Source organism: Pseudoliparis swirei, chromosome 3, assembly GCF_029220125.1.
Source record: "Pseudoliparis swirei isolate HS2019 ecotype Mariana Trench chromosome 3, NWPU_hadal_v1, whole genome shotgun sequence".
Taxonomy (NCBI): domain Eukaryota; kingdom Metazoa; phylum Chordata; class Actinopteri; order Perciformes; family Liparidae; genus Pseudoliparis; species Pseudoliparis swirei.
This window is the reverse complement of record NC_079390.1, coordinates 13,161,789-13,265,742: the sequence shown is the minus strand read 5'-3', so window position 1 is coordinate 13,265,742 and position 103,954 is coordinate 13,161,789. Positions and strand designations below refer to the sequence as shown.

The window sequence follows — 103,954 nt, the reverse complement described above, 5'->3', positions numbered from 1 at the left end:
TCTGCGCCGGGGTCTTCTGCTGCACCTGCAGCCACACACACACACACACCAAACCCTCCCCCTCCCCACCACCACCAAAATGAAACTTCTCGTCTCAACGCTCGTTTCAAGGTCAAACCACAAAAAGAACTCCCACTTCCTGCTTTGCCTTGAAGCATTTGCAAGAATGTTTTCTTTTTTCTTTTCTTTTTTATCCAAGTGAGGCCTTTTGGCATTTTTTGTACAAGACAAAAAACACCCAAAAGGCCCCACCCGGGGGCCTCCAGCCGCCCCCTCTGTGAGGCGTTGGAGGCAAAAGTCCGAACGAACCCGCTTGCCAGAGGAAGCGCTATCTTGAGGACGCCATTTTGGCGGCCATGAGTAAGCTGTTCTGCCCTTTTACCTTCTCAAGACTTGGAAAAGGACGACGGACAAACAGATTGAAGCAGATAAAAAAGATCCAGTCGATACATTAGACACTTAAACAAATACATAATATTACAGCAGCAAAAAATAATATGAAAAAACCAGAACGTTCAATCTTTAATTACAAAATTCCAAAAATGAATTTCTGAATACAGGTCACTTGAGTAAAGGTTACAAATAAATGTGTTAATAACATAACAATTATTTCTTCATCCAACAGATAAAAAGCTTCTTTTTCTTTTCGCCACGTCGACACAAATAGTTGTGCCGTTAAACACACGACGCCGTCCAGCATACGTTACCTCAACCGCCTTCTTTCCTGCTGGTTTCAAGTGCCGGCGGCCCGAGCAGCCGCTCACAGGTGTCTTCAGTCGGTCCGAGGAGAGGAGGATGAAGAAGAAGAAGAAGTTGTCTCCTTTTGAAGCCTCCACAACCACGTGACGTAACCACAGGAAGAGGTCTAACAGTCACAGACGCTCTCCTTCTCCTCTTCCGCCTTCACTCTTTGCCTTCTGCAGGCGTCTTCTCAGAACGCTGACGCCGACGAACACGATTTGTTTTCTTCCTTTTCTCGATCACAGTGGCTTAAATGGGAAAAAGATAATGTCATCACTTCAGATTTGTTTATATTTATATTAAGTACAAACAGTATAGAAATCCCCAATTTTCTCTTAATAATTTCCTGAATCTTGATCAACTTCAAAAGGAATCCTTCTTAAGGCTCAAAGCTCAGTGTTTCCATCTCGAGCCCCCGTGTCCGTGATGATGACGCCATTCATACTCGTGAAGACATTCTGCAGCTTTGTGCAGTTTAGTGCGCACCACAGTGTAAAGTGAAGTTGGGTAATGAACCCCGGGGGGGGGGGGGGGGAGCGAAGAGGACACACACCAGTGTGAACACATCTGTAGCTTTCCCCATCAGGGGGCTGGGACTTGTTTTACGGCCTCTTTTTATCATGAATATTTCGGTCAGATGATTTAATCATGAACGATACGCATTTGCTCTTTTTTGGGGGGATGGAAGCGAGGCCCAAACGCTCAAGATGGTGTCAGACGATAGCAGCGACCAGATGAGGCGCCGCATTGTGACACGACATTTGAGTCGCTTCGTGTTTCAACTGAAAAAGGCCAAAGTGCGCCATCGCAGCAGCAGCAGCAGCGTGTCCTCGCCCGTTACTCACAGGCTCAGATAGAGGCGTTGCTCTTCCTGTCCATAAATCCTTTAAATGTCAGTGCAAGTGTCCACGCTGCTCGCTTTAGGATGTTTACACAGAAGGTCTCTTTGTCCCGAGTTATGAGATGGACTTTATTGAGTGTAAGCGCCTTGTTTGGGTCCTTTGGGTCACTCCTTAGCGTCACCTTGCTGCTAATCTGTTGGGTCTCAAAGGTGGAAGGCAGCTGGTTTCAGTTCCTTGTAAATGTCCAACTGTAACCTGAGGGTTTCTCATAATAGTGCAGAGCCTTGTGCTGCGTGCACAGAACCAATTCACCTTTTTACAACCTTCAAAGCGGAGGAAACGGCTTCTTTTTGCTCCCTGGTGGCTTCCAGTCTGAGCCGCGCTGCTTGTTCTCAATGTAAGCTCCAATGTGAGTGTTTTAGTTTGGCCAATAAGCTGCTCATTGTTACTGAAAGCCTGATGAGCCCTGTGACGTGAGCTGTCAGAGAAAGATGGCTGGAATATATATGATGTATATCAGCAACGTGGGTTCAGATCCTTCAGCTCAAGAAGCAATACAACGATGTGAAAAACACATTGTCTACTACAGTTGAAAGTATTATCAGCAAAATGTGCTGAACAAAGAACTTGTTTCATCCCCCATGAACGACATGTGACATTATTTTATTGTTGATACTGTTGCATCAATAAGGAACTTCTGAAACTAGACGCATACATTATAAGCTTACCATACGTTTCATTTAATGTCAACTAAAGCTGTCAGTGCAACATTCTCCTCCGAGTCGTGATGGAAGTATAAAGAAGCAGAAAATGGAAATACTCCAGAATGATACTTAAGCACAATACTTGAGTAGATACTGGTTTACTCTGCGGCCCCCTGGATGAAAGCTCAGCTGAGGATCTGTGCAGTGTAGAGACGGTCAGGTCTCCTCTAGCTTCACTCCTGCAGGTTGACGTCCGAGAGCAAGAAGAGCGGACGTCGTTCAGGACATTGAAAAGAACATGATATTGGAGGACAGAGGACCCGGTCGGGGTGAGAACGGAGGAGCGCCAGATAAACCCGTCTCTCATCCTGAATGTTTGAGACGAACCAGGAGCCTGCTGCATGAGGATTCTGGGTCTTCATCCTTTATATTCAGAGTCAATCCCTCGTGGCGCTCCAGTGAGTCCCGCCGCTCACACTGCTGACATGTGGTTTCTTTAAAAGACACATTTTCTATCTTTTCAAATCTCCTGACCCCTGCACCGCATTTTATTAATCCCTGCCCTCTTCAATTTATTGAGTCACAGGCCTTCGCTGAAGTGCTGGGAGGCAGACCACGAGTGTCGTCCCCCCTCCCTCCTGAAGAGTAAATGCACTAAAGCCGTGCCCTGATAGACCTTATCAGGGCCGGCAGCCATTTCCTCTCCAGGCTCCTCCTGGGCCCGCGGGCCGCTTGTCGGCCCCTCATCCCCCCCAGAGCTGCGAGCTCCAGAGGTCCGAGCTGCTCTGAACCGGCTCCTGCTGCACCGCTCCGATATAAAGAAGATTTACTCACGACTTGTCCTCAGGGCAAATTCTGAGGTGCTGGAGTGTTTCCATTTAGTACAGATTAATTTCATACGAGTTGTTGTGTCCAAACTAATTTTGGATAACTCGATGGATTTGTTTTATTTATACAGATAAATACAGCGGAAAAAAACATGCATGCAATAATACTATAATACAGTCTATTTTCAACTTTGGGGGCACTATTTCATTTAGGGCCTGTGAATGCCTGTAAATTACTGAACATATTAACAATGCACAGTATAAAAAACAAATACATATTCATCATGATCTACAGACACATTCGAGTCTGTGAAAACCCCCACCAGCTCTTGCTGCTGTTTCTCTCAGCTTGTCTGTATACTGATGAATAAAGTTGTTACTATAAATACAAAATGCTCAGCGTATTCACCGATGAAAAGATAGAGTTACATGAAATACTGTACGAGTCCCAGACATGTGTGTGGAAGAACTTTACTTTCCTCTTTCAAAAAAAACATTAATCATCTCAGCTTCTAGTCTGCAAGAGGCAGGAAGTTGTGTTTATATGTGCGCGCGTGCGTGCGTGTGTGTATGTGTGTGTGTGTGTGTGGCCCTCAGTTGATAATGTCCATCCCCCACGTTGAATACATCCCCTTTAACTTATATCTCCACTTTATCCCTGTCGGACGGAGCTCTATCCAAGACTGAGTCAAAGACGATGGCTGTTTGTTTGTTTGTTTGTTTGTTTCTAACAGATCTCACCAAGCAGCCTAAGGACCTCGAGTCAACGCCTCATCTCCCTCCCGCAGCTTGAGGCCTCGACACCAGGGTTGCCAGGTCTGTGTGACAAAACCAGCCCAATGGCCAATCAAAACCAGCCCAATGACCAATAAAACCAGCCCAAAAACCAGCCCAATATCAGAACTCAAAATATGCCCGTGCCAAACCATATACACTGCTTTTAAAGTGTGTGTATGTGGGCGTGTCCCATGTCCATGTGTGTACGTGCTGATCTGGAGTCAGTTTGGTAGGATGTGGGTATAAATAAATTATTTCATTTAAAATATGGATTTTTATTTAAAGATATTCATATAATTTGCATGCAAAATAGGTCTACCCGAACCAGCGGACAAAAAATTCAACCCGCAGCAACACTTCAAAAGTAGCCCAATTCCGCGGGAAAACCGCGGACCTGGCAACACTGCTCGACACATCCAAATAAGGGCAAAAGCCAAAGTCGGCCGACGTCTTCCCCCGTTCCGGGCGCCCAGACGAAGGGCGCGCTTCTTTTCTCAAAGCGCAGACGCCGCCCGCAACGACGAGAGCGCGCCGGGCGGCGCCTGTGCGCCTTCCTGGCAACGCCTGTGTGGTTGTGGAAGTCCTGCAGCGCCGAGCCCGGTCGGTTCTCGTTTTTGTTTTTAGTTTTCTTCTCGAGAGTGAGAGGACTTCACCCACACGGGGGTCTGAAGAGACTACAGGTTCACGCCACACGAGGGGGCGGGGCTTAGAACACGGAGTAGTTGTGTTTCATGCAGCAGAAAAGGCCTCTCGTCCACTCTTTAGCTCAGTTAAAAACCCACGATGATGTTTGTTCTCTCTCATTTGAGTACAAACTGTCTCCAACCACTTCAGATTCTCTGTTCCTCTTGCGGTGGAAATAACGAGAGTTCTTCTGTATATTTGAAAAACTGATCTTTGGTTTGTAATTTATTTATTTTTACTTCACTACCTTTTTTTTGTAAGGAAAATCTGAGTTGTGTTCAAAACTGCAAAGAGAGATTGAACTGTATTTTCTATCTTACCATAAAGAAGAGATGTAGGGTACCGGGGTTCTGTATTTAAGACATGTTCATCGTGTTCTATCTCTGTGTGTTCCTGCTCTGGCTCACAGGATTACTCCAGCCAGCGATGGAGAAACAACCCCTGAAAAGATGCATCAAACTTCCTATTCACTCTCTGGGGGCCCCTGTCCACCTGAGCTGCGTCACACTAACACAAAGAGCCCCGAACAATGTGTCCCTCTCCCCATGTTCCCACATGACATCATACCAGCCAACTCAATTCATACAGCACTCATAAAGTGATTTTCACGATTCACATTTGATTTGTTGTCAGTACACAACAAAACACTGTGAATACTGCTCGGTTACTACATTCTGTGCATACACAATGGAACCATACACACATGAGACATTAAAGGTCCACTGCGGTCCTCTTGTCCTTAATGTAGCAGTATGTACCAAAAAAAAGTGAACTGAGACATTTTGAACAATTACCACATGAGACCAGAAGTACAGCGAGTTCTTTAGCAACGCTGCTGCTGATGTTCCTGTCTGGCTTCATGAGAATAACCCTGGAGCCATTTCACAGACTTGACATGGTTTCTCAAGAAATGTGTGCAATTATATGTGGGACCTTTATATAACGACCCTGGGCTCTTTCCCTCTATGTGTTGGAATGAGTCTCCGGGCGGGCGGGGCACGTGGTTCCGGTGTCGTGGTCTGCAGAAGGGTCGCCACCGATCTATATCTTCCACTCGTCCACATCCGGCAGCGATGCAGTCGGAGGAAGTCAGTGTTGTAATTCACGCCTCGCATCTGTTCGGCCTCAGCGTGTTTGCAGAGATGACGGGATGCATTACATCCCCTCCTGGTATTGTAACTGTGTTTGACATAGTTAAGAAGTACAGATACAAGAAAATAGGTAGTGACCTTCTTCCACGCTCCCCTCCAAGAGCCATAAAAGTGTCCAGAACAGTAAAGTGAGAGATGCTCTTGAGTTTAGGGAGCGTGTAAACAACATGCCTTGTAACTAAAGATCAGCACCAGGTGCAGTGAAACTGCTCTAATAATAACAATACTAACAATAGTGATAATCGAGCTCATTGTGCTCGTTCCAGAGATTAAAGAAGGTGTCTGTGTGCGTGACTCGGCAGGTTATCGTCATTAGACAATGGCCACAGCCTCCAGCAATAAGCACATCTTCCTCAAGAGTAATACAATCGTAACTATAATAGTGCTGCAGCTGAACAGCGACCTACAAACCTCAGATGTTATTACAGACTATTGTACGATGAAATTTAACCACAGAAACTAGTTACAAGAGACAAAAGGTGAGAATAATACAACTAGTCACACCTCGAAGAGTTTGACTGATGGTTCCTACTACGGGCCATGTTTGGTACTGCCTGTGTTTCCAGCACTCGGGTGTAAAGCACCACCTTGTGACCCAAATCAATAAGTGCAAGTGTTGTCGTATTAGTGCTCGAACAGAACAAAGAGTGATGTTTAGTTCCTCCTCCCGTGCTTCAGTGGGCTGAATAGTGATTCTCCACGAATATGATGACCTCTCTTGGTTCAGTGGGACATGGCGATGAGGATCTGAACCATGGTTTTGTTGTGATTTTAATTCTGTTTAGTGTAACAAGAACACAGCTGCAGCAGCCGATGTAATTAGGTGTGCAAGTATTTGGTCTGGAGGGATTTAATCAGATTGAGATCAGAAAAAGTTTGACGATGAATCCTTCTCGGGACACGAATGTCTCAAACCAGAGTCCTCAGCAGTTCATCCAATAGTCGATGTATTTGAGTTTGGACTAAAGTAGTAGACTTATTGATCGACATCCCGAGAGCTACTAGCTGCTAGCGCGACTGAAAAACACACAAAACATCCACTTGTAAAGGAAGTTAGTCTCCTGTTTTTCATGATTCCACTTGTTGCTGTGCTGGAGGTCAGGCCATCAGTCTCTGTGAGCAAAGCACACGTGGGATGTGGACTGTGGACCTCGGTGGGTTTGGTTTGTTACACCTTTTGGGGGAATCTATTGAGCTGTTTTTTGGTGACAATTTATGGCTATTATCACCTAAGGACACACCAGTTCACCATCCCTGAATCAGCAAATATCAGAGTGTTTACTGAGCTCAAAACAATTACTTACATTTCTTTAAAAAACAGACCTTCATTTTAATTTTATACTCAATTATCCAAAGAAATAAAAAAACATTAAAAAACATCTTCTCCCCTATAAACACCAATGCTATTATTTCTAATCGCACAACATAAACAGACAGTTGAAAGGCGGTTCCTCAGGACGCCAGACGTGATGCCGTCCCCCTGTTGTTCCTTCTGTCTGGAGCTCGACCTGCAGTCTTCTCCCGCTCTGCTGGGGCTGAACAGACCACTGGAAGCCGACCAGTTTACGTCTTCACTGCCGTGTCTCTGGATTTGTAGATCACTCCCCTGCTTTTCAGCTCTCTCACCACACCTTCAGACAGGGGGGAAACAAATAAATGCAACACTCGATAAGGAAGGAATTCCAAATCAAGAAAAAGTCAAACATTTAATTGTTCGCATCTCGAGGCAGACCAGTTCAGGTGAAGTGTACCTGGAGGTAGTCTGCCGGTCACCGACACGGCATATACACCCGGCTTGAAGTTGCCTGGAGGATGGAACCAGAAATACACACACCTTATTTATCTCGACAACATTCTGGGTTTACTTCTGTTAAACTGCATGCATCCTTTAATAGAGTAAATAGGGTCCTTATGCTGAGACTGTCTTCTTCAGAGTAGTTTCTCAACTCCATCCTGGTAAAAATAAATCGATTAATGTAGCTTTCTGTCGAGGCACACATCCTTACCTATCCTCTGCCATTTAGCTACCCAGCTGTCCTCAGGGCTCATCATGGATATCACACTGTGGACATACGGGTAGTCTCGGTAAACATCCAGAAAACTATTTGAAAGGGTTATTCATTTATTTTATTCTTTAAATAATCGATGTTAAACCTATGTTTACCCATCGAATGAGGAACTCGTGCATTCGTAGACCATCTCCCGGTTCCCCTTCATCTGAAGGTAGGACTCACAGTTGTCACAGCCGTCGTATTCAAACTGGTCGATGGTCTAAAGGGACAAGGAGGAGAGGAGAGGAGAGGAGAGGAGAGGAGAGAGCACTTGATTCTAGGACGATAATAACAGAGGAAAGAATGGATGCAAACATGTGAAGTGGAATACAAGCTAGTTATCGTACCAACAGGCGGGACAAGGAGCACCAAGTCCACATTTTATAAATCGAGGTTACCATGAGAGCATTACGTTACTTTAACGCTGACATTTATTTGTTTGGACACAACAGAACTGGAACAACTACAGTGCAGGAAGCGGCTACGTTAGCATGGAAGCTAGTTTTAAGCGCTTTCTCGCCATTCACAAGTTGTACCTTCACTAACGAACACAGAAGACAGGCTCGCAGATGGCGGAGGTCTTTGGGGACCGTTTCCAAGGCCATTATGTTCCGCTCCCCGACAAAATACTCGCGTAATACCGAAATATCAAATGGGTTAATGTTTTTGAACGATTCCAGTCGCCAGGGAATGACGTCACCGACTGCAAGGACCTTGTCAACACGGCGTAGAGGTCTATATTGTGTGCCTGAGTAAAACTCGTTCTATCTATATCGTTTAAAGAAATTGTTTCAGTTAATGGGATCAGGGTTGAGTTGTTATACATTTTACATACTGTATATTAGTTGCACTATGTCCCGACACGTGTCATGTAGAAACTAAACGTTTTACACATCTATTTAGTCATGCATAAATGTAATCAACCATTGAGATCCAGACTCTTGAAAACGTTTTGATTATTCTAAAATATTAGATGTTTAAATGCAAAAGTACATTCCGAGTGGATGGATCTAGAGGTGGAAGGATAATGGATTTTTTGTATACATAATTGAAGAGAATCTTGATACAAACAAATTAATAATCATGTGTCTAACTTTATTCAAAACAGATTCAAGCATTTGGACTCACTGGCTCCCTTCCCTGTTAAGTCATGGGCTACATTTTAAGATCCTGTATATTTCCTTGACTGTTGATAAAGCTGGCCCATGATCCACACTCTGATTTATGAATTCAAACAAAGTGTTCCTCTCGATCAGACATTCCTTACTCATCCTTACGTGTCTGTGCAATGACCAACAGTCATAACATGTTTATATAATTACATGCATTTTAAATTTACTCTGTTCTTAAATTGTCTGTTTCCAATTATTGTTTTATTATTAACATCTATTATTTAAAACTGTGTTGTTATATCACTTTTCATTGGCAATTTTATTTGTATGCAACATTTTAGATAAATATTGTGATTTTTAATACAATTCAGCCATCTTGGCACATGCATATTCATCTATCTATCTATCTACATTAAATACCAATAGCATAAGGTTTGGCGACCTTATTATTTTAATTATATAACGTTTTCAAATCAGGGAACTGTAGCTCATTTCAGGTGTACAGTTGACACATATATGCATTTACTAAAGTAACGTCACTTGTGCTACACTTGAATTCTAATTGTATGATCGTTTGTACTTATAATGTTACTCGACTACATTTCAGAGTGAAAAATAACTTTTTACTTTTATAATACTATAAACATGTGAAGGGATAATTCTCCATCAGGGGCCCATTGACTTTCGATGAAGCGGGTCATAACGGTCCGCTCGAGCTCTACAACGCGGTGCGGCCCTTGCGGTTGGTGACAGGAACTCGTCTCGTGTGATAAACGTTGAAAGTCCAACAGCTTCCACAGTTCGGGAACTTTCAACGGTTCTGGATCAGAAGTGAGACATGTTTGCAGATCCAGGTAAAGTCCCAGCTCACACCGCCATGGAGTTTCTCCTTGGTGTGCATGACCCCCACAACACACACATGACTGTCGGAACAATTTCATGCGACTTTACTGAACCTCTCTGAGCTAAAGTTCTTTTAAAAAGACAGAGCCGTTAACGTTAATTAACGTTAATTGTTGAGCTAACGTTCACTAATGCTAATTTAGTTCACCAGTTCACGCAAAAAAATATCATTTCCCCGGTCTTGTCATTATATTTATTACATGTTTTAAGTTGACATTATTACTAACGTTACACGCCAAGTTGTATAAAGTTCAGGCGTTAGTATGGGTAGTTTGAAACGTGAATGTTGTGACAGTTCAATGAGCCGCAGTGTGACGTTAACTTCACAGCTAGGACCCGGGACAGGTGCACTTCCTGTCGACAGCCGGAACCAAAAGGGTCCGGAACCAGGACACAGTTCCGTTAGCTACACAGTAATACATAATATAAAGCAAATATGAATACATAATGTTAGTTCACTAACGCTACCAGTTACTGTTATCTGTTTGTCAATTGCCATAGTGATCTATTATTGCACTATGTTGACTGTTTTTATTATATTTGTATTATTTTATTCTATGCCTATGTTTATTGTTATGGACCTTTCACATAGTCCAAATCCTTGTATGCAAAGTACTTGGCCAATAATTTATTCTGACTGATTCTCTGATGATGAGGTTATAAAGTAACGTATCAGTCTAACAAAGACTGATCACCAAACCCAGACAAACGTCACTATAGTTATTGAACGTAAACAGATGCTGGTTGGGCTGACATTCAGACGAGGCTTCAAATCCCGGTTCACCAACTTTACCTCTTCTATTCGCCCCCCCCTCCCAAAAAAAACAGGCAAAATCAAGGGTGTCGGGGGAAGTCCCCTCCCCGAGACCATCAACCCCAATAACTTCCCAGCCAAGCTCTGGCGTCTGGTGAACAACCCGGCAAATATTTCCATCCGCTGGAACGAACAGGGCCAAGTCATCGTCATTGATCGGCGTCTCTTCGAGGCGCAGATCCTGTCCCCCAGCAACAGCGCCTCGGACAACGCCGATGCCTTCAAGACGACCAACTTCTCGAGCTTTGTCCGCCAGCTCAACCTCTACGGCTTCAAGAAGGCCGTCATGAACGGAAAACACGACTGCAGCCAGTGGGACTGCGTGCGGTATCTCTATTTCTACAACCCAAACTTCCTGCGGAACCACCCCGAGCTTGTCGCGAGTCTGAGGAGGCTGACTGTCCAGAACAAGGCCTTGATGCAAGCTGGTCTGGGCGTGAAAAACCGGGTCCCAAGTCGATTCTGCCGTTACAGTCGAGGCTACGATGACAAGAATACAGATGTTACAAGAGGTGAGTGTCACCGCATGACAGTGGGGAGTTAGCTTTAGATAGTGAAACACATGTTTCCCTGTCGTATTACAGTGGACAGTGCCACATTAAATGTCACGATAAATAACTTTGTCTGATATCCAGCGTACAATCCAGTGTGTTTACGTTATTACAATATCGCCGTCTAACAGGTTGTTGCCACGCTTTGCTTCTTCCCTGTTTCTGCAGGCAACTATTCCCCGATGAGCTCCCCTCATCCGTACCATAGACAAAAAGCTCAGGCCATGGCGGCTCACAATGGAACGCCGGTCCCACCGAGATTCCTGCCGAGGGGTCACGGTGCAGCTCTGTCACCCAATGCCTTCGTAACAGACAAAGGGATACCTGTGTCGTTCAGCCAGCACTACTCCACCGGAGCGGCCTCCAACTCCAACCCCATGCATATTCAGCAGGGTTTATTGGCCTGCTCAAGCCGTGGAAATCCAACTTACGCTTTTAATGTGCAATATCCGCCTGGCTACTATTCCCCACGTGAGCATGACAGCAGTTAACCTGTTAGGAGAATGGATGGAAGAGTTATACGCCACACTATTTACATCACGTTACCACTTTAGTGCATGAGTAAAATGAGGGTTTTTTTCAGCTTCAGTGTACTTCTAATATACTAAAATATAATAATGTGTAGATTTTAACACCAAAACCCAAATAATCCCAAGTAAAATGTTGTGTCCTTCTAGAAGTCTGGCAGTGCTACCATCAGAACCTTGTGGCGTCCCAAATGGCAGGTAGGGGGCTTTCGGCAAGGTCGTTCTCAAGCCCAACTTATTACCAGGTAGGTGTATCCTGTCACGTAATTAAAGACTTCCACAAGATCTGTGATGAGTCAAGGACGATGGTGTTTTGTGAACACGCGTTGTCTATCGAACATTTATTTTTATTTCACTGTTTTAGGGAAGCTATCCTGTGAGTATGTTGCATCATGTCGACCACAACCAGTACTCAAAGACCGAGGAGCACCAGGAGGTTAAAAAAAGTGACATTCACTTGGACACCATTTTCCAGATTGCAGATGAGGTGATGCAAACTTCGACCAATAGCCGCCTGGTTAGAGTTGCAACCCCGCAGAAGCCAGGCCCCGTGTTTGTGCCGTTCTCCGCTAACACCACTTCTTGGGACAATCCCGCCGTGAAATCTAACCATTTGTCCCCTGGACCCAGTGTGATATCTGTGACCGGCAGGGCCGATCTATTCTCATTTCAACCGAAGGAGGAATCGGGGATTTCACTCGCTGAGCAATTGCCAGAAGATGCCATATGCGAGGTAAGCCGAGACATGGTAGATTTCCTCAAGGAATTTTGCTTTTCTTTTCTAAAGACAAGATACTTTGCTGGGAAACAGCTGGATGGTGTCCGTCTGGCAGTTTGCAAATAGAAAAAGTCATCCCTGATGTGTATTTTTTTAACAATTGATAGAGTATTCATATTTATTAGAGGATGTGTAACAGCAGAGCAGAAGACCTGTACATGAGTTGCTGATGTTTCCTCTGTGCTCTGGACAGGTTATCGTTGATGATACTGAGAGGTTGTAGGTGTCGAGTTAACGACTGAGGGACAGCAGTCAGGCCGAAAGCAGCACGTGCACAGGGAGCGCAAACAATCTTTACACACGTTATTGAACATTTAGGGAGCACGTCCAGGATGAAAGTAGTGGAAGAAAGGTTTCCTGACAGTTCGTAGTATTTATTGTTTTGTCGTGCAGGCGTCTTAATTCACTGCAGGATGTGATCTTAAACTATCACTATTACCCGACTTTAATCTCCATTTTTAATGATTCGTTGTTTTGCACAGGTCTGTTGATGTGTTCAGATTTAAATCTTTAAAACATTTTTTTAAAGAATTGTGTAAATAGTTCTGTGTTGTACATTTCTGTGTTTCTTTATTGTGAGTGACTTTGGAACATTAAAACATTTAAATTACAGTACTGGTAACACGGTAAATATTTTACAAATAAATTATATGGGCACAGTTATACCTCGACATTTCTGCCACAGTAATATATAAGATGTAAAGCTTTTAAAGAATTTTTGTTTGAAGTATAATTTATTCAGATTTGTTGCAGTCGGGCTAACAGCCTCTCATTTTAATTAACAGGTGTTTGACTTACTGTCTGCTTTTAATAACTTAATCGGTTTGTTGTAACAAACTGATGTAATGGGGGAGAAAATGTTGAATGAATTGCATTAAATTATAATTATTAGATCTACTCCTGATACTTTGCTTTGTGATGGTGACCTAGTGGTGGTTGCATTTCCCAACCTTTTATTTCCCGCTGCATCACTCATACGGTTGTACTTTGAAAACGTGTAACTGTAACAGTTTTTAAAGGCAAGTCTGTAAATAAGTATTATTATTAAAGTGAAATGTGTTTCCGATCATTCAGCTGTCTGCGTGTGTTTCATTATTTCTGGTTGCCGCTGCACTCGTGCGGCTTGGTGTCTGGCGGTCCTGTCCGTATTGACCACTAGAGGGAGCTACTGGCTCGACCACTGTGTGGCCGCTCCGCCCTCAGTCTGCAATGTGGCCTTCAGGTGCCACTCGGAAACTCCTCTTTTGTTATTACTCTAACTATTTAGTAAAAAGTATTTTGGGTTGAAAACAAAGCCATGCTATTGTAAAGCTGTTTATAATCAATGACTAGAACTTGACATGGCATTGCATGAAAATACGGGTATCTACCTGTCGTATCTTCAGTGTAATTTAGCAGTATCAAAATACTAACCTAATGTACCAGTAATAACATGGCCTCTCGTCGTTTTAAATAACCGATGTGACAACAAAAAAGCAGCCTTCCTCCCCAAAACATGTCTCGTCGCTCACGTGCGTCGTTTCAATAATGCTCCACTCTCCGACGGCACGGGAAGGCAGCAGGACAGTGAGCAGGTAGAGAGCGTCAATGAGATCCCAGGAGAGCGAGAGACAGTTCGGGAGGTAGACTTTCGTGACGGTGTCATAACTACACGGTGTCCCTCCGCGTTATTAACTTGACATGGAGCTCACAGGGAGTTTGGACCGCTTTTATTCCGTACTTTTTGTAGTGTTTTTATCCCGTAACCATTGATGGATTTTGAGAAACAATTAATTTTCCCCTCGGATGTTCTCAAGAGGATCGTATCTAATTTCTTACAGTGCAGCGGAGGCACTAAACTCAGGGGAACGCGTGTCTGTCTGTCCGTCCGTCCGTCCGTTTGTGTGTGTGTGTTTTTAGTTTCCACAGCGAGTTTCTTTAAATGAAGACCGACTGTAGAACATAAGTAGATGGGTCTGTTAGAGAGTCGCTTTGGTTTTCAGACCAAGTTAGAAGTGAAGTAAGGCACCGGCCCATTTACTTTAGTTAATCATTATATCGAGCGGCCGAATTGAACTTCTGCGAGGATTATTTTTCGCAACTCTTTGGTTGTAAAAAAAATTATATATATATATAAATATTACCCAACTTCTTGGCAACGCTGTCCCGTCAACATGCCTCATAACTTTGCGGCGGCAACCTGTACGCCAGCCTTTGAAGTTCAAGTTGTCGCTCTTTGCTTTGTGTGAAGATTTATACAGAAACACAGTGGAGGATGTGTGTGTGTGTGTGTGTGTGTGTGTGTTTGTCAACTCGTGTTTGTCGTGAAAGTGTGATTTGTAAGGTCCAGCGAAGGGTGCACACGCTGTCATATTAACAGCAGTTAGGATACGGATGAAGAGGGGAGCTGCCCTTCTTCTTGGAGAGAGAGAGAGAGAGAGAAAGAGAGAGCGAGGGTACAGCAGCTCAACTCGAGCCCGAAACACGTTACAAACGAGGACGTTTGTTTGTGTTGTCTCGTGAAGCCCGGGCCCACTTCAAGCTCGCGCACAACGCGGCGTGTCCTCGCTGCGCCTTTGAGCGTGCACGTTTTTTCACCACCCGCATTAACGACACTGGATAAAAGTTCGGAAGTTTTTTATTCTTCTTTTTCTCCCCGTAACAACGCGCAGTGTCCCGTGCAGGACACCGGAGTGATAGGCTTCGCTACAACGTTGCAGAGTTTAAATATTAACTCCGGTGCTGAATGGAAGTTTTGGGACATTCACGCGCGAGTTCTGATGGCAGTCCTCCGGCTGTAAACGTTTGGATTGTATCCGTGTAGCACTTTTTGTTGTTGTTTTGTCCTCGAGGCAGGAAGAAGAACTGGGACGTGTGCGTACACATAGACCCATACATATTCTCCCCGCCCGTCTCTCCGCGGTGCTCGCCTGCTTTGAAGTGCACCATGTGCGGCCGGGCACCGCCGCTACAGCCGAGGCCATGACCGTCGCGCAGCGGCGCCTGGCCGGGCTCTGGCCGTGGCTGCTCGTGGCGGCCCTGCAGGTGGTGCTGGGCCAGCCGGGCCTGGAGTCCGAGCGGCCGGTCCTCCGAGCGGTCATCAAGGTGGCACTGCTGAACCACGAGCCGACGGGGAAGCCCATCACCCTGGAGGGGGTGTTCGTGGGAGGAAGTGCCGGCTACGCGGAGGGGAAACTAATGCAGGTAAGGTCACGTCGGGTTTCCCGTTCTCGCTCGTTTTTTACACTCCAAACATCTGCGCTACTAAAAAGTGGACCTCGCGGGACCGGGGTTACCGCGGGGGCGGATGAGCACCTGCTGTCGTAGTGGGACAGCTGTGTCACGAGCTTCGAACCGGCTCCTCCTGCGAGTAAATAGCGCCCCTCATAGCTGTCAGGAATGCGGTGCCTTGCTCAAAGACACACGCATGAGCAATGTGGACGAGTCTTCACGGACAGCCTGGTTCCCATGGCGTCCTTTGGGCCGTCCATAGACCCTCGCATTGGTCCGTTGCTCTGGTAAACACTTGGTCCTAATGGACCTACTTTGTTATGGTCGGTGTTCTTCTGTAAAAATGGGCCACTTAACTTTATATTGAAAAACATATCGATAAAAGTTAAATGTTTCCATTCAACATCCATATATTAGAAAAAAGGTAAATATATATATATATATATATAGCATTGATTTGAAAATGGGTTTTCTTGTCCAAGTGCATCAGTCCCTCTGAGGAGAGACTGTGGCCCCACATGTTTCTCTGGCCGAGAAAGCAGTTCACACTGAGGACTGATGAACAGAATGATATTCAAACTCAACCCGTTGCTAATCAAAACACTGTAGTGACCATGGGTTGCAGCTGCTGCTTCAAAGCCCCTGAACAATAGTGATGACATGCAGGTGTTGTTAAGATTAGTTTCTTGTTCAATCTAATCTATTTTACTCAACCATGGTATCAGTTGATATTGCCAACATTTAACGATGACAGCTTTGTTTTGCACTAACTATTCCTGGCATCTAGTGCTCGAACATTTTTTATTTCAAGGTGGGGCCAATGATTGTTAAACAACTCAGTGATTCATGTTTAGACTCATGCAAACCTGTAATTGAAGCAAAAGTGTTTTCTTTTTTTCCTTTTACAATTTTCGGTTACCATTGCTCTATTCAGTGTGCATATTAAGGATTCAGGAGCGGATTAAGGATTCTGGGGTCTTTTTTGAAGCCTCAGCTGTGTCAATTTATTTGACAGTCTCTGGAGGAACAGGTCTACAGGATGTGAGGTGCTGCGGGATCTCGGCTCACTTAAAGAGGATGTACAATGCTTCTCATCAGTACCATGCGAACAGCCACTGCTTCTCCTTTGTCAATGTGGGACATTTGCAACATGTTACGGATAGTGCTGTGAAAAATAACGCGTTATGATTAAATTACAGGATTAATTAGTTGTTGTTTTTTAACGCATTTAACGCATGCGCAGAATGAGCTTCCAATATACCTATTTAATCTGAACTATTTCCCGCTCTAATGCAGACGGTCGTGCTGTTCATCGGTAATGATCCTTCCGCAGGTTCACCTACGGAAACCTTGTTTTACGACTTTTACTTCCTCTAGATCAGGGGTGCTCAATACGTCGATTGCGACCTACCAGTTGATCGCGGCGTAGTGTTGGTAGATCGCATGACATTTAAAAAAATTGGCCCACCCCCCTGAAATCTCCGCCCGCACGTCTTTGTTCTTTTATTAAACTAAACGTCTGTTGTTGGTCGTCTCTACACAGCAGCATTTCATTTCTGTCTCTACGTGTCACGTTAACACTTCTCGGCTCTCCGTCTCGCGCGCCGCAGATTTGTGTGTGCGCACATCGGGACGGAGCAAAAAAAAAGTCACCCCCCCGGAACCCAAAGACTTTGGTTTCCCGGACGCTGCCCGGCGGGTCATGGGAATAACGCTAGTTGGCATTGTTTATGGTCGGAACTACGACGGTATCTGATCGTCTTCGAACCTCCGACTTTCGTTTTTGATTTATGAAAACATTCTTGACAAATGCTTTCGCTTTCGTCCGTCTTGCGCTGGTCCAAGAGTTTCACCTCTAGCGGCACAATACGAATGTCCCCCGCCGTCCCTTTTCATCATGGCCCCAGTTCATGAAGAAAACCCACAAAGTTAGTTTGCCTCACCAGCTGCTAAAGGAAGACTAGCTCGGAGGGCCTTTAGATTGTATCATGGTGGAGTCCATCGTTGACAAAAAAGAGAAACATGTTCTGTTTAAACATTCTGTTTAGGATGAAGATATATTAATGTTCCATATGGAAGAGAACTGCTAAATAACTCCTGAGTTGCAGCACCATTTTTTTTTTTTTTATGAATAAAAAAAGAATGTATAAATGAATATATCCGTCTTTTGTCATAAATCTTTATGTTCTCACAAAAATATACCTAGAATATCGGTAATATGTGATTAATCATGATTAATCCACAGAAACCTGTGATTAATTTGGTTAACATTTGTAATCGTTTCACAGCCCTAGTTACGGATGCTTATCACAGCGCATGTGACATCAAACACACATCAAGCTCTCTGTGATTTCCAACTTCCTGTTATTTAGCAATTTATGTATTTGTCTTCACACTGTAAAGTAGCACATGTGTCACGATCAGGACTGTAGAAAAAAGATATCTGCCTCAATTTCCTTTTTTAAATTTGTGATGAAAAGGTGCCCTAATGCCACAGTCAAAGTTTTATTTATCTCTGTTTTAGTTGTTACTGCAAAGTCAAACACTTATCATGGTTCTGTTCGAGGCTCGGGAGGTTTGAACTCTGTTTCCAACAGTGCACCAAGGTGGTGTAATGCTGCAGGATGCGCTTTGTTGCAGCTTAGGCCTGTTCGAACAGGTCCTCGTTGCCTCTGCAGGTTGCTTTACGGTCCGCTTTATGTTCTTGTCTTCCAGTGGATTGGAGGAGGGGGGGGGGGGCCGAGGTTCTCTGCCTCACACTGTCTTTGTCCTCATTTTTTCTTTAATAGCTCCTCTGGGTTAAAGGGGTAGGTTACCTGCCTTGCTCTTTACTAATGTCCTTTTTTTTGGGTACTGGGTGTTTGCCACTCAGGTTACACCAAAACAGTCTGGATTGATAATAGCACTCCAGGTAAGAGGGGGAAATAGTTTTTTGATTCTTGGGGGTGACCTTTCCCCTTTAAAGCACTGTTCATGTATTGTCATGACCACGAAACAAAGTAGTCCTCTAAGTAAGTATTACTTCAACCCGTGCAGATACCGTGTAGCCTTTCGGCGATGGCAGGATTTGGTCATGTTTGCTAACACAGCTCCGAGTGCCTGGGACAGAAGGAAATCCCAGTTTTCCTCCTCAGTCATAATACTTGCTTTGGTACAAATCTCTCGGATCTATTACATTTCACTCAGTTTATTTTGTATAGCCCAAAATCACAAATTACAAATGTTCTTTGTAAAGGGCTTTACAATCTGTACACATACAACATCTCTGTCCCAGGACCTCACATCGGATCATGAGAAACTCCCAAAGAAAACAGAAAAAGGGAAGAAACCTTCAGGAGATCAACAGAAGCAATTCATGTCATGTGTACAGAATTGCGTTACAGAGTTACAACACATTCAACGAATATGACAAATTATGAATAATGAGTAGTAGGCATGGACCATGAATCCAGACCTCCACAATCCATGAAACAGAAGGCGGAAGAGAGGAGGGTGATGGGGGCATCAGTAGGGCCATGGCAGGAGGCAAGGCCACGGAGGCAGGAGGCACAAAGAAGGAGGCAGGGCCATTGGAAAGGAGGCCAGGCCGGGGGGCTGAATGCAGGAAGCAGGGGCAACAAGGCAGGAGCCAGGAACCAGGACCACGTCCAATAAACCTCTGAGGCGAGAAGGCACAAAGACTCCAGGGAAGAAGTATAGAGTTAATAATGTGTAATGAAGAGATGTAAATTCATCCATAAGGAGAGAGAGAAGAGGAGAGAGGTGCTCAGTGTATCCTAAACGTCCCCCAGCAGCCTATAAGCCGATAGCAGCATCTCCAGGGGCTGGACCAGGTGAACCTGATTCAGCCCGAACTATAAGAGCTATCGAAGAGGTACGTCTTCACTCTACTCTTAAACGAGGTGACTGTGTCTGCCCCCTGGACTGAAGGTGGAAGCTGGTTCCATACAAGAGGAGCTTGATAACTGAAGGCTCCCATCCTACTTTTTAAGACTCTAGGGACCACAAGCTGCCCCACATTTAGTGAGGCAGCTCTCTAGTGGGGCAATATGGTACTACAAGCTCCTTAAGATATGATGGTGCATCACCAATCAAAACTTTGTAGGTGAGGAGAAGAATTTTAAAGTGATTCTTGATTTTAAAGGGAGAGCAGCTAATGCAAGAGTAATGTGATCTCTTTTCTTGGTTTTTATGAGTACACGAGCTGCAGCATTCTGGATCAACTGGAGGGACCTAAGAGACTTATTAGAGCAGCCTGATAATAAGGAATGGCTGTAATCTAGTCTAGAAGTAACAAACACATGAACCAGTTGTTCTGCATCGCTTTAAGACAAGATGTGCCTGATTTTTTAAATGTTACGTTGATGAAAAAATGCAGTCCTTGAGATTTGCTTCACGTGGGAGTTAAAGGACAAGTCTATCAAAGATAACGCAGAGAATCTTTACAGTGGTGTTGGATGCCAGGGCAATTCCATCTACAGAAACCGCATCACCAGATAATTGATCTCTGAGGTGCTCAGGGCCGAGTAAAATAACTTCAGTTTTGTCTGAGTTTAACATCAGGAAGTTGCAGGTCATCCATGTTTTTATGTCTTTAAGACATGCTTGAAGTTTACGAAGCTGGTTGGTTCCTTCTGACTTCAATATATATATTGTTATAATTGAGTATCATCTGCAAAACAATGAATGTTTATGGAGTGTTTCCTGATAATATTGCCCAAAGGAAGCATGTATAAGGTACATCAAATTGGTCCAAGCAAAGAACCTTGTGGAACTCCGTGATTAACGTTGGTGGTCATTGAGGCTTCATCATTTACATTTAAAAAAAATTAGATTAATCTGATGAATAGGATTTAAATTTAGCAAGGTTAGAGATCGGTCTGTAGTTAGCCAACGCCTCCGGATCCAGAGTGGGCTTCTTCAAGAGAGGTTTAATCACAGCTACTTTGAAGGAATGTGGTACGTGGCCTGTCAGCAAAGACACATTGACAATATCTAAAAGAGATGTGCCAACTAAAGGTTAAACTTCTTTAAGCAACCAAGAATATTCTTTCCTTGAATATTTAGAATCTTTTCATAAAAAAGATTTGTGAAGTCATTACGACTGAGGTCTATAGGAATACACGGCTCCACAGAGCGGAGACTGTCAGCCTGGCTAAAGAGAAACCTGGGTTATTAAACTGTGATCTCCCTGGAAGTGTGCCCTGTCCTCTTAATGAACACATTAATTGGAACACTGGCTGGGGTCCGGCCAGCGAGATTTGGACAAATACAAGTGCAGAGGAATTTTGCCCCCCCCCCCCCCTTTTTTTTCTTTTTTTAAACGAAGCTTGCATTATGATCAGAGGAGCAGTGCAAATGCTTCTTGGATAACTCTGAACTTGAGAGGACTGTCAACTGTCCTCTATTGAGAGAAGGACTTGGAGTTGATCCTTCAATGGGCATTGAGCTGTAAAGGACATCATAAGGGCTCCACTTTTCTTTTTTGCTTAAAGCCATCTTGACTTTCTTTTCATCCTCACACTGTATTTATTTGTCTTTGAAATGTTGAATTGACCTTTTTGAGAGCTCCCTTAAATACATCAGCTATAATTAAGGCAGGGCAAGCAATTGACTGAACACCAGTTAACTCTGCCACTTCACATTCCTTCGTCCTCCTTCTCAAGTGTCCCACAAGGTACTGAGTGCCTCCCTGGCTCGATTGTCCGAGGCCGGTATCTGCGTGTTTTTGGTAAGGCCCGTTTGGGAACGAGGGATGGGAGGGCGGAGGCGGCGCTGAGGGAGAACATCAAAGCGCATCCAGTTCCGAACGTGAGCCGGGATGATTAAAAAGCCGAGGCTGTTTACACTACACTTCCCATATGGGGCCCTCGCTCCCCCCTCTAGATTTCCTGTCCATACTTCCTATCTCACTGGATGAGATAACAGCCTATTCGGGGTTCCTCGCCGCTTCATGTGGAGGTGCTGCTGCCCATAGCTTGTGACTTTGTACACGTGGTATCACGTAGATATAGATGAAAATACATCTTTTTACTGAAGTGTGTCCGGGTTGCTGGAGTTTTGTTTTGGTTTTGCCCTCTGAAGTCCTTGTTTTGTGAGGACTATGAGAAATATGGAAATCATCACATGTGTTTATAAAATGTTATATACCTGTTTGTAAGACTTTATAGTTGTAGCAACCGGGATGTAGATGAATTAGGAAAGAATATCTCGACAGTAAAATAGCTGAATATTTGACGAGGAACCTTTGATTGCGAATGAATCTGGAACGATACAATACTTTAACAGTGAGAGGAGCAGCAGAAAAAGCATGAATTGTGCTTTAAGACTCAGTTCCCATCCCCCTCACTTGAAGTTAACAGCAGGAGAATCACGTACCTATCAGTCGCTTCGGCGTCGCTGGCAGCGCTATAAAGGTACGGGTGAAATCGCCATAAACTCACAACTTCCACCCCGCTTTTTCCCGCAGCGCCTGTCGAAAAGACTGCTTTCTTTTCTGTGATTAGCTGCTATCTGTTTACAAAAAAGACTCGGGGCAGATTCTGGGACAGACGTTGAAGTCGGCGCATTGCATGAGAAACACGCTCGACTTCGCCGACACGGACGTCACTCAAATTTTCTGATCGTCAGGACGAGTGCGGCGTTCTTTTTGGTTGATTTCAGCGCACACCGCGAGCGCCTTGAATCCTCACGCGTCCGACCCCTACAGACAAAGCTCTGGACTAATGGTTTCTCCTCCTGAGCTGCACCGTGTGCAGCACAGGAAGCAGCGGCTAGGTGCCTTCCTGTCGAACCTTCTTCCACAGGCGATGGCTGCTGAGATGCTTCTCAGGGAGGAAAAGGGCAGAGGCAGGTGGGAAGGGAGGGAAGGGGGGGGGGGGCATGTCAGATCTCTTAATCCCACCGGCCCCCTTCTTTTTAAATCATTAGACCAGGTCTGGAATTCATGGAGGTTACGCAACACATTCTTTTCGACCTCTTCGGCGCTCTCCTCATGCAAATGTCAGGAGAGAGTTCAGCACACACGCTCTGCTACTGTCAACGTTCTGCTCGGGTGCAAAACACTCCCATGCTTAATTGCTTAATCCCATGTTGTTGTTTTTTTTGGGGGGGGCACATATCTATGTAGAGCATGCAAACACGCATGTAGGATTGTAAAGGCATGACTTACTGTGTGTGTGTGCTTTTGTATTAACGCAATTCATTGTGGTGGAAAGTGGTTGAAAAACTTGAAATGGTGCAAGCACACACACGCATAAACACACACTTAACCAAAATGATAATAATACAGGCTTTGTCTTGCCGTTTCATTGTGTGTCCCTTTTGAGAAACCACCGGGGCAGCGGAGGAGCAGCGGAGGAGCAGCGGAGGAGCGGCAAATGAACACGTCTCTTTTAAGTTGTGTCATCGTGTATAGCCTTGCATCCATTACAATGTAGGGCAGTGAGTCACCACTAACTATAAAAGAGCACGCAATCGCATACACACAGACACACACACACACACACAGGCGTTGGTTTTCCTTTGATGGCACCGTACCTGACATAGGGCCAGGCGGGGCCAGGGTGTGTTCAGGGTCAGCGGAATTCAATTATGTTGGGTTAAACAGTTGAGATTGCCTCTGCATTTTTGCATTCCCACTGAGATTGGTATCTTGTGAGGCCTTTCTGTACGCACCCCACCTCCAGTGCAGGTCAAGTGAAGCACCTGTCCTACAACCTCACAGTTTAAACCGATCCACTGGGGTTGTAAGGGCCGAGCTGTCCCTTCCCCCGGTGAATCAAGGCCACATTTGTAAGGGATTTGCAGGGAACCACGTTGCAACAGACAGCAGCAGGATTCATATCTAGGCGGGTCAACTGTATTCGTTTTGTATTCTCCGCCAGGTGAAGGAAGAATGCATGTGTATAAATTGTCAAAAAACATCCACCAAAATAAAAGTCCTCAAAATAAAGACGGGACAGTTCAACAGATCTTCTGATCAGATCTTCACCAAAACCCGTCGTTGACGAAACGTGTTTGGTGAAACACTGGAGGCACTTTCAGGATTTGACGTTCACACTTGCCGAATATGAAATTTACGACAAACGTTCTAAAAGGGAACAAAACGACGAATTGGTGCCATTTTGGGCAGACATGTATGTGAACTGCAACTCCACTGGTTGGCGGAGGCGTACAGCGAGGCGATGATTCTAGTTATTCGTGCCCATTGTGTGCGTCGTCATTACGATAACTGCTGCCATCTGTTGTTGCCAACTGTTCTCATTCGGGAACTAATTTATGCTTCGCAGTGTCATTATCAGACAAGTAATATTCTGTTAGCTTCATGACTTCATAGATATTGATATTGTCCCCCAGTGGTTCACCTGCCCCGCCTGCGGTGGTCGAAAGCGGCACCTCGCTAACATCAAGGGGCCCGGAAGCTTCTCTGCAGTTTCTCATTTCTCTGTCCGTCTTGTTCCTCTTCCTCCCACGGTGCGGCTTTGAATTCCTCCTCCTCACCTCCTCTCCTCCAACCAGTCCTCTCTTGTTTCTTGACAGCTCTTTAAAACGGTTGTAATTCATTGCATGTTCTTTAGTTTCAAGGGCAAAAATAAAAAATGACTACATGCACTCAAAAGGCAGGAAGCGATTAGTTCGCTGAGAGCTTGGAGGAAGAGAGTCATCACCACCATACCACAGATAAACGCTCTCTGACAAACGCCCTCCCTCTGTCCGGCTCCCCGTGGTTCCTCCAGCCACTCTCTCAATAATCTTTTCTTTTTTTCTTTTTTCTTTATATGGCTATGAAAAAACTATTTGAGCTATGTTCATGATGGATCCATGGGCGTCATATATTGTTTAAGAAGCAGGATCTACTGTGGTGGAAGCACATTCTCTACTTTTCCGCTTGAACGCTCGGACCAACGATCCGCGAGGAGGAGCTTTCACCTGTGTGACGGTCTGATTCATTGTGTGTGTGTGTGTGTGTGTGCGTGCGTGCCTGCGCGCGCACACAGGAGGCGGAGCTCCTATACTGAGATCATTTTCCAAACCCTATTAAGCGGGATCAAAGCGACTTAGATCTTTCAGTGCTGCATGACTACAAAAGCCATATTGTAACTGCAGATCCAGGGAGATAGCGCCGCTGACAAAAACAGCTTTATGTCCGCAGTAGTCACATGGTCAATTCCAAACAACAAACGGCATGTCCCGTTTATGAGCTTTCTTTTTTTTGTGCTCTGCTCAGAAAGGCCTGTGTTGGTTTCAATATGTGTCCTCATACTTCTGTGCTCCATGCAGAGTTTGATTTATTGAATAAGACAAGTTGAACACAAATGTGTCTGTGTGAAACGGCACTGCAGTGGCTTGAGACCAGATTAGATATGTGCCTTCCACTGTGGCCTTGCAGCACTGTACTAGCCAGGTCTCTGTGTTGGTAGGGGCAGTTTGACATGACAGATCCAAGAATTATTGTGGGCAGAAGACGGCACTTAAGTCCAAAATACAAAAGGAAGAGTTTACGGCACGGCCTAACAAGCTCGATACAAAGTTAGCCGTCAGTTTGTTTTGGCAGTCACTTAACAAGTAACGCCCTGCTCTGTGTCTCCTCTGTCTTGATTGTTTAATTACCTGCACCTGCCCTCAGCCACTCCTCTGTCTCTCTGATTGTCTCATGCCGTACACCTGTTCCTTCCCCTATATATTGTGCCAGTCTTTGCCTTGGCTCCTGTCGGTTTGTTGTCTTTATTTCTGTCTCTAGTAGTGTCTCTGTTTCGATGATCAATTCCCAGTTTTTATTTGCCTCGTTGATTCCTATTGTTTTTTTTGTAGTACCTGTTTTTGTTTCGCTTTAAACCTCAGCCTCACCCCCTGACATAACATGGTTCTGTTCCGGAGAGTGGACTGTAAACCCTGTGGCTCATATCAACAAGCTATACAATTACAAACGGTAACGCTGGATTACATTATTGCAGCATTTCCCACTTCCCTTGAGTCTCTTGTGTGTAGGTTTTAAATTTGAACAGCTCACGATGGTAGACAGAGGTTTGATCTCATGAAGGATTCAGGATTAATCAATTTAAAGTACTAATTGAGAAAGGTAGCTGTATCTGTAGACTTTGCTAATTGTTCAGCTTGCACAGTTGATTGTGGAACCCTAAAATGAGACTCATAAAATAAACAATAAAGCAGACGACACGTTTTCTTTCCTGGGAATTCAGTTAAGGTCACGGACGGTGTTAGCATTGCCAGTCCTCATCGTCACCTTCTCTTGTCTTCCTAATTTCAGATGGCCTCTTAACTGATGTGAGTGAGGAGTCGTATAAATATCGGCTAACTCACAATTACTTTGGCTTGAAACGGAGCTGTGTTTTTACCCTCGGCACGTTGCCTGCCTGCTCCTGACGACTGCTGTGTGAGCGGAAGGTGAATGATTGTTCTCCGTGAAGGCGGCCGACCATCGCACTCCCAGTCACATGCCTGCCAGCATGATAGATGGCTGATCTCTCAGTTGGACTAAATGGAAAGTGCATGCTTCTGAATAAGACAAAGGGTTCATATGTCCACCAGACAAAGTGTGTTTAACTGATGTGTTCGTCTCCGCTCGCCTGCGGAGAGAGTTTCTCCTCTTCCCTTCCAGGTAGTTTTATGTTGACCGGTGGGACTGCTGTCATGTGACAATTATCTCCACAGGTCCATTTGTGTTTGATGAACTGAGATCTGGTTCGGAAAAGGCGCTCAATAAAAGCACTAAGAAAATCAAAAATGGTGCCAAAAAAACGAACCGTGGTTCGAATCCCAATGTCGGCAAACATTCACTCTGCTTAAGTGTTCAATTAGCAAGTCAGAATAACTGTCCCTAACAGCGTCATTGTGGTTTTACTCCACTTCTTCCTTCCACTAGTGGGTGGCGGGGGGCAAATATATTGATTGGCTTTGAACCCCCAAATAACTCAAAATTTAGCATTTGCAGGATGGTTACTTTATGACTGTGGCACTGCATGCTCTTCTTAACAATGTTTTTTATGGCCCTTTCATAGCTATATACTTCCTTGAATCGTACAATAACAATGCTGCTACCAGCCATGCAGTGACCTTGTTGCACGCTGTCAAAAACAACTAAACCCAAACATGACCGTCCAATGCCCCTCGGAAGCGGAGTGCGTCTCTAGTAAACCTGATTCCTATTGGTCATGACCTCCCGACTGGCTGCTTCTAATTAGACGCAGTCCCTCTCTGTGCCTTCCTCTCTTGTCCAAAATAAATACCTTGGCGCCCGGCAGGAATGCTGACGGACTGCTGTTCAGGGTGCTCTGAGAGTCCCTGACTCCCCTCATGTTTGACCCTCCGCAGTGCGGCGCATCCGTCGCTAACGGCTAACACCAGTCGGCATCGGAAACTCCACTGCTGGAATCGTTCAAAATATGCCTCACTATCTTGGCTTTTCCATGCCAGCATGCTGTGTTGGTTTTCCACTTGGACTTTGGAGGGAAGTGATAGTTGTTGGGGGGGGGGTGTTACATAACCTGTGTATTTACATTTATTCCAACATAAGACTCCCTGCATAAGGCTTCCTGCAGCCTCCTCCTAATAAACAAAAAAAAGATCATAGCAGTTTCAGTGTCAGCCGCCCTTGGTGTGCAGCGGTTTACGGGAATCAGGTGGGTGGATCAAAAGGCAATCTGTATTTCAGAGAACGGGCTGTGATGTCTCACCGGGGCCATTCACCCGATAACCCCCTCTGGGAGCCGCCCGGTGGCAGCAAGAGAAGTAGTACTCGACTGCTAACAAGGCATGTGGGCTCCTTTTTTTACTCTGGGACGGTCTGTTGGTGACCAGAGCTGCCAAACCCCAGTCTCTCGCAGGCTGCTATTTAAACCCCCAGATTGCTGTGCGGGAGCGGAGTGGAGCATGGTGTTGCTCTTTGTTCTGGGCCCTAGGTTAGGGTTAGCACAGCATTACACCACAGCAGCCCAGAAAGCCAGCTCTAAAGACTAAAGCAGAGCTGTGTGTGGTTTGGTGTTTGGTCTGCTCCCTCTGAGATTAGAGCAGCAGGTTGGCAGAGGATTGGGTAATGACATGTCTGCCGTGCTCAAGGCCTTGGACAGTCTGGGACTGCGGGGAATACTTGAAAGAAGGCACACACACACACGCACACACACGCGTACGAGTGTAGCAGTTCTACGTCTGGGAGGATACAATTGACCAGAGAGAATCACCAAGACACGCTAACATTGTGGTCACAGAAACAAAATAACATTTCTAATCTCTACCAAATGAGATGTGACATGGTCAGCCACTAATAGTCGTGGACACAAATGACACATAATGTTCCACTCATGCCAGTGAGTCAACATTTTATTTTCCAGGGCATTAAGTCTTCATGGCGATATACAGTGATAATAAATATAAAACTGAGAGGCAGTGTGCATGTTATCATGAATAACGTCATGGTAACAGCACTAAAAGTCATATGATTATTGGGAAATTAATTAGTTGAAAGGGCCGTCCATCGCTTCGATCTTCACCCTCTAATGCTGCAATAACATCTGGGTCTGTGCATTCTTTCCATTTCACACAAACTTGTGTGTTTGTACATGCTTGGAAAGTTACCGAGCCAGGATAAAGTGGTTTCGTATCATCACAGCAACTACAAAAAAACACTTGCAATGTAAAATGCAAATAATCTATATGCATGTATGTACATGTTATGTTTTTCGTTCTTTATTTTTAACAGATTTGCACAAATTTGCAAAAAACAGTTTTCACTTTGTCATTATGGGTTGTTGTGTGTAGAATGTTGAGGAAAATTATGAATTTAATCCATTTTGGAATAAGGCTGTAACATAACAAAATGTGGAAAAAGTGAAGCGCTGTGAATACTTTCCGGATGCACTGTATATGCATCATTGTTGATGTAAACCAGAAATTATGCCAAAGTTAAACAGTATAAAATGCAAACAACGAACAATGTAAACAGTAAATACTGTTGAATGTAAACGACTTATAACACAAGCAAGAATGTAAAGCGCAAAAACAATGTAAAATGTTATCAATGTAAAAGGCAAACAATGTTAACGGTAAACATGAAACACAAAAAAAGTTAAACGCAAGCAACGTAACCTAAGAGCGGAAAACGCATCACAAACATCACTAACGTAGCTTTAAAATAGCTCGACAGCACTTTGAACACGAGTCCTGATCATAGACCTTCTTGGTGAGTCCTGTGTTTGTCCGACCCGTCGACCCACCAGAACTAGATTTCTCTAATACTGTGTAGATATGTTAACACTGCAGTTGGTATGGTGTTGTTACTGCACACGCTAAGTGACTGAACACATTGACCTGCCATTCATACGCCATTTGGTGAGACTGGCCTGAGTTCCCATAGCATTTTATGAAGAAAATCTTGTTGAGTGCTCATTACAGCGTTTTGTCCTACATGAGTCAACAGCATGTTGATGAAGCTCCAGTTCAGACCTAAAAGCCAGGAGCTGAGCCAAGTGTCCCAGTGCCGTGCCAGATCCATCTGAGCGGGAGGGAGGGTTGGGCTGGAGAGTGGGGGGGCAGCAGTGCGTCTACTGCAGTTCTCTGACCTACCTCCATGCCACTGACTTCCACTGTTTGCCCACTCTGTTAACGATTACCAAAAGGCTGTGTACCTTGGCTGCAGCCCAACACTCTTACACATACTGTGGCCCTTTTATCAAAGGAGACCTGCACTACAAGTCCTGGAGTCCTTCCAAAAAGGCCAAAGCCACAGTATCTGCTTCAGGACCTATCCCAGCGCCGCAGTCCTATCTGAGCACACCCTCCTGTTTTGTCTCCCCATCCCTCTCCCTCCTCTTTGCATTCTCTCTCTTTCTCCTAATCTCCTTGCTTGAACATGCACACGTCGGTTAAACTGTCCTTGGCAGGTACCTCACCCACTCACGCGTCTTTTTTAGAATCCCTTTTTACACTTGCATTCAGTTGCTTTGGTGTGGTCACGGTGCGAAAACAAAATAAAAGAGTAAAAATAAAATTTTCTTCACCTCAATCCATGATGTTTCTGTTTTGTTTTTATCAGGAATAACGTGTCTTTTATGATTAAAAATACTTGTGGATGTCTGAGACGATGCCGCTCTCATGCAGCAACTAGAGTCAAGTGAGATTCTCGTCTAAATGATGCAGTCATTACATTTTTCAGAAAAGAAAGAAAAAACTGGAACCGGAATATAATAACTGATGAAACTATTTTGCTGTTTTTTTAGCCCATAATTCTGTGATGATAATTCGATTGTGTAATAATCTTGAGATCTGACACATTGATAATGTCTGATGATGACTTGTCACGTCATCTTGAGATAAAAGACTCGGGACCCAGCCCAGTTGCCCAATTAATTTAGACAGTGTGTCTGTGAGGAAGTAGCCATAAACCGGATAAAGTATGACTAATGAACTGATCAGATAAAATTATTGACTTACCGTAAAAGTCAAAAGAGTAAGCCAAATGGGAGAGAATCTTTATCTACATACAGTTTGACGTTGGTAAAGCATTTGCTTTTTTTTTGTCTGTCACAATCGCAAAAAACATTCAGGTAATTATATAATTGTTTGATTCGTGGGGACCTATCTATGAGGACTAGAACAAACCTATTGGCTATTTTAAGATAAGAAAATGTGCTTTAAATTCCAAAATTCAGTGCATAGTTCTGACTGAGGAATTACCTCCACTCTCAACATGGAGCCGACAACTATGAGCGACACATCCAGTACATTGGGAGAGCGACTTCAATCCATTACACCATTACTCTATTTCATCGCCAATAGGCGTTTGTTTGCTATATTAATGCTCAGTATTTTGGCACCTTAAGTTGTATTTTCAACATAAATGGACTGAACAAAAAGAAAAGAGATCACATCACTCCTGCACTAGCTGCTCTGCACTGGCTCCCAGTAAAATCAAGAATCACTTTTAAAATTCTTCTCTTAACGTACAAAGCCTTGATTGGTGATGCACCATCATATCTTAAGGAGCTTGTAGTACCATATTGCCCCACTAGAGAGCTACGCTCACTAAATGCGGGACTACTTGTAGTTCCTAGAGTCTTAAAAAGTAGAATGGGAGCCAGAGCCTTTAGTTATCAAGCTCCTCTTTTATGGAACCAGCTTCCAATTTCAGTCCGGGAGGCAGACACAGTCACCTCATTTAAGAGTAGACTTAAGACCTTCCTCTTTGACAGAGCTTATAGTTAGGGCTGAATCAGGTTTGCCCTGGTCCAGCCCCTTGATATGCTGCTATAGGCTTATAGCTGCTGGGGGACGTTTTAGGATGCACTGAGCACCTCTCCTCTTTTTTCTCTCCTTAGGGATGAATTTTCATCTCTCAATCACACATTACTAACTCTGCTTTCTCCCCGGAGTCCTTTTGACTTCACGTCTCATGGGGTCATCGGACCCTATGAGACGGCATAGATCCTATCTGCTGATGGATCATCGAGGTCTGGGTCGTGGAATTCCTGCTACCGACGACGCCACTGTCCTGTTGAGACTCCGCCCACTGTTGAGACTCCGCCCACTCCTCCTCCCCACCGCCATCTGCCTGATGGATCGTGGAGGTCTCCATCGTGGAATATGCCTACTATGAACTATTCATACACTGTCATATTCATTGAATGTATTTTAACTCTAAATCTGTCCTTCTGTACACATTACATCTATTGCATCTGTCCATCCTGGAGAGGGATCCTCCTCTGTTGCTCTCCTGAAGGTTTCTTCCCTTTTTTTTCCTCTGAAGGGTTATTTGGGAGTTTTTCCTGGTCCGATGTGAAGTTTTGGGGCAGGGATGTCTATGTGTACAGATTGTAAAGCACTCCGAGACAAATTTGTAATTTGTGAGATTGGGCTATACAAATAAACTGAATTGAATTGAATTGAACAAATAATAACTTGTTTTCCAAAGCTGCATTATAGAAATTAAAGTAATGCATTGTGTTAACAGAGTTTGGGATGTTTGTCATCTCTAGAGAAAGACATTTAAACATAAAGCTCTGACTTCAGTTGTTTCCTTATATTTAATTTGTTTAGAGGACACTTTGTGTCTTTGGGCTTTGTGCACTGTTGCCACACGTCTTTCATAAAAGCCAAGTTCTATATTGAATAATAAACTATCATTTGCTATTTGGTCAACCAGAGTTGTGGCGGCCATATTGTTCATGTCATTTTAGAATGCGTGTGTATGGCAGTACATTGACGTTGTCCTTTTTCCTGTCAGTCTGAAAAAGCGAGTCTGATCATGGAAAGTCGTGTTTCCTCGAGGAGCGGACGGCAGCCAGGTGAACACTGCATATGTGCCCATCTGTATGTTTATCATAGTGCATTTCCTTGTGGTGGCAGCCTCATCATGCGTGAGCCAGGTGCTCACCCATATAAGGTTGACTGTACACATGAAACTCTTGTTGGTGTGAAAACAGGCTATAATTCTTCAGAGTTGTTTGTGTAATAAACTTGGAATCTGATTCTTTATTATTGATACATAAACACAAAAAGCTTTGATGTGTGTGTGTGTGTGTGTGTGTGGCGCAGACTGTATCTGAATGTGCAATGTCAGATATCCCAGGGCTATACACGTCTCTATTGGTTCAGTGAAGCCTGCTACTGGGGAGAGATCATCTCTCACGCCTCCCTCTACCTCGTCCAAGACTCGCTTCCTCTCCCCAGCAGGAAGTCCTGGCCTTTTTGTACGCTGACTGAGCAGCATAGACAGTCTTTGCAGCCCTATCTCTGTAGCTTTCAATGAACTCCAAGGTGTGTATTGTCATTCTTTTAATGCCAGAGAGCAGATGATTAATCCTTGACCTGAATGTGGTTGATCAAGTATATTAAAGTAATGTTGGTAACATGGTAGCGTCAGCAACCAGTGCATCACAGTCAGCCCGCCCTCAAGTATAATATTATGCTTTATGGTGTATTTGACTCTGACTGGACCATAATTTACATTGTGGGATTCAGACTTTAAGTCGAACTTTAAGTCGACCCACACTTCAGAGCTCTTTTAGTCTGTCATTCAACAGTTTTCACACAGGCCTGCAGCAAGTGTCGGCCGGGGTCGGCCTGGGCTTGTAGAAGGCCTAGGTCTGATCAAAGTCTGACAACTTTGAAAAACATTGCTGCGTATTGAGATCGCAAACACACCTCCCACACACTTACAATACACACACATACACAGACATAATATGCTTTGGTTCCAGTCTGCATGGCGAGTACGGGGAGAGAGGGCAGTACCCTGCGGAGGGTTTCTCCTCCACTCCCAAAGACCTTTTGTTTCCTCACATAATGTTTTCCTTTTGGGTCACCTCTCCAGCCTTTTAGGGCAGTGAAAGTGGATCCGTTCAGGGCCTCTCCATTACATAGCCCATCAGATAGAGAGCGCCAGATAAGTCCCCCCTGTATAATAAATGTCTCATATTTGATCTTCACAGGTGGGAGTGATTTCACAGCGCCGCAGCCGGGGTGCCTCTCCTGGGACGATTTGCACAAACACGTGCTTTTTTGTTGTTGTTGTTGTTTTAGAGAGGAGAGAAAGACCCGTCTGGTCACCTTTTTCACATTCGCTGTGGCGCACAAATACACTCTCAAAAGAACACAGACACACACCCTCGTGGAGCCGTTTCCTCCGTGACCCTGCGCTGTTCTGGTGCGTGGGAAGGTGACAGGTTAACATACCCTTGCTTATTCAGCCCTGACCAACCTTTTCAGGAAGCTTTATGGTGCGAGTCGTAAACGAGTTAACCCCCAACCTAGAGCCCCCCCCAAGCCTCGCCTTCCCATAGCGCTCAGGAGAGAGCTCCTCTTGTCCGGTCGGGGGTTCAAAGTTCAGATGCAGGTCCCGGCAATCATTGACGCGGTAGAGCGACGCCGTTTTGATGGGAAGAAATCGAAGGGAATATAAGAAGGCTTGGCCTCCAGAGTACACAATAGATCATAAATACAGTGGAAAGTAAATAGTGGAGGCAGAATGTCAGGCTGCCTTGTTAGCAGGTATAGTATTGCACTGCTGTGGTCTGAATGGGAGACATGGAAGGCAACCCTAGCCGTGAGTTATGTTTCTCCGAGCTACGCCGAGTATGCAGCGCTTGTTCCCTCCTTAGCGTTCACTAACAGTCAAAGCTTTGGCTTGTCAATCATTTTTGTCAGGACGACGTTTTCCCTCGGAGATCATTGGCCATGCGGCCTCGGGGTGTGTTCCAGCCAGGCGAGCTCTCCCTCTGCCCCACCCACTGCTCACGGTTGACTCTTCGACACGTTGTGCACTGGCGTGGTGGAAGACTAGGGACTTGCTTTTGTTACTCCTCTGTCTAATTGTGTGCCATTTAACAGAAACATTTCACACACCTGAATGCAGTGAATGCATGCGGGGGGGGGGGGGGGGGGGTTAGGATCTCACCAGAGGCTCTTGAAGGAAGGAGAATCTGTGCTGTGGACTTTACTGCCACGCAGAGTACCAAAATCAATAATTTATACTATTGCGAGTCTCACCGTTCTTTGTTAACTTACTTGAGATAGGGCTTGGAAACGTTGCATTGTTCGTTGTTTTACTGTTATTCAGATGGCTTATCTAACGTCAATAGATGAAAGGTTCACTTCTTTATATCAGTCAGCTATTTTAAAACCACTATCAAGGTTTGTTTTTCCAGCTGTGGAAATAGCCGCGCCTCCCTCTTTAAAGGAGCATGGATTACATGAAGAACGAAATGGCATTTAGGTAACATTTAAATTGTATTCTACGATATGTATATATCCACATAGTTCACTGAGGGATCATCTGTATGCAAGCTTTAATCCGTAGTTAACCGAGGGGGCTGACCCGACAAATGTTGTCGCAGCCAGTGTTTGTATCCAGTAGCAATGGAAACAGGCATTTCCCTCGTTTTTTAAAAATATTTTTTTTATCCCTCTGTTTCCTCTGCTATACAGATTCAGTCACTGTAACCTGCACGCTTTACTCTGTCATCATCTACCCCGCTTCTTCAGTCCCCATATTTTTAGATCTCTTATCTGATATCGTCATGGCAATGCAGAATAAACAAGCCGTTTAGATAGCTGACGTTTTTTCTTTAAAAAAAAAAAGCTGGAGCCTGTCTCTGAGTCCTTTTGATCAGAGAGGCCTTTTATTCTGCCAAGAAGCTTGGGAAGCTGGAGAGAGGGGAGGTGTGTGTGTGTGTGTGTGAGTGTGTGGGGGGGGGGGGAGTTCAAAGACAATGAAGCAGCCAGAAGAGCAGCGGTGTGAGCGACTCTCCGAAATGTGAGGAGAAAGGAGCAGAGCTGACGACTCTTGAAAAAGTATTTTCTCACTGAACTGACCACCAAATGAGTCTGACCCGTCATAACGTCTCGTGAATCAAATCCTGTCTCACATAATTATAAACTCTGTAATGTATGCTGTGTGGCACACCTCCCTCCCTGCCAAGTGATGATGAATGGTAAACACTCGTTGTCAGGGGGTGTCAGGTGAAACGATGAAGGTGTCCCCAAGACCAAGTCGTGGTGAGAAACTGACTGGGGATCACCCATTTCAGTGTGGTGATCTTGGCGTAGATGGAAACAAAAAACATAAACAATCCAAATGAAACGTTTCTCAGTCAGGTCTTTGTTACAGACACATTTGAAAGACAATGCACATGTTGGTGACTTACCGAGAGTAATTGAGTTTTGGTCGCAGCGCGTGCATCAGATGGAGAGGCTGGCAGTGACATTGTGGGATAATGAGATGGGGGGGGGGGGGGGGTGATGTCAACGAAGTAGGTGTGCGCTCATGTTCATGTGTGTCATAATTTAGGTGCTTTGCCACCATGCGTGCATGTGAAACTGCGCATGAGCACCGAGCCTCTGTGCGGTGAGGTCACTGCTCATTGGCCCTTTTGTTGGGGTACGGTTGGGGAGCAGTGGTGCCCGCCACAGAAGGGGAGTGTGGGAACCAACTGGCTGGGGCGCACAGAGGATGGGGGTGGGGGTAAACGGATGAGGTAAATGTTCTGGAGCCCAACAATCAGCATGTTGATGTGTTCCCTGGGTGGCCGAGTTCTGCAGGGGCTGCAGGGCAGAACCGCTCTCTGGGAGCTGCGGGGAGCCCGGTGCAGGGGAACACACGGGTGAGCCCCCGTGCTCGCTCGCCGCTAAAAATAACAAGATGAAATCATTCCGCGGGGTGTCAAAATATGTACTCCACTTGATACCGAATCCACCAACACGCAGCGTATGAATGGACGGAGGAGTTGCTGTGCATGCGTGTTTTGAGAGTGTTGGGTGGGCTCAGTGTTCTCCTTGTCAAACGCTGTGAAGGCGCTCAGAGCGGAGAGTTGCGGGTCAATTAGTGGCACCTCCAGTGTGATCCTGGCTTTGCAGGTGGTAGCGTTTGCATATTTCTCTATTGCCACTTGTCCATCAACATTGTCGTTCTTTTCACCAGGCAGGAGATACTTTCGTCACTAGAAATTCCCGATAAACTGTAGTCGACTTGTGATTACATGTGTACTGATGCTGACGTGAACTCTTTTTATTTGACCTTTTTTCATATCATTTTACATGAACTCACCCGAGAAGTTTAGAGGGGAAACGTCTCTTTGGTGGCACTCTTAACATCTCATAGACATATAAAATGTGACAACAGGCCCCGACTAGACTGTGCTTTTTGTAAGGGTTGGAATCCACGAATTTAATCTTTAACAACATATTAATTTCCATAAGCTTATCTTATGCTTTATTTAAACACCTCTTATTGTGTTTTCTGGCATTATTTATGAGTATATATATCCATTTTTATCTTTTAGGGTTGTTAACCATTTGTTATGATTGTACCTTCAATAAAAAAAGAGATGTATGCCATGCAGGAACACACACTGTTCCCCAGTGATGTTACCAACATCATTATTCTTCGATACATTCTGTAATAGTAAACATTACTCTCTTTTAGATGGTCACGGTGGCTTTACCCGGATGTGACCGGACCCAGTTTACTGAATTTACTGCTAACACAACGTTTGTCCACCTTTTATTGTGGGTAGGGCCTCGGGCGGTGCTACTTTGGCAAAACATCACAGATTACAGCCTTGGTGCTGCGAGTTGTAGCTTTGGCCCAGTAAGTGTTGCTTACAAATAATAATTAGCTTTGGCTTTTCCCTAGAAATAGCGTGCACTGTGCACATTGTGGTCCTCGGTCGCTCTTGTCGCAGAGGCAACGTTGCTTAACAATACAGTCTTCCAAGCTACTCGATTCCTTTGCATATACTTGTATTTTTTTCCAAGCACAGTTGGCTCCTATTTAAACAATGCCCCCCCCCCCAGGGGCGGTTTTTCCTACAGGCGGTATAGGCGGCCGCCTAGGGCGACATTCAGAGGGGGGCGCATAAAAATGCGCCTAGTAAAAAAAATAAAAAATACTATTTTTATTTTTTTTGCTGGGCAGTTTTTTTTTGCACCCCCATCTATATCTCCAACCAATATTTTGACGGCAATGCCAGCCATTAACAGAACAGAAAACAAAAAAAACATTAAAGCTGCAAGCAGCGTCGAACGGGTCCTCGCTCATCTGCGCCGGTCAGGGGCGCCAGCGAGACGCCGGCGCCCCCGGACCGAGGACGCAGGCACGCCGGTCGGACTTGACTCGGGCCGTGACTTGTAACGAGCACGAGAAGTTTGGAGCAGATTCGACAAAGTCCAGTTCAGCCAGTAGGTGGCGCTTTGAGTCTGTGAACATATTCATGCATTATGTGTCCCTACGTGAAGTGTAGAGCACGTCATGTAAATTGAATGTAAAAAAAAAAAAAATGAGAAAAGCTGTCTTGTCCTGGAATCAATCACACATCTCCGGGTGTCCAGTCCAACACTCATCATGCTGAGCTATAGATCTAGCTGGATTACAGGCAGCCGTAGGCGGTCACATTATTTTGGGCACGACGAGGGAGTGAATGTGCACCGTTGATCAGGGGGGCGTAGCCGGAGCGTAGTTCAGCACAGACGTGACATTTTCTCAGGGATTTTGTTCTTTATTTAATGTGTGTTCATTGTTGCGATCGTTGTTCTGTTTATTTGAAAGAAATTCAGTCTTGCAGGGCAAAATAGCGTTTGAAAGTTGAAATTCCGTTTTCGTGCAAAATCGTTGTACTTTTTTGGGGGGGGGGGCGCCACGAGTGAAGCTCGCCTAGGGCGCCAAATGTGCTAGGGCCGCCCCTGCCCCCCCCCCCCTCTCTCTCTCTTTGGAGTGTAATCTTAACTGCCAGCACTCAAAGCCTGGCAATGAAAGGCCAGCTGTTCTCCGCCCTCTTCCGGCCTGCCCCGGCCTCCATTAGATGCCTCGACGGTCGCACACTCTTTCACAAACGCACACACCACACACAGACGGTCCGAGCTCGTGTGAAAGCATGAAATGCCATCACCGGCAGCGTCAGGTTACACGGGGCGCAGCACCAAGTCCCCACGGCTAACGAAAGGATGTGCAGACGTGCTACACGCTCACTGCTCTCCCAGCATGATGCTGCCGCTCCGCGCGTCTTCGAGGCCCGCGGGTTTGTCGGAGTTTCAATTCGGTAAAAGTTCCAACCATGCGACAGGAATAGAAAGCAGCAGTCTTTAATGTTCGAGCCTCCCGCAAGAAAGCACAGGCCGCTCGTGGGACCCCTTGGAAGGAGCAAACGGCTCGTGCGGTCAGATCGTCTGCGACTGAGAGAGGAGATCTCTCGACTGTTTGAAGCTGCGGCTAATCAAACACTTTGTGGAGGAACGTCACCGCCAATGACCGCCTATAGAAATGCAATATAATCAGGCCGACGTTAACCGCTCGTGCTCCTTTTCAGTCATTGGCCGCTTTGATCATAACATATGTGACTAGTACTTTCATGGCCTTTTTTTAAATGTCAGTCTCGCTATGCTAGCAGTGTGTCTGAATACCTGGTAACACTGAAAAGACAATTAGCTTAGTAACAAACGTTAGGAAAACAGCCCGCTGAACATCAGCCCGCTGAACATCAGCCTTGGTGGTAGCGTTGGCTCAAACAGCCACTAGGGTGGTTGGAGGCTCTTGTTTTTCTGATGATCTTTGAATGAAAAACCACATATTATTAAACTTGATGACTGTTATAGCCTTTTACATTATGTATGTGATTCAATAATGTGCATATATTAGATTCATCACAACACATGCACGTTATTTAATTACATCGGTAATGTAAAAGCCTATTACACTGGTTGTTTATTTAAGTAGTAGTATTTGCAAGAACATATTAATAGCTAATGGAAATCTCTTTTCAACACACAAACTATTGGACACATGATACTTAAAAAAGCAATAAAATAACGTTGCAGGCCGATACCGCACATTTGTTGCAGATATAGTGATGGTGCTTTTGACGGAGCGGAGGGATTGGTTTCACATCCGCACGTGGGAGGATTGCTCTGCGTGGCCCGAGGACAAGCAGCCGCATCTCCTTTGCAGCTGATATCGGCTCGTATCACTTCTTGAGTCTCGTCCGTCACGGGGATGCATTTTTTAGATTATGTTTTCTCTTCTCCTGCTATTTCCCTGTGATTCTCTTTTGTCAATGTCGGGTTGGCTTTAATGAGTGGACTCCATTGTTACTTGGGGCGGCCGCCTGCTTGCAGCTGTGGATGAAACTATCTGCTGTCTTTGGCACGGCGCCCATCTTCAGCCTCAGTTTCTAACAGGAGGAGGTGGAGGAGGATTGGAGGACATTGGATTTGCTTGATGTGGACTGATGGACAGTAGACAGCTTGCCGTGTCTGCAGGAAAACAAGAGTGCTATTCTAATCTAGTTCTACGGGAGTCCATGGAGACCAAATGCTGGTGGAGAAAGAGCAGGAAGTCACAGGAGATTGGCGAACAGCACTTGTAGTAAAAGTTAGTTTTGTTTTCCAATTCTGTCGTCAGTGGCTCTTCCATATTTGGTATCTGATGTTTTGCTTGTTTTGTAGTATTTGTTTGTACAGTGTTCATGTATGTGACAACATCAAACTGCAGTATAAACTCTACCGTAACCTATGGGCTCCAGTATCCCCTCAGTCATTATCCCGACACTGACATCTCTTATCGTCTTCATGCCTCTGGTGGATTACTTTGTTTGGTCCTTTAGGGTTGATCTGTCATGAGCTTCCCTCGTATTTTTTAAACTCTTAAAATCATCTCTGACATCATCTTTCCGGCAGATGGAAGTGACAGAACTCCCATTAAAATACACATTCAAATATGATGATGAAAAAAAAAGAGTTTGATTAATTGGGGGGATTCCATCGGTCCACCAGCTGTGTGCTGGATGCCGTGGTGACTGGAGTTGCTCACCTGGATCTTCACGTGGAAAAAAGACTCGCCAAAAATGATATGGTGGTTCTCCTTCTCACAATACATCGTTGGCCAAGTGACAAGTTGACAACAGCAATATGCAGAGAGGTAATATGCTCAAACAGCAGCCAGCTGTTTGGCTAACTGCCAGAATTAACATTCATGTACTATTGCTGAACACATCAACAGTGGTGTGTGTGTGTGTGTGTGTGGGGGGGGGGGGGGGGGAAGAGTCTTAAAATTCCAATCGCTGGGATATTTGTTTCAAAATAGCGTACTGGCTGAACAGTAAGCCAAAACAAACACCTGGTGTAGTAATTGTTGAGTCATTGGTATTTATCCTCATTCATATTGTTGTGCTGTTTTCTGCTTGGCATCAATAATATTCTAACCTTTATTATCCGTTCAATGAGGATATCTCTGTCTTTACTGCCACATACATATGGGCAGGCATGTAAAGCCCAGTGAGTTTGAAGATTTCCGTCCCGCTCGGTGGTTTTCGGGCTTCTGACCCCACTGCCTGCCTTTTGTGCAGTTGTGTGTACAGTGTGCGGTGTTCATGCACTCTGATCTGCAGCAGAGCGGGCTCCCACCGGTAACCTGGATGGAAATAAAGGAGCGGGATGAAAGCGGGCAGATTACATATTCATCTGGTCCATTTAGAGGAAGTGAAGCCTGGAGAGATGCCTGTCGAAAAGGCACACCGGCGAACACCCAAGATTACTCACAAGTGCAGCTGTGAGACGCGCACATACACATACACTTCAATCTCTCTCTCTATCCCGGAGTCTTTATCCTCTTCCTGTCTCTCAGTTTCAGACGCTTGTGGTTCGCCACCTTCAGCTCGGCGCGTCTTATCGCAGGCCTTCATCTCCCTGGTCTTGGCGCGTTTCTGCATGTATGGTCTTTGTCTCTTATCGACAATCTACCTTCCTTATCGGTTCCCTTTTATGCATGGCTTTTTTTCTTTGCTTTTCTTCTTCTTTTTTTTGCTCTTGAATGTTACCGCCATGCTTTTATTTTTCTACAGTTGCTCATACAGAAGTCCTTCATAAGAAGGTCCTGCTACAAAGCCAACGTTTCTTTCCTCATCGAAACGGGGGGGAAAAGAAGGGAGGACGACAATGTTGTGAGGGAGAGCACAAAATACAGATACAAAAGGGGGGGAAATAGTTATATTAATATGATGTTTGTAAGTGAATATGCTAGCTTCTCCGCCAAAGAATGTATCCTCTAAAGCTAAGTTCGCTTCAGAAAAACACCTGAAACAATACTTAATTAGCATTGAATTATTTATTATTTAATGTATAGTTACTTCTATTCTATTAATTAAGCCAAAGCTGTACTGATACAATACAGTCTGAATGACAGGGTCAGTTGTAGCAGGAAGGTTTGGTCAGGAGCTCGAGTTTCCTCTCCTTGCATCAACTAAAGAGTTAGCGTTGCACTCCGATAACGCTGTCTGATCAAAAATCAAAATCAAGGATAAAAAACGATGCAGCAGAAGCAGCGTTAGCATCTTTCTTTTAATGTTTTATTTAATGCATCCTCTCAATCCTTTTCACTCCCTAAGCCATACAGGCTTTGATGTGTAACATTAGCTTTGCTCTGCATCGCAGAGGCCAATTCACACACAACAAAGTGCTTTGGCAGAACAGCATGCAAGCTGTCCATGGTTGGGTTTTGGACCCCAAAAAAACACTGGAAGCTCTGGAAAGACTGCAGCATAATTGAAGTCTCTTTTCATGCAGTGGAATCTTGATGCACTGCATGAAAGGAGTCCATTTTTTAAAACATAATGGAGAGGAGAGTACGATCAGCACCCTCATGATGACCATACAAAATCCAGGAAGTTACTGCATCCCTCCAAGAAATAGTCCCACGCGTAACGAGTTCGCTGTAGACCTGTGGACAAAGCCAGGCTCGTCGTCTCCCACTGTTTCCAGTCCTCACGCTAAGCTAAGCTAACCCTCTGGTGATTTTAGCTTCCTATTTGGCACACAGACATCAGAGCTGTCATCTCATCCGGCTCTTTACGGAACAGCAAATGAGCATACTTCCCAAATAAAGAGACGTGGAGGCATTCCTTCACGCTGTGCAGTTCACTGCGCGGGACGTTTCCGCCATGAATCTTGCTCTCCTTGGGGGTCTCGCAGCTTGACAGGTTGTGATTCATTGATTCATAGCAGCCTACCTGCTACGTGTTCTGCCTGATTGGCCCGTAGGGCCTAATAGACGGCGCGCTTCTGAGCGGTAGCAGCAGGTCTGCGCCTTGGGCCAGATCCATCGCGTGCAACCGCTTCAGCCTCTAATTAAGCTCCTGAAGGGAGCGACAGCTTTTATTGAGAATAGAGATTCTTTTTTCTCTCGCCTTCTTCGTATATTCCACGCCCTAGCTGCTACAAAGGCAGGAACCTGAATGAAAGGTGTCTTCCATTTAGGCCCTGGTTAAACCCCGTTGTAGCTCTGGTTCCTAGATCTGATGCCTTGTTGTTACATTTGTCCTCGGAGAGGTACGAGTGTGTGGATCTGATTGTGTTTGGTGGTGGACGGGGGGGGGGATGATTCCTCCAGATGATCCTGCGTGTAGCAGCAACAGCGACGCAGCTGGAATTGTTATCTCCTTTGATATTAGGGCTGCATGTAATGTGGAAAACACCCTGGGCCGGCTCCACTTCCTCCTCAGACGAGAGGGGTTTCACATGCCAGTGGGTTTTTATAATCCCCTCTTGATTTGTAGTTTATTCCACCAAATTCAACCTTAGCTATGTTAAATATTTCCCCATCGCGGGGTTTTTTCTTCTCTACTTAAAAAAAAAAAAAGGTTCTTCAAAGAATATGGGGATTACATTTAGCTCTTTCTGAATCAAATCAGCCACAAATGCAGCCTGGCATTAAATCAGAGTGTTGGTTTTTCCCCGTGGTTTGCTTCTTAATGCGCTCTTTAGAACGAGCTGAAAGTCCATTGCTTGAAATGAAATTCAATAAAGGTAATTTATTTGCACCATTCGTAAAACTAGACAAGTGTCCGATAAAAGGATGCCTCAAGAACTGACCGACCAGTTAGGTGGGGCCGGACATTTGGGATGTATTTTTCTCAGAGCCTTTGCCCCTGATAACGGAGCTCCCTTATGAGGAATCTCTGCGACCCTCTCTCTCTCTCTCTCTCTCTCTCTACCTTAACAACTTTGGAGGAAGTGCTTTGGATGTCATTGCCCATCTACCCCAGAGGGGCTGCGTGTTGAGTCCCCCCCCCTTTCCTTCCCTCAACGCCTACCCTTCACACCCCTTGCTCTGATCTCCCGGCCCATCCACCTCTCCTGAGGTCTGGCTTGTGGCGTCTATGCAATGAGACACAACACACACACACACACACACACACACACACACACACACACACAAATATTCACCGTAAAAACAGCGCCACAATCACTTCGCCACACCAAATGAATGCAGGCCCTCTCGTGCTCTTGTGCCTGGTGATGCGTTTGTGCTGTGTTTGTTCATTCGTGTTCGAGGAATGTCTCGAGTAAACCAGCAACGGAGAGTGAGGTCTCGGCAGCTGTTGTAGTTCCCTGTAAACACAGATGTTTGCTTGTATCTCAACTCTGACCAATGACAGAGGACGGCTCTTACTGCGTCACATTATATTCAAGGCCCCTTCAGGTAGTAAACATGACATGACTCCTCTGTAAGTTCCACCAACTTTTGGTCCTCCACCTTTTTCTTTCGCACGAAAAGAAAAGCGAAACCTCTCAGATTTTAATATAGTCGGTCGAAGACATGTCAATATTCACACCACCATTAATGTGTTTTATCGTTGTCATTGTATTTAGTTTCCAGCTTAAAAAACTGATCTATATTTTAATATTCATCTTGTTTATAAGCTACTGTAGTTAATTAAAGCAGCTGGGGTTTTAGTGTATTACCCGCAGGCGAAGTGAGAAATGCTCTCCTGCATGGGAGGTCTTGAGGTTTGGGCTGAGGTTCTGCCTTCGCAATATCCAAACTAGGAGAGAAAATCACAGTAAATTAAAAATTGAATTATTAATGCATTACCTTAAAACAAGGGGGAAACGAAAAGGCCGGGGTTGTAACCTCCTTCCAGTGCTGTAAATCAATGCCTAGTCACTCTGGAGTGTCCCGTTCGAGGAATTAACTCCCAGTCAAACAGCCATCACATGAAAGACGGCCCGGGGCGAAGCCGCGCTGAGTAACACAACAAGAGAGGCCCTTTTTAGACTTCTGGGCTCCTGGTCTTCATCTCGTCAATCGTGGCGATTTCCACTATTTGAGTGCCTGAGTTTTTTTTCCAAAATGCATTTAAACAGGAATTAGCTTAAATAAAAGAAAGAAAATAGAACAAAATAACGACAAAAAGGCCAAAAGTTCAAGATTATTAAAAGTCGCTATATCTGGGATTAGCGTTTAAACTATGTTCACTTCGCTCTGTATTGTCTCTGAGTGCATTGGGGCATTTAGAGGCGAGCTAATGATATTTTGCTGTTTTGTTAATCCGAGTGACGTGTGCGGCTGGCACCTTGGTGAAATAGCACGTCTAAATCCTGTTCGTGTGCCAAGAATCACAGAGAGAAGTTGAGATAGCCACTTAAGTCATAGTAATACTGCCTAAACTTGAACAGTGCAGCAACCTGCGCTATCAGCATGATTCACTTCAGGCTCTTCCATATCGCAGTAATAAATGGCTGGCAGGGTGTCAGGATGACTAAAACCTCTGCTCGAATCACACACATGTCGGCTGGTATTGATTTAACAGTTCATTCTAGGCTTCGGGACTCGTCTGAAATACACAGAGGGACACACCCACAGTTTACCTAATGCTTCATGAGTTTAGACAGAATTAATTCCTCTGCAATTACCAAGCCCGGTCCCATGAGTCACACATGTGATGAAATCGATTAAACTAAATGGGAGGGTAATGCAGGAAGAAGAAAAAGCGCTGTGTTCCCACTGTGATCATGAGGCTATTTGTCACAGAGGGGTAATTCTAGAGCGTAGAGTGAGAGTGCTTTTCTTTATGTTTTCTGTGCTCTTAAATGTGCCATGTGATCGTTTTCAGCACATTTTACCAATGGGGAAGGGCAGACGACTTGTATTGCCTTTTTGACAACACATTCAAACATATGTTTAATCTCGTGATTTTTGTATTGATATAAAGTCAATATCCAGTATCAAGTACATACAGCCACTCACAGTGGCGTTTTGAATCAAACCAAATTAAATAAGGAAGTTGAGAAGTCTTGATACAACATGTGCTGTCAAAGATGGCAACCGATCACGACTTGCATGCTTCCAGCAGAAACGGAGAGGTCCGCTACTTACATCCGTTGAATGGAAGTCCATTATTCACTAATGTGTTCCAGCTCTGGTGTGGTCCACCGACTCCTATGAAAAACATCTGGCTGTCTCGGCTTGTTGGATGTTTGATGCTCCTCAACATATTTGCAAACCGTGAGACCTCAAAAATAGGACAGGATTTCAAAAACCCAAAGTGCTTGTCTGGGTTTGCCTCCTCCAGAAAGATTGGAGTTTTAGAGATTTTGTTCCCTGCTTTCTGGTGACTTGAAAATAAGAAAACGCTGCAACAGCAATTTGAATAAGTAGCACCTCTTGCAACTCAAGTTTTCTTTCATTCTTTCCTTCCATTCAGTTGTTGCCCTTGCTTGAGTAGTATTTATTACTCTGTGCCCTCCATTTCTCTCTCCGTCTCTCACTCACTGAAAGCGGCGGCCCATTCAGACACAATGCGACAGCGCCACCACTGTGCTCCCAAACCAATCCCCAATGGCCTGCGGTGCGCCGCGACAGTGTTTCGCTGCAACAAGCAAAGGCCAACTGTCGGCGCTTTGCGCTTTGAGGTGCGCTGAACCAAAGTCGCTCTATAACAAAGATGCCACGATGGATTTGAAACGGCATGTACTTCCTGTCTGCTAAGTGGGCGTGGACTTGGGCCGTTTGCCTCTCCCTCTTCCTTGGAAGTATTGTGAACGTTGTGTCGAAGGATGACAGCATATTGGGTAATATTTGCAAAATCTATTATTTTCTTTTAGGACCACTTGATATTGATACAGCTGAAAAAAAATTATATAATAACTTCGAGGTCTAACCTTGGTTTTTGAGGGAATTTAGATTGAGATTTTATTTTTACATTTTATACTAAACAAAACATTTATAATTAATAGTTGGCTAAAAAATTGATGATGAAAATGTCAGTTATAGCCCAGGACTTAAACAATCACACCTGTGAGAAAAAACAATGACCTCAAAGGACGGACAGTAGGTTGACTCTCAGGTATCCCTGGTATGACTTTTTATTTCATTATCTATCGAGCTGTGTCTTTCTCTGCATTGTAGCGAGCCACAAAATAAACAAAAAATTAAACTGTGGATAATATGAAAAACATGACTCAAATAATCACCAAAACGTGAATGTGCCTTTTCCTTTTATTGTTGCCTTTTCAGCACAGATGTTTAAACATCAGCGCAACACCCACTGGAGCTTACTTTGAGCTGTTGAACTGAATCATTACTTTTTTGGCGAGAAATGTTCCAGCTATGTCACATTCCCGTTAAACTGCCACGTTAAGCAGGTGTGAGCGGGAATGGGCGGGATGTGACAGTCAGGAGTTGAGTACTCCCAAAGGTCGCCGTCGATGTGATGCGGTTTACCAGGAGTGAGACGGACCGGGTTCCCGTTGAGTAGCAGCCGGCCTTTTGCCACACTGCACCGGCCCCGAGGAACTGGCCTGCAAAAGCTGGTTCTGATTTGCAGCCCACCCGCATAGCAGCGCAGCTTAAATGGACCCAACTGAGGGAATGCTGTGCTCCTCAATTTCCTGCCAGGGGGTTAATTTGATACGGTTATTTACTGCGGTCTACGGGAGAGCTTCACTGCTTCACGCCCCCAGACACATCCCCTCCTTTCTACCGGCTACAGGTGTGTGTGCACTTGGCAGAGGAGATTTGTTGGCTTGTCTACAAAGGCTCCGGCAAAAATAATAATAAATGTATTCAGGAAATTCTGGTTCCACTTCATAGTCCCCTCCCTCACATGGCAGTATACGCTCACACCAACCCCCTGACCCACCCACAGCTGCAGGAAAAGGTGATGACAAGTCACACTGTTGTCACCTGCTCACTGCTTAGCAGAACATTTCTTTCCAGTAGTCTTCAATTAGCCATAAACTTTACTGTTTTGATGAGTCGGACAGAAGATGGGACGAACACGATTGTTTTCGTGCTGTGGCCGGTTCGAACCCTGACTCTCATGACGGTTAATAACTGCAGAACTGTCGGCATTGTGGACCCTCCAGTTGAGACGGGATTTTCAAGTCTCCTTTCATGTCATATGAGGTCACCCTCTTTTATGTCCATTGCACAAACACACAGACACACACACAGACACAGAGACACACACACATGGTCCTCACACCCTCAGGGCCGGAGGAAGGAGACCCACCAGAGGAAGTGTAAAGGTCTAATGTGAGACTGCTGAGTGACTCTGGAAAGAGAACGGATCAGGTTGCGGGGGCCAGCCAGGCCTTTGTTATGAAGATGAGTATATCTGCCTCGGTGAAGGTGCCTTGTCTCCGTCAGCAGGGTCCCGTTTGTGTCGGAGACCCCTGGACCTGGCCGTAGGCGCGAACCGCAGAACGCAGCCGTGGAAATTTGAATTCCTTTGTTATACAGAGGAATGCCATTCACACATTTATGACTCGCAAAAAGATACTGCGCCCAATGATTCATGGCATTGTAATTCCCTTCGGTGGCTCACACACTTTGATTCATGGATTGGGATTTATGGGCTGCTTTGAAGATAGGTTCACCTTGAGAGATGTGTTTTTCAAAGGAGTTCTTATGTACTGGGAACCCCAAAGTGCCAGCTATCAAGGTCGACATTATACTTTATTCAATGATAGAAAGCAAAAAACTCTCCACATGAGAGGAACACAAGGGGTGTGTTTACGTGCTCAAGGCCACAGGCTGGTCAGGCCTGTACAATCGTAGGTTTCAATGGAACCCAGGGGAAAAAAACTCAAAAGTGTACAGACTGACCCCATGAAAAGCTGAGATCAAAATAAATATTAGTACGGCACACATTCTGTCAGGGACATACCTTCTCTTTTCTACCGCAATGTCTGAGAGCTCCCAGGTTAGGAGGAGAGAGCAGGGCGTAGCTGAGGTAGCTGCTGTTTTTTATTTGTATTTTTATTATTGAACATTACCCTTCTGACCAAGCGCTCGCTTACATGGGGGCCAGTAGTGGGGCCCGCATGTGGTGTCGGTCCGGGCCCTTAAATCACAGACAGGCTGTCCCTGCGGAAGAGATTTCTCCAGCGGCTACCAGAATACACCCGTGTGGACCTGCCCTGCCAGGCAGCACAAGTACCAATTTGAAAAGCTTCCCTGTGATATGAGAGCAAAGTGGTGATGACAGACTCTTTTCCGGGCTCCCCTACCTTTCATCCCAGAGAGAAAGAGAGAGCGAGAGAGAGAGCGAGAGACTCCATAATGTTGGTGCTGCCCTGCGGTAGAAGGACGCCCGGTGTTTTGTTGTCTGAGGCAGATCGAGTCTGGATTCTGGATGGACGCTCAACATGGTCTATATCTTAATGAGGAATGATGTCTAAATAACTGTCAGTCGTGCTGCCTTTTGCACTCCCCCCCCCCCTCCCCCCCACACACACACACACTCACATACTGGCGCCCAACAAAACTGCAGTGGGTGCATGCTGCAGAGTTCAGACTGAGTGCTGATGGCCAAAGACACTCGGACTCTCCGTGACATGGCACAGGTCTGTGAAAACGAAAGCCCTCCGAGGGCAGACAGCAGCAGCAGCAGCAGCCACGGCTCAGCCGTACTCTGTTAGTGTCTGTAGTGTGTGTACTGAATACATAATGTTACCACGTCGGACAAGTGATTTATGTGTATATGCACACGATAGAGACTTTCACGAGCGTACATATGATGTGTTGAGTGTTTGTCGGCGAGCGGCGCCGAGTGAGCGTTGCTGCCGGAGCAAGCAGATGTCATCGCACGACTTGTGTCCAGTATTTTGAGACTTTCGGGCCCCGAAGTGTATCCGTACACATGCTCACGCTATCCCAAACCGCTTTGTATGAGTTTGATGCGTTACATAATTTGTTTTGGTTAATGAATACGTCTATTACACCCTAATTACGCTCTGCAGTTTGAAACACAAGGGACACACAGTCAAAAACCAAGGAACATGTTGACCGTGTGTCTGTGGCTGACCAGCCTGTTTAGCTAGAAAGACTCTGCCTCGCTTAATAATAATAATAATAATAACAGCTTAACAGTATGTTCATTTCACTACATTTATCGAGGCAGTTTTTAATCATTCACAGTTTCATATCTTGATTTTTAGCGGCCTTTAAGAAACACTATTTCCCATGAGGGCAGTAGGTCACCATGACACAGACAAAGGGAGACGGGACAGGGAGACTGACCCTTAAGACGGCAGAAGTTACAGCTCAAATGATATTTAGATATTTGGGTGGACCATTATTGACAATGGGCCACTACGGGCCCCAACTGCCTTTTTTCTTTTGTATGCAAACAAATTAGTTATCACTGAAAGCTCTTTCAGTGCATGTGTTGTGCTTTGGTTAAACGACCAACCCACAAACTGTGGAATAGTTCACTGGTGGGCGTCATGGATCACAACACATGTGATTTTACAAGCCATTAAGAAGTGGCTCCCATCCCGACGTCACATGCAGGATTATTACAGTAAATCGGAGAATCTGCACCCCCGGCTTGAGAGATGCCAAAGCTGTGCCGTAGCCAATCAGAGCAGGCTTAAAGAGATGGCCACTGAAACACAGCACACATCTTAAGTGCTGTGGTTCAGAGTCGCTATTTATTTCAGAATATGGGGAGCGAACCCAAAGCCTCTTTTCTTACTGAGGAAGACCGATGAAAGAAGGCATCAAACGTGCTTACTTCTTCATGACAGCATCGCCTCACCATGTCAGCATGTGCATGAATGCATGTGTATATGTTTATATGTTTATGTATATATATATATAGGTATATGTAATGGTTCTCTAAAATAAGTATTTTCATGAAAGCATAGGTTAGGGCACTTATAAGCTTGAAAGCTTCAGCCTTGACCCTTTCGGTCGGCCACTTTCTTCTTTTGTTGAAATTAAAATTTTTGGATAGTATTGCTGATCGAAATAAACTAAACTAAACTAAATTTGCACACATTAAATAGTATGATAAATGTAACCCGTATTATGAAAAAATAGTCATTAATACTAAGCTTTTTTTATACATCTCCTTTCTTTTTTATCTATTAACTCGTCATCTACATATCTTTGCGTGCCTTAATTATTTAAAGCACAAATGATGGCACATAATACTACTGTACTGTTTCTGTACTACTGTCCAGAAAGCACACCAAACCACGACCACAATATGCAATTATTCTACATTTTGCACATCGTTACACCCGAGTGACACTTGATCAGTTACACACATTCTTTTTGTTCACGCACACACTAGTTGTAAGGGAGAGTGGCGATCCAAAGGGCAGCAGTGTTTACCTGCCCACTTGAGTGGATTCCTCAGCCGGCTTGCTCAGACGCTGAGGTGGAGGCTCCGGTGCCTGTGTGTCTGCTGTCTACGCCGGAGACATTCTTCGCCTGATATCACTACTGCACGCCCAACAAAGATGTTGAAAGGCCATATTGAAGCAGGACTACGACTGCAGAGGGGGGGGGTGGATGGACTCGGCTCATAAAACCCACTATCGTCCCGCCAGACCACAAGCTTTGAAGTGCGGAGGAGGAGCAGTAGTTGCGAGTTTTGTGTGTGTGTGTGTGTGTGTGTGTGTGTGTGTGTGTCGCATGTAACTGCATATAGGCATGTGCGAGTGCTCGATCAACGTGTTGAAGGGAGTGCATCTGTGTTTGGGTAATAAATTGTTTCTCTGTCTCTCTCTCTCAGTACACACACACACACACACACACACATAGGGCCCACTGTACACGCCGGGTGCAGTCAAGATCATGCGTTCTCGGTTAATCACACAGGGGTGGGTCACGCGCCGCAAGGAGATGAGGCGACTTCAAAGCGGCGCGGCAGCATTCTCTCCACCCAGCCTGTTTACACTGCTTCGTGGAGTCTGCATTCCTCTGTCTCACTTTTCCATGGCATTCCACGAGGAGCTCCTGGCCGCGTGCCCACGCCTCAGCGACGTCTACCACCCTCCTCCACCACCCCTATACCCATATCGTGCATGCATACTTCTGTACATGCAGCTCTAAGGCCTCGATACCGAGGGGTTGCTCAGGTTGCAGCATGTGCACGCGGGTCCGGGCATTCTGGTCACGTAAACATTCACGATGTGTAGAAAAAACCATATTCAGTCGCAGTGTTTACTCGCTCTCTGTCTTTATGAAAGCGTTCCTCCAACATTGGCCACAGGTGATGATGGGATTCCTTTTAGGGAGGAGTAGACCGAAATGTGTCTCTTCTCTTCTTCTGCTTTCCTCCCCTTGGATTGATTTACCGATCTTCCGTGACAGAATAGTAGGTAATGACAACTGCACAGTAAAAAAAAAGATGTGAATAAGGGCTTTTATGGAGTTTTTCTTCTAAAAAAAAGACATTGGAGAGACCTTTCTTAAAAAATAGTTTCCTAGACAAGATTTAAGGATGAAGGATGGAAAGGTTTTGCAGTGTACAATAAGCGTATACAGGCCAGAGGACAGATGTTATAGGAATCAAACGAGGAAAGAGGAAGTCAGTAGGTTAAGTCATTTTTGTCTGTCGTTTGTTTTGAGCAGACGGGGAGGACGGGGATGCCTCGGAGAGTATTCCAGGGGAAATGATTTACAGTGTTGAGGCCCTGAGTCCACATTTCCCTGCAACCGTGTATAGTCTATTCACGTTTGAATTGCGTTCCCCAGCCAACACGTGACCATCACCTGTCGCCCGACTGGTAGACAAGACGACAAACTGCATGAACCCTTATACAGAGCACTTTCAGGAGTCATTACACAACATTTAAATAATTTGCCCTCTTAGAAAATGTATTTAAAGCGGTAATTTGCATTAGAAAATAGCAATTGGAGTCTATTTAACTTATTTAAATGATCAATGGGGTCGGGGGGAAGTTGTAAACTTCAAACTGATCTCAATGTTCTTTATTAACCCTTGTGTTGCCTTCGGGTCAATTTGACCCGATTCAATGTTTCACCCTCCTGTCGCCTTTGGGTCAATATGACCCGATTCAATGTTTAACCCTCCTGTTACCTTTATATTTCCTAACATATTTTACCCTTGAGGTCAATATGACCCCAGCTATTAAAATCTCCAGAAAATTATTAGAATTAATATTGTTTTCCAAGTTTAAGTGTGAGGTACTTTATGTTTGTTTGTTGACTCCCGAAAGAACACCGACATTAAACATTGAATCGGGTCAAATTGACCCGAAGGCGACAGGAGGGTTAAATATTGAATCGGGTCAAAATGACCCGAAGGCAACACAAGGGTTAAAAGGGTGTAATATTCTTGAAAGATGAATGTTGTTTTTTTATTCTCATGACATCCCGACAGCAAGCAATAAATCAAATCCTCTGGCCCATTAAGTGACTTTTGGAGCGAGGGCTGCCAGCTACTTTCATTGGAAAACAGTTTGCGACACTGTCCTGGTTTTCTTTTTTCCTGTCCAATAATTGCTTATAGCCTAGGATGCTAGTTTTTCCTCAAGATTACCAACCGTAGCTTTCAATTATTGCTTTTTAAATGACAGTCGTAGAGTTAAAGTTCCTCATCGTGGGCTTTGAGCTGTCCGTGTCCTCACACAGGGCTCCATGACCTAAGCAAATGCTCTCTGGCTGCGTCTTTCCCTGTACAGCGGCATCCATTTCCAGCCCTCAAGCTAAGTTAAGGGTTAAAACTCTACAAGGTTGGAGGGAACAGTCGGAAAAGCAGGAGCAGCAAGAGGAAGAGAGACGGGAGAAAAATGGCGCCCTCTTGTATGCCACAATAAAGTTTGACCGCTCTTTAAGAAAAGAATATTGCCACATGAGACTTGTTAATGGGCGGGTTCAGTGGGGGGCGGGATTGCATTTCCAAATGAAAGAGGGACGTTAAAAGCACCCCCAGCAGCCTCCTGGTTTTTAATTTTATGAGCAAGTGTGTAAAAAAAGGGCACCTGTCTCTTGTTAAAGAGATTCCCACTGCAAACTTCCTCCATCGTCCTTCTCTGGGAATGATGGCAAAGTCGGTAGGTCCACCACGGGAGTAAACCCTTTGAATGGCTTGCCATTGCATGTAGGGCTGCAACTAACGATTATTTGGATAATCGATTAATCTGTTGATTATTTTTTCGATTAATCGGATAAAAAAACAATAAAACTGTCATTTTCAACCCTTTATTCAAAACAGGGTTTGTACGGTCATGGAAAACCTGGAAAAGTCATGGAGTTTTTAAATGGCTATATCCAGGCCTAGAAAAGTAATTGAAAAAAATAAAATCCCACAATTCTTGAAGAAGTCATGCAAATGTTTTATATTCAAATGTTAATTTACACGGAATATATACTGTATGCCTTTTAATTCTCATTGTTAGTTTAAATAGCACATCTTCTCACTTGTTCATGTAATACACAGAGTTTTCACAAAATGTTTAATCATGGAAATTTGGTTTAAAGTTATGATAAGGTCCTGGAGATCCACTGGTCAGCATGTGTGTGAACCCGTCACAAACAGAACTGAAGAGAAGAGAAGAGTTTACTCAGCCGACTATTTGTCGGTTAAACGCGTCATACGCGTCGGTGAGGGGGCGTGGCTTATCTCCGTTGCAAAATATTTTTCGCCATCCCCAACGGAATAAATAACCACTTTTTCTACATTATACTTCTTGTGGAAATGCCACACACATCGTAACATCTAGCGCCCTGGTGTCTGGGTACATAACGTCACCCGTAGGCGCACGCAGCTCCGTGAATGTCTCCGACTACGTGAAGGACTTCCGCTTCCAGCGCCACGTGAGCAGCAGCAGCCAATTAGATTCATCAACAGCGGAGCAGCTCAGCGCTGATTGGCTCTCACAACGCAGCATTCTGTCTCTCCTCTCCCTTCGCTCCGCTGTGGTTTCTCCTGCGCCGCTCTGCTCTCAACTCAACTTTGCTTATACTCCGCGACTTATTGAGTGCCGTAATAATCGCGCGACACAACGAATCGATAATGAAAATCGTTGCAAACTATTTTAATAATCGATTTTATCGATTCGTTGTTGCAGCCTTAATTGCAGGTAGGCTACTGCAGACATTCATATTGTCCCCAGAGGATGAATGCTCTACTGACCTGCATGGTGATAAGAGTTCTCTTATCTGGTCAAATATCTCATTGGTGCATCATTTGGGACACTCGCATGCTCGCCAGACCACGTATCCTCGTGACTTTTGGCATCCCGTGACCGCTCCTCTAGTGCCACCATGAGGTAGGCATCTGTGTTTTATAGGTGACATTTCTTCACAACTTTTAGACAGATTGCATCTGATGAAGACATCCACAATGACTCCCCCCCCCCCCCCATGATGGATTGAATTATCGCTTTGTTCAATACTTCCGTTTGTGATCAAATATCTGCAAGAGCAATGGCGCTCCCATCAGCCTCACGTGTCAATATTTGCAGATGCAAGCAAAGGTTTTTTTTAAAGCCCATAATTGGCGGTAATCAGGGTACATGTTAGCGTATCACAGACCTCCTGCCCCTTTGCCTGGTTTCCCTTTGTGTCGCTCCTCCTGTGTAAGTTGGAGCTCCCCTCCTGTGAACATCCTTCCTCATTCTCCGGACTCAAACTCTTTCCACATAGCTGACCTGAAAGTTTCCAGCCGTGGGTGATTGGCGCATGGAGAAGTGTGGGTTTTCTCTCTGACTGACAATGTGGAACCCGAGAGAGTCTGCGAGTGGTGCTGCCGGCCAGGGATGGGGCCGGAAGAAGCCTGGAAGGCGTGTGGATGTGGCCCCCGTGTCTACGGGGAAGAAGGATCACTGCAATACCAACAAACTGCCGGGTTACCGAGCCATTGACTTGTTATGACAGGGAAGTGCTGTGTTGATGTTCAACTCTTGGAGCTTTGAAATGTATCGCGTCGCGCCGGCCCGAGGCTGACGGAGTGGCCCTGGTTGTTGGTGGTGTGCTTATACGTGTTTGTGCAAGACCTCAGGGCCTGTGCAGGAAGCGTGGACAGGACACAGCGCTCCATTTCTCTCTCTCTCTCTCTCTCTTGAGCGGTTTCCACGGTGACCTAAGACGCGTTGCCCGTCTGAGTGCTTTGTCGCCAGGGAGAGGGAGAGAGAGAGAGAGAGAGAGGTCATTCTGCTGTGTTTCACTGCAGCAATAATAATTATAATATAAAATAATAAAAAGGGCCCTAAAATGTGCTTGGTTGCACTTAGGCCGATCTTCAAAGAGGGGGATGAGGGGTACGATGCCCTTCAACTGGTCAGTACCTCATACAATAGGTTTTGTTGCCACATCTGTAGATTTCAGTTTATTGTCATAGCTCTCGTGATTTTAATGTTTTCCTGAGTGCTGTACGTACTTTGGGATTCAAAGGGACCTAGTTTATTTAAGTTCATCCCAGTTCAACTGTTCTTTTTTTTTACGGCTGCATGTTATGATGAAAACCTTCTGACTAGATGGGGCCCTCGTCATGTGACATTGCACCGGTACAAGCGCTCAGCAACCTGGTTTACTGACTGGCCAACGTCACTCCTCGGCTCCCTTTCATCGAGACCAGCTCCTCGTCCCTCTCAGGTTCTTTCTTCTCCTTCCTTGTCTCACCCCTTTTATAAAACGGAGAGACAGTCTGACGGGCCCAGAGTCAGGGGGGTGGGAGGTGGGAGGTGGGAGCGCTCCTACTTAAAGAAAGCGCTCGGGCAAATTTGGGGTTGGTGATAATTATTTGGGCCTCGTTATAGGATCGCGTTTCCCCCCCAAGTCATTCTCCGCGGTAACCGTTACTGGATATGGGGCTGACACTGTCAATAAAGCGCAGGAGGAAAGATGACACGCCTTTTGTTTTGACAGCACCAAAGCAGTAATGGCTCCCGTTCATTTGCATTTGCAAAGTGAGGAGAGACGAGAGTCCCTCAGAGCCGACTTTTCCAGATGCTGCGGCAGAGAAAGACCCTCGTCTCGGCATCACGCTCGCATCAGCCTTCCATGTAAATGTACTTTGTGTGGAGTCCTCAGATAATGTTTGATGGAGGAGTATGAGGAATGTGTATCTGTGTGAACTGTGGCACTGAGAGCTGGATTACAACGTGTGTGAGTGTGTATGTGTGTGTGTGTGTGTGTGTGTGTGTGTGTGTGTGTGAGAGAGTGAGGCAGTGAGTCTATTGGTCCAGGGATGGATATTATTATTAAATCCGGATATATGACATTTGAGAAATAACCTCTGCATCCAGCGCTGGGTGACTCACCCCTCTGCAGGACCACAGAGGGACTTTTCGCTCAGGTGAATCAGTATGTACACGCTCATGCGCTCACACACACATTCACATACAAGCAAATACTCAGCTGCCTCTAGCGACCACGCACAGCCGCAGCACGCTCCTGCTGCAGCAACGCGGAGCAATGGGTCAGTGTCTCAGCCCGCCCCGTCACCTCGGGCTCCCTCATCCCTCAAGTAATACGTACACTGAGCCAAATCTGGGCAGGGACACGCAGTACCTGTTGCCCGGGGCAACCAGATTCCGATCTCTTTCAACTTTTTTAACATGCGGTGCCATTGCTCCTTCTGGCAACTTGCCCTTTTTTAGAGAGGAAGAGAGAGAGAGAGAGAATCAAAACAGAAGTGAACTGTGTAATGCTGAGTCTTGCATTACTGAAGAGAAAAAGTCTAATAATAGGATAGATAATACGCAAATAAAATTCTGCAGGTCATGCTGTTAACTTTGGCAACCAAAAGCTGAAGCTATTTCTAAACATAGCGTCCTTCTTGCAGCGACTTCTTTCTCACTTTAACAGCCTGCATGGAAGTGTGTGAGTGTGTGTGTGTGTGTGTGTGAGTGTGTGTGTGTGTGTGCGCGCGCATGCTCATATGTGCTCATATGTGGCAGGGCTGATTGAATTCTTCCCTCATGTGCACCAACCCTGGCAGGCTTTCAGGCCTCTGGGCAGAGCTCCGTTGGCCGTGCTCGCTCCCCGCCTTGATCCGCACTGCGCGATAGAATAATCGCACTGATGCACTTCTTTCATCCCCTACTAAACCAATCTGATTCGTTTTGATCATTCCTGTGGAGGCCAATGACCGAAGCGGCTGGTAATTGAGTGGTGGAGCTTGATGAGAGGTGCACGACCTTTAATGCCCCACCCCCACCCCTCTTGACGCACTCTGACAGAACTGCCTGGGCCTGGTTCCCTGCTGGCAGCAGATGAACTAGAAGGCTCTCTTGCTGATTATTGGCAGATGAAAAAAGAAGATCCGCACGGCTATGCTAAGGAGGGGGGGGAGAGAAAATATTATTGACTTCTCACCGCAGCTACTAGTTATTCTCCTCTTTTTCTTTCCATGTATTGGTTTTTGAGGCTGTCGGATGCTTGCCTCAGAATACTTTTGGGGTAGTCTTTTGATTAAGCTGGAAAGGAATGCCTTTAATCGCAGCTACAAAGGAACCGAGGGACACGTCCCCATCGGTTTTGCAACAGATCTAGACAGATGAAGAGGAGGAGGCGGAACGGAGTGAGCATTGTTAACAGTCTGTGGGGAGCTGTTTGCGTGCCCTGTGGTTTCTGGTCCCAGTGAAATGGAGACTCAGTTATTTGGTTTCCCAGGCCCCCCTTTTTTCTTTTTTTCTTTTCTCACGGCCGCACAGGACCCAAATGAAGACGTTGCACACTGTCCCAGTGTCAATTTATAGTCCCGGTGCAGGATGTTCCTAAGCGGTGGACACTGCACCGCTGGTGGCACATGGAGAGTAGCCATCTGATTGCAAGTGGTGTGGGCATATTTAAAATAGAAGTTAATGCATAGTCTTGTCAGCGATGCAAAACATAGACACTGTGACCATGGCGGTGGTTGTCTTCAGAGCATCAGGAGAGAGCAAGAGGAGAGTGAAAACCAGCCGCTACTTCTGAGCTGGGTTGGTTCAGCTTTGGGATTATTATCTGCTTCATTCGGTATGATATCACAGACCCCGTGCGTCGACATGTTTAACATCACAAACATGACTGACCAAGCCGAAAGATTCAAAATAATTTATTTTTAAAAAGCATTTCCCAGAAAGCTATAGTAAAAGAGAGCAGAGGTCATGGCATCGAGGAAGTGCTGTCATTAAAGGATATTTTCTTTTACTTATTCTCCTTTGTTGAGGGCCAAGTTCAGCTGTAAGCCTCTAATCAGGGCCTAGTAAACGTGGACTGCTCTAGAGGCAGCTGGCGGCATGCCGTCCAGACCAGGGGTTCATGCTGCCTGGCTTGAACATTATGCAGGGCGAGGTCTTCAATCAGGATTATTTATTTCCCTATCAGATTTACGCAAGTACCCCTGCACTGACACCATCCTTTAATTTGATTGTGGATGTTAAGTAACATTTTCATACAGTGAAGTTGATTGTTCAGGGTTTTTTCATCCTGAGCTAGCTCCCTAACGAGTTTCCAACTTGTAATTTTATACAGACATTTATTTATTTCCTAAAGGCATAAAGGTGGATATAATTCTTCTATCATATTCTAATTTATATGTATGTATTTTTCTAAATTAGCTGAGGTACTCCATAAGCTCATCACATGCCCTCTGACGACCTCAGAACCAATCAATACATTTCATTGGTAATCACGGGTCTGTCGGTCTGGCTGGGTCCCCCGTTCTTTTTTTCTGTTAACACTCACATGTTCATTATTCTTGGTGTGTGAATCCACTGCACCGTCGATCCGCTACGCATGAGGTGTCATGTCGTCTTTTACCTTCGTGCCCAGAGTCCCCCCCCTACTCTCTACTTGTGACAGACATGCACAAGCCCTTTTGCAGCACATTACATCAATTCCCCTGGACCATGGGGGGGGGGGGGGGGGGAGGGAGGTGCCAGCTGTTGATGTCACCCATGGGTCTTTTTAATTTAGGGATTTCCGCTGGGTGAGATGAGATGAGGGGGAGCCCCGTGACCTCAGCCCACAGCCACATGAAGAGGCCCACCAGAGCGGCACCAACAGGCCGGGCAGGGTGGGGCCGCTCTCTCCGCTGGGGTGTGGGGGCAAGTGCAGGTTACTGGGCCGCTGCCGGGTGATCGGTGAGCTGTAACAAGGAATGATGGAGGGAGCATCTCATCCATGCCATGTGAGGGAAGTGATGCTAGGGGGTGTTTATTTTATATGTTTTAAGGAGCGGTTCGCTCCCTTTTGGACTGCCGTGCGATTCCTCGTACCCGTGACAGCATGTCTGTGACTTGCAAACACCACTGCTATCCCTTGAGCCCTTAAATGCAGCCTTTCAGCAGCTAAGAATTTCCTCCCTTTCAGAGGGGATCAAATGTTCCTACAAAAGACTATATCTCGTTCTCTCTGTCCTCAAGGCTTTGAGTGGGAGTTAACATCGCCGTCCGTGTAATTGATTTTGCTTGGGTGCCAACGTTTTCCCTCTTGATATCAACTGAGCGCTTTAGAAAGGCAACGCCTTCATTGAAGACATAAGCGCTTCTAACTGTCCAGATTGTCTAAAACATTGTTTTTCTTCGGCATCCTTCAGGTTAAATACTTGCAGGTCACATGTGTTGTTATATCAGGATATAGTGTATGATTTCAGAGGTTATCTGTTCTATTGGTTTACAGATGTGGTTTTCTTCTTTTCTTATCCCATCACCTCTACCTCCACTCATCGGAGGACACATCTCTTGACACTTAAATACTAACTTTAAAAGATACGTATTAAATAATCAAAATGGCTACGTTCAGTAAATAGTGCGGTGCAGAGGAGCAAGTCGCCACCAAAGTTCATTTCAAGTGATTACATCCAGCCAATTTAAGTTGCTTCTTTTATTGTTATTATAAATCTGCATTTGTCTTATACTTGTCAACAGTACGTGAGATTAGTATTAAAGTGTGCAGCTGATTTTGTTGTTTGGCTTTCCACAATCAAATCAAATCCCCTGAAATGTGTCAGTTCTTTTAAGACGCAACAAATATTACTGGTCATTGCCTTGGATGTTATGTTTTTTTGTTTTTTTGTTTTGTGGCTGGTTCACATCTCCGAAGAACATCAAATCGCCGTGTTAGGGTGGACGGGTTCTCGGGGCCTGTGGGGGTGATGCTGTGTGTGCACCTGAGACATTCATGCGTCTGGCACCTCTCACGAGGCTGCACACATGACACGTGTATTCCTCATACGCCAGACAAATCCTGATTAGGACAGATCTGCGTTGCTGCTAATTTCTGATTTTTTTCAAGTGATTATGTTCCTCTCCTCGTGTGAGACGATAACCTCTTGCTCTTTCTTTTTTTGTTGCAGTATCACCCTCTGTCTCTGTGCAACACAAGCGAGGATGAACGACAAGAGAGTCCCTTCATCACCATTGTCAAACTGGAGCACAGGGTCCCCCGCTGTCTGCCGCTGCTCGATAAGGTACAGATCTCACACACACACACACACACACACGCATCGTTGAAAACGCTCCATGCCCTGAGAAACTCCCCTCTCCGTGACCCCCACTTCCACTTCCAGACATGGCAGCAGACAGATATTCCGTATTGCCGTCATGTCTTCTCTCTGGCACCCCTTCCGCTCTTGGATTCAGTCTTTGAAGAGAAGATGGTTTCAGAGGGAATGATTTGGCAGGAGCCTAATGTTTTGTTCAGGACGGTGATCTTTCAGAGTGAGGGCTTGGACAGGAGGGGGGTGGGCTTAGCTCAGCGCTGCTATGTAGCAAGTGGCAGTGAGCCCTGGCTTTGGATGTAAGGCTTTTTCAAGCCCCAGCTGTCACTGGTCCGATCCCAGCCAGCCAGAACCAGACACTCTGCTTCCCTCTAATATGAACGCAGCCGGGGCTCTATAGATTCCACCCACGATGGTTTAGATCAGTGGTCCCCAAACTACGGCCCGCGGGCCGGATGCGGCCCGCCTCCACATTTGGACCGGCCCCCTGAACAATACCAGAGACGCGTTCCAATTTATTATTTTTTTCACCTGGCCCGCTGCCGTTGAGATTGCAGTGAGACGCGGAGAAAATGTGAAGTGGTGCTCTTCGCAATAAAACATCTTTGAAGGGACGTGTCGCGTCTCGGCCAATCAGCGTTCAGATGTCCACAGCGTTTGGGAAGTTAGGTTAGCTTGAATGTTAGCAGAGCTACCAACTCTCACGGTTTCGCCGTGTGACACACGCTTTTTCATGTTTTCACACGCTCTCACGCCACACAACCAATTTCTCACGGCAAAAGAAATTCTGATTTTGGGCCGAGGCGCGTTGGTTTCTTTTCAAACTCCGCGACGATAGATGGCGCTAAGGAGCGCATCTGTAAACCTGTTCGCTGCATAGACATCCTATTTACCCCAAAGAGTCCCGAAGTTAGCAACAGAAGAAGATTTTCAAACAGACACAACGAGCAGAGACTACGGTGTGTGAATGCAGAGCTCTCAAGTGTCACGCATTGAGCGGGACACTCACGCATTTCGGTCTTACGTCACGCACTCCCGCCACACATCGTATTTCTCACGCTGAAAAACTCTCGGCTATTTAATGTTTTAATGTGCCGCAGCTCAAACATGAGCTGGCCGCTGCCCTCACCATGGAGGAATCAAGCGCTCCCTGGAGTTCTGCTGTGAGGTGCCACTTATCAGCCAATCAAAAAGAAAGGGGCTACACAATAGCCAATCAGAAAAAAACGTATCTGTTGTATCTGGGTAAGATTTCATCCAGCAACCAATGAAAATAAAGCATCCTGGATAGAGATGTCACTCTTGCCTGTCTTCAAAACTTAAGAGCCCTGTTAATGACATGTGGTTCAATTAAGTTCTCACTCTCTTAAACTTTAAATCTTGAAATAATGTGTTGTGTTTGTGCGTGTGATTTTGTGTGATGATGTAAACTCAGCTGTCATAACAAGCAGCAGGAGAGCACCGTGTTAACCTCTTGGTATCCTGCATGCTCAACACATCAGAGCATTGTGTGTTAAGGCTGCCCACATAGCATTTATCACTTTATTTGCAGGCCTAGGAAAAGGACCCTCTCAAAAAATTTCCAAACAGCACTTTGAACAAGTAAGATGTATTATAAAGAATTTTACATAAAGACAGGACATTTGTGCAATAGAATTAGGCATGTTTTTGTAAATGAGAGTAGAGTTATTAAAACACATTTTAATTCTTTAAGGTAGCAAAGATGCCTCGTAAAAGACCTTTGCCAGGCCAGAATGCAGGGTACAACATGGGGACAACATGGGGACAACATGGAGACAACATGGGGACAACATGGGTACAACATGGGGACAACATGGGGACAACATGGGTACAACATGGGGACAACATGGGGACAACATGGGGACAACATGGGGACAACATGGAGACAACATGGGGACAACATGGGTACAACATGGGTACAACATGGGGACAACATGGGGACAACATGGGTACAACATGGGGACAACATGGGGACAACATGGGGACAACATGGGTACAACATGGGGACAACATGGGGACAACATGGGTACAACATGGGGACAACATGGGTACAACATGGGTACAACATGGGTACAACGCCACATTCATTCAAATGTCCTGATATTTGAGCCACCAATGTGTGTGGCTGCGTGCGCGGCAAAATTTTGGTCACCCCCGACAAAATCTCACTCCAAGGTTTTTTGAAAAGTTGGCAGCTCTGATGTTAGTCCGCTACATCTGCTGCTGTCACGCTGCACCGTGTAGCGATACTAACAAAATACCCGTATGTTAAAAACGATGTGATTTAGCATATTTTTAGGATCGATACTTCATTAAAAGAGCGATCAGAGCGCACGCGCTGCTCCGCTCCGTTAAATGCTGTCTGCACGCGCAGCGCTCACAGCGAATGGCGCGCGCATCGCTCAGCCGTGATGCGCGCTCACAGGTGAGCACACTCTCACAGGTGAGCACACTCTCACCTCTCACTAGCAACCCCCCCCCCCCCCCCCTGGCTGGCCCTCCAGCAGACAAGGGAAACGTTATGTGGCCCTCTCAGGAAAAAGTTTGGGGACCCCTGGTTTAGATGTATGTGCGACTGACTTAAATCCCCCTTGTGTTTAAGTATCCTGCCACGCACGCTGGCTGGCACATCCAAACTTTAAAGTAGTGTGATTCAAAACTGTTGCTATTTTTCCCCCCCTCGTTTTTTTTTCAAGTGGTGACAAATTAGCAGGCAGGAATATAGTTAGGCGACTGCCTTTTTTTAGCCTGTGTTTTCGTTTCCCCTAATTTAAAGCCATGTTTAGGAGCTGCCCGCTGTGGCGACGATGTAGAGACATTCCCACACTTCCCCGCTCCTTTCTTCCTCCTCCTGTTGCTCCTCCAGTGGGAACCAGACTAAGCGGGCCGAGGGGAGGGGGGCGGGGGTGTTGTCACTCAAGGCTGACTCCCAAAAACAGTTCTGATTAAAGCCTTAATGGCAACACACTATGTTGTCCCATAAACAAAACACGGTCTCTCCCTCATGCAAAAGTACCCTGGAACAAAAGGCTGTTGCTTCCGAGTGCTTTCTCCCGCCCTGCAGATCGCCTTTGAAATCAAAATCAAAGTGAAGGAGGGGAGGGGGGTGGGGTGGGGGGTTCGTTCTCTCTTGTTGTTTTGGTCGCCTGGAAAGTATGTGTTGCAGTAAACTCCGCTCCAGCCACCTGCATCCTGGCTTCCGTAGCGGCGATTCAAAGCTTTTTGGTCGTGGTGGATTTATTGGGGGCGGGGGGGATTCATCGTGCAGCTGTTGAAGAGTTTGGCCTTTCGAGGAGGATGAATCAGACTGTTCGGGATGTGCGGTGCTGGGTCAGCCGCGGTCTCTGGATGGGACTTGTTTACAGTTTAGTCTGACTGCAGCCCGCCCCACTGATCTATAGATACCTCGACGGCCACAGAGGGTTCGTGTTGCACCGCGCGCACTCAGAATAGACTGTAAACCAAACAAAGTGAGCCTCCAAACCTTGAGGGATAGGGTTTCATTGTTGTTCTTTGTTTTTATTTTGGTTTTCAAAGGTTGCTATCCGCAGCAACATCATGAGCATGGAGAGATTCCTTTTGCAGTGATCTGTGCCGTCTCTTGCTCCTCTTTGTTTTACCGGATGGATCTCACAGTTTGTCTCTGAGGATGTCTGCGCCGCCGGACGTCTTCAGATCAAAAGGAAACGCTTTCTCCAGACACCCTCGATACGACGATGTGCATTTAATCATCGCCCTCTCCTGGTGCGTTCTGCACTGCTGGCAACCTCTCACCCACATTCACATATTTGTATGAAATGAGCAGTTTTTCGGATGTAGAAGTTTTGCTAATGCAACTTTGAAGTGGACGTCTTTAATAATCCTATAATGCAGTCAATCTTAGAAGGATATTGTTCTTTGCGAAACAAGTTTTTACTCTCAAGGTTTTACTCTCTAAAGAAATATGTTTAGACACCTTGTAGGTGACTAAATTCATCAAAGGGGAGCAATAAGTTATTATTTTCAAGGAATCTTATTGGCTATCTTATTACTATAGTGATTTTTCTCAAATTAAGAAAAGATTAGAAAAATAAAAATATATTGATTGTGATGGACTCCCCCTTTTGTTCTTCTTTTTCACCTCTTCGCCTCAGTTTAGGCCCCACCCTGACATATTGTGTGGGTCCGCGCAGCAACCACTCAGCTATCAGGTCGACCACATGGCTTTTAGATTTATTTTTTGACTCACCTTCTTGTCAACTTGAATCGTCTAGAACAGGGGTCGGGAACCTATGGCTCTTCCGGTGACGGCATATGGCTCCCAGACAATTTTGAGTTGAAAAAAAAAAAATCTCGGCCCGCCCCCCTGTAATTCTTTCTATCGCGCCAGATTACAGCAGAAGTCATTTAAGGTCCTTTTCTTAAAGACGTCTTTGTTCTTTTATTAAACTAAACAGCTGTGTGTTATTGATCGTCTCTACACAACAGCATGTCATTTTTGTCTCTACGTGTCGCGTTAACACGTCAGCACGTTAGCGCGCCGCAGAGCTCCGATGCCGGCGTGTGCGCGCATCGGGGCGGAGCAAAGAAAAAGTCACCAGCACCCCCCCCCCCCCCTGCGTAGCATCATGCAGGCACCTGAAGTCGCATTAAAAGCAAGAGATATTTAATTTATTATACGTTAAAAATACTATATGGCTCTCAATGAAATATATTTAGAAATATTTGGCTTTTATGGCTCTCCCAGTCAAAAAGGTTCCTGACCCCTGGTCTAGAATAAGAGTTGCAGTCGCTTCCTACTGATCTGACACAACCCTCTCTACCCACTTGCCTGGATCAAAACCCTCCACCGCTCCTGTGGTTTTGCATCATTACACAACACAACACAGGCGCAGGCCACGGCCTTCCTCTGCCAGCATGTCGTGCTAGAAGTGATTCGTGGGCTTTTCGCTCGCCTGCCCGAATTTGGTGCTTCCACCAAAGCCCTGGAAAAGTTCTCAAGCTAAATCACGGAGCGACACATGACTCGATGAGAAAAGGCCTCGCAGCGGGCGCCAGTAGTGCTACTCTGAGCGCTACGCCAGGCTAACCTTGCTCTGGATAGGGGGCGGTGATCTGGGCTCTCGGAGATGCCGAGCTCACTTTCCCCCACCGTCACTTAAAATCCACGGTTTAATGCAAACGGCGAACTTTACCGTGATCAAGTCTTCGGCCTTGTGTCTGAACTTGTTGTCTCATAGAAAGTCTCACTTATTGATTCTGCTCCTCGAATATGAAGGAGTTACGGCCTGTTTAAACGCTATAACTCACTACACGTATGTGTGCGTGTGCCTTCCAAATCTTCCTCTATCTGGTAGAAAGGTGGCCAGGGGAGGTGAACAACACTGATGTGCATATCTGGTATTTGTGATGTCATAGCCATATATGATTGTCAAATTGATTCAGTTCATCGAAACCATGGTATACTTAATTAGTTTTAGCTATAGGTGTACCTTATCAACTGGCAACTCGGTTTATATATATATATATATATATATATATATATATATATATATACGATCCCTGTATCAATCCCTGACCTGCGAATACATTTATTTATTCATCATTTAATTAACCATTTGATGGACTGTGTCAAAGTTATATCAAAGCTAATTTTACACCACGGTCCCAAACACGAGCAAATGTTTGGTGGGATGAATAGGAAATAGAAAACTCTTTTAAAGACGTTTCTAAAGTTTGAAGATAAAAGAAAAAAAGGAGCTCAAAGGATTTGTAGAAAGATGTATATGTCACACTTTACTGATATAACTGATGATGTTATTAGTTTAAAAATATAATTCGTGGCTCAATGACTCCATGTGTACCATATACTGTAAAAGTCCCTGTTTGGAGATGTATTTCCTTGGAAACAGTAGCCACCAACAGAATAGATCAGGACAATTTAACAACTACTGTAGCTGTAAAATGACTAACTAAAGGATGGATAATAACACAAATACATTGCTCTGCACAAGTCTTGAAAACTGGTCTGAATGGTCCAACCCGTCCTCTCGTGTGGTCTTGACTTTCAGGCCGGGAAGAGCGGTCCCAGTGACAGGAAGTGGTTGAAAGCAAGGGAAGCCCGTGGAAGAGAGGAATAAATCACGGCCCTCATGACAATGTTTTTGTCTCCTTGTGTCTGATTGTCTGTAGGGGGTGACACTGACCTCAGGTCATTCCTGCCTGCTGTTTTTTTAGCTAGGACAGGGGCTGGAAATGCAATGGCAGCTGCTTTTGGCTGCTACTCCAGTAGCTGAGTCCAACGTCTCCAGTTCACCAGAGACGAGTCAAGCAGGAGGAACACAGGGGAACATCTGGAAAAGGGGGAATATTTCAGCTTTTGAGAGTAAATGCAAAAAGCAGCAGGTACACAATGGACATTTTGGCGAGTCTAAAATGCATCACTGTTAGCAGACTTCTGAGTTTCGCTTTGATTTCTCCCCAAAGAAAATTCATTATTTGCTCGTCTTTGCCAGCCAAGTTGCACCGTTGCCTTCAAAAAGATACGCCATAACTTTCTGTTTCTTCCGATTGGTTTAGGTCGACTCTTGGCTCATAGACTGGCGAGGGACCATGCCCCTTAGATTACTCTAGATGGTAACCTTTGAAGCTCACGAAACACACATATAAGACTTCTTGCTGTTTATAATATAAGAGAAACTGTAAATAACTCCAAGAGAAGTTCGAAAACCATGCAGCGACATTTCCAAATCTGTTTTTCAGTCCTCTGAGCAACGAGCCCCGTCTTCATTTCATATTCCTTTTCTCTTTATCAGATTTACGCTGTGGTGTCATTGCATCTCCATATGCAACAGCTTCTAATGTGATGTGGAAGTAGCTTTGTGCTTATTTTTCCCCTTTCAACCAAGCGGCAGCGGGACTGTTCCAAATATTTCTCCTGTTTTTTAACAGCTTCAAGTGACTCTGTTTGGCCTTTTCAGATATTTCTTCCATCTGGCAGCGTATGTGTCATTACTTCTCTCTTTGGAAACAGCCAGACTAACTGACCACGCTCCTCTGTTTGACCCTGACGACCGTCTTTTCCCACCTATTTCCTCTGCTGCTAAAGTTAGCTGCTGTCCTATAGCTCATATCAATGTGAAGATAACTCGGTAGGAAGTACACAGCTGGGAATTCAGCAGCCTAATGGCTGCCTTCTCTTCACTCATTATGTCTCATATGGTACCCATAATATAATTTGTAATTTGATTAGCCTGTCTTTTATTTAAAAATAGATGGTGTTGTGACTGTGAGGGTATTTTCCCGAGCCAGCCTCCTCTGTTTCTTGTTCCTTTCATGATGATGCAGCTATTATTGGGGAAGCCAGTCTCACAGGGTTTTGGATAAAGCCAAACAATGACTCTTTTGTGAGACCGTTCCCTACACAAGCAGAATCATAGTTCATAGTTTTTCATTCATAACGTTGACATATTGAATTCTAAATCAATGTTTGAATGCTGCTGCTGCAGAATGGGGAAACTCTGATTAGTATGACACCATTTGTAGAATTAGATTCCAGTGGTGGCTGTGGAAGGACTGTTTCGCACTTGTGAGATCCAACCATTTCCAATAACTCCAGTGTGCTTTAAATTCCTAAAATTAATTTTAAAAAGAGAGATTGATGATAACGATATGTTTTTATCAAAACAAATATTCTGCTTCTATTCATAGTTATTGGCGTTTAGCCTTTCAAAAACTAAATGTTCTCTCTGATTTGCTCTCCGGCTTGCCGCAATGATGGTTTAATTAAAACAAATAAATCATTATGTAATCTGTGACTTTAATCCAATGAATTCACTTTATCTGTCAAATTGCTGGATTTTGGTGGATTTTTTATTTATTTTGGGGGTGATGATGACATATTAAAATATGACGACAGACTTCTGAGCTTCATTTGAAAACCTCTCCTGCGAGCATGGCTCAGGACTTCTATTTGAATCGTCCTTGTTCTTTATTATAAACATGAATGCATGTGTAATAAGGTGAGTCAAGAGGAAAAATAAGAATGATGTATTTGTATGGGTCACTTTCCACCAACCGTGACACGATGACTATGATAGAGGTCGATCGTGACATATTGCCGGGTAGCCCCTTTCTTTCCAACTCCAAACTGTTGGGTTTGTGCACACCTTGTAGAATTCACCAACAGCAATACTCAGGCAGACCGTCCACAGGGTCGACTCAACCTGGAACGAGGTTTGAGATAAAAAATTAGTCGTCGGTGGAAATGGATGTTGGTTGGTGAAGTATCTGGAGCGTTAGAAGTCCAAGGACAGGAAAACAGAGTGATAAGTCTTCTGTTGTCGTCACATATTGTAGACAGGAGAGAACATTCCCACGGGTCTCAGACAAAAAATATTTTGTACAAACATGAGCCCCGAGCAATCGCAGTGTCATTGAAGTTCCAGCCGCTTAAGTTGACCTCAGTTTCTCTGGGTGGGCCCGTTAACAATTTCACAAAGATTTCTCGGCTCATTAAGTACAGACGGCTGCTGTGTTCATGTCGCCCTGTGCTGTTGATGCCGGTGTCCTCATTTTACCACCTGAATGCCTCGTCATCGGCGGGAAACATGAGGTCACCAGCTGGTCGCGGTGCTAATTCACAGACGGAATCTGTAAGCGTAGGGGTGTGCGCGGCGGTACCTTAACTGTACCCAAGTGTACATTGAACACAAGCTCTGTGCAATTGTGGAAGATTAGCAAGCATAGGAACGTGCTTTTATCACTGGGTGGGTGGGGGGGAGACCTGTCAGGGCGGGCTTGGCTCCGTGAGGGGCCCGACCAATGAGAGGAATACTTCAGGTTTTACCTCCTCCATGAGAAAGTGCATTCCTCTTTTTGTTGCTGCTACAAAAGCCAAGTATGTGTGCTTTGCATGGTGCAGTCACTGAACAGTGGTTTTGGTGACTTTGGTGAGGCACAACAATTCAAATCTGTCTCTTCAGGTGAGCAGGTGGGATAGAAAATGGACAGCACAGTTGGATAAAGCTCAGGGGGTGGATGGAATTAGGCCTCCTCTTGTCCCACTGTAGGGTAGGAAAGTGGGTTGTGGTACTGAGTCTGGTCATTTATGACCTTTGGGGTAGCGGGGTGGATCTACATAAACATATGTAAAAGAGGAATTAGAGGGTACATTCACATAATTCTCAATTGGAAGCTCTTGACACTCCATCCATCCACCACATGACCCCTGATGGTACATCTCACCGCTGCATTCCTACAGCTACGAAGCAACACTAACTGGCCCTGGGGCCGCTGCAAACACCACTTAAAGCGAGCAAGTACGCCTTTTTATTTAATTAACAATCAATCGCACACAGTTTTAACCTACAGGTGACCAGGAGCGGTTGAACGACAGGCCTTCCAGTTGACAAAAGTATTGTGACGGTGAGGAGGTTGGACACCGGCCCACAGGTCGCAGCTTCACAGACGTCGCCTTGACCGGCAGCGTTGTTGTTGTCAGGCTCAGTGCAGCGCTGTCATCACGCCCACCAACGAGACGCGAGTGGTTTGTGGAGGCGTGTGTGCGTCTGCGTTGCTGCAGTCTCTCCACTCACCCGTCACCTTAAATAGGTGGAACATTCTCTGGGCCTAAAGGTGCGCGTGTTGCTGTTATTTTCGGCCCCCTGCTGTAGCTGCAGCTCTCCTCCGCGTGTCTTGTCCTCGGTGTGTTTTTTTCTTTACTTCTCCGCCCCGATGCCAGCGTTGCCAAGCTAAACATTGACTCTGAGCCGGCGGCACAGAAGCACTGCCCTCCCCACACCGTACGTAGAATGTGGAAGACGTGTTGTTTGCTTTGAGAGGTGGTGTTTTTCAGATGCTGGCTCCTTTTCTTTTCCCAGCGACCAGCGATTAGCAGTTTGTGGCTCTCCCCTTTCTCACTCTCCCCAACCCCTCACTGCCATGACACTTTGGGTTGTGTTCTGGCTCTGCAGTGTATGGGCATGCATGTTGGGTGAACACAGCCTGCCCTGATTCCACTGTCCAATTTGAGCATGTCGACAGCATCACCGCAAAACTTTTATACACAAACCGTGAGATGTCCACAGCACCGCTCACTGGGAAGTTCCTCTCCAAAATAGACGCTGTTGGAATATCACCTGTATGTGTATATGTGTGGATTTCAAAATATGCCCCTCTCAACAAGTTCCGGCTAATATTTTGTCCCGAGTCCTGTTTCCCATCGTTTCCAGTCTCACTTGTTGCATGCAGGTCCTTTCCTACTTTTTGAACCTAACATACATACATATGTGTTTAAAACAAAGTAAGATTAAACCTAAAGGTTTGTATTTCACAGTCTGTTCTGAGTTCACTTGACTTTCTCGGCTCATTAAGTACAGACGGCTGCTGTGTTCATGTCGCCCTGTGCTGTTGATGCCGGTGTCCTCATTTTACCATCTGAATGCCTTGTAATCGGCGGGAAACATGAGGTCACCAGCTGGTCGCGGTGCTAATTCACAGACGGAATCTGTAAGCGTAGGGGTGTGCGCGGCGGTACCTTAACTGTACCCAAGTGTACATTTAACACAAGCTCTGTGCAATTGTGGAAGATTAGCAAGCATAGGAACGTGCTTTTATCACTGGGTGGGTGGGGGGGAGACCTGTCAGGGCGGGCTTGGCTCCGTGAGGGGCCCGACCAATGAGAGGAATACTTCCGGTTTTACCTCCTCCATGTTTATTTGACTTGGGTTTGATGTCTGGCACCGTGGCAAAGTCGAGACAACTGTGCTGACACTGTAGGTTACTGTGAGTATCTTATCACTTAATTATCACCATCGTAACAGTCTTCAGGGTATCTTCTTTATTTGTATCTGAAATAATTGCCTCCATGAGCTGAAGCTCCAACTCTGTGTTACTGCCCTTGATTTTTAAAAACACCAATGTCCCTGTGCCCTTTGTCTTTCCCCTGCACCCCCAGTAACTCTGCAGCGCCCCCTTGGCGACGATGGAGCGTGACGGAAACTTGCCATTAGTCTATAATATGTGTGAAAGGAAAATTTAAAACAACGCTAATCGGAATTGAGGGTTAGCATCAAATATCCGTCCCTATTATGGTAGTTCTAATCCAACAAGGTAATGGCAGCGGCCTCGCATGTCGTCTTTGTATTAAAGGCGCTATGTTTGATATTGGGAGCGTAAATATAGCAGAACACTAAATGCCATGTAAAGTGTTGTGGGCATGGGAGTGGCCGCCACTCTGCACTGCTGTACGGCGGTTTACAGCTAATAACGCCGTCACGACCGACCACACGGTCAGGGAAGTGCAGCACCCGCCCTCTGCCAGCACTGTATCCATTGTTTGCACTATCACCATTGTTAGCCAGCCGCCGACATGTTACGTTCAGGTGAGAGGCAACAGAAATGCTCCCAATCTTGCATGCAAAACCTTTAAATCGGGTGGGAGGGGAGTCTCGGCAGCAGAAACATCCGGGAGTTCTTTGAGACACAGGCTGACTGAACGATTGTTGATTCATCTAAACGCCTCATAGAATTTATCTCCAAATTAATCAAACCTACGGTTTCTTTTTACGAAACGACTTTAGCGATGCTAATTATTCAAAGAAAGTTCAGTTAACTCACATTGTTCAGGTAGCCGGGGAAAGAGTTTGAATTTAAACCAGCGTAAAATATTTTAGAGTTTGCTATTGCACAAAATGACCCTTGAAATGATCAAATTATCTCAGTTATCTCATCTGATTGAAACACTGCCAGGGCTAATCAATCCAGACTTCCCTGTGTCTTTTAAAGGCAATGGTGTGTTTGTGAGTTTGCACACGCATACATAAACATGCATTAGTGCGGTACAGCTGCCCATGTGAGCGCCTGTGTGCGCAGGCCGTCTCATCCGCTCCCCGAGTGCGAGCACGCCACCCTCTCGCAGGCATGCTACCGTCATCGGAGAATGCAAAGTGTTTGCGTCTCAAGGGCTTTGTATTAGGGCGGCCCATCTCTCACTTGTCACTTCAAAGGGAGAGCGCAGGGGTCAGGGTTTCATCACGCTGTCGTCGGGAGCAGGCAGCGGGAGAGAAAATGCCGCCCTAAAAATAGAACGCCATGTCATGCTCATAAAGACAGACAGAGGCCAGATGATACCATTCTGTGCCAGACTGCTGTTATTGAAATCCCTCCTTCCCAAACACCTTCAGCTGGCTGCAGGGGGCGTGTGTGTGTGTGTGTGTGTGTGTGTGTGTGTGTGTGTGTGTGTGTGTGTGTGTGTGTGTGTGTGTGTGTGTGTGTGTGTGTGTGTGTGTGTGTGTGTGTGTGTGTGTGTGTGTGTGTGTGTGTGTGTGTGTGTGTGTGTGTGTGTGTGTGTGTGTGTGTGGTTGGGGACAATTTTTTGGGGGCGGTGACTTCGACACATGCAAAGAGAGAGAAGGTTGTGCACTTCCTTATCAGCTCAGATGTGTGGCATTGCTGGTTCATTCTTGGTTCTCATTCCCGCCTGCGGAGCTGAAGAGGTTGTTTCCACGAATGAGGGGGGGGGGCAAATGGAATCATATGATGAGTGCCTAATGGCCCTCCAGTTACAATTGTACTATATGGCTGCCTCTCTCCGATGAATGAGGCGTTCATCGTGCAGCAACTTATTATTACTGCTGTATTAGTCCTTTGATCTTCAAGCGGTTTGAACCCTGGAGTTTTTTAGAGGGGTGGCTTGTCAAAATAGCTCTGCAGATGGGATCGGGCCTGGTCTTGCCCTGGCTATGGGGAGAAGGGAGGCCTGGAGGTGTGCAGAGGCACCCGTGTGCAGGAAGTCCTGACTACAGAGGCATCCCACTGCAGTCTCACACACCTTTGACTTGATCAAAGAAACCATTAACTCATATTTGTAACTCATCTGCTGTATTTTGCTTTGGCTTGTCAGCAAGATGTGTTGCCTTATGCTCCCAGTGGAGCCAGTTAAGTTTTGTCTTCATCCCTGGGGGGCCCTTGAATGTGAAGGTGATGCCCTTGAATCCCCCCCCCCCCCCTACCCGCTCAAGAGCCACACGATAAAACACGAGATGTCGTTCTCAGCCAGGACATTCCTCTATTAATGACAAAGGCGACCGGTAAGCCCCGTGGTGAAACATGACGAGGTTGAGCAGAAGGGAGGAGAAGGCAGGAAAGGAGTCAAGAGGTGAACGGGTTGATTCAGAGGGTGGGAGGGCGAGGCCAGAGGGCGACCCGCGTCTGTTTTGTCTGTCGAGTCCTTCAAGGTCACGTCCAGCAGGTCAGAAAGAAGCAGGACTGTTGACAGGGAAATGTAGTTGCTTTGATTTGGCTCTCTCTCTCTCCTCCCTTGTTGTTGTCGCCGGTCCCTCTCTGCCGCTCACAGATCCCCCTTGTTTGCCGACCTAATTCTCTTCCCACCCTCCACTCCTCCATCGGCGCGTCTGGCACGTCCCAGTTCTCATTGTGTAGGCTGAGCCGCTGGCCCTCTTTAAGATCTGCATTAGAATGTTGTTTTTATATAGCGGCAAGCGGAGGCATGTGGAGTCTCTTTTGAACCGCTCGGCAAACAGATGGAGGTTTTCACGCTGCCTTTATGAGATTAAGAACAACATTCCTATAAAAAAAGGGGGGGGGGGCGGAGAAAAAGAAAGAAAAAAGACATCTCCCCGTGTCCCTCCACGGTCTCACTTTTCTCTTCTCTCTGTCTTCATCTCTGACTCTTTTACGATCCTTCTTCTTCTTTTGGCCCGCCTCAGGCTTGGGCAAGGGCGCGCTGCTGGTGAAGGTGAAGTGGAAAGTAGACAGGTTTGTGTTCCCGATAACTACTTCCCCAGGCGAGCACCAAGCGTCCCCCACAGTTCAGAGCGAACCGGCAAACAGGTCGTGTGAGTCCCACACTGCAGACGGAGGGAGCGAGTCCTGTTGCCGTATGAACCTGTTTCACTCTGACTCGGGGAGGTTCGTGCCAAGTACCCCCACCCCTGTGCTTTGGCTTTTAACAGTGGTTTGACAAAACAGATTCACAGGGCAAACAGTTTGTAATGCAGTGGGATACAATGAGACTATTTAGACTCTGATTTGAACGGGCTAGATGCCCTGCAGCCATCAAGCATATTCATTTATAGGATTGTTTTTGGTTTTTTTGTTTATATATACACTACCGTTCAAAAGTTTGGGGCTATCCAGAAAATGTTGTTTTTTTTCATGAAAACTCACACTTTTATTTATCAAATGAATTGCAAAAAAATAGAAAATATAGTCAAGACAATGACAAGGCTAGAAATAATGATTTTTATTTGAAATATTAATTTTGTTCTTCAAACTTAAAACTAGAATAGCCATTTACTATATTAACAATGTATAGAGTGTATTTCTGATTAATTTAAAAAACAGTTCTTTTCTTGAAAAATAAGGAAATCATTTTATTTTTTCTAAGTGATCCCAAACTTTTGAACGGTCGTGTATATATTGACCGACATCTCATGGAAAAGGTGTTTTTCGAGGACAGATAACAACAAAAAAGCAAGTCAAACTCTCCATGTGAGCTATACTTCCCCACCAACCCCTTTCTGGTGGTGTCTGAATGTTTGTCCATGCTAGCTTTGTAGCTCTTGGGATGTTGCGGTTGGTCACACCACTGAAATATTTCAATGACTATTTGATGGTTTGCTATGATTTTTCTGACAGACGTTCATTATCCCCTGATGCTTTTCTGAGGTGCACATTGGTGGTTGTGAGTCAGCAACACAACATGTGGATTTGGTGCAGACATTCGTCCCCCTCAGGATAATCACTTTGATTATTGCTGAACTCCAGCAATCTTTTTATTTATCATCTCAAAGCCACACAGGTGCACAGCCTCACAGAGCTGCATGGTCCTCGACAGATTAGTCTTGTTTTTAGTGAAATGTAGTCATACAAATGCGAGTTGAAGTGACTCTCAGCCCAAAGTTTAAATATCCAGTGAGCCTACTGAAAGAGCCTGATATCCGTTAAACGGTGATGGACCATAGCTACATGTAAGTAGTCACAGTCGTGAATGAGTGCGCGTACTTTAAGGTGCAGGGTGCAGGATTTGGTGGCATCTAGCAGTGAGATTGCAGATTGCAGCCAACTAAAAGCAATAAATGGCAAATGGCAGAAAAATATATATTTATTACTATTGTATTCCATTTTTTCCTCCTAAATGATACAGACTCTACCTTAAATACAATTTCAAGCTACTAGTTCTTTACTGAACTAGTTATTTCCATTTGTTGCTTTCTTATACTTACTCTCCACTACATTTATATAAGGATGTAGTGCACTTTTCATGTCACCATGTTCATTTGGCAGCCATAGTAATTAATCACAACGAAAAAAGCCAATCATTTATAAAACGAAGTGTCAACAATAGATTTAATGCATGTTTTTTTACTTTCTACACGAGGACATTGCTATACGATATCATATGATTTTTCAGTATTTGTGAAATCTAACACAAATACTGTCTTAGTTCTTTCTAGGTTTACCTCATGGACAGTGTGTGTGTGTGCGTGTGCATGTGTGTGTGTGCGGGTGTTTGTGTGTCGGTGTGTGTGTGTGCACTGCAGAAAGGCTTATTGCACGGCCTGTTCCAAGAATGAATTCCTGGAGGCTTACAAGAGCTGTTGAATGAGATGGAGGGCTCAGGGCAGGAATGATGGGAGGGAGGGAGAGGAGGGACGATGTAGGAGGGTTGTCAGGCTCTCGCTTACAGGCCTGATTAAATAACAGGATGCTTTATGAAAACAAGAACATTATCTGCCTCTTAAAAGGCCAGGAAAGGCCCTTTAATTGGCTTCCCTCGAGTCTCTGTGTTGCCGCCACTGAAGAGAAAGAAGAAGAGAAAACTCCGCCATGGCCCGGCCACAGACTGAGAGAAATTATGCATATACTTTCTCTCCCTCCTCTAGTTATACTCTCATCACTGCCATAGGAATGTGTCAATATACCGATACCAAGCCTACAAAACAGGGTGTTTTCTTCCACTCAAAGGAGGATTATTCTGAACAGAATCTCTTGATTGGGTGCAACACAAACAATAAAGAGATAGTGGCTCTTCAGTGGGGTCGGGCCGTTTCTCTCTAGACATTCGGAGAAGTGAGAAGAGAGTGTCAGAGGTGGGGTTTGGCGTGTTTGAGTCCACAGATCTAACTCTACCTCTTTCAATGTGTTTCCCTGGCCCGGTAACTCAGGTGTTTTACTTAATTACCTTCGCATTGAAAATGCCGGAAGGTTATGTTTTGATCGCCGTGTATTTATTTATTTATTTATTTATTTATTTATTTATTTGTATGCGTGTTATTCGCAAAACTCAAAAAGTATTGAACCGAATCGCATGAAATTTGGTGGGATGATTGTTTATTATCCGGGGACCAGTTGATTAGATTTTGGGATCGATCGGGTCAAAGGTCAAAGGTCATGAACAGGTCAAAATCTTTTGCAGAACTCAAAAAGTATTGAACCGAATCGCATGAAATTTGGTGGGATGATTGTTTATTATCCGGGGACCAGTTGATTAGATTTTGGGATTGATCGGGTCAAAGGTCAAAGGTCATGAACAGGTCAAAATCTTTCGCAGAACTCAAAAGTATTGAACCGAATCGCATGAAATTTGGTGGGATGATTGTTTATTATCCGGGGACCAGTTGATTAGATTTTGGGATCGATCGGGTCAAAGGTCAAGGTCAAAGGTCATGAACAGGTCAAAATGTTCTTGAATCGCATGAAATTTGGTGGGATGATTGGTTATTATCCGGGGACCATTTGATTAGATTTTGGGATCAATCGGGTCAAAGGTCAAGGTCAAGGTCATGGAAAGGTCAAACTCTTTTTTTACCATAGCACGATACATTTTTGTCCAATTGGCATGCAACTAATGCCAAAATGTTCATAATTCAATGCCCAATCTTGTGATATGCGAAGGTATGCACTCTACCGAGTGCCCATTCTAGTTATACTTGTTACAGTCAGCAAATCCTGTGATGGAAGTATCTTGATAGTTGAAGCTGTAATTCATTTCAGAAGCATTTTATATGCTTACACAGCTTCGGTTGTTTAGAGAGAGTGTTTAAAAAAGAAGAAGAAGATAACAAGAATGTAAACAATACAGTGTCGTTTTCACACTGGTGAGATGCAGGTCAATCTTTTTTTCCTTTTGACAGCTCCGCGCTACCTGTTTCCTTCTGTTTTCAGCCTTCGTGTTAAGCTCAGCCAACCATTTCCTGGCTCTTGCTACACATGTAGCATACAGATGTGATCTTATTCTTTTTACACTCACCAAAAAAGTGAATAAGCTTATGTCCTCAAATGTCAAACTCTTCCTTTTCATGAGTGGCACAGCATCTTCACCTCCTTGATGTGTTTACTGGCAGTTAAACCGGGCATCGGGCGGGCTGGGTTCAAGGACCGAAACGGGAGGTCAGGTGGTGGCGTGTGTGTGTGTGCAACGAGTCGAGCCTCTGGGCTCCATCGTCAGGGCTGTCACTGGCAGCCTCATCAGTCTCATCTCTCTCCCGCTGCCCGGCTCTTTGATGTTTCGGGACGTGTTTAGCAGGTGACAGTGTATCAGATGACGCCGGTCTCTCTCTTTCATCCTGCGCTTCGCCTTTCAAATGTGTGTTACGGTGTAGCCGGGCCCTGCCAAACAGAGGGGGGGGGGGGGGAAGAGGGTGGAAGAGGGTGGAAGAGGGTGGGCGGGCTGTGAGCTTTAATACTGTTTGTTCTCTCGATGACCTCTTTAACCTCCAGACCGGCAGATTGGGTTCATAACTTTTTCCAGTGTCTTTCTTGCACCGGCACAAGGAGTGTGGCCAACCCAGGTTCTGGATTCTGTGTGTGTGCGCGTGTACGTGCGTGTGCATGTGCGTGCACGCGTCAGAATGAGGAGGCGGAGTGTGTGATTCAGATCCACCCCCTCGGGCTCAATACTTTTCCTGAGAGCGTAGAATCTGCTCACCTGCCCTGACATGCCCACCCGGCCCCCCTCCCTCTCCTCTTCATACATTACTCCCCCTCCAGCAGCCCCACATCAAAGTACCCCTGTGAGTAATGGATACCCAGCAGGGCCACACCCTTCCCTCCTCAAAACCAACTCAACTGCCGCTCAGCCACTGGCAAGCACCCGGCAATCACACAGCACACACACAAACACACACACACACACACACACACATACATAGAGCAGTTATTCAAACACAATTAGAATTAAATATGGAGCTTTAAAGCAAGGTAAAAAATATTGAAAACAAAGGTGTGCATTTCAACATTACGTAGAAGCAGCAGGAATGTGTTGTCACTAACTAACTTCAACTTTCATGTCCCCTTTGTAATACTGCCCGGTGCGTTTAAAATGAAGAATCTATTAATTATCTGAAATAATTAAAGCAAAAAATCTGTACATTTTTAGTGAAACAAATTCCCTGGGCTCATGCTATGCAGCGTTTGGTTGAATTTGCCGTGCTCGCGTCTCTCCATCTATCTGTGGGATCGTCCACCACTTTGGTCCAAAGTCACCATTGGATGAATCGCCATTTAAAATTGAACGGACATTCATAGTCCCACTGAATTAGGCGATTCCCTTACTTTGCATCCAACTACCTGCAAAATATCAGCCTCAGCTGTACTTGTTGTATCTAAACTTATTTGAAGACACCATCAGCATGTTGCAGACTGTCATCGTCAACAGCCCGCCACAGAGGATTTTGACGTTTTTTGCCAGTGACAAACCAAACCGTCTCGATCTCCATAACATCCACTCAGACGCAGCGACGTCCCAGTGCGTCGGTAATGGTTCCTGTGTGCGTGGCCAGTCAGGAGAAATGACAGAGCAGGGAGTCGGCCTCAGACCTGCAGGCCGGAGCTCTGCACTCTGTCATTAGACACTTTAATGCAGCGGCACCACAGCCTGCTCCCCTCACTCCTCTCCCGCCCTTCTCTTCTCTTTTTTTTCTCTACCCCTTTCACTTCACTCCTTATTCCCACACATATTATTCCACGGTGTAATTTACCCCAGCAGTGAACGATAGTCACGCTGAGAAAAAGACACGTTAGATTGAGTTAATTGGAGTCTGGTGGCGTGTTTTTAAGATGCACTTCTCGGAGACACCGGCAGGTTTATGGTGGTGGGTTACGGAGTGTGTGGCGATGTGTAATCGACAGGAACATGAGGATGACCACGCTCACTAAGCAGCTTAGGTTGAGTGTAAAATGTCTTACTTGCTGGTTGTGTTTGCGAAAACGTCTGTCCAAGCATAGTTATAGTAAATAAAACTAAATATAAGAAATCTTTGCTTCTCAACTGAGAGAAACTATTTAATCTGATTCCAGATTAATTTTGAAAACATTTTAATCCAGTTGTTACCAGTTCTCTGTCCTGCCTTGCTTTGTATTGTTTTGCCGAAACTAATTCATTGGAAATCCCTGAAACAAGCGAAATGCCGGCTACTTCTGGAACAAGTCAAATGATTTCACTCCATTGGCATTGCAATATGGAGAAGAAAAAGATAAATGGATGGCTCATTATGAGAATAAATGACTTGTTGAAAGTTTATCTTTACTCCCCCTTTGATGCACAGATTAAAAAACAATCCGCTGTCAAAAGTCAAGTTAGAAGCTACCGGGTCACATCGGACTCTAAATATAGTTCTGTAATCATAGATGTTCAACTAATACAGCAGATGTTTCCCCATGGCGGGCCTGAATGTGTCCATGTGTGTGTGTAATATTGTCATTATTGCCCCCTCCCTTTTCTCTTCCGTTACGTTGGAACTTGGCTGCAGATGAAGGGGGATTCGCCCTCTGGCTTGATTTGGCCCCTGGCGGTGCCGTCCACACCACATTAAACCCCGTGACAAACACTGAGATGTTAACAGGCAAAGCGATCTTGTCAGGCAACAGAAAAACTTTGGCGCGCGACCCTGAAGTCAGAACACACTGTGACGCCAGACCTGGCTCCCGGACGGCACTTCGCCAGGGACGTAAACACACAGCGCTGGCTGGCCCTCCAGAGGGCCACCCAATGCTGGGGGGAGGGGCCTGTTCACTGGCTTGATCTGGTGTTTATACAAGGTACCGATTGTAAGCAGTAAGAGAAAAAGGTCTTGTGACAATGTCTACATACTTAGTAGTGCTCTTTTGTGCAGGTTTGTGATTTGTGATATTGGGCCATAAAGACAAATAAAATGTATTTAGTATTCACAATGCTAGCAGCGCGGGTGTGTAGATCGCAATCAATCCATCTATCATTCATGGTCCCCAGACCGGACATGGTCCCCCTGGCTTTGCATCGAGGCGACAAAAAAGCAATTTGTTTACATAATATGAAAATCAAATGTTAGCATGCTAATATGTCGAACTAAACACACCGTAAACACAACGTCCAGCATGATAGAATTTACATTGAAATCAACTTCAACAATAAGCAAAAAAAGAAATTACGTACAAATGATGGGGAAAAAATCAAGGATACATTTTTTTTAATGCTGTTGATTCTGTTAACAGTGTTTTACATTAAAAAGAGAAGATGGTCGCAACCGCAAACAAGTCAAAATGTGACAGTTGAGAGGGATACAGCTTCACTAAAGCCTTGAATGCTTTGCGCTCCGTCTTAAAATGTCATTGTCAGTGGCACTCTGAAGTTGCAGTTTGATGTCCATTTATTTCCTTTTTTGAAAGAAATGATAAATTACATTTATTTCTTAGAGTTAGTAGAGTTCCTGCAACGTAAGTATACTTTGATAATTAGTATGGTGTACGTGTTGCATGAAATATGGACGACGGAGTGTATTTTCTTGTTTCCAGGAAGGTTGTATGTTCAAATTCTACTTGTAGCAACTGTAAGATACAGATACACAAACGTGAAGAAGGTCTGTGCTGAGTGCGTTCCTTCACCTGTACCTGTGTGACCTCCCAGGGCCTCCTTCTGGCTCTGTGCCCTCCAGGTGTGTTTAATGTATCGCAGCTCTCCCCGCCGCTCTCCACCGGCCTCGTCTGGAGTATTTACACTCTGCGAGACGTCCCCCGCCCTCTGTCGAAATCCAATCAGCGCCAACAGCAGACTCCTGGCCACAGCATTATTGTTTGTTAGTTCTTCCAGTGATGGCGTCCTCGGCTGTATGCCCCTGCGGAGAGCAGCCATTTCCGATGTCGCAACTGTTAGTGTTTACTCAAATGCCAAAGAGCGTTGAATCCACGCTGGTGTCAAGTTGCACCTTCACGAGGATGGTTGTTTACCCAACCACAGCGATGTCTGTTACGTTGTGACCGTAACAAAACCCTGATGGAGATGTTGAAACCCTCCTTTTGAACTTGCCTTGTTTGCGTCAGAGCTTTCCCCTGCACCATTAAAGGCTAAATATATCCTCCAATAGTCATGTAACGAGATCTCTTCCGGGGTCCGTAGCGCCACAGTGGAGTGTGGCCTGGCGAGCACACTGTGGGCTCACTGCTGCTAATGCTGTGATATAATACCACCACAGCAGCAGCCATTTGACAAATATGTTATGATATGTTCTTTGACGATAGGAAACTATTTGAAACTGCTTGCGTCTCCCTGTGTGCGTGTGTGTGTGTGTTGGACCACAAGATCACCACGATTACAGGACGTATGGACTTAAAGTGCCGCATCGGGGAACTTTTGAACCCCAGGTAAAGCTTCCCCACATGTCACAGATCTAGCATTTTTATTTTCTTCTCTCTTTTTTTCCCTCCTATGGACCGCACCCCATTTAAGCCCATGCACGTACTGCAATTACTGCTCTGATGAAACAGGGGAAAGGCTGTGGAACCACAGCTGGAAACCAGATCAAAGGGGATATGTTAATTTTTTATTTGACCTCCCTCTGACCGTAAATACTACGGCCACCAGCGTTTCTGTGGGACAATGTTGTTAACTCTCGACTGCGGGCTGCGTTGTGTGCAAACGCACGCACACACACACACACACACAGATGGCCATTTAGCTGCTTTCCAAGTCATGATCTGCAATGTCCTTTGAGGTGTAGGAGGGGTTCACTTCTGACATTCTGTGTAAACCAAGGAAGTTTCGCTGTGTGTGTGTGTCTGTGTGTGTGTGTAACTCAGTGAGGCTTCTCCTCCTCATTATGTGTTGGCAGACGCTTGAGAGCATGTGATGAGGTATTGATGAAAAGGCTGTAATTTTGTTTTCTCACTGGCTTCTTGTGATGCTCCAGAAAGTCTTTCTAGGGTGTGTGTGTGGGGGGGGGGGGGGGGGGGCTACACACAGAGCGGGTTTGACACAAGGGTCAAACCGGCCCCTGTCATGGAGGAGCTGGGCGATAGCAGTGGGGGCCACACACACAATGTAGGGCTCTATCGCCATGTTCGCGCCGCGATCTCATTGGCAGAGTATCTTTTGTAAACCAGACCTCCAGACGGGGACAGACAGAATTTGCACATGATGCACAATTCCTGGTGCCGTCAGTGGCCGCAGTCCATTCTTTGTGAGTTCGCCCCTCAGTCTTCGTCAGGCGGTACGACCATAGCTTGTGGAGGCTAACGCTAGCTAATGGCTATGTTACTGAGACTACTGAACCAGTCCGCTGAACACCTGTGGCATTGTTTCGATAGGATTCACCGTACACCATCGCTCAACCTGTGGCCGCAGTGTCTGTCATGAAGCCACGGGTTCATTCTCACCGCTCTCATGGCATCAGTTGAGGCCACAGCAGGCCGCTGATTTGAGTCACAGAAGAATCAAACAACGTGACAACAGGCTGAACGTGCTCTTCTGGCCTGATCCATGTGTACTCTCTCTTTATTTAAAGTTTAGTTTCAAAACGACACGCTGTAAAATGGCATGATGAATGAATGCTCTCCGAGTCGAGTTTGAATAAGCAGCGTCGGGACATTTGATTCAGTATGACGCGCGCTCTTTTCATTCGGTCTAATAGTCCTGCACTATTTCATCCGGCTTCACTCTCCAACTTTAGAAAAGGTCCAGTCGAGCGGCAGATTGGCACAGTGGCCTTCAGATTCCTGCTTTACTGCTTTTTCGGGTCAGTGGTTAGCAGGTCCGTCTTTCAATCAGAGGACCGGCGTTCGATCCCGGCTCACGGCCCTAGTCCATGTATTCTTGAGCATGACACTTAACCCTGAATCGCTCCCTGTACTGTGTATAATGGGGCTCAGTGCATGGCTGCCACCTAGTGACGGCTTGAGGCAGTGAATGGTCTGCTGTATTCACATGGACGGTCTGCTGCACGGATGACTGAATATGTACTTTCTCGCCATTATCCTCATCATATAGATGTTGGCAACAACAAGGGCTGCTCAGGGCTGGCCCTGTGTGCAGGCTCCCGCTCTGTGTCTGCCTGCTCCTGCCCAACTACTGCACCGACCACCAAAACTGACACAGCTAGCAGACATGACACAAGTTGCAGATGACACACACTTGATAGGATGACCTCACCAGGAGACCGAGACCCCACGTGGTGCAGAGCCTACTGACCAGACCACCAACAACAGCAAACCCAACAAGACAAGAACACCAAGAAGACCAATGAGATCGGTTGTGACTTTGGAAGAGCACCCACCACTGACCATCAACGGTGCGGACATTGAGCAGGTGCAAATCAAATTCAGCACCAAGTGATGAGAGTGACCACGTCTAGAACTACACTACAACAGCATCGCTGGCAAAAGCAAGCCTCTTTCTCCTGGAGAGGGAAAGGGCAGGCCCCATCCATCCATCCATACTTGCTGCCTGCTCCCACGGAGGAGCATCCTGATAGGACCTGCAACTGCTGGTGGGGAGCTGGGAGCTGCACACCACAGCAGCAGCCCTGCAGCAGCGCGCCAAGCAGCTGGAAGGGAAGCTGTGCCTCTCCCCTCCCCCCCCCATCCTACAGCACAACACCCCTGGCACCACTGCCGCCCTCAACTCACCTTGTGTGGACCCCACCCACCTCGGTCTCTCTTCGGCCTCCTGCCCTCTGAGGAGATGAGCCTCCCGGGCCACACCACCAGGCTGTCCCAACAGCAGTCTCCCCACCAGGCTGTCATGAAGAAACTCCCCATCCTCCTCCCCGTCCTCCTCCTTTCAGATTATCTCTGCTGCTAGCACAATTTATGTTGTCTATATGTTTCTATGTTTTTACATTTTTTTGCACTTTATGTTTATGTTGTCTATATGTTTTATATTGTCTATTTGTTTTTTTTTTTTTTTTTATTTTCTATGTTGTCTATATGTTATATTTTTCACTTTGTTGGACAGAGAAGAAAACGCAATTCGATCTTCTGTGTGTTGTTTTACATAAAAAAATTGACAAATAAAACTGACTTTGACTTTGACTTTGACTTTGATAAGAATCCCCTGAATTTGTTAAGTGTTTGACTGTCGCCGCTCCCGTGTCATCTCCTTCAGGCCCGCATGGCGTTGGACAAAGGGGCTCAGGCTGTTATCTTTGATGTCAGTGATGACGCCAACGCTGCGGCTGAGGTGAGTGCACGGACACAGCTGCGGCTGCATCCATCTCTGAAAATATGCAAAACAGAGGATGCTCACAGAAATGTAACACTTGTGTTTCTGTGTCTTTCTCTCCCTGCTTTTGTTTCTTGGACAACACGCGAACACACGCAGCTGCGAGAAACGGACTCCCTTCCACGTCCAGTCGTGCTGGTGGAGGCGGAGGATGCTGAGGAGTTGATGGGTCTGGTCAACAAGAACGAAGAGGCCAAAGTTCGTATCGAGATCATGGTGGAACAGCCCAGATGGGTAAGCACCGAAACCTGGACACACACCTCTCTCTCTCTCTGTCCTTTAAATTGTCTGGAAGTAGAAGAACCCCGGAAAGGAAGTCTTGAGAATGGCCCATCACGCTAGCTGAGAAAGTGTTGATTTGGACTGGATGTTCCTTTAAGTTAAAGACATCTGTGAAATAATCTGAACATATTGCTCTCTGTCCATCTTCTTTTCCCTTTTCAGCCACATTATGATGTGGGTATCCTGCTCACCATCGTCCTCGCTATTCTGACCATCGTCCTCATCTTCGCTTTCCGCTACAAGTGCAAGTCCAACAGGACCTGGGTGAGTGACCCACAACTCAGTTGGAGATTTTTGGTTTCACTTTTTCAAAATGTTTCCTAACCCTCGCTTCTTGTGCGTGCAGGACTCTGTCCATCAGCAGACCATGCAGGCCATCAGTCGACTGGAGACCACGACCTACAGCTCCCAGGGCTGCTCGGGCTCCCAGCGCCACCGAGCGGCCTGGGGGTCAGCCAGCAGCTCCAACTCCAGCCCCGTCTGTGCCATCTGCCTGGAGGACTTCCAGGATGGGCAGGTAAGAAGAGAGAGAGAGAGAGAGAGAGAGAGATGTATCTGTAGATTTAGCCATGCCTTGTCAGCTGTTTATCATCACATCTTTCTCCCTTTCATCCAAAGCATTTGAGGATCATCTCCTGTGCCCATGAGTTCCACAAAGATTGCGTCGACCCCTGGCTGCTTCAACACCGCACCTGTCCCCTCTGCATGCACAACATCATGGGTGAGGAAAAGCATATCTCCAGTCAAATATTGGTAAAAAAGACAAAATTGAGGCCATCCGGAGACAATGCTGCACACAGAAGAATACAAAATAATCCATATCTCTGAATTCTTAACCCCTTTTTTCGTCTGCTTTGACGAGTGCTTATTAAATGGAAGCTGCAGTATTTTGTGTGTTCTGACTGCTGCTGTGCTTCACAGGGACGGAGCGGCAGCACCAGAGGAACAGGCTCCAGCCGAGTCCAGAGCAGAGCCAGGGTTTCTTGCACCCTCAGCCTTACAGCAGCCCGCGCAACCACCCCTTCCCCCAGCATGCCATCCCCTTCTCCATGAGGCCCCACTATCCTCGGGGACCCTCTGGACATTATCCCTCGCTCAGCCACTACGCTGGCCCTTCCGCCGTGGATCCCCAAACACTACATTTCCTCGCCAGCAGGCCGCTTGCGTCGGGCTGTGGGTACCACCTTCCTGCAGAGGGTCCCGGGAGGGCCCACAGGATCGGAGGTAACTGCAGGACGTCCACGCACCACTACACCCCCCGCCGGTCCTGCCAAAACTATCGCTCGTCCTGTCCGGCCCAGCGCAGTTTGTCCAGCTCACGGCTGCACCACGTCGTCTCCGTCGCGCCACAGGTCTGCGTGGCGCCGGCCCACGGCAGGCAGGACAACGCCAGCTGCTCCGACGGCAGCTACCACACGGAGCGCAGCGGATACTTGGCCGACGGGCCTGCGAGTGACTCCAGCTCGGGACCCTGCCACGGCTCCTCCAGCGACTCCGTTCTCAACTGTACCGACGTGTCCCTGCAGGGGGTTTATGGCAGCTGGTCCACCTTCCGTAGCTCTCTGAGCAGTGACTACGATCCGTTTGTGTATTACGGGCCGGGTTCTGGGCGCGCCCCCCGCAGGAGCAGCCTGGAGGCATGCGCCCAGGCCCGGCCCAGGTCTCTGGATTCTGTGGTGAACAAAACGGGTTGCCCCGAAGAGCAGCTGCAGACTGTGTTCAGTCACATCCACTACCACCGCCACAGACACCACCACTACGAGGAGGGGGAGCTCAGCCAGGGCCCGAGCAGAGGCTCGGACGAGGAGCAGGGGGCGGCGGCTGCTGCTGCTGCTGCTGCTGCTGCTGCTGCTGCTGCACCTGCCACTCTTGTCCTTGAAAGAGACTCGCCTGTCTGCCCTCCTAAGCACAGCCAGTGCCCAAAGTCAGAGCCCACAGATGGGCCCAGCCCTGGGACAGAGTGCCAGGACCATGACCCCAGCAGCCCTACAGTACCTCCTGTCAGGGTACAGCTTCAACCCCACTGCTGCCACCAGGGACACGGACACCCTCCCGCTCCTCTCGGGCGAGTGGGTGGCTGTGTGCGTGATGGCCCCTCTGTTCGCTTCCACCAGAGCCTCGACCTGCAGGATGAGCGTAGCATCCACATCCACTATGGTCAGGGCCCAGGCTTCTGCTGCTCGCCTCCTGATTTGCACCCTGCCTTGCTCCCCGTGCCTCTCATTCTGGACTCTGGAGGTATGGAGGACTGGCCTTGCTATGCCGGGGCCCATGTTGTGTGGCAAAAGCGGGTGCAGCAGGCCCACTCAGAGCCTCAGCTCTTGGGGCCGGGGACCTCTACGGACAGACCACCCTGCAGGTTCCACCACAGCCCTGCTGACCACAACACAGACATTTGTTTGTACTGCCAAACATTGCACCACAATCAGGGTGGGTGTCTCAATTGTTTATAACATGACCGGCCCTTTAGACCGACAGGATCATTTGGGGTTATTATTTTCATAGTTTAGGCCATCAATGTTATCTATTGGTTGTGTGTTGTCCTCGGCAAAATAATTGGTAAGTTGTTGGAAAACAAGAGACGCGAGCAGTCGGATGATCTGACCGGTAAACAACCTGAAATGTCCCTCATAAAAAGCTGCTGGTAGATACGGCAAGTACAGAAGGTCAAAAAGATACTCAGTATGTGTTGGATGTTCACAATGAACAGTTTATCCACCTTTGTTCAGTCAATCAGATCATTTTGGTTTGTTTACACTCTGTGTGTTCATCTGACTGCTCAGCCATTCGTTTGGTAAGTAGTGTTTTTATTGCCAATATGGAGAAAATATCTGTAATGACCCTTTTAGACCTGCATAACGTTTATTGTAATGATATTCCGAAGATTGACCTGAGCTGTGTTTGTGTCCACAGGATCAGAAGAGGAGTCTGGTGTGTGAGAACTCGTTGCATCCCCGTTATCACGCTGCTACACAGGAGCCAGAATGGACAAGCCTCCCTCATTGGCTATCGCGCTCATGCCTTCCACTTAATTCCACCAGCCACGCCTTTCCATCAGACGATTCCCAGCTTCCCCCATCCACAGCTCGCATGCTGAGATGCTCCGGCAGCTGAGTTAGATTGGAATTTGTAATAATGCTGAAAAAGATTTTAAAACCGAACCCTTCACGATGTTGTATATGAAAATATATTGAATGATTTTAATGTTTGTGAGTTGTTGGGGAAGCGACTCGCCACGTCAAGGGGGGGGTCTTCTGTTTCTCATCAGCTAGAGGAAGAATACTCGTCACCGACGGTTCCCCTGCTCCTTCGAGCAGCGAGCGGTCCTCGCGTCGCGTGTGTGTCGAGCCCTCGTGAAGTGAGACTCCATCTCTGCATCGCTCACTCTGTTGCAGCACAACTTGATATATTTTAGAGGTACTTACTTTCACTTCGTCTTCCTCCGCTGAGTCCCGTCTCAGCGGAGAGAAGCTTTTCTCTCCAGCCTACCTCAGCTCAGATTTCTTAACATGCCTCACACAGGGGGGTCTTTAAAGGTACTGCTGTAGTGATGTTTGTGTTTGTTTGTTTTTTTGGTCACAACCATGTAGCTCCCAATAACTCAACAGAAAAAGTGTATGCTCCTGGCAGTCCGGCCTGCCCACATGGAGAGAAAGGTTTGATGCTCAGCCCCTCGGGCGGCGAGCATTCGCTGAGGTCGCTGAGCCTCGCATGGGCCTTGTTTTCATTATTTCAACAATGGCAGCTGTTTTCAACTTGTTTGTTTCATGTGTTTGGATCATTTTCTGTCTCGTTTTTGCGGTCCGTGATTATTATATCTATTTTTTTCTTTTCTTTTAACCTTTCATAATGAACCGGTTTGACTGAATTATGTCGTCGTCATTACGAGCTGTTGTCTTGTCCTCATCATTTCTCTTACCAGTGGTTACATCATGTGTTTGACCTCAGTGACCCCCCAACTTCCCCCCACCCCCGCGATCAGTGCAGAGAGAGCAGGCCTCATCAGAAGGAACCTCTGCTCCCTTAACCCTCCTGCCAATTTGACCCGATTCAATGTTTAATGTCGGTGTTCTTTCAGGAGTCAACAAACAAACATAAAGTACCTCACACTTAAACTTGGAAAACAATATTAATTCTAATAATTTTCTGGAGATTTTAATAGCTGGGGTCAAATTGACCCTAAGGGTAAAATATGTCAGTAAATATAAAGGTAACAGGAGGGTTAAACATTGAATCGGGTCAAATTGACCCGAAGGCAACAGGAGGGTTAATGCCTCCTTCATCACAACGTTGTATTATCCACTGAAACGGATATGCTCTCCAGTTGTCTTCCAGCAACTAAAGCTCGAGAAACATCTTCTGCATTGCAGCCGGAGAAAAGAGAACGTGACTTTCTAAATATAACTGGAGTTAAGCCATGCCGGGTCGACCGAACAGTCCCAAGCAGCACCAGTTTCATGAAAGCTCGGTGTGCTTTCCCCATGATTTCAAACTGTAATGGGCGGAGCCTGAGAAATGTCAGGAATAATCTAACACTGGAAAAATGGGAAGAATTCATCTAAATTACAGTAATGATACCGGAATCGGTCAACAAATTGTCGTGGAATTGCTTATCCCTGCTTTTGCGGCTTTGAAGGAAGATCCACCTTGAATCAGAAATCTGATACAGTATTTTGGAGATTTTTTTCTCCATTCATCATCATCTTGTAGTGTTGAGCCATCCATCAACACTATAAACAACAGAATTAAGGTGTATGCCCTCCCCTTCTATTTGGCCACTCAGGCAGACTGAGAGACAGAAAGTGAACTGAGATCGGAGGTCGAGGAATTCTGTTCTAGCGTGGACTTTCCCTTCAAGGCTCAGTGAAAATGTGAAAAGGATATTGTTCTTCTCCGCAGTCGCACTCCCGGTACAGTTCAACAGAGAGCTCATGGGTATCGCGATGTAACCAGTAGCACTTACTAAAGCCTCACACATGCCTTATTAATTCAAAACTGCTCATAATCCTAAATAAGGAACCTCCCAACACACGAAGCTCTTACCTGTCGAACCAAAGAGGCAACATCTTGAACACAGTGAATTTATGAAAGTATAAGTTGTGCCTTTCCTTTTTTTTCCTGCTGCAAGCCGTTCCTTAAATCTCAGAATGAAATATGCTTTTGATGACGAGAGACAGCATATGCCAGAATTAATGTGCAAATAATCAATATTTTGGACAATCATGCAGACATTTTCCACTGCAGTCCCGTTGTACTAATACCTCACTTTGAATGCGTCCTCTAGCTAAAGTATCCGTGTTTCTGTGTCTGTTATTGTTCGCACCCAAACATTCTCAGAGACTGAGATGGAAATGACTGAATTACAAGCAGCACTTTGGCTTGAGCTGGTTTTATAATAAAACAAGAACGACATAAAACATATAGTATTGATTTATTTGTATTTTTAAGCCCAGAACCAGAATATCTGATGCGATTTCATCCTGTTCAAGATCTTTCTCTTTGTGTTGTTTTTTTCGTGTTTTCTTTTTGTTATGTTTTCCGAGAATAATGAGCTGAAACTGCCTTTTCTATGAGTACAAAAAATCCCTCCAGAACTTTAAGGGATATGTCAGTATATTTTGGATATTTTGTGTACAAAACGAGAACAAAAAACAAACAAAACAGAAATGAAATAGTGTTGTATTTTATATATAATAGAACATTTCAATATAGTGACATGTCACTAATATATTTATTTACTAATATATTTATCCATTTTGTCCAGGTTTGAAAGAGTGGTTTCTGTATAGACTGAATGTTTCTATATGGAAACTGACCAGTGCCATCACAGATGTATCAACCTGTCTTCATTCCAATTATATGCAAATAAATTATTTTGAAATAAAACCATGTGCAGAATTCTTTTGTTTTGTTTGTGCAGACGAATACAAAGGCATGTGTGTTGTGTTTGAGGAATCGTTCACCCAACGTTACCCCACGTAGTTTGATGTCCGATACCTTTATACAGCTTTTAAAAAATGAACTCATGGTAAATAAAACCAGTGTTGTCGTGCTTTTGGTCTCTATAGCACATTGTGATGTCTCGTTCTGGAATCGCTGCATTTTTCCGTGTCGAGACTGCGAGGACATCAGTCAGAATGTTCTTCTTTTTCTGTTTTACATCAATACAGTGATAGCAATATTCCCACAAAGAAAATCCACCTGCAAAATGTCTTTTTATTATTATTCTATCAAGACATGGCTAACTTATACTTACACGCATATATGGAAATAAAAGAGGGCCATCAGTTGTTTTTTTATGGCTATGTGGATCTTTCAGTTTGCATGCTCCACATTTTATCGTCGGTGAGTTGTGTAGTGTGTGTGTGTGTGTGTGTGTGTGTTTAGGTGGCATTGACGATAACACTGAATACAGAACAAACCGAGTATATTTGACATCAGTTTGAAAAGTTTGTGTGTGAGTTGCAGCTTCCATGACATCTTGAAGGAATTATGAAATAGCTTCTTACAAGTTTGGTATGATTAGAACCAAACCCGTGTGGTGGTAGGCACGATATATGATATGCAGAATGTTACCCAAAAACCAAAAGATTAACACTCGACAGCGACCCACAATGCCGTTGGAGGTTTTGTACCGTCCAGCAACAAGCGTGTCGCTGTGGAGGAGCTGAAACTTGTCTAATCATTTGATCAAAAAAATGAAATAGAAGTGAACTGTGACTGACATGAGCCGAGCTGATAACGATTTTAATTGCAGTCTTATGTATTTCAGTAATAAAGATTAATTGATTTAAAACACGACAAAGTAGCCGTTTAGACATTTTGGTAAATAACTTGATTCACTTTCTGTGAGATGAAAGAAAATCATTAATTTTTTTCACTTTATCTATTTTATTCGGTCATAAGGAATACAATCTGAAGACAACTTATAAGCACATGGAATAGCACCTGTAGCTTGTCCCGTGCAGATACCCAGCGCATGTTTGAGACCCGGTGTGGTTGATGGAAGTGCACAGCCGTAGACAACAGCCCGAGTGTGGCGCGGCGGCGGCAGCAGCCGGGGATCAGTCGAAGGCTTTGGCCTGCCCTGTGGGGGTCAGCACTGTGAGGTTTCCCCGGGCCTCCTGGTCCTTCTCAATGGCCTCAAAGAGAGACTTGAAGTTTCCTGCCCCGAAGCCCTGGAGGGAGAATGAGCACACACACACACAGATGGCTAATTACCCGAAGATCTACCGTCTACTGTGTCATTTGCTTTGGCCCTGGGGGTCCTTTCTCAGACACACAAAAAACGTTTGATGTGGGATCACGACAGATAAATATTCTCAAAGGGTTCAAACACCACTCTGCTCTGAAGGGAGCTGCGCTTCACCGGGGGCTCGCAAATTAATCGTCTCATAATTCTCCTAGACGAGCAAAAGATCAAGTGTTGGTGGCTCTGAGAGATTCTTTGCTGCGGTTTCAGAATCAGATTCTCACTTTCACGCGTTTCGTGCATATCTGTGGACTGAGTGAAATGTTGCGGGGTGACAAGATGTGCCTGTTCTGACAAGCAGACGGGGTAGTTGGTGTTATAAATGGAGTGCCACAGGGCGCAACCCAATCCAGCAGGGAGCCTTTTAATCTGCACGTGTGATAGATTTACTGATCTTTCACAAGCGGGCTACTGTTCACACTGGGTGGGAGCTGCGGGCAGGTGTTCAGGCGACTCCGTCTCGGCTTCTAGAAGTTAAGAAACAGGACTACGGGCCTACGGGCTGTGCATCCCACCACGAACACACAACCAGTCACCCTCAGTTTACCAGCTACACCAGCGGTTTGTGCAACTGGTCTGTGGCACTCACAGAGTGGTTGTTCCGCTGAATGACCTCCAGGAAAAGGGTTGGTCTGTCCTGCACGGGTTTGGTGAAGATTTGTAGAAGGTAGCCCTTGTCATCAAAATCAACGAGGATTTTCAATTCCTTAAAAGCAAACAGAAAGTGTGTTGTTTCGACAGAAGCAAAAAAGGCTGTCAATAATTCCAGGCTTGTTGTTTGCCTCCTCACCTGTAAACGGTCGAGGTCCTCCTTCACCTTGATCTTGGCAGTTTTAAGATTCTCCCGCAGTGTGCTGTAGTAAATGTCGGGCGCTGCGAGGAACTCCACCCCCCGGGCGCGCAGGTTCAATACCTGAGTTAAGACAAAGAAAAAAGAAGCAGGATCTAAAATGTGCCTGTATTTGGGGTGGGGGAGTGGGGGGTGGGGGGTTGTGTGCAGACGAAGTTTGTGGATTAAACTCACTGCTTGGATGATGTTTGATGTGTTGAGGGCGATGTGCTGAACACCTGGTCCCCCGTTGTAGTCCACATACTCCTGTGAAGACGGAGAAGCAGAACTTACACTGAGGCTGTAAACCAGGAGATTTAACATAGATTTAACAAATTGCACAACTTTTCCTAAAGCTGCCACTATGACTACCCACTGTGACTACCCACTATGACTACCCACTGTGACTACCCACTGTGACTACCCACTGTGACTACCCACTGTGACTACCCACTGTGACTACCCACTGTGACTACCCACTGTGACTACCCACTGTGACTACCCACTGTGACTACCCACTGTGACTACCCACTGTGACTACCCACTGTGACTACCCACTGTGACTACCCACTGTGACTACCCACTGTGACTACCCACTGTGACTACCCACTGTGACTACCCACTGTGACTACCCACTGTGACTACCCACTGTGACTACCCACTGTGACTACCCACTATGACTACACACTGTGACTACCCACTGTGACTACCCACTGTGACTACCCACTATGACTACCCACTGTGACTACACACTGACTACCCACTGTGACTACCCACTGTGACTACACACTATGACTACCCACTGTGACTACCCACTGTGACTACCCACTGTGACTACCCACTGTGACTACCCACTGTGACTACCCACTGTGACTACCCACTATGACTACCCACTGTGACTACCCACTGTGACTACCCACTATGACTACCCACGATGACTACCCACTGTGACTACCCACTGTGACTACACACTGTGACTACCCACTGTGACTACCCACTGTGACTACCCACTGTGACTACACACTATGACTACACACGATGACTACCCACTATGACTACCCACTGTGACTACACACTGTGACTACCCACTGTGACTACCCACTGTGACTACCCACTGTGACTACCCACTATGACTACCCACTATGACTACCCACTGTGACTACCCACTATGACTACCCACTGTGACTACACACGATGACTACCCACTGTGACTACCCACTGTGACTACCCACTGTGACTACACACGATGACTACCCACTGTGACTACCCACTGTGACTACCCACTGTGACTACCCACTGTGACTACCCACTATGACTACCCACTGTGACTACCCACTGTGACTACCCACTGTGACTACCCACTGTGACTACCCACTGTGACTACCCACTGTGACTACCCACTGTGACTACCCACTGTGACTACCCACTGTGACTACCCACTGTGACTACCCACTATGACTACCCACTGTGACTACCCACTGTGACTACCCACTATGACTACCCACGATGACTACCCACTGTGACTACCCACTGTGACTACACACGATGACTACCCACTATGACTACCCACTATGACTACCCACTGTGACTACCCACCATGACCACCCACTGTGACCACCCACTGTGACTACCCACTGTGACTACCCACTGTGACTACCCACTGTGACTACCCACTGTGACTACCCACTATGACTACCCACTGTGACTACCCACTATGACTACCCACTGTGACTACCCACTGTGACTACCCACTGTGACTACCCACTATGACTACCCACTGTGACTACACACGATGACTACCCACTATGACTACCCACTGTGACTACCCACTGTGACTACCCACTGTGACTACCCACTGTGACTACCCACTATGACTACCCACTGTGACTACCCACTGTGACTACACACGATGACTACCCACTATGACTACACACGATGACTACCCACTGTGACTACCCACTGTGACTACCCACTATGACTACCCACTGTGACTACCACTATGACTACCCACTATGACCACCCACCATGACTACCCACCATGACTACCCACCATGACCACCCACTGTGACTACCCACTGTGACTACCCACTGTGACTACACACTGACTACCCACTGTGACTACCCACTGTGACTACCCACTGTGACTACCCACTGTGACTACCCACTATGACTACCCACTGTGACTACCCACTATGACTACCCACTGTGACTACCCACTGTGACTACCCACTATGACTACCCACTGTGACTACCCACTGTGACTACCCACTGTGACTACCCACTGTGACTACCCACTGTGACTACCCACGATGACTACCCACTGACTACCCACTGTGACTACCCACTGTGACTACCCACTGTGACTACCCACTATGACTACCCACTGTGACTACCCACTGTGACTACACACGATGACTACCCACTATGACTACCCACTGTGACTACCCACTATGACTACCCACTGACCCACTGTGACTACCCACTGTGACTACCCACTGTGACTACCCACTATGACAACCCACTATGACTACACCATGACACCACTGTGACTACCACTGTGACTACCACTATGACTACCCACTGTGACTACCCACTGTGTCTACCCACTATGACTACACACGATGACTACACACGATGACTACCCACTGTGACTACCCACTATGACTACCCACTGTGACTACCCACTGACTACCCAGTGACTACCCACTGTGACCACCCACTGTGACTACCCACTGTGACTACCCACTGTGACTACCCACTATGACTACCCACTGACACCCACTATGACTACCCACTGTGACTACCCACCGTGACTACCCACTATGACTACCCACTGTGACTACCCACTATGACCACCCATGACTACACTATGACTACCCACTGTGACTACCCACTGTGACTACCCACTATGACTACCCACTGTGACCACCCACTGACTACCCACTGACTACCCACCATGACCACCCACTATGACCACCCACTGTGACTACCCACTGTGACCACCCGATGACTACATGACTACCCACTGTGACCACCCACATGACTACCCATGACTACCCACCGTGACCACCCACTGACTACCCACCATGACTACCCACTGTGACTACCCACCATGACTACCCACTGTGACTACACATGACCACCCACTGTGACTACCCACTGTGACCACCCACTGTGACTACCCACCATGACTACCACTGTGACTACCCACTGTGACTACCCACTGTGACTACCCACTGACTACCCACTGTGACTACCCACTGTGACTACCCACTGATGACCACCCACTGTGACTACACCCATGACCACCCACCATGACTACCCACTGTGACTACCCACTGACATGACTACCCACTGTGACTACCCACTGTGACTACCCACCATGACTACCCACTGTGACTACCCACTGTGACCACCCACATGACTACCACCACTGTGACCACCCACTGTGACTACCCACTATGACTACCCACTGTGACCACCCACTGACTACCCACTATGACTACCCACTGTGAGTACACACGATGACTACCCACTATGACTACCCACTGTGACTACCCACTGTGACTACACACTATGACTACCCACTGTGACTACACACGATGACTACCCACTATGACTACCCACTATGACCACCCACTATGACTACCCACTGTGACTACACACTGTGACTACCCACTGTGACTACACACTGTGACTACCCACTGTGACTACCCACTATGACTACCCACGATGACTACCCACTATGACTACCCACTGTGACTACACACTATGACTACCCACTGTGACTACCCACTGACCACCATGACCACCCACTGTGACCACCACTGTGACTACCCACTATGACTACCCACGATGACTACACACGATGACTACCCACTGTGACTACCCACTATGACTACCCACTGTGACTACCCACTATGACTACCCACTGTGACTACCCACTGTGACTACCCACTATGACTACCCACTATGACTACCCACTGTGACTACACACGATGACTACCCACTATGACTACCCACTGTGACTACACACGATGACTACCCACTGTGACTACCCACTGTGACTACCCACTATGACTACCCACTGTGACTACCCACTGTGACTACACACCCCACTGTGACTACCCACTATGACCACCCACTATGACTACCCACTGTGACTACACACTGTGACTACCCACTGTGACTACACACGATGACTACCCACTGTGACTACACACGATGACTACCCACTGTGATGACTACCCTGACTACCTGACTACCCACTGTGACTACCCACCATGACCACCCACCGTGACTACCCACTGTGACTACCACCATGACCACCCACCATGACTACCCACTGACTACCCACCGTGACCACACGATGACCACCCACTGACCACCCACTGTGACTACACACATGACTACCCACTGACTACCCACATGACTACCACTGTGACTACCCACCGTGACCACCCACTGACTACCCACCATGACCACCCACCGTGACTACCCACTGTGACCACACGATGACCACCCACCATGACACCCACCTGACCACCACTGTGACTACACACCATGACCACCCACTATGACTACCCACTGTGACCATGACTACCCACTATGACCACCCACTGTGACCACCCACTGTGACTACCCACATGACCACCCACTGTGACCACCCACTGTGACTACCCACTATGACTACCCACTATGACTACACCTGACACCACTGTGACTACCCACTGACTACCCACTGTGACTACCACTGACTACCCACTGACTACCCACTGTGACTACCCACTATGACACCCACTGACCACCCACTGTGACCACTCATGACCACCCACTGTGACTACCCACTGTGACTACCACTGTGACTACCCACTATGACTACCCACTGTGACTACCCACTGTGACTACCCACTGTGACTACCCACTATGACTACCCACTGTGACTACCCACTGTGACTACCCACTGTGACTACCCACTGTGACTACCCACTGTGACTACACACTATGACTACCCACTGCTAAACACCACTGTGATTAACCACAACACTGTAAATTCACCTGGATTTGTGATGTTTTTTTCCCCCTTGCAGGTTCGTTTATGGGCATCTTGATGGTCTCTTCATAGTTGGTCACCACTATAGACCTCAGTGAACTGTACTGTGTGTGGATTTGCTTATCGTCTATTGACCAGAACCGATGGAACAGCAAGCAATTCTGGTACCTGGAATTTGGAGAACAAAACTAATTTGATAAGCTCAATGAATAACCCTTTTTGTCTATTATTGAATTATTTTGTTGTACTTTTTCAATATATAGACTATGTATGGAGTAATGATGAACTGAAGCCCATTTTTGAATATCTGCACTAACATTACCCACTGTGTCAGTGGTGGCGTGGTGTGTGTTTACTTGTACTTTTGCCCCCTCTGTCTGCTGTGCATACAATCTTACCAGTCTGAAATTGGCACCATGTGATCATCTGGCTGGTTTCCCACCAAGTGATCAATGAAGTTTAAACCTCCAGGTGGACTAAAAAGAACAGAATACAAAAAGTACAATGACGTTCTGGAGGGAAAACCATTGAGAATACCTGGTGTTTATGTTATAGCACATGGCAAAGTCGGAGACTCACAGTGTGGCTAACAGAGGATCCCTGAACAGAGGCTCCTTGTAGCCCGGCAGGAAAAGGCCTTTGTAGGGAGTGAGGTACTCAATGAGTGTGTGTGTTGTATCTCCATACTGAGGAGAAAACATCAACACAACATTATTCTTCCTTCCCACTTGTATGCGTGTATTCACATGAGGCTTTCAAATGTGCGTCACTCTGTACGTACCGTCTGAACCACAGCATACTTGACCCTCCCATGGCTGTCCTGCTCCTCCCAGGGCTCCTTGACAATTACAGCTCCTCGCTCTTTGGCTGTCTGTCAGTGGAGTTGTTTTGGGATCAGTCTGGAGGTACAGCTTCACAACAGTTTGTATTCTTTCAGCCTGAAGACAGCTCCCAGAGCCCTCCAGTGGCTGAAGACAGATTATCTCCCTCTAGTGCTGTGATGGACTTGTATCTTAAATTAGGGAATGTTGATTTCTGTACAAAGTCAGAGGTCATTCTGTCCCTATGTACCCAACTGATGGTCAACAGAGAGCGTTTATCAGAACCTCCACTCTGACCTTGAGAAAAAGAGGTTAAATGAGGCGCTAAACTTTAAAGCTGCACTGTCAACACTGTCATGTTTGCCCGTTCCAGCACACACTAAGTACACCGCACATCGTATGATAATACAGATCCGGTTTACTTTACTTCTTGAATTTTAAACAGAATTGCAGCTTTTTTTTACTTCTTCCACCACTGTATTTTAACACAAAGCGTTCTGCAATGTATTTAATGGTAACTTTGTAATTTTCCAAAAGAAAAGTAGTTTAAAGCCATAACTGAGGCCGACTCTTGCAAGGGAGCATAGGGTCGTATTCTTTCTCCTTGTCATTGTTACCTTGATTAAGAAGTCGCAGTCCTCCACCTGAAAGGCGATGTCTTTGACTCCGTCTCCATGCTTAATCACGTGTTCTCCCATCTCTGAGGGAGAAAAACACAATGTTGACATGCGGCATGTCTTTATCTTTCAATCAGACACATACAGAAAACTTGCCTTTATTTCCAGGATTTAGTGGAGATTCGAACACAAATAGAATCTGTGATAAGACAGAGAGGGAGGGGGGGGGGGTGTTAAGAGGATAATTGATCGTGGACATACTGATATATATATATATATATATATATATATATATATTCATCTACGTAATATTTCAAAAATCAGGCACATCTTGTCTCAAAAAGATGCAGAAAAATTGGTTCACGCGTTTGTTACTTCGAGACTGGATTACTGCAACTCCTTATTATCAGGCTGCTCTAATAAGTCTCTTAGGTCCCTCCAGTTGATCCAGAATGCTGCAGCTCATATTCTCACTAAAACTAAGAAAAGAGATCACATCACTCCTGCACTAGCTGCTCTGCACTGGCTCCCAGTAAAATCAAGAATCACTTTTAAAATTATTCTCTTAACGTACAAAGCCTTGATTAGTGATGCACCATCATATCTTAAGGAGCTTGTAGTACCATATTGCCCCACTAGAGAGCTGCCTCACTAAATGCGGGACTACTTGTAGTTCCTAGAGTCTAAAAAAGTAGGATGGGAGCCAGAGCCTTTAGTTATCAAGCTCCTCTTTTATGGAACCAGCTTCCACCTTCAGTCCGGGAGGCAGACACAGTCACCTTGTTTAAGAGTAGACTTAAGACCTTCCTCTTTGACAGAGCTTATAGTTAGGGCTGAATCAGGTTCACCTGGTCCAGCCCCTTGATATGCTGCTATAGGCTTATAGCTGCTGGGGGACGTTGTAGGATGCACTGAGCACCTATCTCCTCTTTTTTCTCTCCTTAGGGATGAATTTTCATCTCTCCATCACACATTACTAACTCTGCTTTCTCCCCGGAGTCGTTTTGACTTCATGAGACGGCATAGATCCTATCTGCCTGATGAATCATCGAGGTCTGGGTCGTGGAATTCCTGCTACCGACTACGCCACTGCCCTGTTGAGACTCCGCCCACTCCTCCTCTCTACCTCCATCTGCCTGATGGATCGTGGAGGTCTCCATCGTGGAATATGCCTACTACGAACTATTCATACACTCTGTCATATTCATTTAATGTATTTTAACTCTAAATCTGTCCTTCTGTACACATTATATCTATTGCACCTGTCCATCCTGGAGAGGGATCCTCCTCTGTTGCTCTCCTAAAGGTTTTTTCCCTTTTTCCCCCCTGAAGGGTTATTTGGGAGTTTTTCCTGATCCGATGTGAGGTTTTGGGACAGGGATGTCTATGTGTACAGATTGTAAAGCACTCCGAGACAAATTTGTAATATATATATATATATATTCATTCAGTTCAAGATGTTGCCCGCATACCTTGTCCTGTCTGATGACATGAGACACCACCTCTCGACTGCCAGTCTCCAAACCCTTATAGGCAAAAGCCTCGAAGCCCATCTTATCACTGTAGAACGAGGCTGCCTGCAAAGTAACAGTTTTGTTTGAAGTATGTCAAAAGATTGTAAAAAAGAATGTCCATTATAATTTCCCAAAGCTGAAGTGAAGTATACAAAACTAGAATGGGCACTCGGTAGAGCCCATACCTTCGCATATCACAAGATTGGGCATTGAATTATGAACATTTTGGAATTAGTTGCATGCCAATTGGATATAAATTGACCGCGCTATGGTAAAAAGAAGATGTTGACCTTTTCATGACCTTGACCTTGACCTTTGAACCGATCGATCCCAAAATCTAATCAAATAGTCCCCGGATAATAACCAATCATCCCACCAAATTGCATGCGATTCGGTTTAATACTTTTTGAATTATGCGATTAACACGCATACAAATATATAAATAAATAAATACATGGCGATCAAAACATAACCTTCCGCATTTTCAATGCGAAGGTTATAAACAAAACTCAAAGGACAGAGAAAAGGGCCAAATCTCAATTTTAAAAGACTAGAACCAATATAAGTTTGCTATTTATGCAAAAAGAAAATGGTTGTGGATACATTTTCTGCCGACTCAGGACTTATGTTTTTCTAATTTCTTTTGCACAGAAATAAACCTTAGTTATGATGTAACTTGCAGTTGTTTCTGTAAATACTGGAACACAGGGACTTCTATTATACATATATATATATATATATATATATTATATACATATTTATATATCTATATATATATATGTCAAAAGATTGTAAAAAAGAATGTCCATTATAATTTCCCAAAGCTGAAGTGAAGTATACAAAATAAACACAACTCAAAGGACAGAGAAAAGGGCCACATCTTAAATGTATATATATATATATATATATATATATATATATATATATAATACTTAACCAGTAAAAAGTAAAAACAAAGATACAAAATTCCCACACACATGGACAAGAACTGATGTGCTTTGACTGGTGCTGAACTCAGTCAATAAAGGATATATTATTATTATTATTATTATTATTATTATTATTATTATTATTATTAATTAAGCTGTCACAGGTGTCCGAAAAGCAAACGGCTGGTCGTATGTCAGCGTTTGCACACTGACCTGTTTGGCGTTGCCGACCCAGAAGGTGACATGATGAAACTTGACAAACCTTCCCCTTGTGTGCTAAAAGGAAAAAGTACAATAGAAGAATTACATTGGCTGCAAGTACAACAATAAACAAAGTGTTCAACAGTCGATAGACTCCTACGGGTATAAAAACACAACTAAATGAACTAAATGTTTTAGTTTTTTACGCATTAAAAGATCAGTTCAACCAAAGGCTTGTATTGAAAGCTCACGTGAGCTGTAGGTTTAGAATGATTCATTTGTTCCAGCAAAATTCTTCTTCAGCAGAGCTGAGAGCACTGCTCACACAGATCAACAACACCACAGATGTCCATCGTCAAAGGCAGCTTTAATCTTACCTTCTCTCCTTTATCTGTGTAGCTTGTCTAAAAAAAGAGAGAAAAGAGAGGCATCATTACGAATTAATTCTCAAGTGCTCAGACTAAACTACAGCCAATAGATATCTGTCTTTTATCCACTGAAGATATAATTATCTCCTCAATTACTTAGCTGTGAGAATATCTAATGTGACCCCCCCCAACTGAGAGCACCTGGTCTTCATAATTGAGTCTCTTACCATGCTGTGGTTGTAGACGGGCCACAGTTCAGAGACAAGAAAGATCAAAATCAGTGTCTGGCCCTTTGGGGGATAAGTAGTGACTGGATGACCGACTGTGATTGGTCCTTTGGGATCTACACCCACCTGTCCGCCTCCTGCTGCACTTAAGTAAACAAGTTCAACAGGAGAAGTGTTGTCATCTGTCCCGAGTCCAGTCTCCTATCAGTACTCAGAGCCTCAGTCGTCAGAGAGACATAAACACACTAACCATAGGATTTATGAGTAGATACTGCACTCCGCTCTAGTGTGGAATATTGTGTGACTAATTACAATCTGAAACTAAAGGATCAGAATGTATGGAGCTGTACTGGAAGTGCAGCACTAAATCAAATAATCTCTGTTCCACACCAGTTCCTCTGAGATCCCTCTATTGTTTTGCACCACCAGAGGGTGCAATATGGCCTGATGTAAACAGAAACAGATACCCAGTCAATTCAGAAATAACTGGTTTTAAATAATTCATCATTGTATTATTATTCTGTGTGCTAACATATATCGAGACCCTGATATATCAACAATCCTGAAAATGACAGCAAGAAATGTGCATTAGGTCTTTGAGTTTGTCTGTTGACTGGTAATGGAGAGCATGCGAGTTCAGGTCTATAGGCCGACGAACAGAAATAGGGTGTTGGCCCCACCTACCTTGCTGTAAAGGTCCAAATTAATATATAAATTAAAT

At 45.7% G+C, this 103,954-nt stretch overlaps 4 protein-coding genes across 5 annotated transcripts; 2 read left to right on the top strand and 2 right to left on the bottom strand.

The window, feature by feature from the left end:
- Positions 1-6,980: 6,980 nt before the first annotated feature.
- supt4h1 (SPT4 homolog, DSIF elongation factor subunit) lies at positions 6,981-8,477 on the bottom strand. The gene is made up of 5 exons (XM_056410104.1): positions 8,314-8,477; positions 7,891-7,997; positions 7,733-7,788; positions 7,478-7,531; positions 6,981-7,357 (listed from the first exon to the last, which is right to left on the bottom strand). Exons 1-5 carry the CDS (start codon positions 8,380-8,382, stop codon positions 7,290-7,292), a joined length of 354 nt encoding a protein of 117 aa, XP_056266079.1. The 5' UTR covers positions 8,383-8,477; the 3' UTR covers positions 6,981-7,289.
- A 1,144-nt stretch (positions 8,478-9,621) lies between these two features.
- On the top strand, positions 9,622-13,463 carry hsf5 (heat shock transcription factor family member 5). The gene is made up of 5 exons (XM_056411466.1): positions 9,622-9,743; positions 10,621-11,118; positions 11,326-11,628; positions 11,838-11,929; positions 12,049-13,463. The coding sequence occupies exons 1-5, from the start codon at positions 9,728-9,730 to the stop codon at positions 12,526-12,528; spliced, it is 1,389 nt and encodes a 462-aa protein (XP_056267441.1). The 5' UTR covers positions 9,622-9,727; the 3' UTR covers positions 12,529-13,463.
- Positions 13,464-14,056: 593 nt separating this feature from the next.
- Positions 14,057-88,626, top strand: LOC130213392 (E3 ubiquitin-protein ligase RNF43). The gene is made up of 9 exons (XM_056444988.1): positions 14,057-15,645; positions 60,501-60,614; positions 85,024-85,098; positions 85,240-85,374; positions 85,585-85,686; positions 85,769-85,939; positions 86,041-86,143; positions 86,344-87,852; positions 88,336-88,626. Exons 1-9 carry the CDS (start codon positions 15,424-15,426, stop codon positions 88,359-88,361), a joined length of 2,457 nt encoding a protein of 818 aa, XP_056300963.1. The 5' UTR covers positions 14,057-15,423; the 3' UTR covers positions 88,362-88,626.
- Positions 88,627-91,618: 2,992 nt separating this feature from the next.
- hpda (4-hydroxyphenylpyruvate dioxygenase a) lies at positions 91,619-103,299 on the bottom strand. Of its 2 annotated transcripts, XM_056445001.1 has the most exons (14): positions 103,234-103,297; positions 103,016-103,042; positions 102,651-102,713; positions 101,467-101,571; positions 100,151-100,193; positions 99,995-100,077; positions 99,338-99,427; positions 99,136-99,242; positions 98,955-99,032; positions 98,562-98,724; positions 93,699-93,770; positions 93,465-93,587; positions 93,264-93,380; positions 91,619-92,600 (listed from the first exon to the last, which is right to left on the bottom strand). In XM_056445001.1, exons 1-14 carry the CDS (start codon positions 103,234-103,236, stop codon positions 92,487-92,489), a joined length of 1,188 nt encoding a protein of 395 aa, XP_056300976.1. In that variant the 5' UTR covers positions 103,237-103,297; the 3' UTR covers positions 91,619-92,486. The 2 variants fall into 2 exon arrangements, with proteins under 2 accessions (XP_056300976.1, XP_056300984.1); XM_056445009.1 differs by lacking the exon at positions 101,467-101,571 and having other exon boundaries at positions 103,234-103,299.
- Positions 103,300-103,954: the final 655 nt, after the last annotated feature.

Bases quoted from the DNA above. Each gene is read 5' to 3' on its own strand.
- hsf5 (XM_056411466.1), top strand. The intron at 11,119-11,325 runs GTGAGTGTCACC...CTGTTTCTGCAG, and splicing joins GAATACAGATGTTACAAGAG to GCAACTATTCCCCGATGAGC. The intron at 11,629-11,837 runs GTGAGCATGACA...TCCTTCTAGAAG, and splicing joins GCCTGGCTACTATTCCCCAC to TCTGGCAGTGCTACCATCAG.
- hpda (XM_056445001.1), bottom strand. The intron at 93,771-98,561 runs GTGAATTTACAG...CCGTCTTCACAG, and splicing joins AAAAAACATCACAAATCCAG to GAGTATGTGGACTACAACGG. The intron at 93,381-93,464 runs GTGAGGAGGCAA...TTTGCTTTTAAG, and splicing joins AGGACCTCGACCGTTTACAG to GAATTGAAAATCCTCGTTGA.
- LOC130213392 (XM_056444988.1), top strand. From the start codon at position 15,424: ATGACCGTCGCGCAGCGGCGCCTGGCCGGGCTCTGGCCGTGGCTGCTC. The intron at 15,646-60,500 runs GTAAGGTCACGT...TTTTTGTTGCAG, and splicing joins CGGAGGGGAAACTAATGCAG to TATCACCCTCTGTCTCTGTG. The intron at 85,687-85,768 runs GTGAGTGACCCA...TTGTGCGTGCAG, and splicing joins GCAAGTCCAACAGGACCTGG to GACTCTGTCCATCAGCAGAC.
- supt4h1 (XM_056410104.1), bottom strand. From the start codon at position 8,382: ATGGCCTTGGAAACGGTCCCCAAAGACCTCCGCCATCTGCGAGCCTGT. The intron at 7,532-7,732 runs GTAAGGATGTGT...TCCATCCTCCAG, and splicing joins AGCTAAATGGCAGAGGATAG to GCAACTTCAAGCCGGGTGTA. The intron at 7,358-7,477 runs GTACACTTCACC...CCCTGTCTGAAG, and splicing joins GACCGGCAGACTACCTCCAG to GTGTGGTGAGAGAGCTGAAA.